Below are 121,896 nucleotides of genomic sequence, written 5' to 3'. Positions count from 1 at the left end.
AAGCATTCAGGTGCACATGTCCTTTCAGATCACTACATTTGTATCTTTAGGGTAAATACCCAGTAGTGCAATTGCTGGGCTGTAGGGTAGCTCTATTTTCAACTTTTTGAGGAACCTTCATACTATTTTCCAGAGTGGCTGCACTAGCTTACATTCCCACCAACAATGTAGGAGGGTTCCCCTTTCTCTGCATCATTGCCAACACCGGTCATTTCCTGACTTCTTCATTTTAGCCATTCTGACTGGTGTGAGGTGGTAGTAAGATGACTCTTTGAAAAAGCAGAGTAAAATATACACAATAATCTTAGTATATGATCTAATTATTGGAAACATTCTTGGTCTTTCTTCATTACTTTTTCTTTAACCTGTGGGTCAAGTGGGTCAAGATGTACTACTAGTATTGAAATCAGTTTTGTGGATTGAGAACAATAATATAAAATAGAATAGAATAGAACACAATAAAAATTATAAACTGCCATCATGTTTAATAGAATTATCATTTTGGGAAAACTTTGTTTCAAGTACATATGTGTGCATTGGGTTCTAATATAAAATGTGTTTCTACTGTGGGTAAATTTCACTCACATGTGAAATTTAAGAAACAAAACAAATGAACAAGGGGAAAAAAGAGAGAGAGAGGCAAACCCAGAAACAGAATCTGAACCATAGAGAACAAACTGATGGTTACTAAGGGGTGTGTGTGTGTGTGTGTGTGTGTGTGCATGGGTGAAGTAGGTGATGGGGAGTAAGGAGTACACCTGCTGTGATGAGCACCAGGTGAGGTATGGAGGTGTTGAATCACTATATCGTACCTGAAACTAATATTACACAGTATGTTAACTACACTGGAATTAGAAAAAAGTACCCGGTGAAGTCAAAGAGGAGGTATTATTTGAGCAGATATGTGAATGTATCAAATTGACAAGCTAGAGGAAAATGTTTAAGATAGAAGGTTTAATGCATGTAAAGGTGTGAAGAATATGATGAACACGGACAATTCTGGAACCAGAAGTAGTTTAGGATTACTGAAATTTTAAGTGAAAATTAATAAACTTTCTTTTTTTTGTTTTTTATCATGGATCTTTTCCTATGGCCTTCCTATGGCCATATATTTTTTATATTTTATTTTATTTTTTAAAATTTTTAAAAACATATATTTTATTTTTTATATTTTATATGTAAATATATAATATATAAATATATATTTAGGTACCAACATATATTTATATATATTTATATAAAATATATAAATCTTATATAACATTTATATTATAGATAATATATAATATATCAATATAAATAATATGATACATATTACTATATCATATGTAAATTTAAATATAAATTACATATAATATATAGAATACATACTATAAATATATATTTATATATAATTTTATTATATATTTTAGATTTTATGTAAATAATATATAATAAATTAGATATAAAAATAAATTACATAAATAATAGATATATAATAAGTATTATATAAATAATGTGTTATATATTATATATGTATTATATTATATATTATTATATTATGTATAACATAATATGTATTATAAATATTATCTATTTTAAAGATTTTATTTATTTATTTATTTGACAGAGAGAGAGACAGAGAGAGAGGGAACAAACCACAAGCAGGGACAGTAGCAGGAACAGTAGGAGAGGGAGAGGGAGAAGCAAGCTTCCCCCTAAGTGGGGCGCCCCATGCCACTGGATCCCAGGACAATGGGATCACGACCTGAGCTAAAGGCAGACACTTAACCCACTGAGCCACCCAGGCATCCCATGTTATATATATATTAATATATATTTTCTACTGATAGGTGTTCATGTTGTTTTGCATTACTCACTATTACAAACAATGCTGTAATAAATACTGTACTTACTTTACTGTGCATATAAGAATATCTCAGGGGCACCTAGGTGGTTTAGTTGGTTTAGAGTTTGACTCTTGATTTCTGCTCAGGTCAGGATCTCAGATGGTGAGCTGGAGCCAGGTGTCTGGCTCCCTTCTCAGGGTGAAATTTGCTTGAGATTCTCTTTCCTTCTTCCTCTGTCCCTCCTCTTCCATGCTTGCCTGCGCTCTCTCTCCTTCTTTCTCTCTCAAAATAAATAAATAAAATCTAAAAAAAAAAAAGTCTCATACCTATTAGTGGTTTTACTAAATTTAAAGTTATATATGATATTTTGATCAACTCTGCTAAATTTCCCTTCAAAATGTTCTATCAACGTACATTCATGGTACTAGTGTATGAGAGTAGCTGGTTTCCCACATCCTTGCCAGGGATATATATCATAAGTCCTTTTGAGGGTGCCTGGGTGGCTCAGTCGGTTAAGCGACTGTCTTCAGCTTGGGTCATGATCCCGGTTCTAGGATGGAGTCCCACATTGGGCTCCTGGCTCCACGAGAGTCTGCTTCTCCCTCTGACCGTCTCCCCTCTCATGCTCTCTCTCACTCAATGGATAATACAATCTTTAAAAAATAAGTAAGTCTTTTTGAATTTTAAGATCATCACTTTGTCAGGTAGGCTATTATTAATGACAGGTTTTCAACCAGTCAGTATAATGAAGTGGCAAAGACCACTGCTATTTTAGACAGACTTCAGTTCTTAACTTGGTTTTGACACCTGCTATCCCTGCTAATTAACTCGGTTCAAAGTGATAGTGTTGTGGCAAGTTTACATGTGAAGTGTACAAAGAACATATTTATGGAAAGAGTTCAATAGGATTTATCATTACAATAGGATTTGGAGCAAATAGTGGGCATTAAGTAATAGCTTATTAGTTTTCACTAATTTATCAGTAATTGAGTTGGTCCCATTTAAGAGTTTGAGGTTATTTTCCAAAAAGATAACCAGAATGTACACTGAAAGTGTGGCAAACTATTTCAACAGGTGTTGTTCTGTGAAATCCGAGATTAAACGGTGCTGTTAGGCAACTAATCAGGCTGGGCATTTTTAACATTTACATGCCTGAGGATTAAAATCCACCATGACTATGACTGAGTCATGTATTTATTGTAGGTACCCGGTTTGGGATTACCAACAGGTAATTACCCTTTTTCTGCTGGGAAACTGGTTAAAAGGTGGTTCTTGTCAGGGGCACCTGGGTGGCTCAGTGGGTTAAGGCCTCTGCCTTCCGCTCAGGTCATGATCCCAGGGTCGTGGGATCGAGCCCCGTGTGGGGCTCTCTGCTCAGTGGGGAGCCTGCTTCCTCCTCACTCTCTCTCTGCCTGCCTCTCTGCCTACTTGTGATCTGTCAAATAAATAAATAAAATCTTAAAAAAAAAAAGTGGTTCTTGTCAGAAAAAAATTCTCCCAGTTTTCAAGATGGTCCTCTTCCTCCTCAAGCACTGCAGGAACCTGCCAGCACCAAGATGGCGCTTTCCCTAATCACCTTTGGGAATCGAGATTTCCATAACGTGGGTCACGCACTGGAAAGGCCGTTTTGCCATTACCCAAGATGGCGAACTGCACAGCTTTACGGTTTCCAGGTTTCAATATGGCTTCCCCAGCCGGTACCTCCGGAGGTTAATCTCAGGAACCCAATTAAAATCGCGCGGAAGTAGCATAAGCGGAAGTTGCGCACAGCCCACCTCCCCCGCCCCCAACAGTCCGCCCCCATTCCATACGCCCCGCCTCCGGTGGCGCGGAGTGCAGAGCCAAGATGGCGGCCGAGTTGGAGTACGAGTCTGTTCTGTGTGTGAAGCCCGATGTTAGCGTCTACCGGATTCCTCCCCGGGCCTCCAACCGCGGTTACAGGTACTAACCCCGAGGCACTGCAGCACACGCATACCGGGTCGGGGATGACAGTTTCCTCCTCAGGTAGCACGCTGCACGTCCCTTGCCACTGCCACCTCTGGGTTGTCACCTTGTTAGCCTGCCCACCTGGGTTGTTAGGGCCCGGCCCTCCAGTTCTTTCCCCACTGTGGAATGCCATTCTGGTTTCCTCCGATTTTAGAAAAATTACCGTCTGCATCCTCACACCCCTCCTCCCTTGGACCCCTCTGGGTTACCCATCTGCTCCCCATCGTCCACATCCAATCGTCCCTGCTCCATTGCCAGTCACCTTTCGTTCTTTCCTGCGTCCTTCAGTGTGTCACCCTTGTCGAAACCCCCCTCCCGTCCTCCCTCATACCCATTACCAGTACCCCGTACGCTTTTGTGGATAGTCATTGTTGGCCATTCTGTAGGTGATACAGTTTATCTTCTGTGCTGTTGTCAGTCTTGCTACCAAATACCATCCATTATTTGGTTTCCTTTCAGTTCTGTGGCTAGTGGGCAAAGGTTAGGATTATAGGTTTTCCATTGGTTGTCCATTCTGTTTCTTTTCAGTTCGTTTTCTTGATGATTACATAGTATTTTCTATTTTCCTACACTCCCCCCCCCCCCCCCCCTTAACCTCTGCCATAGCTTTTTCTCTCCAGAGTTAATGGAGCATTTTCTCTATAGTGCTAACTAACCACCTTGTAATCCGATAACAGTGAGGTTCTGAGGATGCTGTAGGAAGTCATGAGGTCATGTAGTGGAAAGAGTTAACATGTTAACTGGATTACATGCTAAGAAATATGAGTATGACCTCTGACAACTTAACAGCTGTATGATTTGAGACAAATCTCTTAGCTTTTCCAAGCTTTAGTTTTCTCATCTGTGAAATAGGGAAAAAAAGTTAATGATAATAAAATCTGCTCTGGTTATGTACCTCACAGAAGTTTTTGGAGGGTTAAATGAAATAATATAATGTGAAAGAATTTAGGAAACAGTAAAGCAGCATGTAAATATATAGGATACTGTTCTTATTGTTCTCTGATCCACATCACCATCATGATTTTCCTCTTGGCATTTATTATTACTTGGACTGTTGTGCTCCTCCTGTGTCCTTTATTTTGCCTCTTTACCGGAGAGGCATTCATCATCAGTTCATCATCACTCAGTATCTTTGTGCTTGCTGACCTGTGCACTAGACCCTGTGTGTTGTACCTTTTGGTAAAGAGGTAGTCCTAATTCCAGTCTTTCAGTCAGACTCCAAATTGACCATGATAGGAATCTACATGCTTTCTGATGGTAGTTACAGGTAGTAATATGTGTGACTCAGCTGAGATCTCTTCCTTGGGAAGCTCCCCTTTACTTTTTCATTGTGGCTTTAGTATGTTTTCTGCATGCTTCCACAACACCTATGCTTATCTCTGTCATAGTGAGTGCTCTTCCTTCTGTATTGTAATTGATTGCTCGATCTGTTTTCCCAGACTAGCTATGAACAACTTGTATCTTTTCTAATTTTATAGCACCAGGCTCTACTATAGTGTCTGGCACATAGTGAGCACTCTAAATGTGGAAGAAATTAGTAGGTTATACTTAATCACATAAGTTAGCATTGATTGAACTGCTAAATAAAGTGGAATAGCCCAACTTAATAGTTAAGACTTCCTGGAGGATAGGATATACTATAAAGTGGGGTTCTCTTCTTTTTCTTCTGCTTTAAGATTTTTTAAAGACCTTCTCTCACCTATCTGCATTCTCTACCTTCACTTCCTACTTTATCCAGAGCCTTTTATCCTTATGTCCGTTAACAGCAGTGAGGCATCAAAACAGTTTCTTAATTTTCCTCTTTTTCTTGTTATCTATGTTTTCCAGCTTATTATTGACATTTGTAATCCTCCAAAAGGTATTTTATCATTATCCACTCTTACTATAATGAATGAAGAGAGCTGCACTAAGTTTGCATCGAGATTCCCATTTATTTGCTTTTGGTAAGACACTTAACTCTCTTTTTTAAATTTTATTTTATTTTATTTGTTTTAGAGAGAGAGAGAGAGAGAACAAGAGAGCACACAAGGAGTGCCTGGTTGGCTCAGTCGTTGAGTATCTGCCTTCCGCTCAGGTCATGATCCCAGGGTCCTAGAATTGAGCCCCGCATTGCAATACATCGGGCTCCCTGCTCAGTGGGAGGCCTGCTTCTCCCTCTCCCTCTTCCTCTCCTCTGGCTTGTGTTCCCTCTGTAGCTGTCTCTCTTTCTGTTGAATAAATAAATAAAATCTTTAAAAAAAAAAAAGAATGCACAAGCATGGGGAGCAGCAGAGGGAGAGGCAGAGGAAGACTCCCCACTGAGCAGGGAGCCTGACGTGGGGCTTGATCCTAGAATTCTGGGATCATGACCTGAGCCAAAGGCAGACGCTTAACTGAGCCAACCCAGGTGCCCGACACTTAACTCTTTTGAACTGTGGTTTCCTCATTTGTAAAAATGGATATACTACTTATACCTTGCAGTATCCTCTCACTTAATTTTCTTAAGAGTGAGCATAATGCCTGGCATGTAATAGATGCTTGATAAACATTACTTTTATGTCTTTTTCTCTGCCTAATCTTGTTTACAGAACACATTTTCCATTATAAGCATGACTTCTTTAGGCTGCTATTAAAGGAAAAACTGGGCTTTTTAGGAAGCAGGAGTCACTTGGTTTGAGTGGCTAAGATCACCTAGCGTGAGCTGTTGCTTCTCAGGCTTTCACTGATAGTTTAGGTCTATGAGAAAGTTATAAATGATGAAGAACTAGTATCCCAACCTATAAAAACTTTTATATTCATCACTACCCTCCTCCTCAGCTAAATCAATAGTAAGCTCAATAGTCTGTTTTAAGGTAATGAGAAGAACGCTGGACTTTGAAGTTAGGCATTATATACTTACTGTGTTACTGTTCTTCACCTAGAGAGACAGAGATAATAGGCTTTTCATGCCTGTTCGGTATGATTGCTGTAAGAATTTATTACTGAGGCGAATGAAAATTTTTGAAGTCAGTTCAGAAGACCAGTGAAACCAAGAGTTCCTCAGGCTAGGTCTTGGGAGTGGGAAAGAAACTAAGGCTGAAGGAGACTGCTGCTGGGGATATCCATTCACTTATTGAGAATTTGTTAAATATTGACCACTAGACATGCAAGATAAATAAGACAAGGAACTTGTCCCAGGAAACACATCTGGTAGGCTTGTTCTGATATATTCAGTATACTGTGTTTAGCTCATAGAGGCATAATAGAAGAAGTAATGACCATATTAAAAAAAATTAAAATACAGGGACCTTTAGAGCATTGTATTCTGGATCAGATTCAAGTACTTGAGCGTCTTTGAGGCAGGGCATCAAGAGAGGTGGACATGACAAAGATTTGTCTTATAAATTCTGTTCAAAACCTGTGCTTTCTCTTTTCCATCTTTTGCTTGCCATCTTGTTAAACTTATTATTGTTTAGATATACTTATTGTTACCTTTCTATCTTGTGAGTGTTTGTCTTTGGGTTCCTAAGGGATGAGCTTGTTTGTTTTGTTTTTAAGATAATATTTTTAAGTAATCTCTGCACCAACGTGGGCCTTGAACTCACAGCCTCAAGATCGAGAGTCACGTGCTCTACTGACTGAGCCAGCCAGCTGCCCCAGGATAAGTTATTAATAACTTTTACTTTGCTCTCTCTTTTCCACACTCTGACAAAATCACAAGGCACTGCTTTGTAAAATTGGTCATATTTAAATGTCTTAGATTTCATTCAAATTTATTTATCATCATACAGATTGTAAGTATTCAGTATTTGTAATGTTTCCATGGACATCGGTATGTTTAGCCCACCTGTCTTTCCTAAACTCCAGACTCGTATTCAAATGCCTTCTCTGTATCTTCGCTTGAAAATCTGTTTGCTACCTTAAACTCTACATATTCAAAACTGAACTCCTAATCTTCCTTCCCAGACGTTGCTCTACCTATAGTCTATCTCTGTTATTGGCAGCTCTGTTGCTCAGGCTAAAATCTTGAGAGTCATCCTTGACTTTTCTCTTTCCTTCTACCTCACATTAAATCCATTAGAAAATCCTTCTTCTTGGCTTTAAATATATCCAAAATGTAGCCACTTCCGCTGCCTCTTCTTCCTAGTCACCATTATGACTCCTAGATTACTGCAGTCATCTCTTAACTAATCCTCATGCTTCGTCACTTACATAGCTTCTACACACAACAGACAAAGTAATCCTTTTAAAATAAAAGGAAGATTGGGGTGCCTGGGTGGCTCAGTAGGTTAAGCATCTAACTCTTGATTTTGGCTCAGGTTGTGATCATCTCAGGGTCATGAGATTGCGCCCTGTGTCTGGCTCCACATTCAGCGGGAAGTTCTGCTTGAGATTTTTCTTCCTCCCTTCACCTCTCTCTCAAATAAGTCTTTAAAAAAAACAGCTACTCTCTTAAATAAAATAAAAGGAAGATCCTGATCATGTTTCACCTCTGCTTAAAACCTGTAATGGCTTCTTCACTCAGAGTGAAAGCCAAAGTTCTTACAAGGCCTATAAAATTTGACCCTCTGTTACCTCTCCCACTTCATCTCTTAATTTATTTTATTCTCACTGTAGCAGCTTCCTTTTTTTTTTGAGGGCAGACATTCCGGACACACTCCCATCTTAGCACCTGTTGACTAATTGTTCTAGTCCAGAAATTGCCCCCTTCCTCCTTTATCTGCATGGGTAACTTTCTTGCTTCCTTCACATTTTTGCTCACTTTTCACTTTGTTAATAAGGTCTCCCCAACCACCTTCTTGAATGTTACAACCTGTTTATTCTCCCACTACCCTTCCAGTTTCCCTTTTCTGCCTCTGCATTTTCTTTTTTACTGTAGTACTTACCTTCTGAGATACTATTTATATTGCTTATTTATGTTTTCTTTTATTACTTGTTTTCTATTATATTGTAAATCTCATGAGGGTAGAAGTCTTTGTTTTGTTCATTCACTGTTGTATCCCAAGCGCTCAGAATAGTGCCTGTGACTTAATACACACTCTGTAAATATTGGTTGAATTCAGTGAAAGATGATGATACATTTAGGGATTTGGGAAGGGTTCTATTACCAATATGATTTATTTAGTAGACTTTGTTGTTACCTGATCGGTAAAATACTGTTATATAAATTATTATATGCAGTAGGAAAATGGTATTATTATGAGAATTTTAAAAAATTGCTTGTATTTGTACTTTACATGTTTTTATTGATGCTTATTGGATAATCCTTACATAGTAAGGGCTTGTTTGCTGTGGGCTATATGTACTAATGAGACATCTATGTAGAGGGGTCATAAGTTATTCTTATTGATTATTTAATAGTTAGAAAGAATAAGCCCAGGACAGCAAAATAGAACTGTGACAAATGATTTGTGTAGGTTTTTAGTAATTAAAGACATGGACCTGAGACTTCCTATTTTCCGATTCTAGGGCATCTGACTGGAAATTAGACCAGCCTGATTGGACTGGTCGCCTCCGAATCACTTCAAAAGGGAAGATTGCTTACATCAAACTTGAGGATAAAGTTTCAGGTAATCTGTGCTGGTGACTCTCTGACGTATTAAGAGTATTAGTTTGGTGCATTTATAAGTACATTTAAGTTGGGGACTGGAATGGAAATATTTGCTAACTGGAGTTTTAGATTTTTGCTTCCTTTGCCCAAAGAAGTCTTTTTCTTACCTGTCAGGGGAGCTCTTTGCTCAGGCACCAGTAGAACAATATCCTGGTATTGCTGTGGAGACAGTGACAGATTCCAGCCGCTACTTTGTAATCCGGATCCAGGATGGTACTGGTAAGGAATCTGGGATTTTGAATGGGATGATAGTAGGAAAATAGGTAAATGCACTTCAATGAAAGTGTGTCCTGATTGCATTTATCTTTCTTTAGTTTACTAAATTTTTCCTCTCCTTTCTCCATAGTTAACTGTAGTTGCTAAAAGCAAGGACAAGGATTAACATGTTATTAGTAATAGATATGAACACAAGTTCAAGACACGGTGATTAATAGGTAGACGTAAATAAATCAAAGTGTCTAACTAACCAAAGAATTAACACATATTGCCCATTCACTCATTGTTTGTGGTGGGTTTTGGTGGGACTGTCTTAAATCATCTATGTTAGGGCAGTCATTCTTTATCTTTTCTCTATAGTCTCTATCAGAGGTTGTCCTAACTTTTTGTTAGGATGCAGTTAGTAAATATTTTAGATTTTGTTCTCAACTGTAGCTACTTAATTCTGCTGATGTAGTGTGAAAGCAGCCGTATAATGTGTAAACAAATTGGTGTAGCTGTGTTCAAGTAAAATGTTACTTATAAAGACAAGTGATGGTAGCATTTGGCCTTTGGGCTATATGTAGATTGTGGACCCCTGGGCTGTGAGAAAATGTTTCAAGTTCTGGACTTTTCACTGGGTAGAATTTTCCCCAAGGGGTACTTCCTATTGAGAATATTCCTGTCTTTTTCACAGGGCGTAGTGCTTTCATTGGCATTGGCTTCACAGATCGGGGTGATGCCTTTGACTTTAATGTCTCCTTACAAGATCACTTCAAGTGAGTGAAATTTGACCTTTAGTTACCTGGTTAAAAGGTTTTGGATGTGCTCCTTTTCAGTTGAATGGACACTCTTTTACCTTCTGGTTTCTGTATTTGGTAAACTAGTGCATTATGAATTTGAATCTTTCCATTTGCTTACATTATCTTTGTATTTGCTCTATCCTTTCCTTAAAACCTGGAACATGTTTTTGGTCCCTTGTACAGTATTTTGATATGCTTTTGTTATGTCTCTGGGGACTTGTGCTTTTAAGTGGCTGAGGGAGGCATATAATAATAGCAGGACTGTATGGGAGGTAGTGGGGAGTTGTGGGGCAGTTTTGTTACTTTGTGTAGCTGACATGTTCTATGTCTGTTTCAACATTTCTTCCACCTGCCTGGTTTTGGCACAGCTGTGGTGGGTAGCATCATGCACACGGTCTACTCCCTACTTCAAGGGCAGGCATAGGCACAACTCTGCTTTTCTGCCTCAGAACTCTTGAAACTGTGGAAGTCCACTCACTTGGCACAGGAATGCAGCCTGGAAGGACTGAGGAATTAACACTCCCTCAGGGGCAGCGCTCAGCCATGGAGGATGGGAATTGGCAGCTAAATGCTGTCCTTGGAGGGACAAGTTAAATATGTATTCTGTGTGGCTCCTCAGTGCCACTGAATGCTGTTGCCCTCTTTCATGGCTTTTCTTCCTTTCCTTCTTCATTCTTCATATTCCCTCACTCTGCTTTCTGGAATCCTGTTTCCCATAAGTTAGTTACACTCAGGTTTGTGTGCCGGACTCTCAGGTAATCTCAGATTAACATAATTTACTCTTTTAGGTGGGTAAAGCAGGAATCTGAGATTTCCAAAGAATCTCAGGACATGGATAATCGTCCCAAGTTGGATCTGGGCTTCAAGGAAGGACAGACTATCAAATTGAGTATTGGGGTGAGTATGCTTTCTTTCCCCCACTCCCTGTATTTCTGTAATAAGCTTGTGACTTTTTCTTTCTCTTCTCTGTTTTCTCTATGTAGAACATTACAACTAAGAAAGGGGGTGCTTCTAAGCCCAAGACTACAGGGGCTGGGGGCCTAAGCTTGCTCCCACCCCCACCTGGAGGCAAAGTCACTATTCCCCCACCGTCTTCCGTTGCCATCAGCAATCATGTCACTCCACCACCCATTCCAAAATCTAACCATGGAGATAGTGATGCAGGTAAATCTCTTCATAACTTTGAGAAATCATCATATCTTAGGTTTTGATTGGGTAGCATCTGTTTGTCAAGGAGTATCTTGATGTTTTTACTGTTAAATGGCACTTGGTACTGACACAGTGATTCTGGCAGCCTCTAATAAGGAATTAAAGCTTTTACAGTGAACCGAGAGTCATGATATTTGGCAGGTTCTTTGTTGGAAAATGAGTAGATTTAATAACTATTTTCTTCATTATACCTTGGTGAGACTCTAGCTAGGGCTGAGAGTCAGATGGAGTAAGATTTTGGTTATAGCTCTGCTATTTTATATCTGAATGTATTTAGTAACATTTACATTTTTGAGTCTCAATATCCTTTTTTGCTTTTTAAAGATTTTATTTGAGGGGTGCTTGGGTGGCTCAGTTGGTTAAGCATCTGCCTTCAGCTTGGGTCATGATCCCAGGGTACTGGGATCGAGCCCTGCATCTGGCTCCCTGCTCAGCGGGGAGCCTGTGTCTCCCTCTCCCTTTGCCTCCCGCTCCCCCTACTTGGTGCTTGTGTGCTCTCTTCTCTCTCTGTGCCAAATAAATAAATATAATCTTAAAAAAAAAAGATTTTATTTGAGAGAGAAAGTGTACACGGGGGGAAGGGGCAGAGTGAGAGGAAGAAGCAGACTCTCTGTTGAGCAGGGAGCCCAACGTAGGGCTCGATCCCAGCACCCCGGGATCATGACATGAGCTGAAGCTAGATGCTTAACTGACTGAGCTACCCAGGCATCCCATCTCAATATCCTTAACTGCAAAATGGAGACTTAGAATTACCCCAGGATTATAAAGGAGAAATGATGTGACACCACCTAGCATAGTCCTTTGAACATTGCAGCCATGCAGTAAATGTTATTTTTTTTTTATCTTTTGTTTCTTCCCAAAGGCATTTGGGAGAAAATTAGACAGCATCTGGGTTTATGAATACATTTTCACTCTTCCGTATTATCTGAGGGGAAAAAGAATAGATGGAGTTTTTCCATTTCAAGAATGGGAACATTAGGGGCGCCTGGGTAGCTCAGTGGGTTAAGCCTCTGCCTTCAGCTCAGGTCATGATCTCAGGGTCCTGGGATCGAGCCCTACTACATCAGGCTCTCTGCTCAGCGGGGGGCCCTGCTTCCCCCTCTCTCTCTGCCTACCTCTCTGCCTACTTGTGATCTCTCTCTATCAAATAAATAAATAAAATCTTTAAAAATAAATAAATAAGTAAATGTCAACTCTTCTCCAAAAAAAAGAATAGGAACATTAGAACTTGGGAAGGAATTTTCCAAAGATTAGAGAAGCAGGTATTAGAATCTGTAGTTTTAACTTACTGTATTACAGGATGTAGAGCATTCATATCATTGATTGCTAAGAGTAAACTTCTTTTGAAATTTTGACATAAAAATGGTTATAACCTACATCTTTTCTTAAGTGTCTCCAGAAGGCACTGGGTGTAATGTCTAAGGTTTACTTTAAAGTTTTTTGAATTAAGTTATTTATTTTAAGATAATCATAGGTTCCCATGCAGTTATAAAAAATAACACAAAGAAATCCTGTGTACCCTTTACTCAGTTCCCCTAAATGGTAACATTTTGCAAAACCAAAGTCAGATACCACCAGGAAGTTGACATCGATACCATCTACTGATCTTATTTAGATTTCATCAGATTTACATATTCTCATTTGTGTGTATATGTGTGTTTTTAGTTCTATGCACTTTTATTGTGGGTAGGTTCCTGGATCCATCACCATGGTCAGGATACAGAACAGCTCCAGCAGTACAAGGATCCCTCATGTCATCCGTTTATAACCGCACCTACCTCCTGTGTCCTGCCTCACACCCCCTCACTAACCCTAGGCAATCACTAATTTCTTTTCTCTCTCTATAATTTTGTCACTTCTGTGAATGTTATTAAGTGGAGTCATAGAGGACATAACTTTGGGGGATTGGCTTTTTCCACTCCGCATACTTCCCTTGAGATTCATCCAAGTTGTGTCTGTCAGTAGTTTCTCTGTTGTTGGATAGTAGTTCATGGTATGGAAGTACTACAGTATGTTTAACCTTCGCCCATGGAAAGACATCTGGGTCGTCTTCCGTTTTTGACTATTACAGATTAAGCTGCAGTGAACATTTGTGTGTAGATTTGTGTGAGCATAAGTTTTTATTACTAAGATTTTTATTATGTTTTCCCTTTTCTTTCTCTTCTCTTTACTGTGTATTCAGACATCCTTTTAGATTTGGATTCTCCTGCTCCTGTCACGACACCAGCATCAGCTCCAGTTTCTGCAAGCAGTGACCTGTGGGGAGACTTTAGCACTGCATCCAGGTATGAACCTCATGAAACCACCATACTCTCAGTCAGAGGAAATGTTACAGTTAAATGAAGTCTTGATCTGGGAAAGCAGGGCATTTGCAGGTCATAGAGTCTTCGGCAGGAATTCTAGGTAAAGTAGTAGGGGAGTGTGGGGATTGGTGGGGCAAGAGAGTTGTAGGATGATGTTTGAGTGGGATATCTCAAGACTTGATAAGTAGAATTTCTGCGAGGTATAGTTTCAGAAAATCTGGGCAGCAATTTCTTGGAAGCTATTACATGAAGAATGGAGTAGCTATCCTAATTCCTTTGACTTTCTCTCTCTTCTCCTGTCTTACAGCTCTGTTCCAAACCAGGCACCACAGCCATCCAACTGGGTCCAGTTCTGAATAGCACTGGCAGGACATTAAGGACAGACTTGAAGAAAAAAAATGAACTTGAGGGCACCAATCTATGAGGGAAGCTAGGAACTCCTACTGTCCCCAGAATCAAAATTACTGGACAATCTTTTTCATAGCTTCTCCATTGCATTCAAGCTGGTTTATGTCACTCCCCTATGTTGATACTTGCTGTACAGCCAAGAAAGTATCCCTTATCTCCTGTTCACTATTAAGGCAGGGGAATAATGGGTCTCACCATACTTGTGGCTGACTATGCAGGGCTCAGAAGGCCAGATCTCTTTGCGGGGGGGGGGTGCAAAATCTGCCATCTGTAAAATTTTTCTCCCATCTTTTCAATTCTTCCTTCTTTCCAAATCATCTCATGACCCTGTGTGCCCTATTTAGCAATTTCAGGGGAGACAGAAACCTTGAAATTTCCTTTTCCATTAACCTAAGACCCTAACAATGGACTGACTGACCTCAGTGTTTACAAATTGAGTTTTGATAGGGATAGGTGTGAAGAAAGATGTGTTTCCTGGGTTAGTGTTATATATGTTCCTTCAGGCTTATCCTGTTCAGTGAACACCCAGTGCCAGGTGCAGCTCCATCACCCTCTCATGTGTTTACATGTTTCTTCCTATGCTCAGAGGGTCTTGCTGGTGGCACTTTCACTGTTCTTTGTTTGCTGAATAGTGCAACATCTTTGATCAGTGGGTGTCTCTTGGATGAAGGAGGTTCAAGGGGCCATGTTTCCCAAGTTACGTTGTAGAGAAGCGTTTACTTTTCTTGCAGCTCCATCTAGTTGCTGCATTTGAAGTGTGGCATTACTTTGTATTTGCCCCATTATTTGACCTGAAGTTGAAGGGTTTAGAGATTTTAACCGGATATGTAGAGCAGAGGGGTTGAAAGCACGTAGCTCTCTTTCAGGACCCATATTGCCTTGCTGCCTGGGTATCTGGTTCCTTCCCATAAACATTTATTTTTCAGTCTATCTAGCTTTTCCGTAGAAAGCTGCTATTACCTACATCGTCATCTAGAAGGAAGTCAGAGAGTCCATGGTGCAGGCTGTGATAGGTTTGCCCGAGTGATGGCCTTGATAAACCGTCACCTGGGGTATCTCAAAAGCAAGTTACTCTTCCTCCACTTTCCCTTCCCTCTACCCCACCATTCCTTTTACGATGCTGTGAAGAGAGTTCCCTTTCTTGGATGAATGGGCACTATCTATTTTGTTAATCGGCAGTTTTGAGGATGAAATGGGAGGATGTCCTTTCTTCCCTTAGCATTTCTTTGGATGTGTACACTCTGGCTGAAGGGAGTCTTATATTTAGTTTCAAAATACATTCTCTCTCCTGCATTTCCTTCCTGACTCTTTTTAGCTTTGGGTCCATTTTTTTTCATTGCCTCCTGTTCCAGGCAGCTCTATTCTTACAGAGCCATGGCAGGACATTTTAAAATTCCAATAGAAAACACTAAATGGGAAGTTCTGTAGAATCACTAGTGACTAACTACTGGGAACCTATTTTCTCAATCTTGCTCCATGTTGTGTTCTTTGTATTCTCAAGATGATAATATATTATGTATTTGAATCGCTGAAAAATTGAAAAATGAAATTTAAAATATATGTATATAAAGCATATGCTGTATTGGTGCAATAATGGTAATTAAAAGTGTGGAAAAAGGTAGTGTCTCCTTTATCTTTTAATTTGTCTATTTCAGTGCCTTTTTAGTTTAACTGACCCTGTATAAATGGACCAGTAGACAATAAACAGATATTTTATATCTATTACTCTTTTTCAAGAGGTAGATTCAGGTTAAGTTCTGCCTTTTTAAATTCAGGTTAGACTTCTGCCCTCATGGTTCAAAACCCACAGAGCACTCCTTGTAGAGATCATATGAATTATTTGCTGGAATAGTTCATTTCCTTTGCTTCAGATTATCTTCATGGTGTAGGCCACCTCTCACATCCCAGAACCATAAGCAGCATAAATGAGGGGAATCAGTGTATGAGATGGAACCAAAGTCAAGGCCATAGACTTTGGAAGTCAGGAGGATCTTGGAGTTCTCATTCAGTGATTTTCACAGAAGGTGAATCAAAATGACATATGTGTTTGCCTTTTTTTTTTTTTTTTTAATAAAGTAACATGCTTCTCCCTCCAGAGGTTCTGCTGCAGCTCCTCCATTTGCTTTCCTAGAGTAGGGCCTGGATGGCTCTCCTAACCATGGCCTTTCTTATCATTACTGAGATGGTGAGGCACTGTCATTGATAGAAGTGTATCCTAAACCTCGAGTTTTTATTTGGGGAAAAATGTGGACAATCAGTTCTGTTTTGTTTTGTTTTGTTTTGTTTTAGCTCAATCCCTTCAGTTATACATTTGTATCTACCTTCACAGTTGTGTGAACTTTTATTACTCCACTTCCTCCATTCTGATGACCTTCTAGGCTGTTGGCTTGCCTCTAGCTTTCTTTTCCTCCAGCTCCAGTTCAGCTTACCTGTTACCACCAGAATCATCTTCCTCCCTGAGCCTTGCTGATGCCCTTTCTTCCCCAGCTCATTGTCTTTAATGATTTTCCTTTGTGTATGGAATAAAGTCCATAGTACCATTTCATCCTCAACTCTGTTTTCCCTTCCACCCCCAGTATGCTCCTGGAACTAGGGGACTGGTCATTCTTCAGATGCCATTAGCACCATGAGCACTGAACACTTGCTAAAATTCCCTCTGCCTAGAATACCTTCCTGTCTGTTGAAATCCTTTGCATTTCATAAAGCTCATGTAAATGCTACTTCATGAAATGTCACCTATCCTCCCAGTCTGAAAAATGATCTCCCTTGCTTTGTTTGGGTTGCTGTTTAAATTCTTACTGGTTTGTAAACTCTTTGAATACAATGACCATGTCTTCATTTTTATATGCTTTACCATACTTCCCGTATACCTTTTTATGTAGTCGATACTCATTAAATACTTGTTGAATTAACAGTGATTTCAGTGAAGAAGGACTAGAAATCAGAAAATTGGGTGTTTTACTTCTTTTATTTATTCTCAGGGTTGTTCCTTGCTACATAAGTATTCCTTACCGCTTTGTCATAGTTGGAGAAAATCTCATTTGTGTGCTCCAGAGTCCGCCAGTATTAGGAATTGGAAAACAGTGATGAAGAAAAATTTTACTTTGGTACTTTGCCTATGACCTGAGAGAAGAAAAACAATACTGTAAAGCACAGCTGTGGGTAGGTTTGGTAGCTTACTGTCTCATTTTGATTATTATAACCGTCTAAGATTACATTGCACTTTGGCTATGTTTATTTTCTAGCTTCTAAAAAATCCATTTCTGTTATTGCCTCTTAACTGTACATGAAGGGAATACATATGGTTTGTGACTAGGGGACTCCTATTCAGGAGCTCCCCATCAATCACATATTCTCTAGAGAAGGAAAGGGCAAATGAAGAGCTTTATCTTTACTTCCAGGTCCCTTAAGCCTGGAGGATATATGTAGCCTTATGATTGTTTTCACAGAAATTTTATGGCTTGACATTTATTTCAGATTTTGCAATAGTCATTTTCAGCCCCCTTTTGAAAGATAAGGTACAGGGGTAGTAGGTTTTTTAAAAAGCTCTGCTATAGGGATGCCTGGGTGGCTCAGTCATTAAGTGTCTGCCTTTGGTTCAGGTCATGATCTCATGTGAGATCGAGCCCCATGTGGAGCTCCTTGATCAGTGGGGAGCCTGCTTCTCACTCTCCCACTCCACCAGCTTGTGTTCCCTCTCTTGCTGTGTCTCTTTCTGTCAAATTAAAAAAAAAAAAAATCTTAAAAAAAAAAAAAAAAAGCTCTGCTGTGTTTGAATTGCCTATTTTGGAGCCGGGAGTTAAATAATTGTCCATGGTGACCTCGTTCTGCCTTACCAGTCTGAGGATAGTGTCATCCCCTCAATTAAATACAATAATGCATTAAGACCCATTGTGGATTACTTGCTTTTTAATACTTTCTTTTTTCTTATGTGTGCTCTGCCACAGAACCTGTAATAGGAAAAAAGGCATTGGAGCACTTTCTGTGAAATGCTTAATCTGACTGCATATCAGCATGGGACCACTAGAGGGCGAGCTCCCTCTAGCAACTCTAACCCAACTGTAGGAAATACTGCACAAATGTCCTGGTGACTGGGAAAGTGTTTAAAAAGAAAGACATAAAAGAAAGACTCAAGAGACATATTTGTGGAGTCTAAACATGCATTTAGATGTAAAGTTTGTTGGGAATGTAGAAAAATTGCTGTTTAGGTAGGCAGAAAATGAAGTAGAGAATTAGAATTTCTTTAGACTTTAATACTTAAATAAATATTTGAATGGGGAATATACTTAATTTTAATACCCCCCCATCAAAATAGATGTTTAATAGGTAGTAAAGTATAGTAATGGTTATAGCATGGATTTGGGAGGGAACAAATTGCCTTGGTACAAAATTTTGCTTTGCCACTTACTGGCTTTTTAACTTTGGACAAGTTACTTAACTTTTGTTTGCCTTAGTTTCCTCATGTGCAGTATGAGGATAATAGTTCCTACCTTATTGGGTTATTGTGACAACAAAATTAAAATTTTAAAGTGCTCAGACAGGGTCTGGCACATGGTACTAAAACTACTGCTGCTTGGTGGCTTTTCTAATTCTCAGTATCAGGGCATGCAATGAAATGGTAAGTATAAGGGTAAAGTGATGTGACTTCCTTTCTTATTTAAAAGAAAATTTGGGAATACAACATATTCATTTGAACATTTATATATTTTAATAAGAGTACCACTGTTGTGTTGCTAACACCTTTTTTTTTTTTTTAAGGTTTTATTTATTTTAGAAAGAGATAGCTTACGGCCTCCAGGGGAGGTGGCATTTTGAGCAGACTCTGCTGAGCGTGGAGCCTGGTGCAGGGCTTGACCTCAGGACCCTGAGATCATGACTTGAGCTGAAACGAAGAGTCAGTTGCTTAATAAACTGAGGCACCCAGGTGCCCCTAGAAGCTAAACTTCTAGTTGACATCACAAATATATCACATTTATTTGATACTTAATTTTTTTTCTGGTGAGAACAATTAAGATCTAGTCTCTTACCTCTTTGAAGTTTATAATGCAGTATTGTCTATAATCACCATGCTGTGGGTTAGGCCTCCAGGACTGATTTATCTACTGGTTTCAGGTTTGTGCCCTTAAACCTCATCTCACCAACCCCCCACCACCTAATGCCTGGTAACCACCAATCTACTCTTTGTTTCATGAGTTCGGCTTTTTTGAATTTCATATATAAGTAATAACATATAATATTTGTCTTCCTCTGTCTGACTTATCTCATTTAGCATTGCCCTTCAAGGTCATTCTACATTGTTGCATACATACATATAAACACGCCTATCTTTTTTAATCATAAATGAACACAGGTTGTTTTGATATTTTGACCTTTGTGAGCAATGCTGCAATAAACATGGGAGTGCTTATAGGTCTTTGATTCCCTATTTTCATTACTTTCGGATGAATACCTAGAAGTGGATCATTTGGCAGTTTTAGTGTTTTGAGGGACCTCTGTACTGTTTTCGATAGTGCTGTACTAATTCGTCTTTCTGTCAATAGTGTAGAAGGATTCCCTTTTCTCCACATCCTTGCCAACACTTGTTATCTCTTGTTGTCTTCACAACAGCCATTCTAAAAGGTGTGAGTTGATATTTCATTGTGGTTTTTGTTTGCATTTCCCTGATGATGACTGATGCTGAGTATATTTTCATGTGAATGGGCCCCAAGCATCACTCCTGCCAGTCTGGGTCCACCATAGGGCTTGGAATGGATTAAAGTAGAAATGGTATCTTTGTGGTCTTGAGTCACACTGAAACAGTTGACTGCTTATGGTTCTAAATAAACATAACCTACCTTTTGTAAATGAAAGAAAAAAGAGCTGCCAGCCATTTTATGTCTTTCTTGGAAAAATACATGTACTTTCTCTGCCCAATTTTAATTTCATTGTTTTTTTGTTACTGAGTTGTAGGAGTTTTTATATATTTTGGGTAATATAGTTTCTCAAATATAGTTTGTAAATATTTTTTCCCATTCCATAGGTTGTCTTCATTTTTTAAAAAAGATTTTCTTTATTGAGAGAGAGAGAGAGAACAGGAGTTGGAGGGGGGTGAGGGGCAGAGGGTGAGGGAGAAGCAGACTTCCTGCTGAGCAGGGATCCTGATGTGGGGCTCCATCCCAGGATTCCAAGATCATGATCTGAGCCAAAGGCAGATGTGTGACCAATTGAGCCACCCAGGTGCCCCATCGTCATTTTTTAAAATGTTTCTCTTGTTGTGCAGAAGCTTTTTAGTTTAACGAAGTTCCACTGAATGATTTTTACTGTTGTTGCTTCTACACCTGAGGTCGTATCTAAAAAATCATTGCCAAGACCAATGCCAGGGAGTTTCCTCCCTGTTTTCTTACAGGAGTTTTACTGTATCAGATCTTACATTTAAGTCTTTAACCTATTTTGAGTTAATTTTTAAGAGTGCTGTAAGATCCGGGGTCCAATTTCATTTTTCTGCGTGTGGTAATCTAGTTTTCTGAACAGCATTTGTTAAAGTCACTGTCCTTTTCTCCATGAGTGTTCTTGGCGCCCTGGTCAGATAAATGCAGGGGTTTATTTCTGGGCTCTCTGTTATGTTCCATTGGTTTTTATGTCTATTTTTATGCCATTACTATACTGTTTTAAATACTATAGCTTTGTAGAGTACTTTAAAATCAGGAACTATAATGCCGTTGGCTTTGTCCTTTTCCTCCAGATTGCTTCGGCCATTACTTTGGAGTGTACTTTTGTGGTTCCATACAAATTTTAGGATTGTTTTTTCTATTTCTGTGAAAGATGCTATTGGAATTTTGATAGAGATTGCATTGAATCCTTAGATGGTTGGGTAATGTGGACATTTTAACAATATTTATTCTTTCAATTGATGAACACCGGGTGTATCTTCCCATTTTTTTCTTTTCAGTTTCTTTTGTAAAAGTTGCAGTGTTTGGTGTGTAGAAATTCACCTTCTTCGTTGAATTTATTCCTAAAGCATTTTGTTGTTTTTGATGCTATTGTGAATGGGATTGTTTTCTTTATAACTTTTTCAATTGTTTCATTGTTAATATAGAAATACAACTGATTTTTGTATGTTTATTTTGTAACTTGCCACTATACAGAATCGGTTTATTAATTCTAACAGTTTTTTTGGTGCAGTCTAGGATTTTTAAAATCATATCATCTGCAGAGACAATTTTACTATTTCTTTGATTTGGATGACTTTTATTTCTTTTTCTTGCCTGATTGCTTTAGTTTGGACTTCCAGGACTATGTTTAATAGGAATGGTGAGTGGGATTTCTTTTCTTGTTCCTGGTCTTAGAGGAAAAGGTTTCAACTTTGCACTATTGTGAATGTTATCTGTGGGCTTACCATATATGGCCTATATCATGCTGAGGTATAGTTCTTCTGTAACCAATTTATTGAGAGTTTTTATAATGAAAGGATGTTGTATTTTGTCAAATGTTTTTTTCTATATTGAGATGATCTGTAATTTTTTTGTCTTTCATTTTATTAATATGGTATATGATGGTTCATGATTTGCATACATTGAACTTTTGTTGCATCCCAGGGCTGAATCCCACCTGATCATGGTGTAAGATGATTTTAACGTGCTGTTGAATTTAGTTCGGTAATATTCTGTTGAGAATTTTTGTATCTGTATTCATCAGGAATATTGGCCTGTAATTTTCTTATTGTATCTTTATCTGGCATTGGTATCAAGGTAATGTTAGCCTTATAAAGTGAGTTTGGGAGTATTTTCTCCTCTTGAATTTTTTTTTTTAAAGATTTTATTTATTTATTTGACAGACAGAGATCATAAGTAGGCAGAGAGGCAGGCAGACAGAGAGGAAGGGAAGCAGGCTCCCTGCTGAGCAGAGAGCCCGATGCAGGACTCGATCCCAGGACCCTGAGATCATGACCTGAGCGAAGGCAGCGGCTTAACCCACTGAGCCACCTAGGCGCCCTCCTCTTGAATTTTTTGAAAGAGTTTGAGAAGGATTGGTGTTAATTTTTTTTTACACATTTGGTGGAATTCTCCATAAAATCATCTGGCTTTGGACTTTGTTGGTAGGTTTTGGATTTCTGATTAAAAATCCATACTTGTTATTGATCTGTTCACATTTTTTGTTACTTACTGATTCAGTGTTCGTAGGCTTTATGTTCCTCAGGAATATTCATTTTTCTAGGTTATCCAGTTTATTGGCATATAATGTTCATAGTAATCTCTTATTATACTCTGTATTTCTGTAGTACCAGATATAATGTCTCTTTCATTTTTTATTTTACTTAAAATTTGAGTAGTCTTTTTTTCTTAGTCTCGCTAAAGCCTTGTTGATTTTATCTTTTCAAAAAACACCAGCTCTTAGTTTTGTTGATCTTTTCTATCATTTTTCTGGTTTCTGTTTTATTTATTTTCACTCTGACCTTTGTTATTTCATTCCTTGCACTAAATTTGGGCTTTGTGTTTCTTTCTCTAGTTCCTTAAGGTGTAAAGTGAGGTTATTTGTTTGAGATCTTTCTTTTTTCTTCGTGTAAGCTTGTATCACTATAAACTTACCTTTTAGAATTACTTTTGTAGCCTTGCATAAGTTTTGGTATGTTGTGTTTTTGTTTGTTTAAATTTTTTTTTTATTTCCTGTTTGATTTCTTTGACATATTAGTTGCTCAGGAATGTGTTAATCTTCACATATTTGTGAATTTTCTAGCTTTTCTCCTATTACTGATTTCTAGTTTCATACCATTGTGGCTGAAGAAGATACTTGGTATGATTTCAGTCTTAAATTTCCTAAGATTTTTTTTTTTAAGAGTTTATTTATTTATTTGACAGAGAGAGAGAGAGATCACAAGCAGGCAGGTAGAGAGAGAGGAGGAAGCAGGCTCCCTGCTGAGCAGAGAGCCCGATGTGGGGCTCGATCCAGGACCCTGAGATTATGACCTGAGCTGAAGGCAGAGGCTTAACCCTCTGAGCCACCCAGGCGCCCCTAAGATTTGGTTTTTGATCTAACATGATCTATTCTGAAAAATGTTACATTTGCACATGAGAAGAATGTGTATTCTGCTTTTGTTGGATGAAATGTTCTGTGACTTATTTCTTTGTAACTGGGAGTTTGTACCTTTTATTTTTATATTTATTTTTAATATTTATTTATTAGAGAGAGCATAAGCAGTGGGGAGGAGCAGAGGGAGAGGGAGATGCAGGCTCCCTGCTGAGCAGGGAGCCTGATGCAGGGCCTGATCCCAGGATGCTGGGATCATGACCTGAGCCCAAGGTAGCCACTTCACGGACTGAGCCACCCAGCCGCCCCTATTTTTATTTTTTAGAGAGCATGAGGTGGGGTAGGGCAGAGGGAGGGGAAGAGAGAGAGGAAATCTTAAGCAGCTCCACACTCAGCACAGAGCCCGATTTGGGGCTTGACCCACAACCCAGATCATAACCTGAGCTGGATCAAGGGTTGGTTGCTTAACTTACTGAGCCATCTAGGCATCCTGAAGTTTGTACCTTTTAATCCCCTTCATCTATTTCACTCATCTTCCCACCCACCTCCCCTCTGGCAGCCACCAGTTTGTTCTCTGTATTTAAGAGTCTGTTTTTTTGTCTCTTGTTTTCTTTCTTTTCTTTCTTAAATTCCACATGTGAATGAAATCATATGGTGTTTGTTTTTCTCTATCTGACTTATTTCACTTAGCATTATACCCTCTAGGGCCATTCACGTCGCAAATGGCAAGATCTCATTCTTTTTTATGTCTGTGTAATATCCCTTGTATATAGCACCACATCTTCTTTATCCATTTATCTATTGATGGACACTTGGGTTGCTTCCATTTCTTGGCTATTTTAAATAATGCTGCAATAAACATAAGAGGTACCTGTATCTTTTTGAACTAGTGTTCTTTTTTTTTAAGGTAAGTATTCAGTGGTGGAATTACTGGATTGTATTTCTATTTTTAATTTTTTGAGGAATCTTCATACTGTTTTCCACAGTAGCTGCACCAATTTGCATCCCCACCAATGGTGCATGAGGGTTTTTCTTCATATTCTTGCCAACACTTATTTCTTGTCTTTTTGATTTTAACCATTCTGACAAGTGTGAGTTGATCACTCCTTGTGGTTTTGATTTGCATTTCCCTGATGATTAATGATCTTGAGCATCTTTTCATGTGCTTTGGCCATCTGTATGTCTTTAGAAAATGTTCAGTTCCTCTGCCCATTTTTAGTAGGATTATTTGTTTTTTTTGGAGTGTTGCATTGTATAAATTCCCTAAATATTTTGGATATTCACCCCTTATTGGATATATCATTTGCAGATATATTTCCCTGTTGAGTCAGTTGCCTTTTTGTTTTGTTGATTGTTTCTTTCACTGTGTAAAAGTTTTTCATTTTGATGTAGTTGCGGTAATTTATTTTTGCTTTTGTTTTCCTTGTTAGAGGAGTTGCCTATGTTTTTTTTCTGGGAATTTTTTTTTTTAAGATTTTATTTATTTACTTGAGATAGTGAGAGAGAAAGAGAGAGAGCATGAGAGGAGAAAGGTCAGCAGAAGAAGCAGACTACCTGCCGAGCAGGGAGCCCGATGTGGGACTTGATCCTGGGACCGCAGGATCGTGACCTGAGCCGAAGGCAGTTGCTTAGCCAACTGAGCCATCCAGGTGCCCTTTTCTGGGAATTTTATGGTTTTAGGTGTCACAATTAGGTCTTTAACATTTTGAGTTTATTTTTGTGTATGGTGTAAGAAAGTGGTCTAGTTTCATTCTTTTGCATGTAGTTGTTCAGTTTTCTCAGTACCACTTGTTGAAGAGATGGTCTTATCCCCATTGTTTGTTATTCCTTCCTTTCATGTAAGTAATTGACCATTCAGGTGTGAGTTTATTTCTGGGTTCTCTGTTCTGTCCCATTGACCTATGTGTCTTTTGTGCCAGTACTGTACTGTTTTGATTATTTCAGTTTTGTAGTAAATCATAAAATTTGGAATTGTGTTACCTCCAGCTTTGTTTTTCTTTGGAGAAGATCATTTTGGATTAAGATTTTGTGGTGATCTCTACCCTCGTGAATTTGACTGTCCAAGTCTCTCCCCAGGTTTGGACTATTTTTAGCTGTTATTTCTTTAAATAGCTTTCTGTCCCTTTCTCCATCTTTTTTTTTTTTTTAAAGATTTTTTTAATTTATTTGGCAGACAGCACTAGTAGACAGAGAGGCAGGCAGAGAGAGAGAGGGGGAAGCAGGCTCCCTGCCGAAGCAGAGAGCCTGATGTGGGACTTGGTCCCAGGACCCTGGGATCACGACCTGAGCTGAAGGCATTGGCTTAACCCACTGAGCCACCCAGGTGCCCCCTCCCCCCACCTTTTTAAAGATTTTTAAAAAATTTATTTGACAAGACAGAGAGCACTAGTAGGCAGAGAGGCAGGCAGAGAGAGAGAGAGAGGGGGAATCTTTCTCCATCTTTTATCCTTCTGGAACCCTAATGATATGTGGATTGTTTGTCTTTTGTAGACTTTTGTCTTCTCTTTTCATTCTTTTTTTCTTTTTGCTCTCTAACTGGATAATTTCAATTGATATGTCTTCTAGATCACTGATTATTCTTCTTGGTTAAGTCTGCTGTTGAAGCTTTCTGTTGAATTCTCCAATCATTATATTCTTCAGCTATACAATTTCTGTTTTTGTTTTGTTTTTTTAAGATTTTACTTAGAGAGAGCATGAGCAGGGTGAGGGACAGTAGGAGAGACAGGCTCCCTACTGAGCAGGGAATTTGATTTTTTTTTTCCTTATGCTATCTGTTGAACTTCTCATTTTTTCTTGTATTGTTTTTCACGATCATTAAATTGTTTTTTCTGTTTTCTTATAGCTCTCCGAGCATCTTTAGAACAATTATTTTGAGTTTCTTTGTCAGGTAATTCCTGGATCTCTCATTCTTTGGGGTTACTAGAGGTTTACTGTATTTCTCTGCATGTTTCCCTGATTCTTCATTATTCCTTTAGCCTAGTATGGTTTCCTGAATATTTGAAGAAACAGTCCTTCTTTTGGCCTAACTTCGATGAGGGAAGACTGTTATCTGTGGGTGGGCACATATTGGAGCATGCTGTAACCCCAGTTCTAGTGGTGCAGGGTGCTAACTGCTGGGATGTGTAGTTGCACTATCTATCGGGTGGGGCATGATGGGCCTTTGGCTCAGACCATTGGGGTCTACAGCACTGACAGTTGTTTTTGGCAAGCACTGCAGGGTCTACAGAGGCTGTGAGGGCTCTTGGAGTCCTCAGTGGTGCCTCCAGCACCCCACCAGGTGGGGCCCAGCTAGGGAACAGGACAGACAGAGGTGGTGACTGGAGCTTTTGGTATGCACATACTTGGCTGTGGGGACCAATCGTAAGTGCTGTTAAGTGATGGAGGCCAGCTGCAGACACATGTAGTAGTTGGGGCAGGGCAGGGAGTAAGGGCTGGAGCCAGCTTTGGGCTCACTGGCAGCTACAGGTGCTCTCGCTGTTGGTGTATTCTCTGGTTGCATGGTCTCCCCTTCTGGCTGTGTGCACCATAGTGGTAGTTACTGATGGGCATCAGGTTGGTAGTATGCAAGTGCATAGCTGGAGAAGCTAGACTCATGTGCACATGATGTTTAGGGTAATCTTTTGGGGTCTATGCTAGCATCTTGTATTTGAACAGGAACCTTGGTTGGCTGCTGGTGTGATTCAAGGGCTTTGGAAAGGTGGCAGGGAGTGTGTGCGGAGAGGGGGCTAATGTGAGCAAATGTGAATACCTGTGAGGCAAAAGCTGGTGAAATTGTCAGGGACTCTGCTGTGATCATTACTTTCTGAAGTGGCAGAATCTGTGGGGTTTGTCTGTAGAGCATGTCACTGAACTATGACATGTGGCCTGTGACTCATGTAGCTGCTTTTGGTTGCCTCTGCTGTTTTTCCTTGTTCCTAGCTGTCTCTGTGTATCTCAACTCTGCCAGTCTGGGTGGGATGAAATTGAAGTGAGACGATGAAGTGCTCTGAAAGGGTAGGGAAGCTGATCACTAATCCCTTTTTTCCTTTTCTGGTAAAGGGAGCTCTTTCTAGCTGGGAAGAACCTTGGTGCTGAGCAGTGTTGCCTCTTCTCTTTCTGTGTTTTTATTCTCTGTTTTTTTGTTCTATTGCATTGCTAAAGTTTCTGAAATAGACTCCAGAGCTCTCCAGAGCTGTTTTTGTTCATGGATCGCAGTCTGTTGATCTTTGAGGGGAGACAGAGGCTGGGTTCTCCTATGTCACCATTTTGGTGATATTGAAAAATAATTATCCAGTTCCCTTATATCTGATGGAACAAGATATTTCAGATTCACCTTGTATTTTCCTACTGGTTTTTCTTTTTAATCTAAAACCCAGGGAGAGTTATTACTGATGGGTGGTCTGTGCTTTGCTGTGACAAAGCTTTTTAATTTGATATAGCCACACTTGTTTTTTTTGCTTTTGTTGCCTTTGCTTTTGTGTCAAATAACAATACTATATTATATACTTAAACCTTGTTGAGAATGTAGATTAGTCATGTGAAGGGATGGATGTGTTACTAATCCTACTGTAGTACTCATTTTATAGTCTGTATGTGTATCAAATCATCACTTTATACACCTTAAACTTATGTATTTTATATGTTGATGTCTCAATAAAACTGGAAAAAATGACAAATGCTGTATGATCTCAATTATATGTGGAATCTAAAGAAGTTAGTTCCTGAGGAGTGGGAGCCAAGGGAAAGGGTGCATGCATCCCTTTGGATTAGTGTTTTTGTATTTTGGGGGTAAATACCCATTGTGATTCCTGGATTATAGGCTAGTTCTATTTTCAACTTTTTGAGGAACCTCCATGCTGTTTTCCAGAGGGTCCATACCACCTTGCATTCTCACCAACAGTGTAGGAGGGTTCCCCTTTCTCCACATCCTTGCCAACATCTCTTGTTTCCTGACTTGTTAATTTTAGCCATTCTGACTGGTGTGAGGTGGTATCTCACTGTGGTTTTGATTTGTATTTCCCTGATGCCGAGTGATGTTCAGCACTTTTTCATGTGTCTGTTGGCCCTCTGGATGTCTTCTTGGGAGAAATGTCTGTTCATGTCCTCTGCCCATTTCTTGATTGGATTGTTTGTTCTTTGGGTGTTGAATTTGATAAGTTCTTTTTTTTTTTTTTTTTTAAAGATTTTATTTATTTATTTGACAGAGAGATCACAAGCAGGCAGAGAGAGAGGAGGAAGCAGGCTCCCCGCTGAGCAGAGAGCCCAATGCGGGGCTCGATCCCAGGACCCTGAGATCATGACCTGAGCCGAAGGCAGCAGCTTAACCCACTGAGCCACCCAGGTGCCCCTGAATTTGATAAGTTCTTTATAGATTTTGGATACTAGCCCTTTATCTGACATGTCATTTGCAAATATCTTCTTCCATTCTGTCGCTTGTCTTTTGGTTTTGTTGACTGTTTCCTTTGCTGTGCAAAAGCTTTTGATCTTGATGAAGTACCAATAATTCATTTTTGCCCTTGTTACCCTTGCCTTTGGCGATGTTTCTAGGAAGAAGTTGCTGAGGCTGAGGTTGAAGAGGTTCCTGCCTGTGTTCTCCTCAAGGATTTTGATGGATTTCTGTCTCACATTGAGGTCTTTTATCCATTTTGAGTCTATTTTTGTGTGTGGTGTAAGGAAATGGTCCAGTTTCATTCTTCTGCATGTGGCTGTCCCAATTTTCCCAACACCATTTGTTGAAGAGACTGTCTTTTTTCCACCGGACATTCTTTCCTGCTTTGTCAAAGATTAGTTGACCATAGAGTGGAGGGTCCATTTCTGGGCTCTCTATTCTGTTCCATTGATCTATGTGTCTGTTTTTGTGCCAGTACTGTATTGTCTTGATGATTACAGCTTTGTAATAGAGCTTGAAGTCTGGAATTGTGATGTTGCCACCTTTGGTTTTCTTTTTCAATATTCTTCTGGCTATTTGGGGTCTTTTCTGGTTCCATATAAATTTTAGGATTATTTGTTCCATTTCTTTGAAAAAAGTTGATGGTATTTTGATAGGGATTGCATTAAATGTGTAGATTGCTCTAGGTAGCATAGACATTTTCACAATATTTGTTCTTCCAATCCATGAGCATGGAATGTTCTTCCATTTCGTTTGTCTTCCTCAATTTCTTTCATGAGTACTTTATAGTTTTCTGAGTACAGATTCTTTGCCTCTTTGGTTACGTTTATTCCTAAGTATCTTATGGTTTTGGGTGCAATTGTAAATGGGATTGACTCCTTAATTTCTCTTTATTCTGTCTTGCTGTTGGTGTATAGAAATGCAACTGATTTCTGTGCATTGATTTTATATCCTGACACTTGACTGAATTCTCTGTATGAGTTCTAGCAGTTTTGGAGTGGAGTCTTTTGGGTTTTCCACATAAAGTATCATCTGCAGGAGTGAGAGTTTGACTTCTTCCTTGCTGATTTGGATGTTTTTTATTTCTTCTTTTGTCTGATTCCTGAGGCTAGGACTTCTAGTACTATGTCGAATAGCAGTGGTGATAGTGGACATCCCTGCCGTGTTCCTAACCTTAGGGGAAAAGCTTTCAGTTTTCCCCATTGAGAATGATATTCGCTGTGGGTTTTTCACAGATGGCTTTTATGATATTGAGGTATGTACCTTTATCCCTACACTGTGAAGAGTTTCGGTCAAGAAAGGGTGCTCTACTTTGTCAAATGCTTTTTCAGCATCTGTTGAGAGTGTCATATGGTTCTTGTTCTTTTTTTATTAATGTGTTGTATCACATTGATTGATTTGCGGATGTTGAACCAACCTTGGAGTCCAGGAATAAATCCTACTTGGTGATGGTGAATAATCCTTTTAATGTACTGTTGGATCCTATTGGCTACTCTTTTGGTGAGAATTTTTGCATCCATGTTCATCAGGGATATTGGTCTGTAATTCTCCTTTCTGATAGGGTCTTTAACTTTGTCTGGTTTCGGGATCAAGGTAATGCTGTCATCATAAAATGCATTTGGATGTTTTCCTTCCACTTCTATTCTTTGGAACAGTTTCAGGAGACGAGGTATTGATTCTTTTTTAAATGTTTGGTACAATTCCTCTGGGAAGCCATCTGGCCCAGGGCTCTTGTTTATTGGGAGATTTTTGATGACCGCTTCAGTCTCCTTACTGGTTATGGGTCTCTTCAGGTTTTCTATTTCTTCCTGGTTCATTTTTGGTATTTTATATGTTTCTAGGAATGCATTAATCTCTTCCAGATTGTCATATTTGCTGGCATATAGTTCTTCATAATATGTTCTTATAATTGTTTGCATTTCTTTGGTGTTAGTTGTGATCTCTCCTCTTTCATTCATGATTTTATTTATTTGTGTCCTTTCTCTTTTCCTTTTGGTAAGTCTGGCCAGGGGTTTATCAATCTTATTAATTCTTTCAAAGAACCAGCTCCTAGTTTCATTGCTTTGTTCTACTGTTCTTTTGGTTTCCTTCATTGATTTCTGTTCTGATCCTTATTACTTTTTTTCTCCTACTGGGTTTAAGCTTTATTTCTTGTTCTTTCTCTCTCTTGGTGTAGGGTTAGATTGTATATTTGAGAACTTCCTTCTTTTTTTTTTTTAAGATTTTATTTATTTATTTAACAGAGAGAGAGAGAGAGAGAGAGAGAGATCGATCACAAGTAGGCAGAGAGGCAAGCAGAAAGAGAGGGGGAAGCAGGCTCCCTGCCGAGCAGGGAGACGGATACGGGGCTTGATCCCAGGACCCTGAGATCATGACCTGAGCCGAAGGCAGAGGCTTAACCCACTGAGCCACCCAGGTGCCCCGAGACCTTCTTTGTTTCTTGAGAAAGACTTTTATTGCTATATACTTTTCTCTCAGGACCACCTTTGCTGTATCCCAAAGATTTTGAATAGTTGTTTTCATTTTCATTTGTTTCCATTTTTTAAAAAATTGTTCTTTAAGGGGCGCCTGGGTGGCTCAGTGGGTTGGGCCTCTGCCTTTGGCTCAGGTCATGATCTCGGGGTCCTGGGATCGAGTCCCGCATCTGGCTCTCTGCTTGGCGGGGAGCCTGCTTTCCCCTCTCTCTCTGACTGCCGCTCTGCCTGCTTGTGATCTCTCTCTCTGTCAAATAAATAAATAAAATCTTTAAAAAAAATTCTTCTTTAATTTCCTGGTTGACCCATTCATTCTTTAGTAGGATACTCTTTAGCCTCCTTAGCCTGTATTTGAGTTCCTTCCAACTTTCTTCTTGTGGTTGAGTTCAGTTTCAAAGCATTGTTTTCTGGAAATATGCAGGGAATGATCCCAATCTTTTGGTACCAGTTGAAACGTGATTTGTGGCCCAGGGTGTGATCTATTCTGGAGAATGTTCCATGTGCACTAGAGAAGAATGTATATTCTGTTGCATTGGGATGGAATGTTCTGAATATATCTGGTCCAGTGTGTCATTTAAAGCCTTTACTTCTTTGTTGATCTTTTGCTTAGATGATCTGTCCATTTCAGTGAGGGGGATGTTAAAGTCCGCTACTGTTATTGTATTACTGTTGATGTGTTTCTTTGATTTTGTTATTAATTGGTTTATATAATTGGGTGCTCCCATGTTAGGGGCATAGATATTTAAAATTGTTAGATCTTCTTGTGGGACAGACCCTTTAAGTATGATACAGTGTCTTTCCTCATCTCTTCTTATAGTCTTTGGCTTAAAATCTAATTTATCTGATCTAAGGATTGCCACCCCAGCTTTCTTTTGATGTTCATTAGCATGGTAAATTGCTTTCCACCTCCTCACTTTAAATCTGGAGGTGTCTTTGGGTCTAAAATGAGTCTCTTGCAGATAGCATATCAATGGGTCTTGTTCTTTTGTTTTGATTTGTTTTGTTTTGTTTTGTTTTTTGTTTTTTATCCATTCTGATACTCTGTGTCTTTTGATTGGGGCATTTAGCCCATTTACATTCAAGGTAACTATTGAAAGATATGAATTTAGTGCCATTATATTGCCTGCAATGTGACTTTACTGTATATTGTCTCTGTTCCTCTCTGGTTTGTTACTGATAGGCTCTCTTTTTGCTTAGAGGACCCCTTTTAATATTTCCTGTAGGGCTGGTTTGGTGTTTGCAAATTCTTTTAGTTTTTGTATGTCTTGGAAGCTTTTTTCTTTCCTTCTATTTTCAATGACAGCCTAGCTGGATACAGTATTCTTGGCTGCATATTTTTCTCATTTAGTGCTCTAAATATATCATGCCAGTTCTTTCTGTCCTGTCAGGTCTCTGTGGATAGGTATGCTGCCAATCTAATATTTCTACCATTGTATGTTACAGACCTCTTGTCCCAAGCTGCTTTCAGGATTTTCTCTTTGTCACTGAGACTTGTAGGTTTTACTATTAGATGATGGGGTATTTACCTATTTTTATTGATTTTGAGGGGGATTCTCTGTGCCTCCTGAATTTTGATGCTTGTTCCCTTTCCCAGATTAGGGAAATCCTCTGCTATAATTTGCTCCAATATACCTTCTGTCCCCCACCCCACCCCTTTCTTCTTCTTCTTGGATCCCAATTGTTCTAATATTGTTTCATCTTATGGTATCACTTATCTTTTGAATTCTCCCCTTATGGTCCAGTAGCTGTTTGTTTCTCTTTTGCTCAGCTTCTTTATTCTCCATCGTTTGGTCCTCTATATCACTAATTCTCTCTTCTGCCTCATTTATCCTAGCAGTTAGAGCTTCCATTTTTTTTTTTAAGATTTTATTTATTTATTTGACAGAGAGACAGTGAGAGAGAGCATGAGAGAGGAGAAGGTCAGAGGGAGAAGCAAACTCCCAGTGGAGCAGAGAACCTGATGTGGGACTCTATCCCAGGACTTTGGGATCATGACCTGAGCTGAAGGCAGTCGCCTAATCAACTGAGCCACCCAGGCACCCCTAACAGCTTCCATTTTTTAAAAAAGATTTTATTTATTTATTTGACACAGAGAGAGAGATCACAAGTAGGCAGAGAGGCAAGCAGAGAGAGAGGGGGAAGCAGGCTCCCTGCTGAGCAGAGAGCCCAGTGTGGGGCTTGATCCCAGGACCCTGCGATCGTGACCTGAGCTGAAGGTTGAGGCTTAACCCACTGAGCCACCCAGGTGCCCCAACAGTCTCCATTTTTTATTGCACCTCATTAATAGCTTTTTTTGCTTTCAACTTGGTTAGAGTTTAGTTCTTTTAGTTCTCCAGAAAGGGATTATTTCTCCAGAAAGTGATTCTCTAGTATCTTCTATGCTTTTTTTTCAAACCCAGCTAGCATCTTTATTATCATCATTCTAAATTTTAGTTCTGACTTCTTATATCCATAATGATTAGGTCCCTAGCCACTTAGGTATTGTGCCTTTTTTTTTTTTTTTAGGTGAGTTTTTCTGCCTTGTCATTTTATTCAGAGAAGAATAGATGAATGAGAGAACAAAATACTAAGGGTAGCAATGACCCCAGAAAAAATATGCACTAACCAAATAAGAAGAGACCAGAAACTGGGAGAGAGAGAAGAAAGGTGGGGGAAATATGTTTGCATAAATGTAGAACAGAACAGAGCCACACACTTGATTTTGGGTGTATTTTGGTCCTTTAGAAGTACTGCCTCCCAAAATTTTAAAGAAAGAAAAGCATATATACACACAGACACACACACAGACACGTACAGACAAATAAGGATAATCACAAGGGATGGAATATGACTGTAAAGATGAAAATTTAAAAAAGGAATTGATAAGAATTTGGTTGAGGGGCGCTTGGGTGGCTCAGTGGGTTAAAGCCTGTCTTCGGCTTAGGTCATGCTCCCAGGGTCCTGGGATTGAGCCCCACATTGGGGTCTCTGCTCTGTGGGGAGCCTGCTTCCTCCTCTCTCTCTCTGCCTGCCTCTCTGCCTACTTGTGATCTCTGTCTGTCAAATAAATAAATAAAAATCTTAAAAAAAAAAGTTGGTGGGAAAAAGAAAAAAAAACAAAAACAGAAGGAGAGAATGTGATCACACTGGAGACTAGAACAAAACCCTAGGCTAGATTTAGGGTATATTTTGATCTGTTAGAAGAAACTGTACCCCAAAATTTTAAGGAAAGAAAAACTTATAGGGATAGAATATGATTATAACAATGAAAACTAAAAAAGATTTTTAGAGCGTGCCTGGGTGGCTCGGTTGAGTGTGGGCCTTTGGTTTGGGTCATGATCCCAGGGTCCAAGGATCAAGTCCCATGTCGGGCTCTTGCTCTGTGGGGAGTTTGCTTCTCGCTGTTGTTCGGCCTGTCCTTCCCCCTGCTTGTGCTCCCTCTCTGTCAAATAAATAAATTAAAATCTTTAAAAAAGATTTTTAGAAAGGTATTTATAAGAGAAAATAGTTTAAAAGGTTAAAATAAGAAAGGGGAAAACTTTAAAAAATAGAATAAGAAAAAGATAAAATAAAAAAATTAACTTTGAAAGACTAAAAATCATGGGAGAAGAGCCATGAATTCTATGTGTTCCATTTCCCTAGCTCTGGAGTTTTGTAGTTCTCACTGATTGGTGAACTTGGTCTCGGCTGGATGTTCTTGGTGATCTTCTGTGGGAGGGGCCTCTTGCAGTGATTCTCAAATGTCTTTGCCCAAGGTGGAATTGCACTACACTTGCCAGGGGCCAGGGTAAATAATCTGCTCGGTTTTGCTTTTGGTAGCTTTTGTTCCCTGAACACTTTCCAAACAGCTTTGGAGGATGGGAATGAACATGGCAGGCTGTCAGTCTCTGGCCCGTAGGAGCCAAGAGCTTGGGCCCCACTCCTCAGTGTGCTATGAGAGAAAAGCAGTCAGTTGCTCCAATCTCCCTGGTCTCTAGCTGAACTCGGAGCTCATGCAGCCTGTGACTGAGTGTTTATATCTCGGGTGCACGGCCCTGTTTGGAGTCTCCAAACCCAGCAGATTCTTGTAGCATGTTCCCACGCTGCTCCTGGAGGAGGAAGGAGGGGGGTTCCCCAGATCTGCCATCTGTGGGGTCCCTTTACGAAGAGCAGTGGCCCCGACTGTGCCTCTGATCATGGTTTCAGGTAATTCCAAGCTGAGAGCCCCCTCCTCGGCTCCATCTCTGCATCCGGCTTCCCTGCTCTGATACCTGGGAGCTCTACTGCATTCAGACATCCCTGGTCTTTTTGTGACTGCGTGGGTCCTGAGACCACCCTGTCCCAGCAAGGGCTCCATTCCCTGCTTAGCCTCTGGAGTGATGTCCTTCAGTGGAGACTTCTAAAAGTTCTGATTTTGTGCTCCACTGCTCTATAGTTTACTGGGAGCTGGCCCCTCCCCCTACGGTCTCTCTTCCCATATATCACCTCGGACTCGCTTCTCCGTATATCCTACTTTTCAGAATGTGGTTGCTTTTCTGTTCCTAGAATTGCTGCTCTCCTCCTCAATCTCCTGTTGAGTTTGTAGGTGTTCAAAATGGTTTGATGACTATCTGGCTGAACTCCTGGGACCCGATGAAATTATGTCTCTTACTCCTCTGCCATCTTGCTCCTCCCCTGGTTAAGTTTATTCTTAAGTGTTTTATTCTTTTGGTGCTGCTGTAAATGAAATTGCTTTCTTAATTTTCTTTTTATACTGTTGTTAGCGTATAGACATGTAACTGACTGTTGAGGTTGATTTTATATCCTACTTTCCTGACTCTATGTATTAGTTCCAACAGTATTTTTCCAGTTTTAAAGATTTATAATTTCCATATAATATTGCATGACTTTGAGGTGTGCAATGTGATAACCTAATATATGTATGTATTGCAAAATGATTACCTCAAAATGTTAGTTAACACATCCATCAACTCTCATAGTTACCTTTTTTTTTTTTTTTGTGGCCAAAATATTTAAGTTCTACTCCTTACCAACTTGAAATAAACAGTACAGTGTTTTTAACTATAGTCACCATGCTGTACATTACATCCCAGGATTTAGAGTCATCTTATAACTAGAAGTTGATACTTTTTGATTAACATTTTCCCATTTCCCCCCTACACCAGCACCTGAACCACTATTATAGTCTATTATATGGTGGCTTTTTAATTTAAATTAAATAATTTAATTTAATTAATTTAATTTTTAAGTACAGTTGACCTACAGTATTACATTAGTTTCAGGTATGCAGCATAGTGATTTGACAAGTTTATATATTGTGTGATTCTCAGCATAAGTGTAGCTACCATCTATCACCATACAGTACTATTGTAATACTATTGACTGTATTCCTTATGCTACGTCTTTTTTCCTGTGACTTAGTCATTCTATAAGCTTGGCATTTTTAGATTCTCTGTGTGAGTGAGATCATACAGTAATTATTTTTCCTCTAACTTATTTCAGTTAGCTTAGTGTCCTTAATGTCCATTCATGTTGTCACAAACTCATCATTTCCTGCATTTTTATGGCTGAATATTACATTGTTTATATCCCACACTTTATTCATTCATCCATTTATAGACAGGTTATTGTCATGTCCTGGTTATTGTTAATAATGCTGCAATAAACATGGGGTTGCAGATATCTCTTCAAAATAGTGTTCATTTCCTTCAGATATATACTCAAAAGGGGAATTGCTGGATCATGTGTGGTTTTATTTTCAATTTTTTGAGGAATCTCCATATTGTTTTCCATAGTGGCTGTGCAAATTTATATTCTTGTCAACAGCCCTTTCTCTCCACATTCTTGACAGCATTTATTATCTTTTGATATTAGCATTTATTTTCTTTTGATGTCTTTTGAGATTAGTAATCCTAACAGAAGTAAGGGGATATCTCATTGTGGTTTTGATTTGCATTTTCTTAATGATCAGTGATATTGAGCATCTTCCCATACCTATTGGCCATTTTTATGTTTTCTTTGGAAAAATGTCTGTTCAGGTCCTTTGCCCATTTTTAATTGCATTTAAATTATTTAATTTTGTTATTGAGTTATATAAGTTCCTTATATAGTTTGGATATTAACTCCTTATATGTAGCTGGTTTGTCAATATTTTTTCCCATTCCATAGGTTGCCTTTTCATTTTGTTGATTGTTTTTATACTGTGCAGAACTTATAAATTTGATGTAGTCTCACTTAAATGTTTGCTTTTGTTGCCTATGTCTTTGGTGTCATATCCAAAAAAAAATTATGGCCATGACCAATGTCAAGGAGATTTTCCTCTATGTTTTTTCCTAGAAGTTTGTTGCAGACTTACATAAAAGTTTTTAATCCATTTTGAGTTAATTTTTTGTAGGTGGAATAGCATAGTGGTCCATTTTATTCTTTTGCATGTGATTATCCAGTTTCACCATTTATTAAAGAGACTACCCGTTTAGTATTCTTGGCTCCCTTGCCAAATACTTATTGTATTATTTCTGTTTTTATGCCAATATATTGTTTTGATTACTATAGATTTGTAATACAGTTTGAAATCAAGATGTGTGATGATTCAGCTTTGTTCTTTCTCAGGATTGCTTTAGCTATTTGGACTATTTTACAGTTCCATACAAATTTTAGGATTGTTTTTTCTATTTCTGTGAAAAATACTATAGGTATTTAATAGATAGAGATTACATTGACTCTGCAGATGGCTTTGGGTAGTATGGACATATTAACATTATTAAGTCTTCCAATCTATGAACATGGGATATGTTTCCACTTATTGGTGTCTTTTCCAATTTCTTTCATCAACATACATAGTTTTCAATGTACAGATTTTTCATCTCCTTGGATAAATTTATTTCTAAGTTTTTTATTATTGCTATTATATATAGTATTTATTATGCCATTGTAATGGAATTGTTTTTAAATTTATTTTCCAAGTAGTTTATTATTAAAAACACAACTTATTTTTGTATTCTGCAACTTACTTAATTTATTAATTCTAACAATGTCTTGGTGGAATCTTTAAGATTTTCTATATATAAGATTATAACATCAGCAAACAGGGACAATTTCACTTCTTTCTTTCTAATTTGGGTGTCTTTTATCTTTCTTTCCTTCATTCATTCCTTTCTTCCTTCCCTTCTTCCTTTCTTTATTTATTTTCTATTTCCATTTTCCTAATGATTGCATTTGTTCATGTGCTTGTTAGCCATTGATTTTTTTTTAGTTTCTATTTAAATTCTAGTTAGTTAACATACAGTGTAATATTAGTTTCAGATGTACAATATAGTGATTCAACACTTCTGTGCAACACCTGTTGCATATAATAACAAGTGTACTCTTTACTCCCCATCACCTGTTTAACCCATCCCCCATCCACCTGCCCTCTGGTAATCATCATTTTGTTCTCTATAGTTCAGAATCTGTTTCTGGGTTTGCCTCTCTCTCTCTTTTTTCCTTTTGTTCATTTGTTTTGTTTCTTAAATTCCACATGTGAGTGAAATCATATGGTATGATTTTTCTGACTTATTTTACTTAGCATTATATTAGCTCCTTAATGTTGTTGCAAATGGCAAGATTTCATTTTTTTATGGCTAATATTGTAGTGTCTGTGTGCGTGTGTGTGTATCTTTACTCACCAGTTGATGGACATTTGGGCTGTTTCTGTGATTTGGCTATTATAGATAATGGTGTCTTTTCCAATTTCTATAATCATTGGGGTAGAGGTTTCCCTTTGAATTAGTATTTTTGTGTTCTTTGGGTAATACTTAGTAGTGCAATAGCTGGAGAATAGGGTAGTACTGTTTTTAGCTTTCTGAGGAACCTCCATACTGTTTTCCAGAGTGGCTACACCAGTTTGCATTCCCACCAATAGTGTAAGAGGGTTCCCCTTTCTCCACATCCTTGCCAACCCCTGTTGCTTCTTGTGTTTTTTATTTTAGCCATTCCCTGACAGGTGTAAGGTAGTACCTCACTGTAGTTTTGATTTGTATTTCCCTGATGATGAGTGATATTGAGTATTGTTTCATGTGTCTGTTGGCCTCTGTATGTCTTCTTTGGAAAAGTATCTATTCATATCTTCTACCAATTTTGAAATTGGATTATTCATTTTTTGGGTGTTGAGTTTTATAAGTTCTTTATGCATTTTGAATATCAGATATGTCATTTGCAAATATCTTCTCCCATTTTGTAATTTGCCTTTTAGTTTTGTTGATTGTTTCCATTATTGTGCAGAAGCTTTTAACCTTGAAGTCCCAATAGCTTATTTTTGCTTTTGTTTCCCTTGCCTCAGGAGACATATCTAAAAAGAAATTGCTGTGGCTGATATCAAGGAGGTTACTCCACTTCTCTAGGATTTTTGTGGTTTCCTGTCTCACATTTAGGTCTTTAATCCATTTTGAATTTACTTCTGTGTACGGTATAAGAAAGTGGTCCAATTTAATTCTTTTGCATGTTACTGTCCAGTTTCCCCCACACCATTTGTTGAAGAGGCTATTTCTCATTGCATAGTCTTTCCTGTATTATATTAAAAAGAAAAGAGAAAGGACGGAAATAAATAAAATCACAAATGAGAGAGGAGAAATAACAATCAATACCACAGAAATACAAACAATTATAAGAAAACATGAAAAACCATATGCCAGCAAATTGGACAACCTGGAAGAAATGGATAAATTCCTAGAAACAGAAACTACCAAAGTTGAAACAGGAAGAAATAGAAAATTTGAGCAGTCCAATAGTCTGCAAAGAAATTGAATCACTAATCACAAAGCTCTCAAAAAACAAAAGTCCAGGACCAGATGGCTTCACAGGTGAATTCGACCAAACATTTAAAGAATAGTTAATACCTATTTCTCTCAAACTATTCCAAAAAATAGAAAAGGAATGAAAAGTTCCAAACTCATCCTAAGAGGCCAGCATTACCCCCGATACCAAAACTAGCTAAAGACTCCACTAAGAAAGAGAACTACAGGCCAATGTCTCTGATGAATACAGATGCAAAAATTCTCAAAAAAAAAAAATACTAACAAATTGAATTCAACAATATAATAAAAAAAACTCACCATGATTAAGTAGGACTTATTCCTGGATTGCAAGGGTGGCTCAATATTCACAAACCAATCAATGTGATATGCCACATTAATAAAAGAAAGGAGAAGAACCATATGATCTTTTCAAAGGATGCAGAAAAAGCATTTGACAAAGTACAACATCCATTCATGATAAAAGCCCTCAACAAAGTAGGTTTAGAGAGAACATACCTCAACTTAAGACAGGCCATATATGAAAAGCCCACAGCAAATATCATACTCAATGGGGAAAAAATAAGCTTTTTCCCTAAGATCAGGAAAAGACAAGGACATCCACTTTCACCACTGTTATTTAACCATAGCACTGGGAGACCTAGCTACAGCAATTGGACAAAAAGAAGAAATAAAAGGCATGCAAATTGACAAGGAAGAAATAAAACTTTCACTATTGCAGATGACATGACACTATATGGAAAACCTGAAAGACTCCATCAGAAAATTGCTAGAACTGATGCACAAATGCAATAAAGTCGCAGGTACAAAATCAACATACAGAAATCTATTGCATTTCTAAACACCAAAAATGAAGCAGCAGAAAGAGAAGTTAAGGGACTAATCCTATTTACAATTGCACCAAAAACAAAAAGATATCTAGGAATAAATCTAACTAAAGAGGTGAAAGATCTATACTCTGAAAACTATAAAACATTGATGAGGGGCACCTGGGTGGCTCAGTCAGTCAAGCATCTGACTCTTAATTTTGGCTCAGGTCATAATCTCAGGGTTGTGGGATCAAACTCCATGTTGGGCTCTGTGCTCAGCAGGGAATCTGCTTGAGATTCTCTCTCTCCCTTCCTCTTTGCCCCTCCCTGCTGCTTGTATATGCTCTCTCTCTAAAACAAATAAATAAATCGTAAAAAAACAGAACAAAACAAAACAAAAACCCACATTGATGAAAGAAATTGAGGATGACACAAAGAAATGCAAAGGTATTCCAAGCTCATGGATTGGGAGAATAAATATTATTAAAATGCCCATACTACCCAAAGCAATCTATAGATTTATACAATCCCTATTAAAATACCAACAGCATTTTTCACAGAGCTAAAACAAACAACCCTAAAATTTGTATGAAATCACAGAGGATGCTGACTAGCCAAAGCAACCTTGAAAAAAGAAAAGCAAAGCTGGAGGCATCACAATTCTGGACTTCAAGTTATATTACAAAGCTGTAGTGATCAAGACAGTATGGTGCTGGCACAAAAATAGACACATAGATCAATGGGATAGCCATAGAAAACATTTTTATAGTTGTCTTCCTCAAAAGGGCTGGTCTAATTTATCAAGCCTGCAAATGACTGGATATGGAAGTTTGGACATCTAATATTTTACTGGAACAAGAAGATATTTTGAACCTTCGTGTAGTGGACTGAATAATGGGCCCCCAAAGATGTTCACACTCTAAGCCCAGAAACCTGTGAATATGTTACATTCAATAGGATAAGAGGTTTTACAGATACTAATAAATTAAGGATTTTGAGATAGATTATCCTGGATTATCTGGGTGGGCTTAATGGCTTAAAGGAACCTTACAGGAGAAAAGTAGAGGGATCAGAGTCAGGGAAGGAGATATGATGACAAAAGCACTGGTCAGAGTTAGAGAGATTTGAAAATACTACACAACTTGCTTTGAAGACGGAGGTATGGACCATGAATCAAAGAATGTACATGGTTCCTAGAAGCTGGAAGAGGCAAGGAAATGGATTTACCTCTAGAGCTCCAAAAGGAATACAGCCCTGTCAACTCATTCTAAACTTCTGGTTTTTAGTGCTATAAGATAATAAGCTTATGTTGTTTTAAGTCACAGAGTTTGTGTTAATTCTTTATAGCAGCATTAGGGAACTAATATACTTCTTTTGAATTTTAGTTTGAGTGTTATCAAGGGCTCAGCAGAGCTGACAAGAGAGCTAAGCTGCCAGCTTACACATAGATTTTTTTGGCCAGGGACCAGACTCCTGGTGGTTACCCCTTTTATTTTTTTTAAGAGAGAAAGAGGGAGTCCAGGTGTGCACAATCAGGAGGAGGGGCAGAGGGAGAGGGAGAGAGAGAATCCCAAGGAGGCTCCATGCCCAGCACAGAGCTTGACATGGGGCTCGATCCCATGACCCTGACACCATGTCCTGAGCTGAAATCAAGAGTCAGACACTCAACCAGCTGCGCCACCCAGGAACCCAAATTATGGTGGTTATCTTGAGTTATAGTGAGCTCTTAATTATGGACAAATATTGCTGATTAAAAGAATGTTTATAATGGGAGAATAGCAAAAAATACCTGATCAGAGGTCAAAATATGCATTCCTATTTGTGGGAATTTTTGCTTCCTTCTCATTCAGGCAGCAAGCTAATTTTATAATGCATTGCAGCAAGGGAAGTAAGTGCCAGAGCTGAAGAAGCAGTAGCTTACTAGACTTCCTAGCATTTGTTTTCCAAATCATAACCTTTAAGAAAATTATAGGGATTTTGGAAAGTAGAAATTAAAATAGAGGTTCTGAGAAAAGAGGGAGTGTGTTAAAAGGACATAACGAAAGGTGTAAATCATATAACAAAAGGAGTTGAGAACCAAAGGGCCTCAGAGGGTCATGTGGGTAGACTCTCCCAGTGGTAACTAGTAGAGAAATGGACGAAGAGCATGCTCCCCTTAGCTTTTTGCCTCTGAATATTGCTGGGGAGAAAAAAATTTTTTGACCCTTCTTAGTTCTTTGGGTGGTCTAATAGTAGAATTAATATAGGGCAGTTTAACAGGAGGAAAATATTTAATTATGTACATATGGCAACCCCATAAAAATATAAAACCCACCAGCGGTCAGGCAATTGAGGCTTATATGTCATTCTGAGCTAAGGGGAAGGCGGTAAGGGTCTGGTACCTCAAAAGGGAAGAAGACAACTCACAGGATGGGAAGAGCAAATATGTGGTAAAGAAATGTTTGCCATGCCATGCAGAGACAATGGGTCACAGAGAAGAATTTGATCTCCAGGCCTCACCAAGCTCCCCCCACAACCCCAGTTTATCATACATAACCCATATTCTTTGTAGCTATCACTGGTGATATTTCTCTTTCTGGACAGGCCCTTTTTCTAAAATCTTCTGGGCAGTTAAGGGAGAGGTAAAATTTTTTCTTGAATCTGATGGGTCTTGATTGCTTTAAGCTCAAAATAGTCTACATGTAGGGAGACTTGTGTGAACTCTTTCAGTATCTTGGCACTGACCCACTAGAGGAGACTTGATATGTCTTTTGTGGCCGAGAAGAATCTCAACATAACCAAGGTCACATTTCTTCAAATCTAGTCCAATGGCATGTGGTTAAACAGTAAAAATAAATTGATTCAGAAAAAAAAAGATTTAATGTTTATTGTACAACTGAGTGAACAGAAATTCATACTTTCTGTGTATTTCTTAAATGTCTAATTTATGATACAAGAAGATTTTCTAGATGCAGTTTTAGACTCCACTTGCTATTGTCAATTCAAACTGTTGAGCAAGAAAATTTAATCTTTCCTCTAATTAGCAGGTACACATCTTTATTGAGGAATCCAGAGATGTTTTCTGAGGACAGAAACTCTGGGTAATTTAATTTATTGATTCATAGATTACACTTTAGGAGCAGCAGGGGTATACACCAGGAAAGAACTTACCCTTTTAAAGGAGGTCACAAGGAACACAATTCAATGTTTGAACATTTTCCCTCCATATCTGCCAGTCTATCTAGGATTTTCTCTTGTGATCTTTTGTTTTTGTACTTGTACCTGGTCAGAGTCAAAAGATTCTCTGCTGTCTCCATTTGTGACCTAAGGCAACATTTAGGTCTGCTCTTGCTTTATATTAATTTGGCACCTTGCCCATGTTTTTATGTTGTTATTTATTTTCGCTTATTTATCTTTTAGCATCCCCCCTGTTTTTAGTTTTTCCCCTCCCCTCAGCACCCAGAGGGCAAATCTATACCTGAAACTAATGTAACATTTTGTGTCAACTGCACTTGAAAAAAAGAAAATAGAAAATAAAAGAGCATGAAGAATAGGTGAGCAAGTTATAAATTGGGGCTATTAGTTGGTCTATTACTTACATGACTTAATGTAGTAGATGTCTTTGCTCTTTTGTTCAGACCTTAAATTATTCTCAAGCCTTGGTTTATTGTATCTTCCATTACCAAGAGGACCTGAAAACTGAAAGTGACATTGCAGAATCTGCTCTTCCTCTTTCGTGAGTAAACTATTGCTCTCACTGAACCCTGAAGGAATTTGTACTATTTCTAGCTTGTTCCTGAGTTTTCATTTTATCAGTAACTCTTCTTCCATTTTATTTTATTTTATTTTATTTTTTTAATTTACTTGTCAGAGAGAGAAGGAGAGAGAGCAAGCACAGGCAGACAGAATGGCAGGCAGAGGCAGAGGGAGAAGCAGGCTCCTGCTGAGCAAGGAGCCCGATGCGGGACTCGATCCCAGGACGCTGGAATCATGACCTGAGCCGAAGGCAGCTGCTTAACCAACTGAGCCACCCAGGCGTCCCACTCTTCTTCCATTTTAAAAGTCCCTTCAAGAAAACAAAATCTCATATTATTCAAGTCTCTGTTTATTTAATATTACTTCCTTGAGAATATGTTTTGATGGGCATGCAAACTGGTGCAGCCACTATGGAAAACAGCATAGAGGTTCCTCAAAAAGTTGAAAATAGAGCTACCCTATGACTCAGCAATTGCACTACTGGATATTTACCCCAATGAATCAAAGGTAGTGATCTGAAGGGGCACCTGCACCCTGGTGTTTATAGGAACAATGTCCACAATAGCCAAACTATGAAAAGAGCCCAGATGTCCATTGACAGATGGATGTGTAAAGAAGATGTGGTGTATATATATACAATGAGATATTATGCAGCTATAAAAACCTGAAATCTTGCCATTTGCAGTGACATGGATGGAACTAAAGGGTATTATGCTAAGTGAAATGAGTCAGTCAGAGAAAGACAATTATCATATGATCTCACTGATACTTGGAATTTAAGAAAAAAAAAAAAACAGGGGATCCTAGGAGAACAGAGGGAAAAAAATGAAACAAGATGGAATCAGGTAAACAAACCATAAGAGACTCTTAATCATAGGAAACAAGTTGAGGGTTGCTGGAGGGGAGGAGGGTAGAGGGATGGGGTAACTGGGTGATGGACATTTAGGAGGGCATATGTTGTAATGAGCACTGGTGTTATATAAGACTAATGAATCACAGGCCTGTACCTCTGAAACCAATAATACATTATATGTTAATTGAATTTAAATAAAAAATTTTAAAAAAAGAACATGCTTTGATCAATGATTTAGGATAAGGATAATTTAGAGAGCCTCACTGAGTTACTAATATTGAAGACAGGGAACCTGCCTCTCACATTCCAAACTCAAGTGTCACCCTTTCTTGTTTTGTAAATTCTACTGTTATTTAGCCAAGAAAATCATGGAATGTTTTTCCAACGTGTGCTTCATCTTAACCGTGACTCATGAATACTGATTAACAATCTTCTCAGGTTCTTGAAACTTGAAGAATTCTAGTCTTATAAGCATATCCCACACTATAAAATATCCATGGGTCCCATGCTATTCTTTCCTTTTAAACTCATACCTGTAAAATTGAGCTGTTGCTTATCTTTCTATATTAAAATGACTTATGTTTCCTTCTAAGACATTTACTTCATGGGTACAACCTCACTGAAAATTTACCATGAAGAAAGTTATAAGAATAGCAATAGATGTGAATGTTTGTTCATACATTGAAGATATATGAATGAATTACCTTCATGTCATATACATGCTTGTCTTTTGAAAGATCTAACATGGTAATTAAGTAGAGAAACTTAATGGGAAACACCCAGTAAATGATTTTAACATATTTGGAGAAGTCCTTAACATTTTTTTTTTATTTTTGAATGTTCTTTTGTTTACATTTTTCTGATTGTAAATGAAAAGCTTTTAAATTTGGGGGTACTTTAGCTCTTCTTTTTCAAAAAAATATTTATTTGTTTATTTGACAGAGAGAGACACAGTGAGAGAGGGGATACAAGCAGGGGGAGTAGGAGAGGGAGAAACAGGCTTCCCGCTGAGCAGGAAGCCTGATGTTGGTCTTGATCCCAGGACCCTGGGATCATGACCTGAGCTGAAGGCAGACGCTTAACGACAGAGCCACCCAGGCACCCCTCTTACTTCTTTTGAGGTGAATTTTATATCTGAAGTTCTCCAGCATTTGAGAGTATGAAGACTCAGGCCTAGGCTTTCTGAATAAATCCAGGTTTCCTGGATAAAAACATCAGAGAAACAGACATAAGAGGTTCCTGGTATGCCTCACCAACACAATGTTTCTTGAAGAATAACCTCAGAGTGGAAGTGAGAACTTATTTTCTTTTTCACTTCAGTAAGAAGGTAGAAGTAAAACCAAGAATGGAGGATTAGGAAATGAGGTTGATTCCAAGAGTGATGTTCTATAAAGTAAGCAAATAAGTGAAAGAATTATATAATTAGATAATCTGAGTACTGTAGTAGATATCAGAGCATGATAATTGGTTAGAAAAAGATGAAGTTAGAGAAATAACTGAGCTTGTGAGAAATTAGGAAGATTAAAAAAACATAATTCTGGGAGATAAAAAATTGGAGAAAGTAATAAAGTTTGGGGGAAGATATGGCAGTAAAGGAAGAATGCCATTCAAGAAGAAAAAGAATGGGAAAATAGGCAGTATGGACTTCTCAGTACTTCCAAATTTGCAAACTTTCCATGCTCCAGACTCATAGGAAACTGGTTTCCTGAATGGTTAGATGGAGGGGATTGTGACTGTTTTTATTTTGCAGACCTGATAGAAAGAAGAGCTGATAGTCCTAGGAGAAGCCTCAGAGTATCTCTCATTTCCATTCCACCCTTCACAGGCTGTTTCATTGTAGTTTATTGTGTAAATTCTTGCTTGAAATGGAGACATCTTGGGTGCTTGGGTAGTTTAGTTGATTAAGCATCTGTCTTTGGCTCAGTTAATGATCTTGGGATCGTGGGATTGAGTCCCAGGTAGGGCTCCCTGCTCAGTGGGGAATCTATTTCTCCCTCTCCCTCTGCTACTCCTTTCTCCCATTCCCCCCATTCATGTTTTCTCTTTTCCTCTCTCTCTCAAATAAATAAAATCTTTAAAAAAAAATCTGTGGGGCTCCTGGGTGCCTCAGTTGTTAAGCATAGGCCTTCAGCTTAGGTCATGATCCCAGGGTTCTGATATCAAGCCCTACATAGGGCTCCCTGCTCAGCAGCAAGCCTGCTTCTCCCTCTCCCATTCCCCCTGCTTGTGGTCCCTCTCTCACTGTGTCTTTTTCTGTCATATTAATAAAAAAAGTCTTTCAAAAAAAATCTATAAAAAAAAGAAATGGAGACATCTCTGCAATACTTCCAATGCAGCTTTTTAAACAAATGTCCTTCAAAATAGCTTTTCTATTTTCTACTGTAATTTTGTCCTCTTTGACCAAATAGAATTCAAAATATAGATTACATGTTTTATTTTCTTTCTTGACCTTATGATGGCTCTTAAAATGCTAAAACAAGCCTTTTAAAAATTAATTGGCTACCATTTTTTAGTAACTTTGCCTGGTTCTATTTTCCCAATTTGGATTCTTTTCTTAAAAAACTTATTGAGGACACATGAAAAAATGTTCATCATCACTAGCCATTAGGGAGATTCAAATCAAAACCACATTGAGATACCACCTTACACCACTGAGAATGGCCAAAATTAGCAAGACAGGAAACAATGTGTGTTGGAGAGGATGTGGATAAAGGGGAACCCTCTTACACTGTTGGTGGGAATGCAAGTTGGTGCAGCCAATTTGGAGAACAGTGTGGAGATTCCTTAAAAAATTAAAAATAGAGCTTCCCTATGACCCTGCAATTGCACTACTGGGTATTTACCCCAAAGATACAGATGTAGTGAAAAGAAGGGCCATCTATAACCCAATATTCATAGCAGCAAAGCCCACAGTCGCCAAACTGTGGAAAGAACCAAGATGCCCTTCATCGGGTGAATGGATAAGGAAGATGTGGTCCATATACACTTTGGAGTATTATGCCTCCATCAGAAAGGATGAATACCTAACTTTTGTATCAACATGGATGGGACTGGGAGAGATTATACTGAGTGAAATAAGTCAAGCAGAGAGAGTCAATTATCCTATGGTTTCACTTATTTGTGGAACGTAAGGAATAACAGGGAGGACATGGGGAGATGGAGAGGAGAAGAGAGTTGAGGGAAATTGGAGGGGGAGATGAACTATGAGAGACTATGGCTCTGAAAAACAATCTGAGGGTTTTGAAGGGGAGGGGAGTGGGATGTTGGGTGAGCCTGGTGGTGGGTATTATGGAGGGCACGTATTGCATGGAGCACTGGGTGTGGTGCATAAACAATGAAATCTGTTACACTGAAAAGAAATTAAATAAATTATTGAGGAATGACTGACAAACATAATTGTACATTTAAAGACTACAGTGTGATATTTTGATATACATATACATTGTGGAATGATTACCAAGGATAAGATAATTAATACATCCATCACCACACATAGTAAACCCTTTAAAGGGTGCATGGTAAGAACGTTTAAGAGCTACTCTTAGCAACCTTCTAGTAAGAAATACTGAATTATTAACTATAGTCACCAACTGTACATTAACTTATAACTGAGAATTTGTATCTTTGAACTATATCACCCAATTTGCCTTCCCTCCAGCCTCTGCATTCACCAATCTATTCTGTTTCTTTTTTGTTCTTTTTAAAAAGATTTTATTATTTATTTGACAGAGAGAGAGGGAGGAAGAGAGAGACCACACAAACAGGGGGAGTGGCAGAGGGAGAGGGAGGAGCAGGCTCCACACCAAGCAGATAGCCCAACATGGGGTTCGATCCTAGGACCCTGAGATTATGACCTGAGCTGAGGCAGATGTTTAACTGACTGAGCCACCCATGTGACCTATTCTCTGTTTCTATAAAATTGCTTTTAAAAAGAATTCCACATATAAGTGATAATAGTAATGCCATACAGTATCTATCTTTCTCTGTCTGTCCTCTTTCACTTAGTTCACTAATGTCTTCCAGATTTATCCATGTGTTGCAATTGACAGGTGTTACTTTTTCATGGTTGAATAATATTTCATTGTATATATACTATGCTTTCTTTATCCTTTTATCCAATAAAGGACATTTAGGTTGTTTTCATATCTTGGCATTTATGAGTAATGCTGCAGTAAATGTGGGGGTGCAGATATCTCCTTGAGACACTAATTTCAGTTCTTACAAATATATACTTAGGAGTGGGATTAGTGGATCATAGAGTAGTTCAATATCTAATTTTTTGCCATACTGTTTTCCATAAACATTATACTAACTTAACATCCCCACCAAGAGTGTACAAGGATCCCCTTTCCTCCACACCCTTGCCAATTCTTGTTATCCCTTGTCTTTTCAAGAATAGCCATCCTCACAGGTATCAGGTGATATCTCACTGTAGTTTTGATTTGCATTTCCCTGATAACTAATAATGTTGAACACCTTTCCCTACCTATTGGCCATTTGTATGTGCTCTTTGAAAAAGTGTCTATTCAGATCCTTTGCCCATTTAAAATTTGCTTTTTTGATTTAGAGTTGTATCCATTCTTTATGTATTTTGGATATTATCCCCTTTTCAGATAGATGTTTTGCAAATATTTTCTCTCATTCTGTAGGTTGCTTTTGCTGTTCAAATCTCTTTAGTTTGATGTAGTCCCACTTCTGTATTGGACTTTTGTAGCCTGTGTTTTGCTGTCTTATCCAAAAAAATCATTGCCAAGACCAATGTCAAGGATTTTTTCCCCTGTTTTCTTTTAGGTGTTATGTGGTTTCAGGTCTTACAGGTAAGTCTTTGATCCACTTCAAGTTAATTCTGTGAGTATGGAACATAGGGGGCCAGTTTCACCTTTGTGCATGTGGATATTAAGTTTTCCTAAGACCATTTATTGAAGGGACTATCTTTTCTCCATTGTGCGTTCTTGGCACCCTTGACAAATATTGGGTAACCATATATGCATGGGTTTATATTTGGGCTCTCTACTCTGTTCCACTGGTTTATGTTCCTGTTTTCCTGCCAGTACCATACTGTTTTTAGCTATAGTTTGTAATATAACTAGAATCAGGAAGTGTGGTGTCTCCAGCTTTTTTCTTCTTTCTCAGAATTAGTTTCGATATTTTTTTTATAGCTTTATACATGTTTTAGGGTAGTTTATTCTGTTTCTCTGAAAAATTCCATTGGAGGGGCACCTTGGTGGCTCAGTCAGTTAGGTATCCAACTCTTGGTTTCAGCTCAGGTCATGATCTCAAGGTCCTGGGATCGAGCCCCACGTTGGCTCCCCATGTGGAGTCTGCTTGAGGATTTCTCACCCTTTCCATCTGCCCCTTGCCCTGCTCTCTCTCTCAAATAAATAAATAAATAAATCTTTTAAAAAATGCCATTAGAATTTCAATAGAGAGTGGATTGAATCCATAGATCATGTGGGGTAGTATAGGCTGTAATCATTTTGGGATCATTAATAATATTAATTCTTCCTATCCAAATAGAACACAGTATATATTTCCATTTATTATTTTTTCATTTTCTATCATCAATGTCTTGGAGTTTGCAGTGTAGCTCTTTTACCTCTTTCATTAAATTTCTTCCTAAGTTTTATTGTTTTTGATGTTATGTATATAAGATTTCTTTCTTAATTTTTTCAGATAGTTTGTTGTTAGTGTATACAAATGCAACTGATTTTTGTATGTCAGTTTTGTATCCTGAACTTTATAAAATTCATTTATTAGTTCTAACAGTTTTTTGGTGGAGTCTTTAGGGTTTTCTACATATAGGATCATGTCATTTGCAAAGAGAGATGATTTTACTTCTTCCTTCCTGGCTGGGTTGCCTTTTATTTAATTTAATTTTTTTATTATTGTTCTTGCCTATTACTCTAGCTGGGAGTTTTAATACTACATTGAGTAGAAGTAGTAGGAGTGGGGATTCTTGTCTTGTCTGATCTTGGAGGAAAGGCTTTCAACTTTTCACCATTACGTGTTATGTTAGCTTTGGCTTGTCATATGTGGCCTTTATTGTGTGGAGTAAAATTTCTTCGATACCTAATTTCTTGAGAGTTTTTATCTAGATAGCATGTTGAATTTTGTCAAATTTTTTTGGGGGGTGCCTGGGTGGCTCAGTTGGTTGAGCATCTGCCTTCAGCTCAGGTCATGAGCCCAGGATCCTGGGATCGAATCCCACATTGGGCTCCTTGCTCAACAGGGAGCCTGCTTCCGCTCTCCCACTCATCCTGCTTGTGCTCCCTGTCAAATAAATAAATAAAATCTTTAAAAAATGTCTTTTCTTATATAAATGAAATAATCATATGATTTTTTCTTTTATTCTATAATATGCTAATTACATTTATTGATTTGTGTTTTTAAATATATTTGCACCTCAGGGATGAGTCCCACCTGATCATAGTGTATGATCTTTTTTTTTTTTTTTAAGATCTATTTACTTATTTATTTGACAGACAGAGATCACAAGTAGGCAGAGAGGCAGGCAGAGAGAGAAGGGGAAGCAGGCTCCCCGCTGAGCAGAGAGCCCGATGAGGGGCTCGATCCCAGGACCCTGGGATCATGACCTGAGCTGAAGGCAGAGGCCTTAACCCACTGAGCCACCCAGGCACCCCCATACGATCCTTTTAATGTGCTCTTGAATTTGGTTTGATAGTACTTTGATGATCTTTGCATCTATGTTTAACAAGGATATTAGCCTATAATTTTGGTTTGTTTTTTTTTTTTTTCAGTGTCCTTATCTAGCTTTGGTATTAGGGTAATGCTACCCTCATAACATGAGTCTGGAAGTGTTCCTTTGGCTTTAATTTTTTGGAAGAGTTAAGAAGGATTAGTATTAACTCTTCAAATATTTGGTAGGTTTTACCTGTGAAGCCATCTGGTTCTAGGCTTTTATTTGTTGGGAGATTTTAAATTAATGATCAAATCTCCTTGCTTAATATTGGTCTGTTAACTTGTATAACGAGCCAAAGTGCCTAAGTGATAGAACATAGGTGAGTTCCTTAATGTACATGCCAGCTCCCTGCCCCTTAATGCACTGAATAAACAGTTCTGTGCTAACTCCACAGGAGGATAGCACTTTGAGAGCTAAAAAAAAAAAAAAAAAAAAAAAAAATTGGTCTGTTAAAATTTTCTATCACTTCATGATTCAGTCTTATGAGTTATATGTTTTAGGAATTTATCAATTTCTTCTAAGTTATCTAACTTCTGGTGTATAATTATTCTGAATAGTTTCATATGATCCTTTGTATTTCTGTGGTATCAGTTGTAATGTATCTTCTTTTGATCATAATTTTAGCCATCTGTCTTTTTTTGTGGGTAATGTCAATTTTGTTTATCTTCTCAAAAAAACAGCTCTTAGTTTTATTTATTTTTCCTGTTGTCTTTCTAGTCTCTATTTAGTTTATTTCTGCTATAATCTTTCTTACTTCTGCTAACTTTGGCTTAGTTTATTTCTAGTTCCTTAGGTATAAGGTTAGGTTGTTTATTTAAGATTTTTTTCTTTAATATTTTATTTTTTTGTTTATTTATGAGTGAGACAGCATAAGCAGGGGGAGCGGAAGGCAGAGGGAGAAGTAGGCCCCCCACTGAGCAGGGAGCCTGATGTGGCACTCGATCCCAGGACCCTGTGATCATGACCTGAGCTGAAGGCAGACACTCAATGGAATGAGCCATCCAAGCATCCCAAGATCTTTCTTTTTTTCTTAATGTAAGCATTTTTCATTATTAACTTTCCTCTTGAAACTGCTTTTGCTGCATTCTATAAGTTTTGGTTTATTGTGTTTTCGTTTTTCTTTGTCCACAGATAGTTTTTTATTTCCCTTTTGATCTCTTCTTTGACCCATCAGTTGTTCCAGAGTGTGTTGTTTAATTTCCACATATTTATAAATATTCTTGCTTTCTTCCTGTTATTTATTTCTAGTTTCATACCATTGTGGTTGGAAAAGATACTTGATATGATTTCAGTTTTCTCAAATTTGTTAAAACTTGTTTTGTGATCTAACATATGACCCATCCTGGAGATTATTCCATGTGCACTTGACAAAAAATGTGTATTCTGATGATTTTGAATGAAATGTTCTGTATCTGTCTTTAGGTCCATTTCATCTAAAGTGTAATGGTGATGTGATTTACAATAAGAAATACATATTTGGTCTCTTTCTCCTAAAATTCTTGAAATTTCCTAAGTGATGAAAATGAGATAGGTGTCTTTTGGTATATTAAAGAGGTGATTTTTGGAAAGCACCTAAGGATGGAGACTGGATGCAAGAAAAACCAGCCATGTGATTAGAAGGTTGAAACTTTTGGTGCCCACCACCCCCCGACCTTGAAGGAGTGGAGATGACCTGGAGTTTGAATTAATCACCAACAGCCAGTGATTTAATCACTTTAATCAATGACATCTCCATAAAAACCTAAAAGGACTAGCCTCAGAGAGCTTTTGGTTTGATGAAAACATGGAGGTTTGGGAGAGTGGTGTGCTTGGAGAAGAACATGGAACTCTGTGTCCTTTCCTCATATCTTGCCCTATACATGCATCTCTTCTATCTGGCTGTTCTTGAGCTATACTTCCATGCAGTAAGCAAAATGTTTCTCTGAGTTCTGTGAGCACCTCTAGCAAATTAACCAAGTCCAAAGAGGGGATCATGGGAACTTCAGATCTATAGCTAGTCAGTCAGAATCACAGGTGATAACCTGGACTTAAAACTTGCATTTGAAGTTTGGGTTGGGGAGAAGGGCAGTGAGATCTGACACTGTCTCCAGTTAGATCATATTAGATTTGACTTTAGGACTCTCTGCTGGTGTTGGAGAATTGCTTTTTGGTGTGGGACTTACCTCCCGATTTTAGAATTTCATGCAGAATTGAAATTGGTGAACAGAAGTGAAATCAGTCAGAATCTTAGTAGTTTAAATTACTTATTTCCTTATTGAGTTTTTATCTGGATGACTTATTCAATTTTGAAAGTTGAGTATTAAAATTCCTACAATTATCATATTGCTGTCTATTTTTGACTTCAGATACATTTATAATTGTGTTATCTACTTCAGCACTCCAATATTGTGTTCATATAATTCATAATTGGTATCCTCTTAATGAATTGATCCCTTAATCATCTATAACAACTTTCTTTGTCTCTTGTTACATTTTTGACTTAACACATATTTTGTCTTATATAAAAGCATAGCTACTTTGCTCTCTTGGGGTTACCATTTGCATGGAATGATTTTTTTCCATCCTTTTACTTTCAAGCTATAGGTGTCCTTAAAATTTGTTAGCCTCTTGTAGGCAGCATATAGTTGGGTCTTGTTTTGTGTTTTTAAAATCTCTCTAGCTACTCTATGTCTTTTAACTGATGAATTCAACTACTTACATTTATTTTATTTTTAAAAAGATTTTATTTATTTATTTAAGATACAGAGACAGCAGGAGCTGGGAAGCAGAGATAGAGGGAGAAGCAGGCTTTCTGGAGCCCAATGTGAGGCCTGATCCCAGGACCCTAGGATCATGACCTGAGCCAAAGGCAGACACTTCACCAACTGAGCCACCCAGGCACCCATAACCCCTTACATTTAGAATAATTATTGATAAGTAAGGACTTACTATTACCATTTTGTTAATTGTTTATTGATTATTTTGTAGTTCTTTTGTTTCTTCCTCTCTTGCTATTTTTCTTTGTAAGTGGAATATTTTTTGTAACGGTATACTTTGATTCTTCATCTTCATCAATTGTGTACCTATTATAGGCTTTTGCTTTGTGATTACCATGTGGCTTTCATAAGACATCTTATAGTTATAACAATATGCTTTAATCTGATAATAATTTAGCTTCAATTGTATAAAAAAGTTCTATACATTTACTTGCCCCTTTGCAATTTATGTTGTTGATGTGCCAATTTCTATCTTTAAATAATGTATATCCATTGGCTAAATATTGTAGCTATAAACATTTTTGTCTTTAATAGCTATAGTTCAAAGTGATTTACCCACCACCATTGTAGTATTAGAATAATTTGAATTTGATCATATATTTACCTTTACCAGTGAATTTTATATTTTCATATGTTTTCATGATACTAATTAACATTCTGTCATTTTAGCTTGGAAAACTCTCTTTGGTATTTATTATAAGGCATATCCAGTGGTGATAAATTCCCTCAGCTTTTGCTTGTCTGGGAAATTCTATATCTCCTCTTCATCTGAAGGGCAACTTTGCCAGGAAAAGTATCCTGGGCTGACAGGGTTTTGTTTTTTGTCTCCAGCATTTGAATATATTATCTCAGTCTTTCCTAGCCTGCAAGGTTTCTGGAGACAAATCTGCCGATAACCTTATTGGGATACTAGGAAGTATGCGATGAACATTTTTTCCCTTGCTGCTTTCGAAATTCTCTTTCTTTGATTTTTGATTATAATGTGTCTCAGTGAAGATCTCTGGGCTCAATCTGTTTGGATACATTTGAGCTTTTTGTCCTGTAGGTCCATATGTGTCCCCAGATTTGAGTAGTTTATAGTCTTTATTTCTTCAAATAAATTTTCTATCCATTTCTCCTTATCTTTTCATTCTGGGACTCCATAATGTGGATAGGATTTCTTTATGATAAGTTCAATCATTCACATGGGTTTCTTTTCTCTTTTTCATTCTGATTTCTTCTTCTCCTCTGGATAATATCAAGAGATCTGTCTTCAGGTTCTCTGATTCTTCCTTTTGCCTGATTGAGGCTGCTGTTGAAGTGCACTATTGTATTTCTGATTTTATTCATTGTATGCTTCAGTCCAAGAATTTTTTAAAAAATTATTTTTATTTCTCTGTTGAACTTCAGGTTTGTTCAGTACAGACTGGGCATTGTGGGTCAAAGTCCAACTCTATTTCCCAGAGCAATAATAGGAGAGCAACAGCACATCCCTGGTGGTGGCCCATCGGTGACATGTCAGAACATAGGGTGGATTGCAGAAAAGTATCAGTACAGTCCTGGTAATGACTGGTTAGAGCTGAGAACAGGAACCCCAGGGTGGGGTCAGAACCCTGCAGCTCACACTCATAGTGGCAGTGAAAGCATGACTTGATACCCAGTGGGTAGAGCAGCAGTAGCTCTGGTCTGTATATAACAAGGTGCTGTGGCATCCTGATCCTGGATAATGGGGCACAGCAGTGATTGGCCCCTGAGGGCAAGTGTCATCACAGAGGACAGCTCCAGTCTTAGGAAAGAGATGAAGCAGCAGGGACTCTGGGCTCCTCCATATTCCAGGATCCCCATTGGTGAAGATTTTTATTTTTTTGTTGGAGAAAAGGTCTTTATTTCTTTATTAGAGGAGATCATCAAAAGGATGTGGCCATTGGTTGCCCTGTGAACTGGACCCAAGCAATTGGAAGTCCTCATTCCTTCTCCTGTTCTTGAAGTATATGTTCTGCCTCCTGGTCTCCAACTGAACCACCCAGGTGCCCCATAACAGTCCCTGCTTTAAACTATAACTCTGAGGTGCCTGGATTGTTCAGTCTGTAGGGTATGGGACTCTTGATCTTGGAGTCATGAGTTTAAGACCTACATTGGGTGTAGATCTCCTTAAAAAAATGTAAATAAACTGTAACTCTTACATTTGAACAGGATGAACATTGAAAAAATACACAAACCTATAAATAAATAAAATAAACAAACATTAGCAAACTCTGAGATTGCAAAGTTTTCCTTCTTAACGTTGTGCACAGAGAAGGGTGAATATATTTAGGAGGTTTGAAGACAGTTATCATTAAAGGGTCAGAGCCATGCTGTTAGATTTTAATCTTAAAACACATGAGACAGAATAAATGTGAGAGAAGAGGAGTAAGGTGATCTGTGAGAGGTTTCTGTTCTGGTGGTTTGTAAAAACATACAAGTTTGTAGACTAACAAACACATGATGAAGTGTAAGGGAACGAATCTTCTTCCTCTTTTCCTGTGAGTCACCAAAGCTTTACATAATGGAAATTTGACAAGGGTTTTTTGTTTTGTTTTGTTTTTAAAGTAGGCTCTCTCCACTGTGGGGCTCAAACTCATGACCTTGAGTTCAAGAGTTGCATGCTCCACCGACTGAGCCAGCCAGATGCTCCTGAGGAGGATTTTTTTACTGACTTGCTTGTGAAATGCAATCCTATTGAAAGACACTAATTTGCAATGTATAATCAGACTTCCTGTTCTTATGTTTAAATTTCCATTTAGTCTGATCTCTGTTCTGAGTTCCAAATAAGTAGGTGGCTGTTTCACTTGGAGATCTTCAATAAGAATTTAAAATGTTAAAATGAGGCCTTAGATTTTACAAAAAAAAACTGCCTATTCTAGTGCTCCCCATTTAAGTAAATGAATTCAGTATATACCCAGGTGCTCAAATTTGTGTTTTGTGTTGATCTCAGCCTATCAATAGTGATGCTATCAGCGAGACATGCCTCGGGATTTCACATGGGCCTGCAGCAAATCCAGAGACATCTCCCCTTTTGGAACCAATGTTGTCTGGACCGGCCTTTGTGGTCTGTATGATTGCAAGATGCCTCCAGCAATAACCATCAGGAAACTTAGGGGGGAAAAAATCGGTTTATTACTCATAAGAAGAGGTACCCCTCTTTCAACATTTTTTGATGTTTCTACTTGTTTTACATGTCTCTTGTAGACAATAGCCTTTGATCCAACTTGAAAGTTTCTTTGGTCTCTGTTTTTTTAAATAGTAAGTTCAACCCATTTTTATTTATTGTGATAATTTTATACTGAGTTATCATGTTTCATATTTTCATTGTACCCTTTTTCAATTTTATTTCTTTTTAAAAATTGCTTCCTGCTTTTTATTAGGTTAATAAAAATATTTTCTTATTTTAAAAAGTTACATTCTATTTTTGGCTTTAAGGGTGGATACTCTTTTTTTTTTTTAAAGATTTTATTTATTTATTTGTTAGAGAGAGAGAGAGAGCAAGCATGAGCACAGGCAGACAGAGTGGTAGGCAGAGGCAGAGGGAGAAGCAGGCTCCCCGCCGAGCAAGGAGCCCGATGTGGGACTTGATCCCAGGACGCTGGGATCATGACCTGAGCCGAAGGCAGCCGCTTAACCAACTGAGCCACCCAGGCATCCCAAGGGTGGATACTCTTAACCTCAGATTCATGCTTGTGATTATTGCCTTACTAATTTCTTAGATATTGTCTTAGTCAAGATAGTGTGTATTATACAATGAAAAACAATTATACTAAAGCAAACCAAAATGTTTCCTTCTCATGCCATCTATCAATTTCTAGTTGGCTAGGTTCTACATTACAATTCTCCTCACTTGGCAGCCAAAACAGATGAAGCAGCCACATGTGGAATAATGGCAATGATTGTTGGGGAAAGGCAGCTCTGGAGGTTCTCTTTTTAGTATTAAATACTTTGACCTGAAAGTGACACATGTCACATATTATTGGCCAGAATGAGTCACAAGACTCCACTTAACTGCAGGGACTGAGAAGTAAAATCATCCCATATGATCAGAAGATGGTAAAAATAGAATATTTGAGAAACACAAGTAATAAGTAAGACACTTATCAATGTCTTTATATTTCTTCTTAAAAAGACAAGCAATGTTAGTACATTCTTAGTCCCCTCTCCCATCCCTGCCCTGGCTCCACGTTGCTGTTGTCTGTAATTAAACTTTTAGATTGTTACAGATATACATTGCTTTGAAAATTTCTTTGGTCTTAGGTTTTTCTGAGACAACAATAAACTTCACTAAGGTCTTAGGTCATTTTATAAAACAATAAATTTTATTAAAGTGTTTGATTCTCCCTTCTCATATCTCTGGCAACAGTTGGCTGCATTTACTCATATGTTTAAGGACCTCTTTGTGAGTATTTTTAGTGATAGATTTATTTGGGTAGAATATTCTTACAGTGTTCTTGTATAGGAAAGACTATTTGGGGGTGCCTAGGTGGCTCAGTGGGTTAAGCCTCTGCCTTCAGCTCAGGTCATGATCTCCTGGGTCCTGGGATTGAGTCCCGCATTGGGCTCTCTGCTTGACAGGGAGCCTGCTTCCTCCTCTCTCTCTCTCTCTGCCTGCCTCTCTGCCTACTTGTGATCTCTCTCTTTCAAATAAATAAATAAAACCTTCAAAAAAAAAAGACTATTTGGCTAGATATAAATTTTAGATTCCAAATACTTTATAAAGCTGTAAAAAAAAAAAAGAAAGAAAGGATGAATACCCAAGTTTTGTAGCAACATGGACGGGACTGGAAGAGATTATGCTGAGTGAAATAAGTCAAGCAGAGAGAGTCAATTATCATATGGTTTCACTTATTTGTGGAGCATAACAACTAGCATGGAGGACAAGGGGAGATGGAGAGGAGAAGGGAGTTGAGGGAAATTGGAAGGGGAGGTGAACCATGAGAGACTATGGACTCTGAAAAATGATCTGAGAATTTTGAAGGGGTGGGGGGTGGGAGGTTGGGGGCACCAGGTGGTGGGTATTGTAGAGGGCACAGATTGCATGGAGCACTGGGTGTGGTGCAAAAATAATGAATACTGTTATGCTGAAAAAATAAAAAATTAAAAAAAAAACCAAATACTTTAAAAAAATAGATAAAAAATACTATTCCACTGTCTTCTTGTATCCAGAGTTACTACTGAGAAACAAGAGGTAAATCAGATTTTTCCTCCATTGTAGGAGATTTGTTCTTTTTCTCTGGAATTTTAAAAAATACTTTTTCTATCTTTGGTATTTTTAAATTATGGTAATTTTTCTTAATACATAATTTTATCTCTAGCTTTTCTTATACTATGAACCCTTTCAAAAGCCATAATTCTATTCAAAATGAATAATCTTGTGACTTACTTTCATTAGTAAGAATTTCATTACCTAGCAGCTGTATAACTCTGTCACACAGTTTTTCTTTTTTTGTGATGCTAGTGGCCACTGGTGGGTATTTGATGACTAGATCCATTAATTCACTGGGTTCCAAGATGGTGATATTATAATTATATAATTTCCTTGTCATTTATCAGCTGGGATACTTTTATTAAGAGATTTTTCCTCTTTGTACCTATAACATTTCATTTAAGAAATACAAGATATATACTTGAGTCTTTCAACTTACTGCTTATCAACATTTATGAATTTGTTCTCTGTAACTCTCAGAAGGTAGTTCAATAGTTCTTATAATAACATTATAAATTCATGGATTAAAAGATATTTGGTGAGTGTTAACACATTGAAATTCTTCATATTAAAGCTCAAATAATATCACTTTTAACCAGAAAAAGACTCTGTAAGTTGAGTTCTGAGTATTTTTGACATGACTCTAGAAGTATTTGATAATTTCCTTGCTATTTGGAATGGTTCCAGTTTCATCCTCTACATTCCTTCCCCCAGACATGAAATCACCCATTTTTATGAGAAACTTGGCTTTCTCTTAGTGGAAAATAACATTTCAAGACCATAGTCACAGTGCTAAGGATGGTCATTGCTCAGCAGGAAGATGTTTTTTAAAATAAATATTTTATGGACACATACCTTTTTTTTTTTTTTTGCCTTTAAAATGGCAAGTATTTTTTTATTGTGTCATTGCTAATAAATACTATGTGCTTACTAAATACAGACACAAGCCAAATCCCAAACATATCCCAAAGTATCAACTGGATACAAGAAACGTTCTTTCCCTTTGGTGAGAGAGACTCTCAAACCAGAGTGACACCAATAATATTACTGTTTTCTGTTATCACTAGGCAATTCTATCCATTACCTGTCAACTTCTAAGAATAATTGTAGGAGAGAGAAAAGTAATTTGAGGAGAAAACAGAAATTTAGGAATTGATAAAAACAGAAAAACTACTTGCAGCAAAGGACAACTATAGCTGACTTTCTTAAAAACAAGTCTTCCCGTACAGCTAAGGTAGGAGGTTATACCGTTCGGCCTACTAGAACACTATCGCTGAAAAAAAAAAAAAATCTTCCCAAGAAACTGCATGCCTAGCAGCTGAAGAGGGTCAAGGAAGAAACCCTGTGTCCCTCTCAGAGGGTGGCGGGAGCGGAAGAACGCTGTGCTGCAAGGTGGCTGCGTGCACGTGGCACAAGGAAAGGAGCAAGGGTAAATACCCCAGTAGGCCACAGCGTCGTTGCGGGCATACTTCATCCCTGCCCTGCTTCTCTAGCGCGGCGTTCTCCACTCTCTTACACTTCTTCAGGGCAACCCTCAGTTCCCAGTGTTTGAGATACGGCGGTCTCGCATTCTGGTGTGTGTTGGAGTTCCAGGCATCGCCGCCATATGTATGGAGCTGAAAGGGGTCAGTCAAGGCAGCTGCATCTGCAGGTCAGTGGTAGCGGGGACCAGTAAGCTCTTCTGCATTTTCCAGCCACCTGCCCGAGGGATTAGCAGGCTGCAGGAGATGCTCTATCTTTCCTGCTAGAGCATCAAACTCTTTCAGCACGAACCTGGCCTCACTTTGCCAGTCCTTTTCCTTTTCCAGGAAGCTCAAGGCTGTAACTCTTTTCTTGGATGACCTGAGCCTGCTCCTGTTCCAGATGTTACAATGTGGGGAGTCATTTAAGTTATTCCTGGAGCTGTACCCCCGGGAGGGAGTGCCATTCCAGGGTCCTCTTGCACCACTGTCCGCAGGTCCTGGATGCATACTTTTAACTCAAATTTAGGACTGACTTTGCAGTAGTTAAAATTGTGACGCAAAGGTATTTTTATTTGCCTAAAAAATTTGCCTGTAAAAACCAAACTGAAGGCACCATGTCTAAGTGACCAGTCCCTAGTGAATTCTCCTCTGTTCCCTAGGGATGGGTGGTTTCAATTCCTGTCTCCATCTCTGTCCTGAAATTCAGAGACTGTGTCAAGTTGCAGAGAGTTGATACAGTCCCAGTTTCCAGGCAGCTGTGGTGAAAATGGTGGTGTGTTTGGTGTTAAGGCATTTTTTGGTTTGTTTGTTTGTTTGTTTGTTTTTGGTGCCTTATTTCTGTGAAAAGCTGTCAAAATGGGATCCTTCCTGCCTCCGGAGACGATTTAATAGGTATTAGATACCAAGAGACCTAATGAGCGTTTTCTTTTTTTTTTTTTTCAAAGATTTTTTATTTATTATTTATTTGACAGAGAGAGAGATCACAAGTAGATGGAGAGGCAGGCAGAGAGAGAGAGAGAGGGAAGCAGCCTTCTTGCTGAGCAGAGAGCCCGATGCGGGACTCGATCCCAGGACCCTGAGATCATGACCTGAGCTGAAGGCAGCGGCTTAACCCACTGAGCCACCCAGGCGCCCCCCTAATGAGCGTTTTCTAAAATACTAGGATCTTTCCTTGTATTATTGCAATTCAAAGTCACAGCTTTATGAAAGGTGTATCATTGTCAGCATATTTTACTATTAAGACAAAAAATAATGCCAAAGTGTGTGACTTGCCCGATATTTCCAGAGTCCTGTCTATCTTCAGGCCTTACCATGGGCATCGGTCCTAATTTTGTGATGCCTGCTTTCTTAGCCAGGTGCTTACCTGCTGTTCTCTTTTGTCGCACAAGAGAACAGGAATGATGTGAGCTATGGAGTTAGCATATTGAAGTCCTGGAAACATTCTTTCACTGTGGGGAAGCTGAGCTGTCACATCTAGAAAGTTGTTTTCAGGAATATTCCAGTGGAAGGAACGTTAGGCTAGGACTTAAACCTGTTATTTGTATGGGAGCTGAGGGTTTTAAATAAATCCAGATGATTAGAAACTTCTTTTAAGGCAGCGTGGTTATTCTGTCATGTATTCTCTGACTACAAGTGACATTCAGAATTGTGCAGAGTCTCCTGTTAATGCCATTTGTTTTCTAAGCATAAAGTAGATGCCGAAAAGTAGAATATGCCTTCAATTCCCCATATGGTGGATCTGGAATATAACGAACAGGGGTACTTTTCATTGAAAAGAAATCAGATTACCTGTGGGTAGGAGGAAGTGGACAAATTTAAAAGGTAACTTTGTGCCTACGTATCTGTGATATAAATGATGTGGTTGTCATTTTTTCCTCACAATTTTAGTTTTTTTACTAAGATGATTGGTTGATTCTTCTTTATGAATTTCCTGATTGGATCAGAATGAGATGGATTGATTCTTGGACCACTGTAACCATCAGCTCAGAGCTGAACTCACCAGGGTAGCTGTGAGTGCTCCCTGCTTGGGAAACTGATGGCCTCAGCCAGGCCTTAGGACTAAAGCTTTGGTGGTTTGTTGAAGATGGTTATCACATGGGTATACCATGAAAAGAGTGTTCACAACTTAAATTAATTTCAGAAAGGTGTCTTATTCAATTTAAAATTAATTTATGTAAGAATCTGAGGACTTTTCTTCATGGAACAAGATGCATTGTGAAGCTTCCAAGTGGGATAGTGTAGGATATGCAGGGTTTTTCCAACTAAATTTTTGGGGGTACTTATAAGTAACTGCCACAATAGTATTTTGTGATATATCTGTTAGGGAAACACTGATGTAGGCTGCAGAGGTTAGATACTCAAGCTTGTATGGCAATACAGAATTAAATGTATAATTCATAAAACAAACAAGCACTGTTGATACAAATTATGTCTAACCCAATGCCTCATTTAAAACTTATTCAGAAAATGTATATTGCAAACCTATTATGTGCAAGTTTTCTCCTAGGTAGAGATAAAGTAGTAAAAAACAAAGTTCCTTTTCACATATATATTACATTCTAGTGGGAAGGAGCAGTAAATAAACAAATACATTATATATCATATGATAAGTGCTTTGGAGAAACATTAAAACAGAATAAGGAAATAGAGAGTGATGGTGGGATTCTGTTTAGCATAGGTGCTTGGGGAAGGCTCCCTGTGAAGGTGACATTTGGGCAACAGCCTCACAGAAGAGAAAAACTGAGCCAGGCAGATATCTGAGGAGAGGATCCAGGCTAAGTCATCTTGAAGATAAAGACTGGGAATATTGAGACTGTGTGATACAAGAGGACAGTATGAATGGGTGTGCATTTGCAGGGAGAAGGTCAGTGAGGCAGATGGGCCAGACATCCGCCCATGTGATTCCTTGTAGGCCATGGTAAGGACTTCTAAATGTTATTCTGGGCAAGATAGAAAGCCAGTGAAGGTTTTTGACTTGAGGAATGACAAGATTTAAATTTAGCTTTAATTTTTTTTTTAAATTTTCTGGGTATGAAGAAGCCAGCAGCACGAGACTATTTTAGATGGGAAACTAAGAGCTCATTTTCGAACACTCTAAGTTTGAGTTTCCTATGAAGCTTTCAGATAGAGATATCAGGACTTAATTGTATAAAACTAAGACAATTTTTTGCCCTGCAAAAATAAGAACTCAATCTATATTTCTAGAATGAATAAATAAATAGATGAGTATGATTTATGTCTTTGAAATAAAGAAGAATTAATACTTATTCTTCTGAAATTGTTCCAAAAAATAGAAATGGAAGGAAAACTTCCAAACTCACTCTATGAGGCCAGCATTACCTTGATCCCAAAACCAGACAATGACCCCACCAAAAAGGAGAATTACAGACCATTATCCCTGATGAACACAGATGCAAAGATTCTCAACAAGATACTAGCCAATAAGATCAACCAGTACACTTAAAAGATTATTCACCATGACCAAGTGGGATTTATTCCTGGGCTGCAGGGGTGGTTCAACATCAGCAAATCAATCAACGTGATATACCACATTAATAAAGAAAGGATAGGAACCACACGATGTTCTCAATAGATGGAGAAAAAGCATTTGACAAAATACAGCACCCTTTCTTGACAAAATAGGGAACATACCTCAATGTTGTAAAGGATGTATATGAAAGACCCCATAGAAAATATCATCCTCAATGGGGAAAAACTGAGAGCTCTTCCCCTAAGGTCAGGAACACAGTAGGGATGTCCACTCTTACCACTGGTGTTCAACATAGTACTAGAAGTCCTAGCCTCAGCAGTGAGACAACAAGAAGAAAGAAAAAACAAAAGCATCCAAATTGGTGAAGTAGAAGACAAACTCACTCTTTGCAGATGACTTGATATTCTATATAGAGAACCCAAAAGAGGGGCGCTTGGGTAGTTCAGTCATTAAGCTTTGGCTCAGATCATGATCCCAGCATCCAGGGATGGAGCCCCACATTGGGAAGCCTGCTTTCTCTCTCCCACTCCCCCTGCTCATGTTCCTGCTCTTGCTGTCTCTATCTCGCTGTCCAACAAAACAAAGCAAAAAAACCAAACCAAACCAAAACAAACCCAAAAGACTCCACCCAAAATTGCTAGAACTGACACAGGAATTTAGCAAGGTCACAGGATATAAAATCAATGTGCAGAAGGCTGTTGCATTTTTGTACACTAACAATGAAGTAGAAGAAAGGGAAATCAAGGAATTGATCCTGTTTACAGGATTGCACCAAAATCCATAAGATACCAAGGAATAAGCCTAACCAAAGAGGTAAAAGATCTGAAAACTATAGAACAATTATGAAAGAAATTGAGGAAGACACAATGAAATGGAAAAACATTCCATGCTCATGGAATGGAAGGACAAATATTGTTAAAATGTCTATGCTGCCCAAAGCAATCTATGCATTCAATGCAATCCCTATCAAAATACCACCAGCATTTTTCTCAGTGCTGAGACAATCCTAAAATTTATATGGAAACAGAAAGACCCTGATAGCCAAAGTAATGTTGAAAAAGGAAACAAAAGTTGGAAAGCATCACAATTCTAGACTTCAGGCTGTATTACAAAGTTGTAATCATCGAGATAGTATGGTACTGGCACAAAACAGAGAACCCAGAAATGGACCCTCAACAATATGATCAATAATCTTTGACAAAGTGGGAAAGAATACCCCATGGAAAAAAGACAGTCTCTTCAACAAATGGTGTTGGGAAAACTGGACAGCAACACGCAGAAGAATGAAACTGGACCATTTCCGTACACCACACACAAAAATAAATTCGAAATGGATGAAAAAGCCTGGCCCTATTCCTGGTCAGAGATTATGAAATGCGGTGATTTCAAGTAGAATAATTTTTATGTTGAACAGATGACTCTTGATGGCAGTGACTATGTAGTATTAATCTCTATGTTCCCAGTGCCTGTCTTATAGATGGGACTTCAAACTTTTAGCTAAGTAAATGAAATAATATTTCCCCAAACTTATGCTTTTGAATTTTGTAGAGGAACATTTAGTGTTCTTTGAAAGAATCCCCATGGCGCCTGGGTGGCTCAGTGGGTTAAGCCGCTGCCTTCGGCTCAGGTCATGATCCCAGGTCCTGGGTTCGAGCCCCACATCGGGCTCTCTGCTCAGCAGGGAGCCTGCTTCCTCCTCTCTCTCTGCCTGCCTCTCTGCCTACTTGTGATTTCTCTCTGTCAAATAAATAAATAAAATCTTTAAAAAAAAGAAAGAAAGAAAGAATCCCCATATTATTGGCTTTCCATGACTGAAGCAATTTTTTAAAATCCAATTTTGGTTTTTTTGTTTTCTAAAATTGAGATATTTCTGTAATTTAGTTGGTAACTATGAGGTTTAAAATGGGACTATTGGGGTGCCTGGGTGGCTCAGTGGGTTAAGCCTCTGCCTTCGGCTCAGGTCATGATCTCAGGGTCCTGGGATTGAGCCCCACATCAGGCTGTCTGCTCAGCGGGGAGCCTGCTTCCCCCCCCCCACCTGCCTGCCTCTCTGCCTACTTGTGATCTCTGTCTGTCAAATGAATAAATAAAATCTTTAAAAAAATGGGACTATTTAGGGTGCAAATCACCGATTTTGTTCTTTGTTGTGAATTATAAAACAAAATTTATACGGAGAAAGGCATTACTTGATTAAACCAAGAATCCTTATTATATAAACATTTTAATTGTCTTTGGTGCACATGATCCAATCTAAAGATTTGGAGGTACCTATGCCATAATGCCTGGTTAAGTATATATATAGGAAGTGATGTGTTTTGTTAAGATTTTTTTTTGTTTTCGTATAATTTGTTGTTTGTAGTTGTAAGGTAGAGGTTTTTCCCTAAATTGAATTATAAAGTTAAAATTGGACTACTCAGCAATAAAATTCAATAAGATAAAATTGCCATGAATTAAGGAGACATATGATCCAGTGTTTAATTACCCCCTAAAAGATTTTATGTGGTCCTCTGGTCAGTTGGCTAATAATATGGGTGTGCAAGGGGTTAAGGTGAGCCTTTCCAGTTATCTAGTTGTCTGATTGCTGTTGTTAGGATTTTTTTTTTTAAGATTTGTTTTTAAGATTTTGTTTATTTATTTGGCAGACAGATATCACAGGTAGGCAGAGAGAGGCAGGGAGAGAGAGGGGGCGGGGGAAGCAGGCTCCCTGCTGAGCAGAGAGCCTGATGCAGGGCTCCATCCCAGGACCCGGGGGATCACAACCTGAGCCGAAGGCAGAGGCTTTAACCCACTGAACCACCCAGGCACCCCTGTTGCTAGGACTTCTAATACCATGTTGAACAAGAGTGGCGAGAGTGGGCATCCTTGTCGTGTTCCTGATCTCAAAGGAAAGGCTTTTCCCCCATTGAGGATGATATTCGCTGTGGGTTTTTTATAGATAGATTTCATGAAGTTGAGGAATGTTCCCTCTATCCCTATACTTTGAATTGTTTTAATCAGGAACGGATGCTGTATCTTGTCAAATGCTTTTTCTGCATCAATTACGAGGACCATGTGGTTTTTCTGTCTTTTCTTATTCATTTGTTCTATCACATTGATTGGTTCGCGCATGTTGAACCACCCCTGCATCCCATGGATAAATCCCACCTGGTAATGCTGGATAATCTTTTTAATGGACTGTTGGATCTTATTAGCTAGGATCTTGTTGAGAATCTTAGCATCCATATTCATCAGGAATATTGGTCTGAAAGGCTTTATTTATTTATTTGACAGAGAGAGATACAGCAAGAGAGGGAACATAAGCAGGGGGAGTGGGAGAGGGAGAAGCAGGCTTCCCGCAGAGGAGGGAGCCTGATGCTGGGCTTGATCCCAGGACCCTGGGATTAGGACCTGAGCCCAAGGCAGATGCCCAATGACCGAGCCACCCAAGTGCCCCCGCCTTATACTTTTTATACAATTTCCTGCTTGATGATTTTATTTATCATCTTTATCTCTATGGCACTTGTGAAGTGGAGATGAAGTCAACCCACTTGTGGACAGGCATGGTGGCAGAGCCTCCTGTGGACTGAGGATGTTTTCGCAAAGCATCACTTACCATAACATCTCTGGACGTGAATACATATTTTTAATATTCATTCATGTTCAGTTGCTTGTTACTTTTGGCCCACCTATCCTACCTTTCAAGATTTTGATACCTGACTGGTCACAGAAAGATCCGTGTTTCCACTCCTCTTTATGCCATCTCAAAAATCAGACCAGTGTATCCTACAGCCAAATAAATGAGCTAATTGTAAGTTGTGTGTATTTTCTAAGAAGATATTTGCTTAAGGGGAAACACTGGGATGAAACAGGAAGTTCAGGGCTATCCTCAGTTCTCTACTATCTCATTTATTTGGGCTTTGTCCACTAAAGCCTTAGTAATCACATCTGTGATTACCTGACTCTCTCTTCCTTTGGCTGTACTTGGTCTAGGCTATAAAATCCAGTTCTCTTTCTCAGGGATTCTGAATTTGAGCTGAGAGACATAGGGACTGGTTTTAGGAATCAAGCCTTGTTGATGGCAGGGTCCTAGGTTTAAGATCCAAAAATGTTTGTGTCTGTGATTCCCCAAGCTACCTTGGTTGACACTTATGGAAGCCTGGTTGTTCATCTCCTTCTTGGATTCTGTGAAATGCATGAGCAGGCATCTTCTACATTTTTTTTTTTTTCAGTGGTTTTAGAAGGTTTCTTTCTATTATTGGCAAATGAAAAACAACATAAATAATAAACATGGTATAGCAGATTATAAGAAGTAGGAAAATGACAATCTGTGAAAGATTAGGATGGAATCTAATAATATGGTGGTTTGGGAGATCAGCTATAACCTTAAAATGAAAGTTAAGTATACCCTCGACTGTAAAAGAAATACAGGTCTAAGTGTCTATTCTCTGTTTTCTACAGATTTCATCTTCTGTACATAGACCCAGTCAATAGTCTGGAAGTATGGGTGCTGTCTACACTACTTGACCGAAGTTCTTTGGTTAATGTCTTTGACTACAGTCTCGCTTCAAGACTGTGTCCACAGCATTTGTGGGAAGAGAAGCAGAGCTTTAATGTTGGTTTAGACATACTCACTCATAACCATTTCTGGTTTACTCTGGCCTGTCTGACCTCTGAGAAACATATTGTCCCAGTTTAGGGCTCTTCACTTGCTGAACCAAAGAGGAAACTGTGGGTTCCCATTGAGTCATTGGATTGTTGCTTTATTTTCCATCCTGTTTGTCTATGTTGGTTTCCTCACATTGTTGTTGGTGTATATCTTTCCTTTCTCTGCCTCTTGCACAAACTCCTTTTTTTCCCTTAGCATAGTCCAGTCTTCCCTCCATACTAAACATGTTCCTTTTTCTTGTTAGTCTTTTTAAAAAAATTGTGGCAGCTTATATTTATTCTGTTAGTGGCTTTTTATCTGATAAGATGTCTTTCTTTTCTTAGAGGACTATAACCTAGTGGTTAACCATATGGGCTAGAGTGCCATATTACCTAGATATGAATTCCAATTCTAGCATACTCTATGCAGGAGCTCAGACAAATTTTTAACTTTTCAGAGACTTGGATATGTTATTTATAAAGGGGGAAATAATAGTACTTACTTGATTGGATGGTGAGTAAGCAAGTTAATTATTATTATTATTTTAAAACAAAGAATGAATGAAATTTCTTATAAAATACTGAGTCTCTGTTACATTTGAAAGGGACCCTGTTTCATCTAGTTAGTGAGTCATTTACTAACCATGCAACCTTGTATTTTCTCTAAATCTCCTGGTACTTGTGGGATGTGGCAGGACAAACAGCTCCTACTCATCTTCTAAGTCATCCCTTCCTCCAGAAGCCTGCTTTCCTTCCTCAGAAACCCTACTCTAGCTCCAGACTGGGTTATGTGCTCCCATTTTTCTTCATTATTATTCACTAATTCTTTCTGGGTAGTATTCATTAAATATATAAGCATTTGTTGAAAATATTTTTTTCCCTAATACAGTGTCTGCATTAGGAAGATGGGTAGTTTGGACCTATTTTGCCCATGGCCTTTTCCCCAATGCCTAGAAAAGTCCCTGGTACACAATAGGTACACTGTGGAATTAGTGAAAGACAATGTTCCCTGTTGTATTCCCACAAACTACAAAGTGCTTAGCACATAGTAGATACTTTCCAAATATTTGCGACCAATTAATTGATTTGTTTTTATTTCCATCAGCTTCCTGGCCTTGGTTTCTTCATCAGGAATTGCCCTGTTATGTTTATTTCCTATATATCTTTTCCAGGTTCCATCATCAGGATGAGTCCAAACACTTTGAAGGCAAAGACCTACTTCTTTGCTAAGTTTTGATGCAAGATTTGAGGTTGAAATGTCTCTTTCACTCTAGAGCAATAATTCATCTGTGAGATACTGTGGGACAGTGTGACAAAAGCCATAAAAGTGAAAATGGCAAACACCAAAACCTGTAGTGTGGAGGGGATTGTACAACCCAAAAGAATACACAACTCAGAATTTTCTCAACTAATAAGCTTTGCAATAATGCACTGTGAAGTTTTGAATAGCAGATTATTCTGGATCCCTCACTCTAACAAACCTTTCAGGCTTGCCTTCCACAGACTCCTCTCCATTTCTGAGCCTGGCTGCTACACGTTGGTTTGCTTATTTGGAACAGTTGTCTAACCAACATCGTAATGATTTTAGTAGCCTAGTTTGATTTTCATATCACTTTTTTAAAAAAGGTAATTTTATTTATTTATTTATTTATTTAGAGTGCAAGCAGCAGGAGGGGCAGAGGGAAAGGAAGAGAGAAAATCCCAAGTAGACTCTCCAGTAAGTGCAGAGCCAGTTATGGGGCTCAATCTCAGAACCCTGAGATCATGACCTCAGTTGAAACCAAGAGTTGGACACAACTGACTGAGCCACCGAGGTGCCCCATCATATCACTTTTTAAAGGATGTTTGCCCTTTTTTTGGTTCTTGTTTTTACTTTAAAGAAATAATATTTTTTGATCATGTAGGTGTTTATTGCTATGAACTTCCCTATTAAAACTGCTTTTGTTGCATCCCATGGGTTTTTGTATGTTGTATTTCTTTTTTTGTATTTCCATTTTCATTTGTTTCAAGACATATTTTGATTTCCAGTTTGATTTCTTTTTTTTAATTTCTTTTTTGACCCATTGATTAAAACATTATTTTATGGTATGTCAAGTATACCATAATCAAATAATAATAATGATTTCTTTAAATGAAATGGACTATACTCCCCAATCAAAAGATACAGAGTGACTCAATGAATAGTATGTATGCACACAGGAGCATGTTGTTTAACCTCATAGTTTGTGAATTTTCCAGGTTTTTTATTGCAATTAATTTCTAGATTTATACCACTGTGGCCAGAAAATATGATTTTATTATGATTTCAATCTACTTTTAATATGATTTCAATCTACTTAAATTTAGTAAGACTGTGTAGTAGCCTGACATGTGACCTCTCCCAGAGAATGTTCCATGTACACTTGGGAAGAATGTGTATCATGCTGTTCTTGGATGGAGTTCTGTACATGTGTGTTAGGTCCATGTGCCATTTAAGTCCAGTGTTTCCTTAGTGATCTTCTCTCTGTGTGATCCATCTGCTGTGAAAAGTGGGACATTGAAGGGACATTGTACTGCTGCCTATTTCTCCCTCCAGGTCTGTTAATATTTACCTTATATATTTAGGTGATCCTATGTTGGTTGCATAAATATTTACAAATATATATCCTCTTGTTGATTTGACCCTTTTATCACTTTGACTTTTGTTGTCTCTTATTATAGTCTTTGTCATAAATTCTATTTTGTGCAAGTATAGCTACAACCTGCTCTCTTTCCATTTCCATTTGTATGAAATACCTTTTTCCATCTCTTTACTTTAAGACTGTGAGTGTCCTTAAAGATGGAGTCTCCTAGAGGAAGCATGTAATTTTGTTTTATCCATTCACCTGCTCTATGTCTTTTGGTTGGATAATTTAGTCTATTCCATTTAAAGTTGTAATTGTTGTTATATTAAGACAACTTTAATGTGGTACACTTTGTATACCATGCTTAAAGTATGTATTTCAATGATTTTTAGTAAATTTATGGAGTTATAAAACTATCTCCACAATATAGATATAGAACTTTTCCATCACTCCAAAAAGATTCCTTGTGCTTATTTACAGTCACTCCCCATTCCCACTCCTGGTCCTAGGAAACCACTGATTTCCTCACTACCTCTATGGATTTGTCTTTTGTGAATATTTCATTTCAAAAATTATTAATATGTGTTCTTTTGTGTCTGACTTCTTTCTCTTAGCATAATGTTTCTGAGTTTCATTGAGGTTTTTGTATATGTCAGTATTTTTTACCTTTTTTTTATAAATAATATTTCATTTATAAATCTGGCACATTTTATTTATTTGTTGATAGACATTCAGATGTAGAGTAAATTTTTTTTTCTTAAGAGCCTTCTTGAGGTATAGTTTACATACCATATAATTCAGTCATTTAAAGTACACCGATCAGTGTCTTTTTTGCATATTCACAGATTTGTTCAACTTTCTTCACAGTCAATTTTAGAACATATCATTACCCCAAAAAACACCTGACACCACTTAATCATTACTCCAAAATCTATACCACCACCCCCTGCCCTAGGCAACCACTAATTTACTTTCTGTATTTATGAATTTGCCTATCCTGGACACTTCGTATAAATGGAATCACACAATATGTGGTCTGTCATAACTGAATCCTTTAACTTAGCATAATTTTTTTTATTATGTTATGTTAGTCATCATATAGCACATTATTAGGTTTTGAAGTAGGGTTCCATGATTCATTGTTTGTGTGTAACACCCAGTGCTCCATGCAGTATGTGCCCTCCTTAACAGCCATCACCGGGCTAACCCATCCCCCCATCCCCCTCCACTCTAAAACCCTCAGTTTGTTTCCTGGAGTCCATAGTATCTCATGGATTGTCTCCCCCTCTGATTTCCTCCCCTTCATTTTCCTCTTCCTTCTTCTAGTGTCCTCTATGCTACTCCTTATGGTCCACATATGAGTGAAACCATAGGATAATTGAATTTCTCTGCTTGACTTATTTCACTTAGCATAATCTCCTCCAGTTCCATCCATGTTGATGCAAAAGTTGGGTGTTCATCCTTTCTCATGGCTGAGTAGTATTCCATTGTATGTATGGACCACATCTTCATTATCCTTCATCTGTTGAAGGGCACCTCTGCTCTTTCCACAGTTTGGCTATTATGGACATTGCTACTATGAATATTGGGGTGCATGTGGTCCTTATTTTCACTACATCTGTATCTTCGGGGTAAATACCCAGTAGTGCAATTGCTGGATCTAAGGTAGCTCTATTTTTAATTTTTTGGGAACCTCCACCCTGTTTTTCAAAGTGGCTGCACCAACTTGCATTCCCACCAACAGTGTAAGAGGGTTCCCCTTTCTCCACATCCTCTCCAGCATTTATTGTTTCTTGCCTTGCCAATTTTTGTCATTCTAACTGGTGTAAGGTGGTATCTCAATGTGGTCTTGATTTGAATTTTCCTGATGGCTGATGATGATGAATATTTTTTTCATGTGTCTGTTAACCATTTGTATTTCTTCTTTGGAGAAATGTTTGTTCATGTCTTCTGCCTATTTTTTTACTTGATTTTTTTGACTTTATTTGTTTTTTGGATGTTGAGTTTGAGAAGTTCTTTACAGATCTTGGATGTCAGCCCTTTATCTGTAGTGTCATTTGCAAATATCTTCTCCCATTTCCTGGGTTGCCTCTTTGTTTTGCTGACTGTTCCCTTTGCTGTGCAGAAGCTTTTTATCTCAATGAAGTCCCAAAAGTTCATTTTTGCTTTTGATTCCCTTGCCTTCGGAGACGTGTCTTGAAAGAAGTTGCTGTGGCTGATGTGGAAGAGGTTACCGCCTATGTTTTCCCCTAGGATTTTAATGGATTCCTGTCTCACATTGAGGTCTTTCATACATTTAGAGTTTATCTTTGTGTATGGTGTAAGGGAATGGTTGAGTTTCATTCTTCTGTATATAGCTGTCCAATTTTCCCAGCACCATTTATTGAAGAGACTGTCTTTTTTCCGTTGGATATTTTTTCCTGCTTTGCTGAAGATTATTTGACCATAGAGTTGAGGGTCCATATCTGGGCTCTCTGTTCTGTTCCCTTGATCTATGTGTCTGTTTTTATGCCAGTACCATGATGCTGTCTTGGTGATTATAGGTTTAAAATACAGCTTGAAATCAGGCAACGTGATGATCCCAGTTTTGTTTCTTTTATTCAACATTTCCTTGGTAATTTGGGGTCTTTTCTGGTTCCACACAAATTTTAGGATTGTTTGTTTCAGCTCTTTGAAAAATGCTATTGGTATTTTGATCAGGATGGCGTTGAATGTACAGATTGCTCTGGGCAGCATAGACATTTTAACAATGTTTATTCTTCTGATCCTTGAACATGGAATGCTTTTCCATCTTTTTGTGTCTTCCTCAGTTTTTTTCATGAGTGTTCTGTAGTTCCTTGAGTACAGATCCTTTACTTCTTTGGTTAGGTTTATTCCAAGGTATCTTATGGTTTTTGGTGCTATTGTAAACAGAATCAATTCCCTAATTTCTCATTCTACAATTACATTGTTAGTATAATAGGATAGCAGCTGATTTCTGCACATTGATTTTTATATCCTGCCACATTACTGAATTGCTGTATGAGTTCTAGTAATTTGGGGGTGGAGTCTTTTGGGTTTTCCACATAAAGTATCATGTCATCTGTGAAGAGAGAGAGTTTGACTTCTGCTTTGCCAATTTGAATACCTTTTATTTCTTTTTGTTGTTTGATTGCTGTTGCTAGGACTTCTAGTACTATGTTGAACAACAGTGGTGAGAGTGGGCATCCTTGTCATGTTTCTGATCTTAAGGGAAAGGCTCTCAGCTTTTCCCCATTGAGAATGATATTTGCTCTGGGCTTTTCATAGATGGTTTGTATGAAATTGAGGAATGTTCCTTTTATCCCTACACCTTGAAGAGTTTTAATCAGGGAAGGATGCTGTATTTTGTCAAATGCTTTTTCTGCATCAATTGAGAGAAACATATGGTTCTTCTCTCTCCTCTTATTGATGTGATCTATCACATTGATTGATTTGTGAATGTTGAACCACCCTTGCATCCCAAGGATAAATCCAACCTGGTTGTGATGGATAATCCTTTTAATGTACTGTTGGATCCTATTGTTGAGAATTTTGGCACCCCTATTCTTCAGAGATCTTGGTCCAAAATTCTCCTTTTGTTGGGGTCTTTGCCTGGTTTGGGGATCAAGGTAATTCTGGTCTTACAGAATGAGACTGGAAGTTTTCCTTCTATTTCTATTTTTTGAAACAACTTCAGAAGACTAGGTGTTATTTCTTCTTTGAATGTTTGGTAGAATTACCCAGGGAATACATCAGGTCCTGGACTCTTGTTTTTTTGGGAGGTTTTTGATCACTGCTTCAATACAGTTACTGATTATTAGTCATCCTGTTTCAGTCTTGGTAGTTTATAGGTTTCCAGGAATGCATCTATTTCTTCCAGGTTGTTTAATTTATCAGCATATAGTTGTTGTTGATAATTTCTGATAATTGTTTCTATTTCCTTGGTATTAGTCATGATATCTCCCCTTTCATTCATAATTTTATTAATTATTTGGGTCCTTTCTCTTTTCTTTCAGGTAAGTCTGGCGAGTTTATCGATCTTACTAATTCTTTAAAAGAACCAGCTTCTAGTTTCATTGATCTGCTCTACTGTATTTCTGGTTTCTGATTAATTAAACTCTGCTCTAATCTTAATTATTTCTCTTCTCATGCGTGGCTTATGCTTCCTTTATTGTTGTTGTTGTTGTTTTGAGTTCTTTAAAGTGAAAAGTTAGTTGGTGAATTCAGGATTTTTCTGTTATTTTTGAGTGAGGCTTGGATAACTATGTATTTCCCCTTTAGGACCACCTTTGTGGTCCCCATTAGGACTGCCTTTGCAGTATCCCATAGGTATTGGACCGATGTGTTTTCATTTTCATTGGCTTCCATGAATTGTTTAAGTTCTTCTTTGATATCCTGGTTGACCCAAGGATTCTTAACCAGGATGATCTTTAGCTTCCAAGTGTTTGAATTTCTTCCAGTTTTTTTTTCTTGTGATTGAGTTCCAGTTTCAAAGCATTGTGGTCTGAGAATATGCAGGGTAGAATCTCAATCTTTTGGTATCAGTTGAGACCTGATTTGTGACCCAATATGTGGTCTATTCTAGAGGAAGTTCCATGTGCGCTTGAGAAGAATGAGTATTCTGCTTTTTTAGGGTGTAATGTTCTGTATATATCTATGAGGTCCATCTCGTCCAGTGTGTCATTCAAAGCTCTTGTTTCTTTGTTGATTTTCTGCTTAGATGATCTATCACTGAGAGTGGAGTGTTGAGATCTACTATTAATGGGTTATTATCAATATGTCTTTTTATTTTGGTTAACAGTTGGCTTATGCAGTTGGCTGCTCCCATGTTGGGGGCATAGATATTTACAGTTGTTAGATCCTCCTGTTGGATAGACCCTTTAAGAATTATATAGTGTCCTTCTGTATTTTTAACTACAGTCTTTAGCTTACAGTCTAATTTGTCTGATATGAGAATTGCTACTCCAGCAATTGTTGAGGTCCGTTGGCATGAAAAATGGTTCTCCATCTCTTCATTTTCAGTCTGGATGTACCTTTAGGTTCAAAATGAGTCTCTTGTAGACAGCATATGGATGGGTCCTGTCTTTTTATCCAATCTGCAACCCTGTGTTGTTTCATGGGAGCATTTAGGCCATTCATGTTGAAAGTGATTATTGAAAGATATGATTTTATTGTCATCATATTACCTGTGAAGTCCTTGTTTCTATAGATTGTATCTGTAAATTTCTGTTCTATATCACTCTTGGGGTCTTTCTCCTTTTGTAGAACTTCCCCTTAATATTTCTTACAGTGCCGGCTTAGTGGTAATGTATCTTTTCAGTTTCTGCCAGTCCTGGAAGCTCTTATCTCTCCATCCATTCTGAATGAGAGCCTTGCCGGATAAAGTATTCTTGGTTACATGTTATTCTCATTTAGTACCATGAATAGTCTTGCCAGCCCTTTCTGTCTTGCCAGGTCTCTGTGGACAGGTCTTATGTTATTTTGATGTTCTTACCTCTGTATATAAGGAATATCTTCCCCCTAACTGCTCTTAAGATGGTTTCCTTGGTTCTAATATTTGCAAGTTTTACTATTACATGCCGGGGCATTGGTCTGTTCTCCTTGATCTTGGGAGGGGTCCTCTCTGCCTCTGTGATGGGAATGCTTGTTTCATTCCCCAGATTGGGGAAGTTCTCAGCTATGATTTACTCAAGTATATCTTTTAGTCTCCTCCCTCTCTTCATCCACTTAGTGATCCCAATAATTCTGACATTGGAACATTTTATGGCATCATCTATTTCTCTAATTCTGTTCTCATGGTTTTTAAGGTGTTTGTTCAGGGTTCCTCCTGCTCCTTCTTATCAGTTTGTCTTCTAGATCACTAATTCACTCTTCTGCCTTGTTTGCCCTAGCTGTTAGAATATCTAGTTTACACAGCTTCTCATTTATAGCATTTTTAAGTTCAGTCTGATTAGCTCTCATTTCTGCCTGTAGAGAGTCTATGTTCTTGTTTATGGTTTTCTCCATCCTAACTATTCTCTTCATAACTATTACCCTGAAGTGTATTTCTGATGTCTTATATCTATTAGGTCTGTGGGAGAGGCCATTGTCTCTGTTTTTTTCATTTGTTGGGAGTTCCTCCTCCTAGTCATTTCAGTTATGGTTGAGGGGATGTGCAGTCAAAAATATCAACCACAATCCAGGCAAGGAGCACCCTGGGAAAGTTCAGAGCAATCAGAAGCCACCACCAAAACAAAACAAAACAAAAACAAACAAACAAAAAAACCCCAGCCAAAATGAAACCCAAGAATAAGATTTACAAAGTACAAAAACAAAAACAAATAAACAAAAAAACTACAAAAAAGGGGGGTGGTGAAGGGAAGGGACCTTTAATCCCTCGATGTGGGTGAGGTAGGGTGTTTAGTTCTTCCTGGGTGTATTTTGTTCTCTTTGTTAGAGAATACTACTTCACAGCAATACAGCGAAATTAAAACTGGTGTATATATATATAAAGGTAGTATTGAATATGGAAAAAAAGGACTACATTGAAAATTTTATCTGTATATACATAAAAAAAGAATAAGATAAAAAAAGTACATGTGTGGAAAAGTTCACGTTAAAAAGTTACCATGGAATATGTTGTATTAAACATCTAGTTGAAATGATAAATAGGTGAAGAAGAAGGAGAAGAAAGAAGAAGAAGAAGAAGAAGAAGAAGAAGAAGAAGAAGAAGAAGAAGAAGAAGAAGAAGAAGAAGGGGAGGAGGAGGAGGGAGAGGAGGAGGAGGAGGAAACATGAGAAAGAACTAAAAAGAAGAAGCGTTGTATCTAAGAAATACACAGGCCGTGAGGCAACACCAGAAACTTAATATACTATTTCCCCCTGGTTTTGGGGTTTTACCGTTTCATGGGGACTCTGTGGTTGTTGTCCTCTTGTTCTTCCAGCTTGTCTTCTGGGGGAGGGGCCTGACACATTGTTTTTCAGTCAGTCCTGCTTGGGTGGAGTTGCCCTGCTCCCTCTCAAGGGGCTGGACTCCATGGAAATTTTTTGGGGGCTTTTGTTCTCTGGTGGCTTTTAGCAGCTTTTGGGAGGGTCAGAGCATATGAAAATGTCCATACCTAGACTTCCACCACAGAGGAGAGAAACCATAGTCCTCTCCTCTCTGAATCCTCCAGAACACACAGTCTCCCCCTCTGTAAGTGCCACTGAAAACTGCAGCTTCCCACAGGTGGTGTATGCCCCCAGCAATCCTCTCAGCAATAGACCCCAGCCCCCAATTGTCTCTGCCCCCTGTGCCTCCAAAACCACAAGTGATCCCAGTCTGGGTGGGCCCAGGCCAGTGGTGGTGGTGGCTGCTCCCCCCCACCCAATCTGCAGGCTTAGATCTGTGCCTGTAGCCGCCTGATCCTAGTATTTTCCCCTTAAGCCCCTGTGTTCTGTTTGAACCCTGTTATCAGTTCCTTCCTTTCCTACTGCCACTGCTCTGCAAGCTATCCCTGGTCTCCAGCATAGGACACTTTTGCACTGAGGTATTACTTTCCAGTGGCTAGCTTCTGGTGGTCCACTCCCCGCTCTGTTTATCCTCCAACATCTGTCCATGCAATCCCAACTCCATCCTTCATACCTCAGGACTGATGACCCTCTGCCCCCGTAGAGATCCAGACATATAATCTTACATCTCAGGCTGATTTTGTGGGTGTTCAGAGTGGCTTGGTAGATGTCTAGCTAAATTCAGGAGACCAGTTGAAACAGAGACCACACTCCTCCACCATCTTGCCAAGGACCAGCATAATGTTTTTGAGATTCATCCATATTGTAGCATATAGCAGTATTTCATTCCTTTTTATTGCCAAATAGCATTCTGTTGTATGGATACAACATTTTCCCCTCAGTTTCATTGAGATATAGTTGGCATATAACATTATATAATTTTAAGGTATACAGTGTATTGATTGGATGCATTTATAAATAGCAAAATGATTACTACTGTAGTATGAGCTACCACCTTCATCCTGTCACATATTTGCCTGTCTTTTGTGTGGCAAAAATGTTTAAAATCTATTTTTTAGTAACATTCAAGTATATACAATATTATTAGTGATAATCACCATGCTGTATATTAGACTATTAATCTCACAACTGGAAGTTTGTACCATTTGACCAATATCTCCCCATTTCCCCCACTCCCAACCCTTAGTAACCATGCCTCTACTCTCTGTTCCTTAATTTGTCATTTTTTGATTCCACACATAAGTGATGTCATACAGTATTTTTCTTTCTCTACCTGACTTATTTCACTTAGCCTAATGCCCTCAGTGTCCATCCAAATGGTTGCAAATGGCAGGATTTACTTCTTTCTCATGTTTGAATAATATTCCATTGTATATTTATGCCATATCTTCCTTATCCATCATCTGTTGATGGACACTTAGGTTGTTTCTGTATCTTGGCTATTGCGAATAATGCTGCAATGAATATGGTAGTGCAGACATCCCTACAATATTCTAATATATATGAAACCAGAAGTGGTATTACTGGATCATATCATGGGTCTATTTATAGTTCTTTGAGGAACCTCCACACTTTTCCGTAGGGGCTGTACAAATTGCATTCTTACCAACGGTGCACTAGGGTTCCCTTTTCTTCATATCCTTGTCAATAGTTGTTATCTCTCGTCTTCTTGATATAACCTTAATTATAACAGGCTTGAGGTGATATCTCATTGTGCTTTTTTTTCCCCACTGTGCTTTTGATTTGCATTTCCCTGATAATTAGTGATGTCGAGCACCTTTTCATGGCTCTCTGTGTGTCTTTGGAGATTATTCAGTTCCTCTGCCTATTTTTAAATTGGGTTATTAGGGGTTTTTTGGTATTGAGTTGTATTAATTCTTTATATTTTTTAGGTATTAATTCCTTACCCAGATATGTGTTTTATAAGTGCTTTCTTAGAAAGCAGAAAGCTTTTATTTATTTATTTATTTACTTATTCATTCATTCATTTATTTATTTTTATTTTTAAAAAAGATTTTATTTATTTATTTTGACAGAGAGAGAGAGAGAGAGAGAGAGCACAAGCAGGGGGAGCAGCAAGCAGAGGGAGAGGGAGAAGCAGGTTCCCTACAGGGATCCAGATGCAGGACTCATCCCAGGACCCTGGGATCATGACCTGAGCTGAAGGCAGTTGCTTAATCAACTGAGCCCCCAGGTGCCTGACTAGAAAGGTTTTAAATTTGATGTAAGTGGGCTTGTTTATTTTTGCTTTTGCTGCTGTGCTTTTGCTCTCATACCCAGGAAATTATTGCTGACACCAATGTCAGGGAGTTTTATCCCTATGTTTTTTTCTTGGAGTTTTATAGTTTCAGGTCTTCTTAAAGTCTTTAATCTATTTTGAGGTTTTTTTCTTTCTTATTAGTGGTGTAAGATAAGGGTAAGAACCACATTCTTCCACTTGTGGTTATCCACTTTCCAACACCATTTTGAAGGGACTATTGAATCTCCTTTGAGTATTGTTGGCTCCCTTGTCAAATATTTGTTGACCGGGGCACCTGGGTGGCTCAGTGGGTTAAAGCCTCTGCCTTCGGCTCAGGTCATGATCCCAGGGTCCTGGGGTTGAGCCCCGCATCAGGCTCCCTGCTCAGCAGGAATCTGCCCTCCCCGCTCCCCTGCTCATGCTCTGTGTCAAATAAATAAAATATATTTAAAAAAATATTTGTTGACTATATATGCAAGAGTTTCTGGGTTTCCAATTGTGCTCCACTGATCTATGTATCTATTTTTATGCATGCTGTTTTCATTACTATAGCTTTGTAGTATAATTTGAAATCAAGAAATGTTGTGTTCCAGTTTTTTTCTTTTTTCCAGGGTTGCTTTCACTGTTTAGAGTCTTTTCTTGTGCCATACAAATTTTATTTTATTTTTAAAGATTTTATTTATTTATTTATTTATTTATTTGACAGAGAGAGATCACAAGCAGGCAGAGAGGCAGGCAGAGAGAGAGGAGGAAGCAGGTTCTCCGCTGAGCAGAGAGCCCGATGCGGGACTCCATCCCAGGACCCTGAGATCATGACCTGAGCCGAAGGCAGTGGCTTAACCCGCTGAGCCACCCAGGCGCCCCTTAAAAATATTTATTTTTTAAAATTTTTGTGAAAAATGTCATTGGGATTTTGATAAGGATTGCATTGAATTTATAGATGGTTTTGGGTAGTATAGACATTTTAACAATGTTAATGTTCCTGATCCATGAACACAGGGTATCTTTCCATTTGTTTGTATCCTTCTTATTTTTTTTTAATCAAAATCTTGTAGTTTTCAGTGCAGTTATTTTGCCTCTTTGTTAGATTTATTCCTAATTATTTTAGTGTTTTTGATGCTATCGTGAATGGATTTGTTTTCTTTATTTCTTTTTCTGATGTTTTGTTGGTGGCCTATAGAAACAAAATGATTCTCTGTATGATAATTGTATCCTGCAACTTTATTGAATATGTTGATTAGTTCCAAAAGTTTTTTGATGGAGTGCTTGGGATTTTTCTTTTTTATATGGTATCATATATGCAAACAAAAGCAATTTTACTTCTTCCTTTGCTGTTTGGATGACTTTCATTTCTTTTTCTTCCCTGATTGCTCTGGCTAATGCTTCTAGTGCTATGCCAAATAGAAGTGGTCAGAGTGGGCACTTTTGTCTGGTTCTGATCTTAGAGAAAGAACTTTCACCTATTCACCATGGAGTCTGTTGTACTTTGTCGATGCCTTTCCTGCATCTATTGAGATGATCATATGATTTTTATCTTTTATTCTATTAATATGGTATATTACATTTATTGATTTACATATGTTGAACCATCCTTATATCTCAGGTGTTATTCCCATTTAATCATGGTGAATGATTTTTTAAAATGTGCTGTTAGTTTGGTTTGCTATATTTTGTTGAGTATTTTTGTATCTATATTCATTAACAATAATGGGCTATAATTTTCTTTTCTCATAGTATCCTTATCTGGCTGTGGTATCAGAGTAATGCTATCCTCATAAAATGAATTTGGGGAGTATTTCCTCCTTTTCAGTTTTTTGAAAAGGTTTCAGGATTGCCATTAATTCTTTAAGTGTTTGGAATAATTCACTAGTGAAACCTTCTGGTCCTTGGCTTTTCTTTGTTGAGAGATCTTTTTTATTACTGATTCAATCTCTTTACTTAAAAGTGATCTGTTCAGATTTTCTATTCATTTTTTAAAAGATATTATTTGTCTGAGAGAGAGAGCATAAGCAAAGGGGAGGGACAAAAGGAGAGGGAGAAGCAGGCTCCCTGCTGAGCAGCCTGATGCAGGCTACAATCCCAGGATCCTGGGATCATGACCTGAGCCAAAGGCAGATGCCCAACCAACTGAGTCAAGCAGGTGCCCCATTTCTTCACGTTTCAGTCTTCATGGATTCCATGTTTCTAAGAACTTATTTCTTCCAGGTTATCCAGCTTGTTGGTGTATAATTTTTCATAGTAGTCTCTCATGATCCTTTATATTTCTGTGATATCAGTTATAGGGTCTCCTCTTTAGTTTCTGGTTTCATTTATTTTAGTATTCTCTGAATTTCTGTGTTACTCCAGCTAAAAGTTTGTTGATTTTTTAAAAAAGATTTTATTTATTTATTTGACAGAGAGAGAGATAGACAGTGAAAGAGGAAACATAAGCAGGAGGAGTGGGAGAGGGAGAAGCATGCTTCCCACAGAGTGGGGAAGCCCCACATGGGGCTGAATCCTTGGACCCTAGGATCATGACCTGTGCCGAAGGCAGATGCTTAATGACTGAGCCACCCAGGTACCCCATTGATTTTTTTTTTTTAATCTAAAAATGTCAGCTCTCAGTTTTAATGATATTTTATATTTTTGGTCATGGAGCCCAATGTGGGGCTCAAACTCATGAACCTGAGATCAAGACTTGAGCTGAGATCAAGAGTCAAACTTAACCAACTGGGTCCCCCAAGGTGCCCCTGCTCAGTCTTTATTTCATGTATTTGTCTGGTCTTTGTTAATTCCTTTCTGCTAATTGGGCTTGGTTTGTTCTTTTACTAGTTCCATGAGGTGTAAATTGGGGTCTTCAAGCTACTTTTTGTTTCTTGAGGTAGTCAGGAATCACTATAAACTTCCCTCCTAGAACTGCCTTTAGGGGCACCTGGTCGGTTGTGTCTACTTTTGGCTCAGGTCATGATCCCTAGATCCGGGGATTGAGCCCCTCTTTGGGTTCCCTGCTCAGTGGGGATTCTGCTTCTCCCTCTGCTGCTCTCCCTGCTTGTGCTCTCTTTCTCTCCCTCTCTCTTGAATAAATAAATGAAATATTAAAAAAAAAACTGCCTTTGCAGTCTCCCATAAGTTTTGAAATGTTGTGCTTTCACTTTCATTTGTTTAAATTAGATTTTTCCTTTTTTTTTTCTTTTCTTTTTTTTTAGAGAGAGAGCGAGAAAGCACATGCACACATGTGTGCATGCAACTTGTTGGGTAGGTAGGCAGAGGGAGAGGAAGAGAAAGAATCTTAAGAAGGTTCCACTCCCAGCTTGGACCTGACACCAGGCTTGATCTCACAAGCTTGAGATCATGACTAAGCAGAAATCAAGAGTCACTTAACCAACTGAGCCACCTAGGCGCCTCTCCCTTTTGATTTCTTTGTTGACCCATTCAGGAGAATGTTGTTTAATCTCTCCATATTTATGTTTTTTCCCCCAGCTTTCCTCTTGTTATTGATTTCTAGTTTCATTGTGTTTAGAAAAGGTACTTGGTATAATTTCAGTCTTCTTAAACTTTAATTTGTTTTGTGAATATCATGTGATTTATCCTGAAAAATACTCTATTTGCACTTGAGAAGAATATATACTCTACTGCTATTGGATGGAATGTTTTGGATATGCCTGTTGGGTTCATTTAGTCTAGTTTGTTTCAAGTCCATTGTTTCCTTATTGATGTTCTGTCTCAACAATCTATTTGTTGTTGAAAGTGAGGAATTGAGCTCCCTTATTATTGGATTATTTTCTATTTCTCTCTTTAGGTCTGTTTATATTTTCTTGAAATATTATAGATGCTCTGATGTGTGTGTATATATTTGTTTGATTTATTTTCTTGATGTAGTGGCATTTTACCATTACATAATAACTATCTTTGTCTCTTGTTACCATTTTAGACTTAAATTTTATATTGTCTTATTTTAGAATAGATTTTTTTTTTTGTTTTTGCTTGCATGAAGTATCTTTTGCTATCCCTTCACTTTGAATCTCTGTATATGTTTAGAGCTGAGGTGAGTGTCTTATAGTTGGGTCTTGTTTTTTTAACCATCCAGCCACTCTGTGCCTTTGATTAGAGCATTCAATCCATTAATCTATTGTCCAATAAGAGTAATTATTGATAGGCAAGAACTTGCTAATGCCATCTTATTATTTTCTAGTGTTTCGTTGTTCCATTCCGCCTCCTCTCCCCCTTTATGCCTTCCTTTGCAATCAATGATTTTCTGTAGTGGTATGCTTTGTTTCCTTTCTCTTTATCTAAGTGTATCTATTTTAGATTTTTACTTTGTGATCCCATGAGGTTTACATCAAACATCTTGTAAAAATAAGTCTATTTTATGCTGATAACAATTTAACTTTGCTTGCATGCCAAAACTCCATCTTTTACTCTCTCTCTTTGTACATTTTTGATGTCAACATTTACATTTTTATTGTGTCTCCATCCATTAACAAGTTGTTGAAGCTATAGCTATTTTTACAAAAATATGTATTTATTTATTTTAGAGAGAGAGAGAGAGAGCATGTGGAGGTAGAGGGAGAGAGAATCTCCAGCAGACTCACTGCTGGGCATGGAGCCCAATGCAGGGCTCAGTCCCATAAACCTGAGGTCATCACCCAAGCTGAAATCAAGAGTCAGACACTTTACCAGCTGAACCAGGTGGGCACCCCTGTCTTTTTGTCGTCTTAACGACACCTTAGACGCATCTTTTCATTTGGCTCTGTAAACTTTCTAGAGCAGAGTTTCTCTCAAGTATTTGAAATCATGTTTGTTTTCTGGGAACACAGAATGTGCCAGGTGTAGTTTATTTTTTCCTGTTCTAGGTGGGATTTATATATCCTCTAAGATTCCTATATCCTTTTAATAAAGAATACATATTACTTTAGATAAAGATGTAGTTTCTAGGGTCGCTTTGAGAGTTTGTGGGTAAGTAATATTGTTGCTGTGGAAATACTTTGGTTGTGACAGTGTTGAAAAATATATGTGTTGTCAAATCTATAATTTTACTTCCTCCCACTTCCAACTTAACATAGTAGTATTTCATTCAAGATCACCAAATATGTATGTGTGTGTACATATGTGTGTGTATATATACTTAAAATAATATTGTAGCTTAAGGAAGAAGGCAGGTGAAGGGCCATATTTTGGAAGCTAGAATTTAAGAAGGATCTCTAAGCTGCTGGATACTTGTTTTTGTGATCTCAGGCTGCTGTAGCAAAATACCATAGATTAGTGGCTTAAACAACAGGAATTTTTATCTCACAGTTCTAGAGGCTGGGACTCTAGAGATCACAATGCCAGCATGGCTGTAGGACACAACATTCAGTCCATGATGGCACTATAAAAGAAGACAGGAACCTGATGATGTCTTTACCACAGAATGTTACATTTCCTTTTCCATTGCCTTAATAAGCTTATTTTCTCTCATCTAGGAAGATTTGGGGATTTAATCAACAGCTCCACCATCCCTTTCTCAACCCCAAAACAGAAGTTACTGTGTCTTTACATACAGTATACATACATTGTGTACATTAAAAGCTTTAGTTCAGGGGCGCCTGGCTCAGTCGTCTGCCTTTGGCTGAGGTCATGATCCCAGGGTCTTGGGACTGAGCCTCACCTTGGGCTCTGTGCTCAGAAGGGAGCCACCTTCTCCCTTTCACTTTCCCTCTGTGCTCTTTCAAATAAATTAATAAAATCTTTTTTTAAAAAAGCTTTAGCTCATTACTGGCATTATCTTTTGTCATCTTGCATACAACTTACTCAGCTTAGAGACATTTTTAAGGCATAATTTACCTCAAGCATGTAACATGTAATTTGAAAATATAACACCCCTCCCTAAAAAAAAAAGAAGAAGAAAGAAAGAAAGAAAGATGAAGGAATGTGTATTAAATTTTTATTAAGCATAATGATTATTCTTTTAAGCCATTGCTAAACTTTTTGTTTGAATGAATAAAAACAAATTGAGAAATTTCACATGACACACTAATCTAGTGATCTCAACATACTTCATGGAAATTTCTACTGGCTGTTTTTGGGTGTTGCTTTCCCAATTTCCTTTCGTCTTTGCTCTGTTTCTTAGAGTGAATCAAAGGAAACTTGTCTTTGAAAAGACTTCTTCTTTCGACTTGTCTTTTATGTGGAGAACTTTCTGATCTTACCAGAATAAGTAAGATTAATGTTCAATCTCAAGTATTTCTGAGGGTATACTCCTTACCCACAGAAATATACACTTGGGGCAAAATCAGAAGAGGCTTCTCATTCTCCCAACCACCGGACAGGAAGAGAATTAACCCACAATGGAGCAAGAAGAACCTCAAAATAAACGTGAGTACATTCTCTTCTCTCAGTTTTAAAGAAACAAATGTAATTATGACTAAGATTTAAAAATATAAATTAATGGTAATTATAGTTCTGAAGATTGAAGATGATGAGGAGGAGGAGTTAGAGGAAATGACAATGACTTTGGTGAGGATAAAGGTCATAGATAAACTCAAGTATGTTGGGTAAGAGAAACTTCTTTGTGAAACATACATTGGGCCAAGATGAGATAAATTATGCAAAAGAAAAATAAGATGGAAAGAAAGAGAGCAATTTGGGAAGATTCTTTTAAAGGTAAGAGGAGGAAGGAAGATAGACACAATGCACCAACTAAAGTTCACAGTTTACCTAAGGCTCTGACTTTATCCCATTTTATGCTGTACTTAAGGGTCACAATGTATTTGTATTACAAGAATATTAAACAATATTTTTGAGAAATAGAACAAATATTATTATTTCTATGAAAGGATATTCATTGCAGTACTTTTAGAAACAGAAAAAACACCAGAAACCAATACTTGCTTGTATATTACCAATAGTACAGATTCCAAATGATGGTGAATCTCTGTGATGGAATTTTGCAGTGATTCAAATAATCCTATATATTAGTAGGTGTTGACAGAAAAAGTCTCCAAGACATATTGTTACATAAAAAGCTGTGTTTCAGGACCAGGGTACACTGTGGTCCCATTGAAGTTTGCCATGGTAGAGTGATGAGGTGAAGTAAAACATTAATTTTAATTATTTTAATTTTAATTATTAATTTTAAAATTATATATTTCTACAAGTACTGCAATGAATATCCTTTCATAGAAATAAGTTCAATTTTTCTACATGATAGAACTCTAGAATTGATATTGTTGTGGTAAATATGATGCACATAGAAGTTGATAAGTGTTGCTAACTTGGTCTGTCTAAAAGCTTTCTAATTTATAGTTTAGCATAAACTATATGCTAACACCAAGAGAGTTTATTTTTCCTCAGTCTTGCTGATACTATATATTTTCTATTTTCTTTTAAAAATCTCATATGTGAAAAATTATACCATAATATTTTAGTTTGCATTTCTTTGAGCATACTTTTCTGTTTAATGATCATTCATAATTTCAGCAAACTAAATTTTCAGCAAATTTCCTGGTCAAACTTTTGCTCAGTTTTTAAGTTGCTTTTTGAAATCTCTATACAGTCTAGACATTAATATTGTGACAAAATTTTCTTTCATATGTCCCTTGTGTTTTAACATTATTTGTGTCATATAGAAGTTTTAATCTTTATGGAGCCAAATTATCAATTTTTTAATGATCTTTGAGTTTTCTGTCTTATAAAAAGCCTTTCCATTAAAAAAATGTTATATTTTTATGTATGTATGTATGTATGTTTTTACCAGTAAATTCTAAAACTGATTTATTCAGGAGGAAATCTTTAAGCTCTCCTCCAGATCTAAAATATTGTGGATGAGCTCATATTTAGCTTACTTCTCAGTAGAATATCTTCCTCAGTTCTTGTGGCAGAGAAGACAATGTATTTATCTTTCCTTTTGCCCTAGTCAGAGGCCAGCATTCCCAGATGATCTCTTGGGCCATTGCTGTTTTTTACATCTCAGTTCTCAGTGCTTGTTTTATTGCAAACTGTTTGGGTAAGTTATTAGCAGAAATGGAACTCTGTGAATTTCCCCAAACAACATTCATGAAGTTCCTCTAAGTCGTTTGTTATTTTGATTCCCCGTCCCAACATTTCAATCCATACTGCTTTTCAGGGTCTTGAATTTAAAATTCAGAGCTACATTTTTAACCTTTTGTCCTTTGATGGTGCTGTCTTATGTCAGGGAATGAATGATGGAAGTTAAACCCTTTTCTAGACCTATGAAGGTTGGTGGCTGAAGTAAATCATTCCCCAGTTTTGACTGAGATTATAAGGGGCTGTATCTTATCAGTAAAGAATAACCAGCAAAAAACCAACTTTCAGATAGACTGTAGTCTGGCTTTGAAAAGAACAGTTGAAAGATTTGTTCTTTCTAGTAGCAAGACCTTGTATAAAATTATTATAATTACAATAATATAGTATAGGTGCAAGTACAGACAAATAGACCAGAGGAAAGGAATAGAAAGCTTAGTTATAGATCCTGCATATATGAACTGTTTATATAAAACAGAAGGGGATACTGCAGGTATAGGGAAAGGACAATTTTGTTCAATCAATTAAGACCATTGATTATCTTCATTCAAAAAATGAAATCTGTTCCCTGTATATCATGTATAAAACCAACCTGACATGAATTATTGGCCAAATGTGAAAAGCAAATCAATAATGCTTTTTAGAAGATAAATGGAGAATATATTCATATCCTCAAGTCAGGGAATGATTTCTTAAGTCATAAAATATGCTAGCCAGTGAAGAAAATATTGACCAATTATACTACATTAAAGTAAGAATTAATGTACAACAAAAATACCAAGAAACAAAGCAGCCATAGAAGGTGTTTGTAATGCATATAATTGATAAAAAATTAATGTACAGTATATATAAACAATTCTTTCAAGACAATAGGAAAAAGTCCTGACAATACAGCAGAAAAATAGGCAAAATTTTGAATAGGCACTATAGAAAAGAAAAATTGAAATGTTTAATGAACACATAAAAAATGTCAAGCTCATTAGTTTTCAGGGAAATGAAAATTCAACTCACAAAATGAGATACCATTGCAAACATACCAGGATGGCAATAATTAAAAATTCTAGTGCTATTAAGTATTGATGATGATGTGGAGCAACTGAAACTCCCATGAACTGCTGCTTATGGGAGCATAGAGCAGTACAACCACTTTGGAAAACTTTGCCACTATCATATTGGCAATATGCATATTTTATTACCAGCAATTCCACTCCTAGGCACATAGCCTACAGAAATGTATGCTCATGTGCTCTAGGATGCATGGTCAAAAATGCTCAGAATGGTATCATTCATAATAGTCAAACACTGGAAGCAAAGCAAATGTCCACCAGAAGAAGGCTATACGTTTTAGTGCATTAAGACAGTAGATCACATTATAGTAATATAAATGAATGGATTATAGTTGTATGTAACAATAAAAATAAATTTCAGAAATAACACTGAGCAAAAGACAGAACCAAAAGAATGCATATTTTATCATTTTATTTATATGACGTTCAAAAGCAGGCAAATCTGATCTGTAGGGTTTAGGGATATGTTATCAAGGAGTAAAATTTGAAGCAAAGCACAGAATGATTGGTTTAAAAGCCATGGTATAGTTACCCTTAAGAAAGAGGAAGTGGATTGTATTTGGGATGTGAAGGCCACCTGAGGTATTGGCAATGTTGTGTTTCTTAAGCCAGATTGTTGTTACCTGGAGTGTTCACTTTATAATAATTTGATAAACTGTACATTTGTGTTTTTCACTTCTTTGCACTTGATTATGTTTCAAAGTAAAAATATTTATTTATTTATTTATTTATTTATTATTTATTTTGGGAAGAGAGAAAGGGAGAGTGAGTGTCTGAATGGGATGGGCAAGGGGTGGTGGGAGAGAGAGAAAGAGAGACAGAGAGAGAGAGAATATCTTAAACAGGCTCCATGCACAGCACAGAGCCCAATGTGGGGTTTGATTTCACAACCCTGAGACTATGACCTGAGCCAAAATCAAGAGTTAGATGCTCAACCGACTGAGCCACCCAGGTTTCCCTCAAAGTAAAAATATTTAAAGATAAGAGAATGTATCTGGCTGATAGTACTTGGCAGAACTATCCCAGTATTCTCTAAAAATCTCCACTCTAAAACAGATTCTGATAGAAAAATATGCTTAAAAGCATATACATGTAAAGGTTTGCAGAACTACTCCCATAAACCACAAAATGGATAATATGATAATAAAATATTAATTTTTGACAATTCTTTTCAACCTATTCACCTGGGGCTGGAACAGAGGAACTGGGTAATAAGAATAAGGGTTAGTTACCTTAACTCTTAGGAGAAGAGAGGGACCAGAGTGACCAGCTCCCATTTCCCTAAGTAAGTGATTATATAGGAAAATAAAACTAACTCTTTTCCCCTTTGACAGTAACTCATCACAACATTCTACGCTGCAGGAGAGAAGCAAGAGTGTTCAAGTTACCAGAGTACCACATGAAGCTGACATGCACCAGAGAGAAATCAAAATTGAAAGGTAGATAGAAAAGAGCATAGGAGAATTTCTTTCTTACTTCCATTTCCTTTTTTAAAATTAACATTTCATTTTATTTTATTTTTTCAGTGTTCCAAGATTCATTGTTTATGCACCACACCCAGTGCTCCATGCAATATGGGCCCTCCTTAATACCCACAAACGGGCTCACCTAACCCCCCACCCCCTTCCCCTCTAAAACCCTCAGTTTGTTTCTCAGAGTCCACAGTTTCTCATGGTTCATCTCCCCCTCTGATTTTCCCCAATTCACTTTTCCTTTCCTTCTCCTAATCTCCTCCATGTTATTCCTTATGCTCCACAAGTAAATAAAATCGTATGATAATTGACTCTCTCTGCTTGACTTATTTCACTCAGCATAATCTCTTCCAGTCCCGTCCATGTTGATACAAAAGTTGGGTATTCATCCTTTCCGATGCAGGCATAATATTCCATTGTATATATGGACCATATCTTCTTTATCCATTCATCTGTTGAAGAGCATTTTGGCTCTTTCCATGGTTTGGCGATTGTGGCCATTACTGCTATGAACATGGGGGTACAGATGGCCCTTCTTTTCACTACATCTGTATCTTTGGGGTAAATACCCCGTAGTGCAATTGCAGGGTCATAAAGTAGCTATTTTTAATTTCTTAAGGAATCTCCACACTGTTTTCCAAAGTGGCTGCACCAGCTTGCATTCCCACCAATAGTGTAAGAGGGTTTCCCTTTCTCCACATCCTCTCCAACACATGTTGTTTCCTGTCTTGTTAATTTTGGCCATTCTAACTGTGTAAGGTGGTATTTCAATGTGGTCTTGATTTGAATTTCCCTGGTGGCTAATGATGATGAACATTTTTTTCATGTGTCTTTGGAGAAGTGTCTGTTCATGTCTTCTGCCCATTTTTTGAGGTGATTATCTATTTTTTGAGTGTTGAGTTTGAGGAGTTCTTTATAGACCTTGGATCAGCCCTTTGTCTGTAGTGTCATTTGCAAATATCTTCTCCCATTCCATGGGTTGCCTCTTTTTTTTTTTTTTTTAAAGATTTTATTTATTTGACAGAGAGAGAGATCACAAGTAGAGAGAGAGAGAGACAGAGAGAGAGAGAGAGAGAGGAGGAGGCAGGCTCCCTGCCTAGCAGAGAGCACGATGTGGGACTTGATCCCAGAACCCCGAGATCAGGACCTGAGCTGAAGGCAGAGGCTTAAACCACTGAGCCACCCAGGCAGCCCTGCCTCTTTGTTTTGTCTTACTTCCATTTCCATTCAGATTCAGAGTCCAATTTGAAGTAATCAGTAGTAAATGAGGAGAGATTAGAACAATAGGAGTATCTGGTACAAGAGTAAACATCAATAAATAGAAATAGATTTCTCATGACTGTAATTAGTTGAATAACTGGAGAATATAACAACACATTTAGGATCCATTTTTGGCATCCAAAACATAACATTAGTTTAATTCCATTTTCTTTTGATTCAGGCATATCTTAAGGACTTCCCTCCTAGAATATACAGCTTTTCCAAAGTGACTTTGTCTCTTATATTTTGCTGGAATCTGTAAAATCCCCCATCCTTTGGGAGGATGGGCAAATGCTTGAGAGTTCTAGTAGGTTCTCTACCCTCTTTAGATAAAATTACCTGCAAAAAGCTTTGTTCTAGAAGCACTTCAAAAATAGAAGTAAATACATGGACATTGAAAAATGATGTTGTCTTCTAAGAGAATATCTTATGATTTCCATATAAGTCACTATGTGATTCAGATACTTTTGCTCAGAAATATTTAGAAATGTAATTTTCAGGATTTTTTAAAAAGGGGAACAAAATGATATTGGTAATCTTGGTATTATTTCCAAAAAATATTAACTGGATAGTTAGCAGAATAACTATGCAATCTCTTAGAGATAAAATGCTCCTTTGCAACTGATTTTCATTTCAATTTTCTTATGAGGGACCACCTGGAATTGCTGTCCTTTTGGCTGGAGAGCATTCCAGTCCAACTGCTATTTTCCTCTTAATGACAACAAGACATGGGTTAAGAGCGAAAGGAACTGCATGAGGATGGGGGCTCATCTGGCCACCATTAGCACAGAAGCTGAGCTGGTATGTTGGAAGGCTCAAATCCATCTCTCTGCTCTTTGAATCTCTTTGCATAGAAAGAGGAATTTCTCTGTTCTGCCTCTATGCCTTTGCTTCATCTGTTTTATCTTCCTTGCTCATTTTTCTTCATCTGGCCAACTTTTGGTCTTTCCAGATTTGATTCACATGTTATTTCCTCCAGAAAACTACCCTGACCACCTTCCCTATGCCATCCTCCCTGTTCTAATTTGGAGAGACACCTGTGGTACTTTGTGCACTGTGTGGTCATGGCACTTACACTGTAATGAGGTTATCTGTTCACTGCTCCCTGTCTGCCAATGACTCTCCTTTGCAGAGGTCTGTGGCTGTGCTCTCCTAATCTTTGCATCTCCAAAGTTCTGCACAGTGCTAGGGACACTGGATAGGTCTTGATAAATGTTTGGTGAGTAAGTGAATAAATGAATGGTTAAGCAGGACTGAAATAGCTTCTCAGGAGAAATCATAAGAAATACAATTCAGTAGCATGGTTGTAACTCTAAGTAAAAAAAATTCTTAAGTTTAATTCAGTTCTTAAGTACTTTAAAGCACTTCTTTTTTTTAATTTTTAATTTTTTAAAGCACTTAAAAAAAGACTTTATTTATTTATTTATTTGACAGACAGGGATAACAAGTAGGCAGAGAGAGGGAGAAGCAGGCTTCCCGCTGAGCAGAGAGCCCGATGTGGGGCTTGATCCCAGGACCCAGGGATCATGACCTGATCTGAAGGCAGAGGCTTTAACCCACTGAGCCACCCAGGCGCCCCTTTTTAAAGCACTTCTTAAAACACAATTTCTTCTTGTAATATACTTCCATACACACACACACACACACACACACACACACACACACACACACACTATATTCATATATATAGTATATATGTAACTCATATTCTACTCTTTTCTTAGGGAGGTTTCCCAGAGGATTCTGTCCCCATGGCTTTGCAATCTATAGGTTCACCAACTTTTTGAATAAAATGGAACTTAATTTAATACACACGTGCATAAAAGGCAATTTTAAAAATGAAAGTTTTAAAAAATGTGATCCTATTAAACATTGTGCTAAGTGATTTGCAAGCGTGATCGCACTTGCTCATCACAGTAACTCTGTGCAGTAGTAGAGTGGTCCTTTTGGAGATCAGAAATCTTGGGTTTGGTGAGATTAGAGCGCTTACTACATTACACAATAAATGGCAGAGGCAGGATTTGAAAGCACATCTGTCTGATGACACTGCTTTTGTGCTTAGCTAATAATCTATCTGACCATTTCTCTCTTTCCCTAACATAATAGCTTTTCCTAACATAACATAATATTATGTTAGCTATTATGTTACCTAACATAATAGCTATCAAATGATAAATGCAAATATACTTATAAAAATTATAATTTTTATAAAATTTTTATGTAATTATACAAAATTTATATTTTTATGCAGAACTTTATTACTCAATTTTTGGAGAGACGATTTTCATATTTCCTGGGACTTATAGATGAGAATCATGGAGGCCGATCCTTGGTGAATAAGACAGCATTTAACCCACATAATTTGTGAGTATGTTGACTGGGGTGTAAGAGCATTATAGGCAAAGCTGGGAAGATAGCAAGCAGAATTCATTTGGGCTGCAGTATACTGATGTAGGAATGCTTACTCAGAATAGAGCACTATGTGTTGAGTAACCCCTATACTAATATACTATGATACTTCTATTAGTGCACTCCGTATTTTTCACCAAAGACATTTTCCCTGCATGTCTCCTGACCTACACATACACACACACTCACACACACATAAATATAAATATAAATATAAATATATATATTTTTCTTTCATTTCAGATTATGGCATGAGGGTGAACCCAAAAATCAGGAAGAAAATTGTATTGTCCTTGTTAATGTCCAAGACAAATGGACATGGAATGATTCTCCTTGTAACTTTGAGACAAAAAGTATTTGTAAATTACCTGGAACAGCATTCAACTAGAAACCTCCAAAGAAGTCCTTGTGATGGGGACAGAAAAGAAGAACCAATTAGACTAGGGAAGAATGTACCTGCACCATTGGAACAGAGAAAACCTGCTGAGAAAATAGAAAAATTTTAGTTATGATGGCCTTATTTATTTTTGTTCTATTCATTCAAGATACTATGTTTTTGTGTGGTATGGTGGCAGGAGTCATCTTTTCTGTGAGAATCCATTTTCATTAATGTTGCTTTCTTGATAGTATATCAGAGTATTTCCTTTTCAGTTGGTGTGCATTGATGACATATCAACCAGAATGGCTCAGATGATGCCATCTCTTAGTCATTGCTTTCCTCTGCTCAGATTTTTACAATGTGGGGTATTCCAACTGGTAGTGGTATGCCATTATTTTGGCCCCAGTTATGATAAACTCTTTAATTTTTTTTTAAGATTTGTGTATTTATTTGAGAGAGAGAGAAAGAATCTCAAGCAGATTCCCCACCAAGCACAGAGCCTGATGTGGGGCCCAACATGGGGTTCAATCTCACACCCCTGAGATCATGACCTAAGCTGAAATCAAGAGTCAGTTACTCAACTGACTGAGCCACCCAGGTGCTCCCTAATCTATTTCTTGCAGTCTGATTATTTTTCAGTACCTTTTTGGTGACCACCACAGACCACCTTTCTTACCTGGATTATTGCAATAGCCTTCTGAATGGTCCCCCTGTTTCTCCCCTCAGCCCCTTTCAGTCTGTCCCCACCTCTCATGGCACTTATTCTTATTCTCCTATTCTTCAAAATTTCTTTAAGACAGCTGATAGTAATTTCATAAAAATAACTGCAAAATTTATTAGGACACTGTGGTAGTCCTAGAAGTTTGAAACACTTAAAAAATTAAACACTGCGGGGGGTGGGAGGTTTGGGGAGCCAGGGGGTGGGTATTAAGGAGGGCACGTATTGCATGGAGCACTGGGTGTGGTGCAAAAACAATGAATTCTGTTATGCTGAAAAGAAATTTAAAAAAATTAAAAAAAATTTAAACACTGGTTTTGTCTTTGAAAAAGTATGATATGTATATGTCAAAAAGGCAAACCAGAAAATTATAAATGAAAGTAGGAGTTAAATCTTCCACCCTGAACTCCAGTCCCTTAAATGCCTCTTTAGAGAAACTATGATCGTCAGTTTCTTATACGTATTTCTGTATATGTTTAAATACATGTTATATAAATGTATATACATATACAACCCATTTTTTTCTAACACTAGTGGAAACATTATCTATAGCATCTTAAATGTCTTGCAATTTTTTTTCTCCCATGAATCTCAGGGGTTTTGTCTCTTTGTTTTTCATCATGATCAGGGTATTCTTTAATTCCCATCTCTTCTTTCCCTCTTTCCCTACCACCTCTCCTCTGGTAACCACCAGTTTGTTCTCTATAATTAAAAGTCTGTTTCTTGGTTTGTCTCTCTCTTTTTTTTCCCTTGCTCATTTGTTTTGTTTCTTAAATTCCACATATGTGAAATCATGTGGTATTTGTCTTTCTCTATTTCATTTAGCATAATAACACTCTTGTGCAAATGGCAAGATTTCACCCGAGTAATATTCTGTTGAGTGTGTGTGTATGTATGTGTGTGTGTGTGTATTTATTTGTGTGTGTGTGTGTGTGTATATATATATATGTATATATATACACATACACATATGTGTGTTTGTGTGTATATATATATATATATACACACACTATAATGTTGTGTGTGTATAATTCTGTTGTGTGTGATGTGTATATCACTCTTCTTTATCTATTCATCAATTGATGGACATTTGGGCTGCTTCCATAGTTAGGCTACTATAGATAATACTGCAATAAACATAGGGGTGCATGTATCCCTCTGAATTAATGTTTTTATATTCTTTGGGTAAACACCCAGTAGTGTGATAGTATGGCAGTTCTATTTTTATTTTTTTGAGGAACATCCATACTGTTTTCCACAGTGACTGCACCAACTTGCATTCTCACCAACAATCTTCTTCACATCCTTGCCAACACTTGTTGTTTGTTGTGTTTTTGATTTTAGCCATTCTCACTGGTGTGAGGTGATATCTCATTGTGGTTTTGATTTGTTTTCCCCTGATGATGAATGATGTTGAGCATCTTTCATAGACCCATGAAAAGATTTTGTCTTCTTTGGAGTAATGTCTATTCATGTCTTTTGCTTATTTTTTAATTGGATTATTTGTGTTTTTGGGTAATCATCTTGCATTTTTTAACTTAAAAATATGGTTTGGGAAATGTTTTATACCTTGTTCCAAATAACTAAATAGTGTTTCATTATATTGGTATATCATAATCTGAAATAACCTTTAAGTGATAAAATATTTCCTTTGTCTAATAAAAATCAACAAAATAATGGCTATGAAAGAAACCATAAGAACAATCCCAGTTCAGATCAGAAAAGGAAGACAGTTCCAAGAGGATTTCTTTTCCTCTTAAAAATATGGGACTGATAGAATGTATTTGAATGCATTGAGAGGTGATGTACAATTCTGCGTAGTTAAGGGATGCATTATTAATCAGTACATAGAAAACTATTGATATATAAAAAATGCTGCCAATATTAGGTATACAAAAAGCAAAATGTATTTAAGAAAGTATGTAATATAATACATAATCATGATACAGTACAAGATTTAGCTGTGATAACATTTACATATTCATGATAACATATGAGTAAAAATTTTTGATAATGAGTGTGTATTATTTTCACCAAATGTATTAGAATGATTTTTCTTTAAGATATTTAGAGGCCCACATGGTAATATTTACATCTTAACAGTGATTTGCTTTGGGAATATGGTCTTGGGACTACAGATGATTGCTTACTCTTTTATTTTTTGGAAATTTCTGGCTTTTCTGGTGCCTGAATATTTTTGTAGGCCCTATTGTAAAAATATATTTTAAGATAGAATCAACCAGATGATGTACCCCTCAGAATTTTCCATATAAATAACTTGGTTTCTGTTGATCTTTAACCAGTAAACCCTGAGTGATTGTTTCTTTTCTTGCCAAACTTTGAAGAAAAAGTTAATTGCATAACAAATTATAAATATATGGTGAATAAAGTATACTAATACTTTCATATATCTTTCAATATTGAAATAAAATTTAAAGATTTTATTTATTTATTTATTTATTTGACAGAGAGAAAGAGATCACAAGTAGGCAGAGAGGCAGGCAGAGGGAGAGGGGGAAGCCAGCACCCCGCTGAGCAGAGAGCCCAATGCGGGGCTCGATCCCAGGACCCTGAGATCATGACCCGAGCCAAAGACAGAGGCCTAACCCACTAAGCCACCCAGGTGTCCCTGAAATAAAATTTAAAATAACAAATTATAGCCAACCACAAAGAAACAATGGTGAATAAAAGTATTTCCATATGTCTTTCATTGATGTTTATAATTTGAAAAAAGGAAACTAGAAAGTAGAAAATATATGTACTGGATTACTTTTGGGTCAAATGACTTTAGATTTAAAGGCATATTGGTTTTAAAACCACACGTGGTCTCTTATACCTAAGAAGAATAAACATTTTTGAGGAAAGATAATATATTATATTCACTTACATAGTTGAATTTTCCCATTTCATGATTACACATTCATTCCAATGTATGAATTTTGAGGGTCTTTTTATGGTGCTGTGTGCAAGAAACATGGTTATTAAAGGTACTGTGTTATTTAAATATTCTTGAATAACCTTATCAGTACTGAAAAAAATATGCTAGTAGTGGATAGGCTTGAGATAGGAAATTGTCAAGCTGAATGTTCTCTTCAAACAATTTGACTGTTGGACCCTAGCTGAGCAAGAGCCACAAACTGAGGTGAGATCAGTTATTCGGTGGAAGAGAAGAAAAAGAAAAGGGAGTTCTTGGGATGAACGGACTGAATCATAGTCTGTTTGGAGCCGAAGCTCAGCATGGATTTTTCCTAGCGAGGCATAGTCAAGGCCATTACCTGGGAAGTCCACATGTCTTTGAAGCAGGGATAAGCTTCATGACTTGAGGGAGTTTCTTACTCATTGTACAGGAGAACATAGTGAAGATACTTGCTCGGGCAGAGGTAAAAATGGTATGCAATTGAGAAGAGAATGTAGACTTTTCAGGAGCCAGAAAGAAGAATTGACCAGAGCCTGAATGCAGGGGCTTCAAAGTCACTTTGAAAATCCTCTTCTTGCTGGGCTCTGTTCTTGCTCTGTGTCCCTGTATTTTTCCATGAGTCTTCACAAAGGAAGCAAATGTGCCCAAAGGAGCATACTTTTCTTTTCCTGACATTTGTTCTAGAATTTCTTGGTAAGTTTCGAGAAGTCCCGAGACTAACATGGAGAAACATGCATGTCAATTAGCATCACAAATTATAACATTCAAAATGACTCATTTTTATTGGTAGCAAAAGCAACGAAGTCCTCCCGATGTCCCTAAGGAGTCCTCATTAATGCCGAACACACTTCTCTCCAGTTGGAGCTATGTTCATGCTCTTGTGCCTCCATATTTATGCATTTTAGTTGTGCTTTCTGCTCTTAGAGAATTTTTCTGTTGCTTTAGACATTTATTTCTGGCATTTCACAAATCCAAAAAATACTGAAGAAACAGGGCACATCATTCCAATTTTTCCTGGGATTTGAAGAGTCTCGGATGGTGGCACAGTCCTCCACTGTCACTAAATTATTGGGCTCCCCGACATCCCAGAAGCTGAACGAGAATAATCATGCAGGAGATTTAAAATCCCAGCAACAAGAAGCCAAGTGACCTACATGCTAGGCAAATGACACTTGTGTTGTATCACTTCATAACACTTTTGCTAGGCATTGTAATCTCCATTTTATTTTTTAATTTAAAAAATATTTTATTTATTTATTGGACAGAGATAGAGAAAGTGCACAAGCCGGGGGAGAGGCAGAGGGGGAGGGAGAAGCAGACCTGACCCCAGGACCCCAAGATCATGACCAGAGCCGAAGGCAGACACTTAACCAACCCAGGTATCCCTATAATCTCCATTTTGTTGATAAGGAAAATGAATCCCAGGAAAACTAAACCATTTGTCTAAGTCATAGAGTTTATGAGGAGTGAAGCTGAACTGCATATTCCTGATTTTCTATTCTGTCATGCTCCCTCATGGTTGTCGACCCATAACGAGTGGCTATTGATATTCTGGTGGATGTGTTTCCTTCGAAGCTCTGATGTTCTCATGGATTTGTTTCCTTCACACTCATATTTCATCTTACCTTTGGTTCCCTTTATTCCACACTGAGTCTGTATTCACGTAGGTACATACTTCAGTGGTGTTATTGTGCTGTAGTGAAGCGACTTTCTCAAGTCTCAGGGCATCTGGGCTGTACTCTTAGAATGGACCTTAACCTTCCTGACCTTTAGTTTCCTCAAATGCTAAGTAAAGATTAATGATACCCATGTATACCAGAAAGGTGTAATTTAGGTAAAATGAAATAATGAATGAGAGAAAAACTTTGAAAACCCCGAAGTGCTGTGCAGTAACAAAGTAAGGTCATTATTAAGGAGAAAAGAGACATTAACAAGGGGGTTCCATGCTCTTACTCCATAACTCCACTTTCCTCAAATCATTATTTTGTCTTATTTACTAGTTTGGGGCATAAGACTCTGAATTTCACTCTGTCTCTGCTGCATTTCCAATGAATTAGTCTTTAATTCTAACCCTCTCTTTTTCATCTGTTATTTCCCCTGTATTCAGATAGTCTCAGGAAATGGGGGCACTAGATCCTCATGCTTCCTTTGTCTGTCTTCTTGCAATTTGTATTATGAAGGATTGACCCAAAGATATCTTGTGGAACAGGAGGAGGTTCTGCGAATTCCCTGCAGCAATGGTCTAACTTTGATTTGACACAGTGTTAAAATTCTCCTGCAAGAAGGAAATTACCTGAGAGATTTGGAGAAAGGTGTTCCATCTACCCATTGCCACTGACCCTCGTTCACCTGGTCTGTCAGTCCAATATAGAACTCTCTCCTTTTAGGTTTCGCAAAGAAAAGGAATTCCTATGTAAGCAACGCAATAAAAAAAATAGATCAATTATTTCAATTTTGAACAAATGTTGAAGGCAATTGTTCTTAAGAGAAATAAAGTAGGACAAAGACTGCAGATGATAAGTGGCTCTGAAATTGTAAGATCATGGAGAATTATCTCCTGATTCTTTTTATTGTGGTAAAAATATGCATACCAAAGAATCAAATCTTTAACAGAGAAGGAGGTTCTCAATAACGAATTCCAAGTTTATCTACTGTTATTTGTAGCAAAATCTACTGTATATATCCAGCATGAAACATTATTAATCACAGCGTAAGGATAGTGGCCATACCTTTGACATATCTGACATAATCATATGATATGCTCCTCAATGTAATGGCCATTCTAAAATGAACTCCCAGCCCTTTTCTCCCCCCATCTTCCTAATAAAGAAACAGAATATAGAAATCCCTTCGTTTTAGGCTCTTCTCAAGATGAAAATCGAGTAAGTATCAACTTACAGAAATAGTAGAAATGGCATGCATTTCAGTACATTCATTTAACAAATAGTAGCTGTGGCCCAAACACTGTATGCACGTATGGAGAAAGGGATAGATGCTGAGAAGAAGGTCGCACGGACATTGGAGGAGGCTGCACTCCAACTACCTGTTCCTCCCGCGTGTTGATAACAACAAGATGAGCTCCCATGTCGGAGCAGTTTTTTAAACTCGATGCCCAGGACATGGTGTTAGTAGAAAAGAAGTAGCAGCTAGATTGAAAATGTACCCAGTTTGATGGACAGCAATTCTTTACTGAACCTAGGAGGAGAGAAGTTTCCATGAGTGCTCTAGCCCAGAGGAGCGTCATATAGCATTTTGTTAAGACTTGGAATAAGACTGTATATGTAATAGCATAGGGAGTAAATTTCTGAAGTATTTGCAAATTCCCTCATCTATATATATATTTTTCTCCTTCACCCCATTTGGAAGCAAGTGAGGAAAAGAAAATGCATTCCTGGAGACAAAATCTTCCTCTTCTAGGTTCTGTTGAGACATACCTCAGATTTATTCTAAAAGTTTTCTATAACGTCCCCAAGATTTCCTGTCCCGATGCTAATTGCATTTCCGAAGTTCTAGAACTGTCTTCTTACCGATTCCTCAGCATTCTCATATAGTACAGGCAAGATTTTACATTTTGTTTTTGAAAAACAGAACATCATCCAACCACTTTACTTGTCCCCAAATCAATCTAGAAGCCAAAAAAAAAAAAAAAAAGTGTCGTTATAGGGGCCCCTGGGTGGTTCAGTCGATTAGCGTCTGCCTTTGGCTCAGGTCATGAGCCCAGGTCCCCGGATTGAGCCCTGCATCAGGCTCTCTGCTCAGTGGTGAGTCTATTTCTCCTTCTCCCCCTCCCTGACGTTCATGCTTGCACTCTCTGTCTCTCTCTGAAATAAATGAATAAAATCTTAAAAAAAAAGTGTCAATATATAAATGCTGATGTTCAAGTTTGAGGACTATTATACCCAATCCATCCCTGGAGCAGGAGAAGTCCATGAATGCCTCATGTAGCTGGAACTTATTCTCATCACAGAGTTGAAGGACACGATATGTCACTGTAAGGAAAGGTGCAGAGTTAATGTTCATTATCTTGAAAAAAAATAAATATTATCATTTTTGTATTTATAATGAAAGTACCAATAATCATCATGGTTTCTTTCTCTTTTCTTTTTTCCTATTTGTCCTTCTATACAGAGAGACAACAAGATTTACCTACTCAAAGAAAGAAGAGGGAATTCACATTTCATGATTTTCCTGATTTATGAAGGTGAATGTATTTTATCTCAGGTCCAAAGGCCCAGAGAAAACAAATGCATCTTTACTCTCTCTATGCCAACCCTCCCTACCCTTCTTCCTAAAAGCGATTTTGTCATGCTTCTGGTTAGGATCCCATAGAGAAGTTTACCCTAAAGATATGAATGCAAAGGGAAGGACACAGGCCGTCAAGGAGATGAAAAATGTCTATCATGAAAAATGTGTCAGAGGTCACTGAAATTTGGTAACTATTCTGTTCTAGTTGGGGTTCTAGTTGAGCAATAACCTGGAGATAAATAGGGAAGAAAGTGGAACAGAAATACCTTTTGAGGGGGAGGAGAACCCAAAGGCAACAAGAAAGATTTTACCCCTAATATTCACCGGGGAGATTAAACTTGACCTTTCAAACTCACCAACACATCTGGTGATAAAACAGGCGCTGAGCAGTAGCATGGAGACCCCAGCAACAGTCCATAAGAGAACTTGGGAAGACAAGCATCTTTTCTCTGTAGAAAGAAATACGCAAACATAGTCAATCTTCCCTAGCAGGTTACAAAAGAGATTCTTACCCAACCACTTAGTTCCTTCCACTCGCACTGTTCTATATGCAGTAAGTTTCAAACTTCAGCATGCATAAGAATCATCTGGAAGGGGGCGCCTGGGTGGCTCAGTGGGTTAAGCCGCTGCCTTCGGCTCAGGTCATGATCTCAGGGTCCTGGGATCGAGCCCCGCATCGGGCTCTCTGCTCAGCAGGGAGCGTGCTTCCTCCTCTCTCTCTGCCTGCTTCTCTGCCTGCTTGTGATCTCTCTCTGTCAAATAAATAAATAAAATCTTTAAAAAAAAAAAAAAGAATCATCTGGAAGGTCTGTTGAAACACAGATGAAGGCACTTCGCCTCTAGAGTTAATGTTTCATGAGACCTGGTATTGAGCCAGCAAGTTCCCAGAACCATCTCTCAGAACCACTAGATTCGCTAATCTTAAGATTCGTGAACTGAGATGGGCAATTTTTCCTTCCTAAGTTTCCCAGATTTTTCCCCTTCTTTTCCTATTTTTCTCTTTCCCATTTCTCCCTCTTACCCTCTCTGTTTTTCTTGTCTCTCACCTGCTCTCCTCTTTTCGGTGTCTTATTTCCCAAGCTCTCTGTCAATCAGATCAGATAAAACGCGGGCCAACCTCTAGTAGCTCCTCTCCCCCTCCCTCCAGATACACATTTTACAGACAGGGAAAGTGGGTTCTAGAGAAGTGAGGTGACTTGCCCAACGCAACACAGGGAAAGGGTGGGCAGAGCGGTCTGATTCAGCTCTCCCTGGAATCCAGCCCAGCGATCCTCTGTACAACATACGGTCCCTAACCACTGCCTCCCTCATCTTCCTCTCTTGCGTTCTGTCTCTGTCTCCCTTCTTTTGTTCTAGTAGAGACTTTTCTATTGTCCCTTCCCTCAAAATATTTATCACCTCTTCCCAAAAAAAAGATCTATGAGAGAAAGGGAGAGTTGCAAATTTTACCTGTGCCTTGTGATGTAGATGGTTGGGATGAATTCATTCTCTCTCTCTCTTTCCCTCTCTCTTTCTCTCCTCTCGTCAGTTTCTGAATCCAGGAGTATTTTGTTGGTAAGATTCAAGAAAAATGATTCTTTTTCTGTTTTTTAGGAAGTGTGACCCTAAGACATCATAATATCAACGTGTTCTGTGGCTTTGTGTTTTAGTCAGGGTTTCCTTTCTTGCATAAGGACGACAAGGGACTTTACCAGGCGACACATCTGTCTCCTCAGTTTAGGAAACAACTAAATGGGGAAACGGTGAGGTGGTTAAGTATCAGCAGATTGGACTGAGCATGTGGACACATCAGGGGCTTAAAAATACAGTTTTATTTTGGTGGGTAAAATTTCTCTACTTTCTTCCAGGCATCACTCATCCTTTGGTCTGCCCTTGACATTTGTGAGGCCCTCCTCTGCACTTCCAGTTTCCCCTTCGGTCCTTGCCACCGCACATTTGTTAACTGGAAAGGGGACAGACTCCAAGTCTTCACACTTGGCACAGAGCTGGGCATGTTGTATATGCATTTACAACTTGGCCGTGTGAATTCCTTTTCCTATTTTATGTTTTCTTTTTCCTACTTCCTTCACTTGCATCTCTTGAACCTTCTGGATTTCTCTCATGCTGTGTATGTTGCATTGTGGGTTTATATCTCTTCTATCAAAGTGCTTACCCCTAGGCGATGTCACAAGTCCGCCCCAGTTGAATTGCCTCACGTGGTATGACTACTTTGAAATTCAGATCCATTCCCTATGTCAAAACACAGCTCTGGAGCCCTTGAGACTCAGCAGGTAGTTTCATTATATTTTTCCAAATTATTGGGATTTTTGTTTTATATTAGGGCCTGTATTAGGAGAAATAAACTTGAATGTCAGAAGAAGTAATTTTAATTAGACATGAAAATATAATGCTTCTCTGGAAAGTTAGTTAGATGTAGTAATGTTCCACTCCCTTCCTTAAAAATACTTAAGATCAAACTGGTCTCTATTGATTAAAATTCACAAGTGTCAGGAGGCATTAGTAAAATAAGTAAGTAAGTAAATAACTTATTTGTATGTATAAAAAATCACCTGGTAATCCCCATGCCAATGAGTCACAGCCTTCACATCTTAGAAAATATCCTTGTTCTCAAAGGGACTTTTTATCGTTTCAATGTATTGCTTAATTTCCTCTGCATCCTCCATTTTATAGTTCTATGGATTTAATAAAGAAAACTTTAAAATTCTACATGTATATATTATAAAATATATGCATATCTAACATGGGTCTTATCAGCAAATGGTTTTTGAATAGCAAAAAGAAATTATCTAGTGGCTGAGTTAAATGAATTATTAAATGATGAATCATGACTACAGTCAATTATTTATTATGATAAGTCAGTAATAACTAATATCAATAAACAATTCTGTTAATAATTTTATGAATATTCAATTGACTAATATTAATAATCAACAAATTAATATGTTAATCAGTCAAAATACATATGTTTTTATCCTTTGTTTTATTACTTTTTCTAAATTATAAAAGTAGTATTTTTTTAAGATTTTGTTTATTTATTTGACAGAAAGAGAGATCACAAGTAGACCGAGCAGCAGGCAGAGGGAGAGGAGGAAGCGGGCTCCCTGCTGAGCAGAGAGCCCGATGCGGGACTCGATCCCAGGACCCTGAGATCATGACCCAAGCCGAAAGCAGAGGCTTAACCCACTGAGGCACCTAGGCGCCCCTAAAACTAGTATTTTTATGGTTAACAATATAAGAAGAATGTGGCAAGTAAAAGACCTCCCGTCCATCTTAAGCACACTCTTCTAAAGTCAACCATACTTGGGGTGCTTGGGTGGCTCAGTCAGTTAAGCATCTGTCTTTTGCTCGGGTAATGATCCTAGAGTCCTAGGATCAAGTCCCGCATTAGGCTCCTTGCTCAGCAGGGATCCTGCTTCTCTCTCTGCCTCTCCCTATGCCTGCCACTCTGCCTGCTTAAGCTCGTGTGCACTGTCTCTCTCTCTCACTCAGAAAAATTAAAAAAAAAAAAAAAAGATTTAAAGTCAACCCTGTTTAATGATTTCTTGCATATACCTTGAGACATTCTCCAAGCTTATGTAAGTCGTGATTATATAACATATTGCTTATTCGTTTTTAGTTAAGTAAGATCATACCTGCAACACTTTTATGTTTTTTAAAAATTACTTTTATATTCATCAACATATTTGGGTATCTATCTTCTTAACTCTATTGTTTAAACTTTTCTGTAGTTTATAAAACAGGCACAGCTAATTTCTATTTTTTCCTTCCTCAACACACGAGGTAATGGCTACCTTTATACACATTAGCAGGTGCACACTTTTTGGCTCAAAGACACAAGCCAAATGCTAAAAATCATTATTTGGCTTGAGTTTTCATCATAGAACAACTTTCCAGGCTATAACCATAAATATAAAATTTTCTCTGAAGGCAATTTTCATTGCAATTAAATATCAAAAGCTTAGATAAATGTAACACAATGACGTTACATTTGGGAGCATGAATGTCTGCACAGAGCAGCTGGTACATGGCTCTTGGGATCAGCATGCTGCTGTTTTGTCATACAAACTTTCTCTTCACCATGGGAGAATACAGAACAGGATATTTTTGAATATTTACTCTTCTCGAATCCCTTCTTATTCCTACTCCTTAACAACAATAAGAATTTCTTTCTGGGGGTGCCTGGGTGGCTCAGTGGGTTGAGGCCTCTGCCTTCGGCTCAGGTCATGATCTCAGGGTCCTGGGATCGAGCCCCACATCGGGCTCTCTGCTCAGCAGGGAGCCTGCTTCCTTCTCTCTCTCTCTGCCTGCCTCTCTGCCTACTTGTGATCTCTGTCTGTCAGATAAATAAATAAAATCTTTAAAACAAACAAACAAAAAGAATTTCTTTCTGTATCCAATATGATTTTCCATGAATTTTGTTAAGTAATATTCTGAAATTTTTCTTCCCCATGAAATTTCAAGGTGGCAAAACTGACATTCTGCTGTTAATTTACCCATGTAAGATGTGAAAAATTTCCATGTAGAATTTAACCTCAAACACTGGTAGCCTAAACGGAAATTAAATACCAAAACAAATGAATTAGCTCATTTTTAAACATCATTACATCTAACAGAGGTATTCTGCAAAGATTTAAATTATGCTGTAATTAGGGGCGCCTGGGTGGCTCAGTGGGTTAAGCCGCTGCCTTCGGCTCAGGTCATGATCCCAGGTCCTGGGTTCGAGCCCCGCATTGGGCTTTCTGCTCAGCAGGGAGCCTGCTTCCTCCTCTCTCTCTGCCTGCCTCTCTGCCTACTTGTGATTTCTCTCTGTCAAATAAATAAATAAAAAACTTTAAAAAAAATAAATAAAGTGGCTAAGCATGGGGCTTAGATACTTATTTTAAATTATGCTGTAATTAACTTCTGTTACATTTATATTATTATCTCAAATTTTATAAATGTATATGAAGCATATTGCTTAAATTTTTGTGAATAATTTTATTAAAGTTCTCCAGACATTGTACTCTTTTTTTTTTTTTTTTGAGATTTATTTATTTATTTTAGAGGAAGAGAGAGCATGAGCAGGAGGGACAAGGAATGGGAGAGAGAGAATCTGAAGCAGACTCCACTTTGAATGCAGAGCCCAACACTGGGCTCCATCCCAGGACCTGAGTTCATGACCTGTGTCATAACTCAGTCAGATGCTTAACCAACTGAGCCACTCAGGTGCCCTGCACTCTTTTTAAATACTTGTAGTCACTATGAATTTCCCTATTTATTTTATAATTTACAAACAAAGAGCTTTAAAACAGAAACGGTAAGGATATAATCTCTCTGCTTGACTTATTTCTCTCAGAGATTATGCTGAGTGAAATAAGTCAAGCAGAAAGAGTCAATTATCATATGGTCTCACTTACTTGTGGAGCATAAGGAATAACACAGAGGACACTGGGAGATGGAGAGGAGAAGTGAGTTGGGGGAAATCGGAGGGGGAGACAAACCATGAGAGACTGTGGACTCTGAAAAACAAACTGAGGGTTTTGGAGGGGAGGGGAGTGGGGGGTTGGGTGAGCCTGGTGGTGGGTATTAAGGAGGGCACGGATTGCATGGAGCACTGGGTGTGGTGCATAAACAATGAATTTTGGAACACTGAAAAAAAATTAAATAAAAAAAGAAAAAAAAACTATTTGAAATCGTGGCTGTGATGATGATTCGATCAGAATGCACATTCCTTAGGGAATTACTTATATTATTATATATTATATGCAGGTTCTAAGCCCTCAGTTAAGTTTGGCTGTAGCCTGTCCTCCCTTCCAGTTTGGATCTGTTTGGAGCAGACTGGGAAGAGGGAGCTATGCGGTCTATTGAGGACTCAGTCAGAGATGATATAAGTCACAGGAATAGCATGTAAAGCCCACGAAGGAAGCAAGCATCTTTCATTGAAGTCCTAGTGAAATCTATTTGTGGGACAAGAACAAGTTATTCATCTGCTTTTCCCCCAGGCTCATCCAATTTGATGCTATTGCCTTTGGTTCTAAAAATTCTGCTTTAAGCTTCAATCAGCTCTCACTGTATTTTGCAGTTGAAAATCAAATCTCTTACCTCTGGCCTCCCCACCGAACTATCTTTGATATGTTGATAATGTTGTCCTCTTTCTTCTCATACATCTCAATAAAGAAAAGTGTTATTTCTTAACTCGAATTCAATTATCATTTTTTTCCATCTGTTTCTAAAAAACAGTGGCCTTTAATGTTTGAGAAAATTTGGTCTGCGAGCTCTATGATATTTGCCAGAGAAAGGTAGATACACCAGGAATGGGGAAGAATGTTAGAGTTCAACGCAGTGATCTAATTTAATACATTCATCACAAACAAGGTACTGTGTTCCAAATAAGAGATTATTTGCTGGAGATCATGTAAATATTGAGTGGCAGAACAAGGTCTAAGACCCATATCTCTCATTTCAGTGGGTAGTGCTGTTTTTTCCTATTTCCTGCCTCCTTAGTAGGGAGTATGTTTTCCTCCAACAGCAGTTGAGAAAATAAAGTGATCTTTACATAGCCTGTCATCAAAAGGCAACAAACCCTGGATTTAAACAGCAGTCATAGAATTCTGACAGCCTTTTCTCTGAATTTACAAAGTAGAGCAATGGGAAACGCATATTCTCTATATATCTATAATTTCACATATGAATTAAACAATTCATAAATTTTTTTGAGCTATGACTTACATATAGCATTGTATCAATTGAAGGTATACAACATGTTGACTTGATACATTTATATATTACAATATGATTAACACTGTAGCATTAGCTAACACCTTTATCACATCATATAATTATTATTTCTTTTGTGTGGTGAGTAAAAGAAAGATCTGGTCTCTTAGCAGCTTGGAAGTTTATTTTTAATATAATATTGTTGACTAAAATCTCCACATGCTCGGCATTAAGTCTTCAGGAGTAATTTTTTTTTTTATTTTTTGCTTTTTTTAGGAGCTATTTCTCTATTAGTTGCAAATTTGTATGCTTACATAACATCTCCCTAAATATTTAATGGAACGTCAGCAATATGGATGGGATGGATATTACCTGTTCATCATCATAGTAATTCAAGTAGGAAAAAGGAAGAGTGGTGTAAGAAATACCTCTACAACCACCCTCTAACTGTATCAGTCATTTGTTATTTAGTATATGTAACTCACTTGGTTAAGCTGTTTACACAAATTTCATTCAATGATCATAACAATCAATAGTGAGGTCCTACTACTAATCTCATTTTAATGATGAGTAGATTGAGCTAAGATGGAGAGGTTGAAGGACAAGCTCCATGTATTAAGAGGTAAGAAATAAAGTCACAAAAAAAAAAAAAGAAAGAAAGAAAGTCACAATTTAAAGCCATAAACATTTTTTAAAAAAGAACTTTTAAATAACTATTTATTATTCATTAGATAATATTCATTAGATAAATTCATTAGATAATCCATTAGATAATTAGATAATATCTAATATTCGATTAGATAATAATCAATTAGATAATTATAGTAGATAATTAATTAGATAAACTTCCAAGCTGCTAAGAGACCAGATCTTACTTCTACCCACCACACAAAAGAAATAATAATTATATGATGTGATAAAGGTGTTAGCTAATGCTACAGTGGTAATCATAAATGTATCAAGTCAACATGTTGTATACCTTCAATTGATACAATGCTATATGTAAATTACAGCTCAATAAAAATGTGCAAATTGTTTAATTCATATGTGAAATTATTTTTAAATAAAATTCTTGGTATTTGACTTTGTATACAAATTTAACATCTTTTTCAAAACCATCATTGTAGCATTTTATTCTTGATAATATACATAGATTTGTATTTCATAGCACTGAAAGGAGTTTCAACAAGTAGATCAGGTAGAGATTTTTTAACTCAATTTGTTATATATCTGCTGCTTGATTAAACTTAAATAAATATGTGAACATTAACAATGAATCCAAATGGACGCAAAGGTTGTACTGACATTGATTAAATAAGATGACTACCGGTGTCGGTTTATGAACAATGATCACACACAAGTCAAAGAATTCCAATAATGACATTGACGATACAATGTTAACATGAGAAGACTGGCTTCTGCTGTAGGACACTCAGCAGATTTTGCTGGAGGATCTTTGAGGAAGAGGATGGGCCAGGAACCCACAGAAAATTCAAGGCTCAGGCAACACTGTAAACCTTTGCAGGTCTCCTGGTTAAGTAAGACCCATTATAACTAAACCATGGTGAGTTCACTCCTAGTGAGTCGGATACACCAGGGCGGAGTTGTTTGTTGCACAATGGAAATTTTATTTGCAGCAAATGAGATCACAGGGAATAACTTCCAAAGCCATGGTCCCCCATGCAAGGGTGAATGGGTGCCTTTTATTTAGGGTTTGGAAGAATATTTAGATAGGGAAACCTTCTCACTGTATGTAGAGGTGGGCATAAAGCCATGCATGCACCTTAAGGAAACATGCAGATATTGTATATTATATAAGTGAGGCTTGCGGTCCTCCTTGGGTGGAGATTTCAGTATTATAATGAAGTAAAGGTAACTATCAGTCTTTCCAGAGGTCACTCCATGGTTCATCTGTGAGGCATGAGTAGGTGGTCACTTTCAAACTGGTCTGGGTGGTCTGGGCTGGCTGGAGGTCTTGCCCGGAGAGTCACTTTGCCTGAGGGGTGGTTTCTGTTTCCATTTGCCTGACTGAAGAGATAAATTGGAAAGAAGAGCTTAAGGTAAAATGTGGGACAATGGTCAGTGAGTACAAGCAGGTGGGCAGTAAAAGCCAGGTCTTGGGGTCCAGCTGGGGACAGCACGTTGTCCCAGAAGCTGTGATCAATATGATGCAAGCCCATCCAACCCCTAAAAATGGGAAAGAGGTGCAAGTCTTTGTAGGGATTTTGGGGCTGTGGAGACTTATTTCCCATGTGTCACAGTCCCTTTATCCTTTATGTCACCTGGTGAAGAAGGGGTACACGTACAATGGGGAATCGGAAATATATAAGCTGCCTTTGAGAAAGCCCAAGTGCTAGTGGGACATGTCAAATCTCTGGGCGTCTCCCAAGCAGGCCTAGTATTTGAGTTAGATGTGTCTGTGACTTTGGGAGTTGTGGGTCAGGCACCATGGCAGAGCCAACAGAAAGGGAGAGTGCCCTTTGGATTTTGGTCCCAGCTCTGGAAGGGGCCAGAAACCCAATACACTCCCAGGGAACAGCAGCTCCTAACAGTGTACACAGTGTTCCTTCAGAGAGAGCCTCTCACGAAGGAAGAGCAGACTGTGGTGAGAACTACTCTGCCTGTGAAGGAAGGGGTGGGTTGAGAGCATGTTCTATCGATCCACCTCGGCCATGGCTTACACCCCTCCTTTGAATAAGTGACGGGTCTCTTTGTAGCAGAGGAGCCCCCTCTCCACCAGCCTACTGTCTCTAGGAAGGTGGGGGCTACAAGGTCTTGTGGGGTATGTAGTTCATCCAGATCCCCCTGCCCCCATGTCTATGGCAACCCTGTAGCCTGCAAAGAAGGGGCAAGGGAAATTCCTGCCGTTGCCTGGTACACAGATGGTCTAGTCAGGGAAGTCCACCCACGTGGACTGCTGTTGCCATTCAACCCGATGATGGACACCATCTAGGGAGAAACAGGAACAAACTGTAGCGGCCCGTGGGCTGAGCTCAGAGCAGTCTCAGTGGTGATCCCCGTGTGCCTGGCTCTTAACCCTTTGCCCTGATAGCTATGCTGCTCTAAAGGGATTAACCGTATGACATGAACAAAGGGAAGCCAAGGGGTGGATGATTATGAATAAGCCCTTATGGGGTCAGGATATGGGAAAGACATTTGGGTCCACCTGCAAAAGCCCGAGTGGCCCTCACTGTTTTCCATGTCCCAGTTCAGAAAGCATCAGCACCAACCGCCCCCCACTCAAGCCCCGCCACATTCAGAAGCTGAGACCTTAGCTCAGGAGTGAACCTTAGCTCCTGACTCTCCAGTAGATATGGTAGATTGGACGCGCCACACCCAGGATGGCATATTGCTGGGAAGGCTGGATTGCCTTTGAAGGACAGTGACTTGCTTAATGCAGTAATAGCGTGTCCTGTGTAATCTAAACAAGCCCACAGCAACTGCCAGAAGAAGCTGGGGGTCATTCACCAGAGTGTCTAGCTAGTGAGGGACTGGCAAATTGATTATATTGGCCCCCTCCCACTGAATGAGGGTTCTAGCCATGCCCTGGTTTGTGTGGACACGGCACCTGGCCTAACCCAGGCTTCCCCCTGTGGCCATGCAAACCAGGCCGTCACCATTGGGGGACTGAAGAAATTGAGTACCATACCCTCATCGAATAGTGATTGGGGGGTCACATTTCAAACGTCATGATATGTAAGACTGGGCAAAAGAATGACATTGAATGGAAATTCCATCTCCTTTATTACCTACGAGCAGTGGGGGTGGTAGGAAAAATCTTACAAAACTGCAAATCTGCTATTATTTCTGTAATTTAAATCCAACAAGAGCTCTCCACACATCTTTTAAAATAAAGTTCAGACTTGATACTATGGCCCACAGGCTGTTCATTAGCAGCTATCATTTCAGTATGCTTCTCAAAACATTTCCACACACACTTGTAATAATATGATTAACGCTCCTGCTCCTTCTGCCCCCAACTGGAAATTAGACTGCTTGTGTTCCTTCTCTCAGAATCTCAAGTGCTTAGAATTCATGTTTAAAAAAATACATAATAAAACAAAGGGAGGGGCACCTGGGTGCTCAGTGGGTTAAAGCCTCTGTCTTCAGCTCAGGTCATGATCTCAGGGTCCTGGGCTCGAGCCCCACATCAGGCTCTCTGCTCAGTGGGGAGCCTGCTTCCCCTCTCCCTCTGCCTGCTTCTCTGCCTACCTGTGATCTCTCTCTGTCAAATAAATAAATAAAATCTTTAAAAAAAAAAAAACAGAAACAAGAGGGAAAATGAGTGGAGGTGGATGCCATACCCAGGAAGTTTCTATAATGATCACAAAGAAGTCCTTGTTCCTAAAAATAGCCAGTTTATATCAATCCTTTGGAAGAGAGATTAACAGCATAAAAATGATCAATATTTTTCAATATTTTTGATAAAATTTTGGGGGGAGTGCAAACCCACATTTGAATTTGTAATTGTTTTTCTAATATAAATTGTGCAAAAAATAATCGTTCTTCAGAGTGAATGAGGCCAAACCTTAATGGATGAAACTTCACACTTCATTATGCTTGTTTTGCAATTTCTTGAAAACTTAAATCTCCGAAGTTTCTTCCTCTCATTGTTATTTTTTACTGTAAGCCCTAAACAATGTTAAATCTGTTGTAAAACTGCTATCAGAACCAAATTACAACTTTCAAGAAAGCACTTACCTTAATAAAGATATTCAATAAATATCAGGACTCTTTATTTCCTAGGTTTTAATCAAAGCCCAGAATCCTTGGAATGTCTTCCCTCTTCCTTTCATACATTATCAAATACATTTTTTATATGGTCTGTGTTTTTCCCTCACTTTCACTTTACTTTTAAATTTTTGCTCTCTCATTGTTTAATCCAACTCATTCTTTCTGGATATTTTGGATTCAAACTTGTAACAGATGATTTCTTTCCTGTTGAGGAAGGTCTTTTTTTTTTTTTTTCAGTGTTATGATCTCATGAATATAATTGGGTATATTTACTTCAGAATTCAAATATGGTTCTGTTCAAGATATATTTGCTTTACACGTATATTTGGGGAATGACTGAAAAGCTATAATAAATCTGACTGTATCCCTTTCAAATGTGCATGAAGTATCAGGTGTCCTGAAGACCCACATCCAAATAAACAGAGAAATCAGTGCCTCCCCAAAATTATGACTTTTTTTTTGGTCCCATGAAGATCCAGGAGCTGTTCTGGTCTTTTGGCCATTAGTTTTTATGTCGTCACTACTCTGATTTTAGGACTGTTTCTCCAATATGAAGACACACCCATTGTCGGAGGAAGTAACTGAAATCTCCGTTATATCCTCTTTGTTTCCTCAGTGTTTTGCTTCTTCTGCTCTTTGACTTGTACTGGTTGGCCTCTCCTGCTCACCTTCGCCTTGAGATAAACGTTATTTGAAGTTATATTTTCTATAGTCATTTCTGCTGTGTTAGCAAAACTCTTCATAGTGGCTGTGGCTTTCAAAGCCATAAAACCAGGAAACACTCCAAATGTGGTTGGTGAACCAATTCTCAATGGCTGTAGTCCACAGTGGCTCCCTCGCTCAAGTACTTGTCTGCATAATCTGGCTGGGAACTGCTCCCTCTTTCCCTACCATTGACACACAATCAATTTAGTAAAATGCAGCAAGGGATGCACCACTGTCTTCTCTTGTGTTCTGGGTAACTGGGGCTCTCTAGCACTTCTGAGTTCGACTATTGCTTTTCTGGCTATAAGGCTACCAGACAGTTTTGGGGCACCTGGGTGGCTCAGTTGGTTAAGCATCTGCCTTGGGCTCAGGTCATGATTCTAGGGTCCTGGGATGGGACCCCATGTCAGGTTTTCAGCTTAGTGGGAAGCCTGCTTCTCCCTCTCCTCCCCACTTGTGCTCTCTCTCGTTATCTCTGTCTCCTTCTCAAAACAAAACAAAACAAAATGGATACCAGGCAGTTTCAGTAAGCCCCAAATGATCACATTCAACATGCTGATTTTCTGTAGTGTGTGGATTTCTTCCATACCCACCTATCTGAGCACCAAAGACAAAGCAGTGGCAGCTTTGCAAACCTTTTCAATCTTGGCTTCCAGTGCTGGTTTACTGGGTTGTGTATTTCTTCCCAAGTGATATGTGATCCTATTAAGATTGGGTAGGAATTCAAGGAAAAGAACTTGTATATTTTCCTCCCCAAAAGTAAAAGGAATACTTGTTTAAGTGACACCATTGACACAAAATGAACAGTAATATGGAAATAAAGATTCCAAAGTGTGGCATGAAATAAATGCGTTTCATCAAAACAATGACAGTTGTTTTTTTTTTTTTAATTAATTTATTTGACAGACAGATCACAAGTAGGCAGAGAGGCAGGCAGAGAGAGACAGGAGAAGGAGGCAGGCTCCCTGCTGAGCGGAGAGCCTGATGTGGGGCTCGATCCCAGGACCCTGAGATCATGACCTGAGCCGAAGGCAGAGGCTTTAACCACTGAGCCACCCAGGTGCCCCATGACAGTTGTTTTTTAATCGAATGACACCATCATCCCTGTGGGTAGGCCATGGTGAAAAAAGCTCTGGGGTCAGATAGAGCAACGTTCAATTTCAACACCCCTACTGGCTGACTCTGACTTTCGGTGTATCCAATTAACAGTCCTTTGAATTGCATGCATCTTTCTCCTCTTTAAGCAATATGTGGCAGGTGAACAAGGGTTAGGGTGACAATTAAGTAAAATCATCCATGTGAAAATATAATGGGTACTCAAAAATATGCTTCCTTTATGTTAACTATCTTTTTCTTCTTATTTCAATAAAAATTAAATTTTAAGGCATTTTAAGTTCGGGGGGTTGAAAGCTAGTGGTCTAGTTGTCCCTCATTAAACTATTCATAAACCCAAAACAAGATGAAATTTGAGCTTTGGGCAGTCTAAATGGGCTTTCATATGTTCATATGGATCCAAGACTAGGGAGAAAAGTGAGGAAAACAGACAGTGCTTACTGCTGGTCCCTCCAACATGGAAGTGGGGAAGCTTGACCGACTGAGAGAGAGAAGACCGTCCTTTATGGGAAAGGTTGTTTTTGAATATACTCAGAACTTTCAAACATCTTTTCTTTCCTCTTCTCCCTACTGATATCCTATATCCCTTACAATTTCTTTTTTTTTTTCTAAAGATTTTATTTGTGTATTTGACAGACAGAGATCACAAGTAGGCAGAGAGGCAGGCAGAGAGAGAGAGAGGAAGAAGCAGGCTCCCTGCCGAGCAGAGAGCCCGATGAAGGGCTCGATCCCAGGACCCTGGGATCATGACCTGAGCCGAAGGCAGAGGCTTTAACCCGCTGAGCCACCCAGGCGCCCCTCCCTTACAATTTCTTAAGCTATATTTTCCAATAGTGAGATATGTAAGGGACTAGATGTGAATTAAGAAATGAGGTTTTGATCCAGGAATGTAAGATTAACAACTGTAAATAAAAGCACCTGGATGAACTATAGAACAGTTCTCTCTGAGAGATGGAGTTTTCAGATATTTTTTTCTGGCAAGGGAATTCTTCTGCACAGACCATTTCTGATTGTCCAGTAAGAGATCTGTCCTCCTCAGTTAGCTCTCCTCAGTTGCCAGGTCAACATCTGCATGTACATACAGACGAGTGCCACATTCTTGATTTCTGGAGCTTAAGCTAGAGTTTGCTATGGTAGTCAGGGTCTCTGCTGAGGCATGGCGGCCATCCGCCAAGTAATAAAAGCATTGGAAATAATGGATTCTTGTAGATTACTGCATCAGGTAAATGTTTTTTAGTTTTTGTTTTGTCTTGTTTTTGTTTTTGTTTTTGTTTTTGTTTTTTTAGAGCAGGAGTTATATGTCATTCAAAGTTCTGGAGCTTGAGAGGAATTGTGCTTGCACGTAATATTGAACACAGTACAACTGTCAGATGAAGGAACGTTGACTTAAAGGTATTCTTAGCTTAACTCCATTCTCAATTGACACCTATCTTTTTTCTTTCTGTAATAAAATAGATTTATTTTTTTAAAAAGATTTTTTTTAAAGATTTTATTTATTTATTTGACAGAGAGAGATCACAAGTAGACGGAGAGGAAGGCAGAGAGAGAGAGAGAGGGAAGCAGGCTTCTTGCTGAGCAGGGAGCCCGATGTGGGACTCGATCCCAGGACCCTGAGATCATGACCGGAGCCGAAGGCAGCAGCTTAACCCACTGAGCCACCCAGGCGCCCCTATTTTTTAAAAAAGATTTATGTTTATATTTTAGGGGGGGCAGAGGGAGAGAGAGAATCTCAAGCAAAAGCCCCACTGAACAGGGAGCCCAACACAGGGCTTGATCTCACAACCCTGAGATCATGACCAGAGCTGAAATCAAGTCAGATGTTCAACTGACTGAGCCACCCAGGTGCTCACAAAATAGATTTCTAACTAAAATTAAGATAGGTTTACCACTTTGGTTATACTGAACTGAGTTGCTTCTATTTGGTCATTAATTTGTAGCAAAGGGAAAGAATATTCCATTAGAATCTGCTTTGATGTGAATAAGGCAAATTATACTCAGTTTATTACCTGAAGATAATGGAAAAGATGGTGTTGTAGAAGTTGTGTTGGAAAGTTTCTACAGCTATATTACGCATCCATTCATTGGAACTTACAGCTTAAGAAGGGATAAGCTTAGTTTAAAAAAAAATGGAAGATCAGCACAATTATGACAATGTAAGGTCACATTTTCTAGAGCAAATTTTTCTGTGTTGGGGTTGCATATCAAGCACTGAATTGTAAGGAATAGATAGAAGGAATAAATGTCTTCAGAAACATTCCCATATAAATGGTAGAAATTTTTTAACCCTCTTGAGGGAGCCTAACCAAGTATTTAAATGGATATCAAATATGTATTTCTTTTTTTTTTTTTAGATTTTACTTATTTATTTGACACAGAGAGAGAGAGAGAGAGAGCACAAGCAGGGGGAGTGGGAGAGAGTGAAGCAGACTCCCCAATGAGCAGGGAGCCCCATGTGGGGCTTGATCTCAAAACCCCAGGATCATGACTTGAAATGAAGGAAGACGCTTAACCAACTGAGAGAACCGGGCCTCCCATTATCAGATATGTATTTCAAACCAAATGTTCACAAGTTGAAATGGACTGTAAGGGGGTGCCCTGTGCAGCAATTGAGTCGTGGTGAATGCAGAATACCTCATCATCCAATGGTTCTTTACAAAATATCTAAACTTATTATTTTGTTAACACAGTAGACTTAAACGTATAGAAAATGTCCAAGTACTGTTTAAAAAATTTTCATTCCATAAAAGCCTTTTTATGACCATGTTGCTAAAAAAAGTATTAGTACCAGGGCTCCTGGGTGGCTCCATTGGTTAAGCATCTGCCTTTGGCTGAGGTCACGAACTCAGGGTGCTAGAATCAAGACCCTCATGGGCTCCCTGCTTCTCCCTCCCCCTCTGCCCCTCCCCCCAACTTGTGCTCACTCTGTCTCCCTCTGTCTCAAATACATAAATACAATCCTAATATATATATATATGCATATATATATATATATATATATATATATATATATATATATATAATCAGTACCTATGAAGGACGTCGGTCCCTGGATGTCCTTTCCCCAACCACATTCTGCCCCCTGCCGTTCTCTAGAGGGAAGCTCTACTCTAAATTTTGTGTTCATCATTTCCTTGCTTTGTTTGAAAACAGTTTTCCATCCCAAGGTAATACCTTGTTGAATTTTTACTGCTTTTCAACTTTATATAAGTGTATCATATTGTATATATTCTTCTGTAATTTGCTATATTTCAAAAGCCTGTTTTAAGGATTTATATGCATAGTCATATGTCACAGAGTTTTAGTTCATTCTTTGTCCTGACTACATATTGTATATTGCTGTGTAAGAATAGCAGCAAATGGTGCTGTTTCTTCTCTTCTATTCTATTCCTCTATTTTTGTACAAATCTATTTATATGGGTACTATTTCTCTAGAAGTGGGATTTCTGTGTCATAGGGGATTTCTTTGCTAGGAAGTATCAAATTGCTTTCTAAATTCTATTTCTAAATTCTATATATGAGCTTTCAACAGCTGGTTATATAAAATCCCACTGCTCCACACTTTTACCAAACTTTGGTCATTGTCAGACTCTTAATTTTGTCACTTTGAGATTATGAAGTGGTATTTCATTTTGTCTTATAATTCCCTGATTCATAATGGAATTGTCATTTTACTTCCGCTTTTCTTTGAAATACAATACCTCACAATGACATGACTAAGTGTTGGATTTCTTTTTTTAAGCATGTCTGGGATATTCTGGTCTTTCTAAATATGTAGAGTGACTTTTACTATTTTAGGAAAATTCCCAGACGTTTAAGAAAGTATTATGTGTCCCCTAGTCTCTATCTCCTCTTCTTAGAGATATATAATAGTCTTATTCTATGCCTCTTAACCTCTATTTTTTCTATACTTTCTATATCTTTCAATCCCTTAGCTTAAGCTCTATTTTCTGGTTTTCATCAAAGAGAAAAATTATTTATCTTCATAAATTGCCTTTCTTTATTTAAGGATCTTGACAAAATTTAATATCCATTCTTCACACAAACACTTGGGGAAGTACAGCCTGGTTATCTCTAAAGCCAGCTTCTATCTTAGTGGGGAGACACTATGACATTCCCACTAAGGTCAAGAACAAGGCAAGAGGCTCACTTATTTCCATTACTCCTTAGTACTATATTGGAGGTATGGGCCAGTGCATTTTCTTTTTAAAGGAAAATAACTAGAAACCTAGCAAATGGAAAAGAAGAATCAAAACTATCTCTAATAGCAGATGATATGGTAACATACTTGAAACATCTAAGACAATCAAGGATGCAAACAATGAAATGAATTTAGGAAGAGAGTAGAAGAGAAAACAAGCGTACAAAATCAATGTGTATACAAACACAACCAGGCAGAAGAGAAAACTCTATTTACAATAACAACAGGTAAGATAATAATTCCTGGAAATCAACATAATGAGATATGTGAAAAAACCATATGAGAAAGACTTTTTAGCACACTTCTGGAAGTGGACGTGAACAAAGGGAATGATATCCCTTGTTTGTGGATGTCAGGGTTTTTTTTTTTTTTTTTTAAAGATTTTATCTATTTATTTGAGAGAAAGTGCACAAGCAGGGTAGAGGACTGAGGGGGAAGAGCAGAGGAAGAGAGAGAAGCAGACTCACCACTAAGCAGGGAGCCCTACACAGGGCTTGATCCCAGGACCTTGAGATCATGACCTGAGTGGAAGGCAGACTCTTAACTGACTGAGACATCCAGGTGCCCAGATGTCAACTTTTCTTAAATTAACATAGAAATTTAGCACAGTCCTAA

At 38.1% G+C, this 121,896-nt stretch overlaps 3 protein-coding genes across 5 annotated transcripts; 2 read left to right on the top strand and 1 right to left on the bottom strand.

Annotated features, from left to right (window-relative positions):
* Positions 1-3,619: 3,619 nt before the first annotated feature.
* On the top strand, positions 3,620-15,921 carry NECAP1 (NECAP endocytosis associated 1). Its single transcript, XM_047741641.1, has 8 exons — positions 3,620-3,770; positions 9,243-9,343; positions 9,499-9,603; positions 10,277-10,358; positions 11,171-11,279; positions 11,366-11,546; positions 13,774-13,876; positions 14,202-15,921. The coding sequence occupies exons 1-8, from the start codon at positions 3,676-3,678 to the stop codon at positions 14,248-14,250; spliced, it is 825 nt and encodes a 274-aa protein (XP_047597597.1). The 5' UTR covers positions 3,620-3,675; the 3' UTR covers positions 14,251-15,921.
* A 127-nt stretch (positions 15,922-16,048) lies between these two features.
* LOC125107042 (C-type lectin domain family 4 member D-like) lies at positions 16,049-96,831 on the top strand. 3 transcript variants are annotated; one of them, XM_047741642.1, is made up of 7 exons: positions 16,049-17,464; positions 87,597-87,700; positions 89,241-89,330; positions 91,770-91,874; positions 93,817-93,968; positions 95,419-95,531; positions 95,820-96,831. In XM_047741642.1, exons 2-7 carry the CDS (start codon positions 87,673-87,675, stop codon positions 95,962-95,964), a joined length of 633 nt encoding a protein of 210 aa, XP_047597598.1. In that variant the 5' UTR covers positions 16,049-17,464; positions 87,597-87,672; the 3' UTR covers positions 95,965-96,831. The 3 variants fall into 3 exon arrangements, with proteins under 3 accessions (XP_047597598.1, XP_047597601.1, XP_047597599.1); XM_047741643.1 differs by lacking the exon at positions 16,049-17,464 and adding an exon at positions 85,996-86,035; XM_047741645.1 differs by lacking the exon at positions 89,241-89,330.
* A 2,459-nt stretch (positions 96,832-99,290) lies between these two features.
* On the bottom strand, positions 99,291-105,948 carry LOC125107980 (C-type lectin domain family 4 member E-like). The gene is made up of 6 exons (XM_047743531.1): positions 105,285-105,948; positions 104,192-104,284; positions 103,490-103,579; positions 102,634-102,785; positions 101,884-101,999; positions 99,291-100,682 (listed from the first exon to the last, which is right to left on the bottom strand). Exons 1-6 carry the CDS (start codon positions 105,319-105,321, stop codon positions 100,532-100,534), a joined length of 639 nt encoding a protein of 212 aa, XP_047599487.1. The 5' UTR covers positions 105,322-105,948; the 3' UTR covers positions 99,291-100,531.
* Positions 105,949-121,896: the final 15,948 nt, after the last annotated feature.

The sequence above is a fragment of the Lutra lutra genome, chromosome 8, assembly GCF_902655055.1.
Source record: "Lutra lutra chromosome 8, mLutLut1.2, whole genome shotgun sequence".
Taxonomy (NCBI): domain Eukaryota; kingdom Metazoa; phylum Chordata; class Mammalia; order Carnivora; family Mustelidae; genus Lutra; species Lutra lutra.
Note: the sequence above shows the minus strand (reverse complement) of the source record. Positions and strands in the feature narration are given on the sequence as shown.

Excerpts from the sequence above, each read along its gene's own strand:
- NECAP1 (XM_047741641.1), top strand. The coding sequence starts at position 3,676 with ATGGCGGCCGAGTTGGAGTACGAGTCTGTTCTGTGTGTGAAGCCCGAT. Across the intron at positions 11,280-11,365 it reads CTATCAAATTGAGTATTGGG|AACATTACAACTAAGAAAGG; the intron begins GTGAGTATGCTT and ends TTCTCTATGTAG. Across the intron at positions 13,877-14,201 it reads GACTTTAGCACTGCATCCAG|CTCTGTTCCAAACCAGGCAC; the intron begins GTATGAACCTCA and ends CCTGTCTTACAG.
- LOC125107042 (XM_047741642.1), top strand. The coding sequence starts at position 87,673 with ATGGAGCAAGAAGAACCTCAAAATAAAC. Across the intron at positions 89,331-91,769 it reads TTTTATTGCAAACTGTTTGG|TAACTCATCACAACATTCTA; the intron begins GTAAGTTATTAG and ends CCCCTTTGACAG. Across the intron at positions 91,875-93,816 it reads AGAGAAATCAAAATTGAAAG|GGACCACCTGGAATTGCTGT; the intron begins GTAGATAGAAAA and ends TTTTCTTATGAG.
- LOC125107980 (XM_047743531.1), bottom strand. The coding sequence starts at position 105,321 with ATGAATTCATCCCAACCATCTACATCACAAGGCACAG. Across the intron at positions 103,580-104,191 it reads TTTTATCACCAGATGTGTTG|TGACATATCGTGTCCTTCAA; the intron begins GTGAGTTTGAAA and ends CTTTCCTTACAG. Across the intron at positions 102,786-103,489 it reads CTGCTCCAGGGATGGATTGG|GTTCAGTAAAGAATTGCTGT; the intron begins GTATAATAGTCC and ends CTCTCCTCCTAG.